Here is a 144,179-nt window from a genome sequence, read left to right on the forward strand (position 1 = left end):
TAGAGACCTAGTACTTACACTAAAATTTTTTTAGAACAAAACTCTGGACCAGTGTCAAGGAAACAGGCTAAATCAGGAAAAAGAAGAGTGGGAGTCAAGACTGGCATTATGTGAGATGCAATGCAGAAACAGAACTATCAGAAAAACACACATATCAAAGAAGAAATGAGTCATGATGACTGGGGTGAGCAATTTTCTGAGAACCAAACAAACTATAAGTAAGAAAAAAACAAATCTAGCTAGAAAACTGACTCAAATAACAATATCAAGATGAGGTACTCAAATAAGGCAGTTGTTCTGGCTGAAGTGCTTTTATCCCTATTACTTAGAACTGCATTGTCCAATATGATAGCTACTACCCTTGTGTGATTACTTAAATTTAAGTAATACTTAAAGGACCAGTTCTTCAGTGTCAGTAGCCACATTTTAAGTGCTTGGTAACCGTATGTGGCTAGTAGCTCCTTTATTGGGTAGCAGGGGTGTAAAACTTTTCCATCATTGCATAAAGTTCTCTTAGATAGCACTGACCTAGAAATATGAATCGATCCCATCACCAAATCTAAATGGTTATAAAGAAAAAACTCTACTAGACTAGTCCTCTTCTTGTAAATAGTCATAAAACTGAACAAAATATATGAAGCAATAGCATTCAGGCACTGTACAAGAGGCAATACAAAAGTGCAATCCATGAGAGCTGAAAAACTGAAGGTGAGATCTATAATCAGAGCAGCTACCTACCTGGACATCATATTCTGACCACAGCACACTGAGCCAGAGTAGAGCACGGAAGTCATGCTGAATTTAGGAGTCAGATATCAAGACCTCCTGGCAACTTAAGTCATTGGAATATGTGGGGAAAGACATTGGAGATTAGGCAGTTGTGCAGAGGGTTTCCCAGTGGGTTCTTGGCAGTGGGGCGAACTGTGCATGGGCAGGGCAAGACCGCATTGGGCTTACTGGATTACAGCTGGTATGGAATTGAGCTCAGCCAGAGTCTAGAAAACTTGTAAATATTCTTCCAACATGGTGGACATTCAGCTGAGACATCAGAAACCCCCATCTTAAAAACAAACAACAACAACAAAAGGGACCTACTCTAGATCTGCCCTAATAAAGGCTAAAACCCTGCTCTGGTCACATATACAGGGGAGGCAGTGTTTAAATATTGAGTCCTATCAAGTTAGAAGGGCTTGGGAAATGTAGTAAGCTTCTTAGAGATCCCCACTAACAAAATGTAAAACAGCATACACAAATTCATGGTGTTCAGCCAGGAACTGAACATTGAATTAGAACAATAATCACTTTCCAGGGGAAGATAACAGACTTCAGAGTTTCTAAAAATGTATCATTTACAATGTCGAGTACAAAAGAAAATATTAATAGACATTTAAGAAATAGAAAACTATGACTTAAGAGTCAATAGAATAAAAAGTAGTCTATAGGAACTGACCCACAGTGACTCAGACGTTGGATTAATCAGGCAAAGACTTTAAAGCAGCTATCATAAACAAATAGGTTCAAAGAATTAAAGACAAAGATGTTTAAAGGATTAAGGGGAAAAAGTAAGTCTTTCCTCAGGGTGCGCTGGCAGCTATCACCTTGGTAAGGGGTGGGGCTGGAGATGGAGGGGCTAGAGCTGATGCCAGATGCCGGGCAGGACTTCCCCTCCGCTCTGTGGCCATCACCACCCTATTGATGGGGAGGCCGGATCCCAAATTGCTGGAGCAGAAGCCCCAAGGGTCAGGCCCGAACTGGTTTTGTTCCCTCTAAGTGTCTGTTTTGCCCTCTCCCTGAACCGGGTGGGAAGTGCTAAAGCACTGGGGCCTGTGCAGGCTACAGCTGCCCACCCAGCCTCTGCCCCAGGACGGGGTTACCTCTGCATCCCACGGTCAAGTCTTTTCCCTGGGCATGGCTACCGAGATCCAGTGCTGCACTGTGGCGTGCAGTGAGCGGAGCCGGAGTGTTTGCTTGGCGCAGCCTGTGGCACTCAGTGAGTCAGTTGCGGGAAACCCTGCAGCCGCTAGCATAGACTTCTCTCTGCCCTGCCTGGGAGCAAACCAGCGAGCACCAGTCCCGGCCTCTTACAGCCCTTCTGTTAGTCCCAGTGGTCCTCCAACCAGCCAAGGAGGCTTGTCTCTCCCACATGGGACCCCAGGACTGCAGCACTCAACCTGCGGCTTGAAATGCTCACTCCTATGTGTCCACCCGTATAATCTCCCTTTTTCTCTGAGTCCCCCTCCCAGGGGCACAGGTCCCAAATGGATTGCTTTTCTCCTCTTCTAACCCAATTACCTGTGGATCTTTCTTAAAGCTCTGGTTTTACAGAAGTCCTTCTGCCAGTTTCCAGTTAGTTTTCAGTGAGTATTGTTCTACACGTTTTTGCTGTTTTTGATATGTTCATGGGCAGAGGTGAGCTCCATGCCCTCTTACTCTGCCACCTTGATCAGAATCCTCCTGTGGTACTTATTTAAACTATATTTTGTGTAATTCAGTGTCCTTTGGGCACGATAAAGAAACACCCATTTATTTCTTGACTCATCATTTAGTCATTACTTGGAATTGCTGTTTTTACAACAATTTTCCTGTAATTTTATCTAAATGCTTGTACTTGCCATTATTTGAAATCTTTGGGGCTGTTTTTATCATACAGATCTCTACATTGAAAGCTGCCACTTGACTCCCACTGGCACTTCAAATTTTATTTATTCAAAATTGTACAAATGTACTCTTCTTTCCACATCATTATCTCTCTGAAATCCCCACATTTCCTAACATCCCATGTCCAGTCAGTCTCTGTAACGTCCCTCAAAACCGGTCTGTCCTTTCTTGTCCCATTTCATTAATTCAGACCCCACTACTTTTTATCTGGACCCTAACTATCATAATGGTATTACTTCCAATCTATTAATTTTCATACTGTTTTATTTCTTTGTTTCAGGATTCACCCCCCTAATGCCCACCTTAATCATTACAGGAGGCAACAATTTCTTTTACTAGGTATCCTTTGAGACTGGGTGTTATAGATACTGTTATTTGGAATCCACGTCACAATGTGTGATATATAGTAGGGAAAGAGAAGCCATTCCCATTTCTCCAAGGTACATGGCATGGCTCCAGCATTCTGAATGCTTCAGGGAATGTTTCGTTATTTGGTCAATTGAAAGATTTTGAAGGCTTAGAAATAACCAGTAGACAATACCCTAGTGAATAAGGAAATTGAGTTCCCCAATATCTGTGATAGTGATTAGGCAACAGTGAGATCTGTCTTAAAGTGGATTTTTAGGTGGTGAACATTTAGGATTATCCCCTTCTCTACCATCAGTCCTCACTTAATGGAACTGTCTTCCAGTGATTACAGGCATAGCTAGTTTTATTGTGCTTCACTTTATTGTGCTTCATAGATGTGACATTTTTTTTTTTAATTGAAGTTTTGTGGCAGGCCTGTGTCAAGCAAGTCTAACAGTGCCATTTTTCCAACAACATTTGCTCACTTTTGTCTCTTTGGTAATACTCACAATATTTCAAACTCTTTCAAAACTATTTTTTAAAAAATATCTTTATTGGAGTGTAATTGCTTTGCAATGTTCTGTTAGTTTCTGCTGTACAACAAAGTGAATCAGCTATATGTATACATATATCCTCATATCCCCTCCCTCTTTAGCCATTATATTTGTTATTGTGATCAATGATCTTTGATGTTACTACTGTAATTGTTTTGGGTTGCCGTGAATTGCAGCCATATGAGATGGTGAACTTTAGTGATAAATGTTGTGTGTACTCTGACTACTCTCTCCACTGGCAATTCCCCCATCTCTCTCCCTCTCCTTGGACCTCCCTATTTTCTGAGACACAACAATATTTAAATTAGGCCAATTAATAACTCTACAATGGCTTCTAAGTATTCGAGTGAAAGGAGGAGTCACATGTCTCTCATTTTAAATCAAACCTACAAGTGATTAAGCTTAGTGACGAAGGCATGTCAAAAAAATAAATAAATAAATAAGGGAGGATGAAAGATAGGCCTAGGGCTTCCCTGGTGGCGCAGTGGTTGAGAGTCTGCCTGCCAAAGCAGGGGACACGGGTTCGAGCCCTGGTCTGGGAAGATCCCACATGCCGTGGAGCAATTAGGCCCGTGAGCCACAACTGCTGAGCCTGCGCGTCTGGAGCCTGTGCTCCGCAGCAGGGGAGGCCGCGATAGTGGGAGGCCTGCGCATCACGATGAAGAGTGGCCCCCGCGTGCCACAGCTAGGGAAGGCCCTCGCACGGAAACGAAGACCCAACACAGCCAAAAATAAAAATAATTAAAAAAAAAAAAAAAGATAGGCCTAAAGCAAGGCCTCTTGTTCCAAACTGTTAGCCAAGTTGTGAAGGAAAAGGAAAAGTTCTTGAAGGAAATGAAAAGTGCTATTCCAGTGAACACACGAATGATAAGAAAGAAAGAAAACACACTTATTTCTAATGTGGAGAAAGATTTAGTGCTCTGGATAGAAGATCAAACCAACTGCAATATTCCCTTAAACCAAAGCCTAATATCCAGAACAAAGCCCTAACTCTTTTCAATTCTATGAAGGGAGAGAGGTGAGGAAGCTGCAGAAGAGAAGTTTGAAGCTAGCAGAGCTTGGTTCATGAGGCTTAAGGAAAGAAGTCACCTTATAATGTAAAAGTGCAACGTGAAGCAGCAAGTGCTGAAGTAGAAACTGCAGCAAGTTATCCAGGAGATCTAGCTAAGATCATTAATGAAGGTAGCCACAGTAAACAATAGATATCCAATGTAGATGAAACAGCCTTCTATTAGAAGAAGATGCCACCTAGGACTTTCAAAGCTAGAGAGAAGTCAGTGCCTGGCCTCAAAGCTTCAAAGGACAGGATGCCTCTCTTGTTAGAGGCTAATGCAGCTGCTGACTTGAAGTTGAAGCCAGTGCTCACTTACCATTCAGAAAATCCTGGGGTCCTTAAGAATTATGCTAAATCTACTCTTCCTGTGTTTTATAAGAACAACAAAGCCTGAATGATAGCATGTCTGTTTGCAACATGGTTTACTGAATATTTTAAGCCCACTGTGGAGACCCAATTCTCAGAAAGAAATATCTGTCTTAAAATATTACTAGTCACTGACAATCCACCTGGTCACCCAAGAGCTCTGATGCAGATATACAAAGAAACTAATGTTGTTTTCATGCCTGCTAACAAAACATCCATTCTGCAGCCCTTGGATCAAGGAGTAAGTTTGACTTTTAAGTCTTATTCTTTAAGAAATACATTCTGTAAGGCTATAGCTGCTAAAGATAGTTATTGCTCTGATGGATATGGAAAAATAAATTGAAAACCTTCTAGAAAGTATTCACCATTTTAGATGTCTTTAAGAATATTCCTAATTCATAGAAAGAGTCTAAATATCAACATTAGCAGGAGTTTGGAAGAAGTTGATTCCAACCCTCATGGATGACTTTGAGGGGTTCAAGACTTCAGTGGAGGAAGTCATTGCAGATGTGGTGGAAATAGCAAGAGAACTAGAATTAGAAGTGGAGCCTGAAGATGTGACTGAATTGCTGCAGTCTCATGAGAAAGCTTGAATAGATGAGAAGTTGCTTCTTATGGATGAGCAAAGATAGTGGTTTCTTGAAATGGAATCTACTCCTGGTGAAGATACTGTGAAGACCTGAAATGACAACAAAGGATTTAGAATACAAATAAATTGGTAAAGCAGTGGCAGAGTCTGAGAGGATTTGACTTTGATTTTGAAAGAAGATCTGCTATGGGTAAAATGCTATCAAACATCATTGCAATGCTACAGAGAAATTGTTCCTGAAAGGAAGAGTCAATGGATGTTGTAAACTTCACTGTTGTCTTATTTTAAGAAATTACCAAAGCCACCCCAACCTTCAGCAACCAACAGCCAACACCCTGATCTGTCAGTAACCATCAATGTTGAGGCAAGATCCTCCACCAGCAAAAAGATTATGACTCACTGAAGGATCAGATGATGGTTAACATTTTTTAGCAGTAAATTATTTTTTGATTAAGTTTGTACATTGTTTTTTAAGACAGAGTGCTATTGAACACTTAACAGACTATAGTATAGTGTAGGCATAACATTTATATGCACTGAAAAACTAAAAACTTTGTGTCACTCACTTTATTGAGATATTCATTAGTGTGGTGGTCTGGAACCAACCCATAATATCTCCAAATTATGCCTGACCAGACTATGCTCTAAAGTCGTAAAATTATCCATCTTGTTATGATGATGTTGATGGTGGTTAAAACAAAACATTGAAGAAAGTACCAGAGTGTTTAGCAATAAACATATAAATTTAAAAAAATTAAGAAAAACCAGCTTTATCTAAGAACAGAGTAAAAATACAAATACATATAGATCTTTTTAACACAAAATTGTTGTTAACAAGGTACAATGGAGAGGGAATTTCTAGTCTCTATAACGAAATAAAATGAAAATTGAAGAAGCTACAAGTACAAGCCAAATATTGTTGTAGGACAGAGGGCACTATATAACCATAGCAAGTGAGGTTTTGGTAAAGAACCTAGTTGTAGTAGACGAGCAACTTAGGAAGAGGGGAATTTTGATCTAAATTTAATGTGCAAATCCAATCAATATGTCTCAGAACCTTTTAGGTACTAGCTACCTGTCATTTCTCAAGTAGACTTTAGTTAGTTAGATATAGGACATGAATCACGAAGTTGCTATATCCACATTGCCTGACTTATGCTATTATTCAGCATTGTTGCATGAAAGAAATAGTCGATTTGAAAATGGGAAATGCTCACTTTCTTGGTGCACTGGATTAGTTAGTCTTCAGTCTCAGTAGTCTAGACCAATGCTGCTCAACATATGGCCTGTGAACTGATAAAGGCCACCAACTCTGTTGCAGATCTGCAAAAAGATAAGTACTATAAGTGAGTGTAAGCATTTATATTTTTTATAGTAATTTGACATTACTGTGACATCCAAAGGCATGATAAATGGATTTGCCTTTTTGAATAAGATTAGACCAGTTCAGTTGTTGAATTCATGGTACGATTTTCATGTAGTGAGAAGTGCCTACTACTATGCCTTATAAGACAATATAGTGAGGTGTGATGTTTTAAGGTGTCTGCCATCACTATTTCAAAAGATTTCAGAATATAAGAAAATATAAGCTTTTATTTTTATAACAACATTTTATACTTAACTTTTGATCATTCAAAATTTTTTTTCTAAATTTAATATTTATAACTCCTAACTAAATTAAGGAAGCCAATTTTGAATTATTTATTTTAAAATATAACTTACATGTGGCTAAACAAGCTTCATCATACTCTTTGTCAAGCAAAGACACCCTTTTTCCTAACATGGCAATAGTAATGAAACAAATGATAAAAATGGAAGTGATTCTGAAAAAATAAAACAAAAAAATATTCATCCAAGTTATATTTAATTTTGTTTTGTAAACATATTGATGATGAAGTGAGAAAACCACAGAGTATTATTTGCAGAGATATACTGGCTAATGAAACAATGAAACCATTAAAACCTAATTGGAATTTTCAAACAAACCATTACAAATAAATTCACACAAAAATAATAATTTGAAAGGAAGAATATTGAATTATTAAGTCAACAGAAGACGTTTATTATGTTATATGTGAATATTGATAATCTAAAAGGCACTCTTTCAGTGAACAAATATAGCTTTTATAATTATTTCCATTTTTTAAAATTGTATGTTCTGATTATACTTTTGAAAGATGATTCTATGTCTATTGAATCTAATAAAGATCAGGATTTTATATTGTATTTATTTCATTTTAATATTAATACATTTTTATTGTATGCTAAGTTATATTGGTCTACAATGGATATGAACCACACACAAACAAGAAATTAAAAATATTCACAAATAGTTTAAGAAGCTCTCCTCTAGGCAGCCTATATTTTAGCTTAGTGTTTCTCAGACTTTAAAGTGCATGCGAATCACCTGGGGATCTTGCTAAAATGAGCATTCTGATTCAGTATATTCATAAGACTGAATATAATGGGAATCTTTCTTTGAGAGACAGGAAAGATAAGATCCTGACAGTAATTGTAAATTTAAAACTTTTTTGTCTGATTAATACCCCAATCTTCCCATGGTTCAAGACATCAGAAAACTGTTCAGGGTGTCAGAAAACTTGAGCTTTACTGGCTTTATGTATCAGAAGACAACGTTTGAGACTGGTAGAACAAAAATTAAGGGGCAGAGAATCTAGGAAGGAGGAGGTCACACAGATGGAAGCCCCAAAATCTGCATGTAAAATGTGAAATCACTGAAATCTTTGGCTAATCAAGAAACTGTGCAATTGCAGAGGAGACACCAGTGTCTACAGTAACTTGAAGGTGGAAGAACTGATCAGAGATTTCAACTGCTGATATAAACAAGAAACCTGAATTTGAAGTTTGACCTACTTGAGTTAATTGTAGGGTAGAATAAGAATTAATCTCGAGACAAAGATAGCTAAATTCAGAATCTCTACAATGTATCCATCATAAACTTTAGTATCCACCTTAAAAAAAAAAAAAACTAAACATTTGAAAGAACAGAAAAAATTGACTCATACGGAAATAAAAAAGTCTGGGCACCCAGTGTTAGACAAGATAAATTAACAACAGTGCACCCTATTCATTCAGCAATTTAAAACTAAAACCCTGAAAGAAGTAAAAAAACTATCACAAGTCTTTGAAAGTGGGAAAAGGAAGTCAAATTGGCTGGAACCTTGAGACTCAATGGATAATGTTTCAGTGAGTTTCCTAGGGTAAGCATACATTTGTCTCCTGGTAACTAAAGCAGCTTGCAACTCAGAAACAACAATCAATGCAGACAAAATTAGCCTCAAGGAAAGCCCACACTCTAGCCAACGGCTGAGAAGAGGACTGACCTACAGAACAGTACCCTTTGGACTACCAGACCTATTATAGACAAGTTCTACAAAAGGAGTTGGACCCCACCCTCACACCAATGGAGTTTTCAGAGACTGTGGGACAGAGCCTTGCCAATCATGAAACTCACCTTTAAATATAATGCTATAGATGGGTTTTCTAAAAAAGCATTATAAAAATATAACCTGTAAGTACTAATCAAAAGAAATCTTCAGTGGTTTTATTAACATCAGATTAGTGGACTTCAGGGCAAGCAAAATCATCAGGGCTAAAAGTGGCAGTTCACCAAGAAGAGAAAACAATCCTGAATGATCGTGCACAAAATAAAGATCTTTGAAATATGTATAGCACATGTATTTATGTAATATACATAAAAACTGAAAGAACGGAGAGAAGGAATTAAAAATACCCTTAAAATTAAAGAAGACTGAAATCATTTCAACTGTCTTTTCCAAACACAAAAGTATGAAACTAGAAATCAATAACAGGAGGAAAACTGGAAAAGTCACAAGTATGTAGAAATTAAACAATACAATCCTGAACAACCAAATTGTCAAAGATGAACTCAAAAGGGAAATCAAAAAATATCTTGAAACAAATAAAAATGGAAACACAAAATATCAAAGCTTATGGGATACAGCAAAAGCAGTGGTAAGAGGGAAGCTGACAGTGATAAATGAGCACATTAAAAAAATCTCGGGCTTCCCTGGTGGCGCAGTGGTTGAGAATCTGCCTGCCAATGCAGGGGACACGGGTTCGAGCCCTGGTCTGGGAAGATCCCACATGCTGTGGAGCAACTGGGCCCGTGAGCCACAATTACTGAGCCTGCGCGTCTGGAGCCTGTGCTCCACAACAAGAGAGGCCTCGATAGTGAGAGGCCCATGCACCGCGATGAAGAGTGGCCCCCTCTTGCCACAACTAGAGAAAGCCCTCGCACAGAAACGAAGACCCAACACAGCCATAAATAAATAAAATAAAATTTAAAAATCTCAAATAAACAACCTAACTTTATGCCTTAAGGAACTAAAAAGAAGAAAAAACTAAGTCCAAAGTTAGAAGAAAGGAGATAACATAGATCAGAGAAGAAATAAGTAAAATAGAGAATAGAAAAAATATTAAAAAGCTCAATAAAATTAAAAGTTGGTTTTTGAAATGAGAAACAAAATTGACAAACTTTTAGCTAGACTTTTCAAAAAAGACAGTGAGGACTCAAAATTAGGAATGAAAGGGGAGACATTACAACTGATATTACAAAAATGCAAAGGGTCATAAGAGATTACTATGAACAATTATATGCCAACAAACTGGATAACCTAGAAGAAATGGATAAATTCCTAGAAAACATATAACTTATCAGTATGAAATAATAAAGAAATAAAAAATCTAAACAGATCAGTAATGGGTAAAGATATTGAATCAGCAATCAAAAACTTCCCAGCAAATAAAAGCCCAGGACCAGATAGTGAATTCTACCAAACATTTAAAAAAAGAATTAATGCCAATCTTACTCAAACTCATCCAAAGTATTGAAGAGGAGGGTGTACTTCCAAACTTATTTTATGAGGCCAGCATTACCCTGATATCAATGCTAGATAGTGATATTAAAAGAAAAGGAAACTATAGGCCAATATTCTTGATGAATATAGATATAATTATTCTCAACAAAATACTGCCAATCTATATTAAACATAGTACTGGAAATCCTAGCCAGAGTAATTAGGCAAGAAAAAAGGCATCCAAATTGAAAAGAAAGAGGTAAAATAGTCTGCTGGTGACATGATCTTGTACATAGAAAAATCCTAAACTCCACCAAAAATTTCTTAGAACTAATCAATGAATTTAGTGAAGTTGTAGGATACCAGATCAATATACAAAAATCAGTTGCATTTCTATAAACTAATGATGAACCATTTGAAAAAGAAATTAAAAAATCTCATTTACAATGACATCAAAAGTAATAAACTATTTAGGAATAAACTTAAGGAAGTGAAAGATTTATACACTGAAAATTATAAGATATTGATGAAAGAAACTGAAGACACAAATAAACAGAAATATAGCCCATGTTCATGGATCAGAAGAGTTAATATTGTTATAATGTTCATACCACTCAAAGCCATATATATATTCAATGCAATCCCTATGAAAATTCCAATGACATTTTTACAGAAATAGAAAAAACAATCAAAAAATTCATGTGGAATCACCAAAGACCACAAATTGACAAAGCAATCTTGAGAAAGAACAAAGCTGGAGGCATCCTATTTCCTGATTTAAAAGTATATTACAAAGCTATAGTCATCAAAACAGTATGGTATTGACATAAAACCAGATACATAGACCAATGTAACAGAACTTAGAGCCCAAAAATAGACCCTCACATATACAACCTACTAATATTTGCCAAGGGAACCAAGAATATACAATGGGGAAAGGATAGTCTCTTCAATAACTGGTGTTGCTAAAACTAGATAATCACATGCAGAAGAATAAATTTGGATGACAATCTTACACCACTAATAAAAATTAAATTGAAATGGATTAAAGATTTAAATATAAGACCTGCAACTGCAAAATTCCTAGAAGGAAACATAGGAGAAAATATCCTTCATATTGGTCTTGGCAAATTTTTTGTTTTTTGGATTTAACCTCAAAAGCACAAGCAACAAAAACAAAAAGAAATAAGTTGGGCTACATCAAACTAAAAAAGCTTCTGCACAGCAAAAACAAACAAACAAATTAAAAAAACCAAACAAAATCAACAAAACAAAAAATCAACCTACAGAATGGGAGAAAATATTTGCAAACTATCTAGCTGATAGGGGTTACTAATATCCAAAATATGTAAGAAATTTATATAACTCAGTAGTTTAAAAAAATCTGATTTAAAAATGGACAGAAGACATTTTCCCAAAGACAACATACTGGCCACACAAATGGTCAACAGGAACATAAAAAGATATTCAACATTGCTAATCCTCAAGGAAATGCAAATCAAAACCACAGTGAGATATCACCTTACACCTGTTAGAAAAACTATTATTAAAGAGACAAGAGATAACAAGTGTTGGTGAGGATGTGGAGAAAAGGAATTCTCATGCAGTGTTGGTGGGAATGTAAATTGGTGAAGCCACTATGGAAAACAGTAAGATGTTCCTCATAAATTACAAACAGAACTACCATAGGATCCAGCAATCCCACTTTTGTGTATATATGCAAAGAAAATGCAATCAGGATCTCAAAGAGATATCTGCATTCTCATGTTCATTGCAGTATTATTTGTAATAGCCAAGATATGGAAACAACCTAGGTGTCTCCTATGGATTAATGGATAAAGAAGATATGGTATATATACACAATGAAATATTCAGCCATAAAAATAATTAAATCCTGCCATTGTGCCTTATGCTAAGTGAAATGCCAGAGGAAGACGAATAATGTATGATCTCACTTATATGTAGAATCTAAAGACATCAAATTCATGAAAAGAGAGAGTAGATTGATGGTTGCCAGGGTCTGGGTTGTGGGTAATGGGGAGGCATTGATCAAAGTGTATAGACTTTCAGCTACAAGAGAAATAAGTTCCAGGGATCTAATGTACAGCATGGTGACTATAGTTAACAATACTATATTCTACAGTTGAAAGTTGCTATACATGTCGATCTTAAATGTTTCACCATTTAATAACAACCCAAAGATGTGAGGTCAAGGCTGTGTTGACTAACCTTACTGTGGTAAACAGTTTGCAATATAGATGTATCAAATCATTACATTGTACACCTCAAATTCATATGATGTTATTTGATGATTATATCTCAATTAAGCTGGGAAAAAAAATCAGTTAATGTACTCTACATCTTATAGTCCAAGGAAGGAAACACTCATGATCATATTATCAGATGCAGAGAAATATTTGAATCCCCATTTATGATAAAAACTCTCAATAAAACAAGAAGAGAGAGGAACTTCTTCAAACTGATAAAAAGCATGAACAAAAATCCTACATCTGTCATCCTACTTAAAGGTGGAAGACTGAACGCTTTCCCGATAAGATCAGACACAAGGCAAGAATGACTACTCTCACCGTTTCTATTCAGCATGGTATTGGAAGTCCTAACCAGTGCAATAAGTCAAGATATGGAAATAAAATTCGTATATAATATAAAAAAAGAAATAAACACTTTTCCAATTTGCACATGTTAAGAAATTTAAAATATCACAGTCTACAAATAATCTGGAATTTATAAATGATTTAGCAAGGTCAAAGGATGCAAGGCCAATACACACAAAAAATCAATCATATTTCTATACATTAGTAATGAAAAAATTGTTAACTAAAATTAAAAACACAATACCATTTGAAATAGTACCATTAAGATATATAATACTTATATGTAAATCTAACAAAACAAGTACAAGATCTATATGTTGAAAACTGAAAGTAGACTAAAATAAATGGTGACAAGTACTGAGTTCATAGGTTGGAATAATCAACAATGTAAATAAACAATTCTCCCTAAATTAACTATAGACTTAATGCAAGCTCAATCAAGGTCCCAGCAGAATTTGTGCTACCTATAAATAAGCTGATTCTAACATTTAAATGGAAGGGCAAAGACATTAGAATAGCTAAAACAATTTTGAAAGAGGACAAAGTATACTGAGATCATGGTCCAGAAATAGGCCCTTACACATATGGATAATTGGGGGTGTTTTTTAAGTTACAAAGGAAATTAAATGTAGAAATGATGGTCTTTTCAACATATGGTGCTGGAATAATTGCACATCCATATGCAAAACAATGAATCTCAATCTAAATATCATGCCTTATGCAAAAATTAACTAAAAATGGATCATAGATCAAAATTTAGAATTACACGTTTTTTAGAAGAAACCATAGGAGAATATCTTTGTGACCAAAGCTACATCAGAGTTTGTAGACATGATACTAAAGCACAATAAAAAATAATAAATTGGACTTTGCAAAATATAAAACCTCTGATCACCAAAATTCATCATTAAGAAAATACACAGGCAAGTCACAGACTGAGAGAATATATTTGTGAAACATATATCCGAAAATATCCTGGTATTCAAGATAAAGAACTCCTACAATGCAATACTAAAAACATAAGAAAAAATTGGCAAAGTTTTGAACAAACACTTCAAAAAAGTATACACATAAAAAAATGCTCAGTGTCATTAATTTACATCAGGAAAGTGAACGCTGAAATCACAATGAGACACGCCTACATATCAATTAGAACGGCTGAAAGAAAAAACCTGCCTAGAAATATTATTTGTATTTTATTGTATAGCCAAAAACTGAAAAGGGTCCAAGTGTTCATCAATAGGATATGGATAAACAAACTGTAATATAGACATTCGGTTGGATACTACTTAACAGTAAAAGGAACAAACTATTGTCTTGTGCAAAAATATCGGTGAATGTCAAAAACATTGAGTAAAGAGACATTACACAAAAGAGTATAGATTGTACGATTTCATTTATATGAAATTCTAGAACAAGCAAAACTAATCACTGTTAAAAATATATATAAGAACAGAACTTGCCTCTAGGAAACGGGATGGACTGAGAAAGGGCAGGATGAAACTTTCTAGGATATTCTATAATATATCTTAAAAGGGATAGCAGTTAGATAAGCCCTGTTTACAAAACTTATAGAATAGTACACTTAAAAGTCTTCATTTCCTTGTACATAAATTTTATCTCAAAAGAAAAAGAAATGTGAACGAAGATGGAACTTAAGTTAGTGTGAGCACATTGAAGTACTATGGGATACCTGCACTGATGTTTCACTTACTTGGAAACATATAAAAAATGAGATGGACTTATGTGTGGGCAGACAGATGAATAGGTGGACTGGTATGTAATAAATAAATTACAGTGTATAATGTCAAATATAGAATCTAAGGGTTATGTATATGGTTTTCATTGTAATATTCTTTAAATTAATTTTTTAATATTTGAACATTTAATATTAATTATTGGTGGAAATACTATTCATCAAGCTTTATTATACAATGAAACTACATTACAAAAGAAGAGCTAAGTTCTGAGGGGATTGTTAGAACACCTGTCAGGGAAGACCTTTCTCTAACATGGGGAAATATTAAAGTGGCAGGCAATATTACTGCATTGTACACCTCAAGGGGAGACTTGTGCAACATGGCAGCCCATACAGAGGAGCTAGAGTAGGGAAGGTAGGAAGGTACCATAAACCATTCACACTCAATTCCATATTTTTGTACCACTAGGTAAGAATTTTTATTTCCATAAGCATAATGCCATGGGTTCAGAACAATACCTTTTTATAAATTTGACCAAAAAATCAATTTCTGTTTGCCCATTTTTAAAAATTCAGAGTATCGGATGAGTTTTACTAGAAGGGCACAAATTCATATATGTAGCTAAAATTATTTATTTATGTATAGACATTTATAATTCTTTTAATTCAATGCATATATATCATACAATGAGAAATAACTGAATAAAATAACACTTTTATTTTTTCCATTATTTTGCAATCATCCTGAATACTTGAATTTAGGATTAAGTAAAAATGGTTTATAACCAATGCATTATTGGATCAGCAGTTTTAAAAAGATATATTTACAACCTTCCAGAAAAAGTGAATCCTCAAATTGATAATGACATATTTCCTTGTGCTTGTTGACAGGATTTCTATTCACTGCTTTCTTTCTTAGATGTAAGTACATGTACCTTCAGACTCAAAAGCATGCACCAAACAACACTTTTTAGGATCCTTTCATGAATAATACATTAACAAGCTTTCAGATGTTTATAGTCATCTCTCCCACTTAAAAGTGAGAAGAGAAGGATCAACTAATTTGTAGAAGGCAAAATTTCTGGGCTCTCTACTCACTCACTTTGTGAATTCATCCTTCCAAGCCTGTCTCTGGTTATACAATGTAATGACATATACTACCTACATTACTATTGAGTACAAAGCTTTAAAACAAAAAACTTGGCTTCAGGAATGCTTTTGTCTTCAGAGAAACCTAAGTCTGTTGCACAAAGTGATAAAGTTTTTCAAAGATTTCTATCAATGTTTATGTGTACTTGCTGTAAGGTAGGGTGTATGTTATAGAAACCTGCTATATTGTACAAATAAAGTGAATGAAACAGCAACATAGCACATTTACAGAGCAATACATGTGTAGGGTTATACAAAAATACAAATCTGTACAGAATAATATATTGACATTAATTTTTTTAATTTATATTTTTCTTGTCTCCCCCCACCCCCCCCAGTTTCATGTTAAGTGGGCTACAGAGAAGCCCAGTTGCAAGGAATAATTTAAAATGAAAGGCCTCACCAAGCCTGGCCTCCCTGGAATTAACTATACCAGAAGGCAACTGATTCATGGGACAGAGTGAAGTACAGTGGAAAGGAAAGGACAACATATGAGGCAAAGTGAACAAAGATTAGGAGTGTTCAAAATGGAGGGCTTCTCTTTAGTGAGGTACATAAACTCAAGTTCCCCAAAACTCCTACAATCCAGGATGAGGTATCTGAATTCTGTGAAATAGGCTACCAAAGATCCAGTGAGGGAATTGCATGAAGAAGTGAGTGTGCTATAAGTTATCCCCCTGGAGGTCACAGATACTTAGGTTCCCTGCACAATGCAGAGGAGTCAGAGACCACTGATCTCAGCCCAAGCTCAGCCCAGAAAATTTTCACAAAGAAGTTATAAGTTCAGTATTACTTTAACTTCTCTAGTCTCCTACCTATTTCCTTTTCTCTCATATCACCATGGATTTAACATTAACATGGGGACAAGAAGATAATGATAATCTTATTCAGAATTTTATTTATTTAAAAACTGTTAAATGCTTCTATTCACTGTGCACTTGATTAAGTGATGGAGACATGACTGTGAGCAAAAAAGAAGCTCGATCCACGCTTTCATGGAGCTTTCTGGGAGAGGGAGAGAGATTAATAATAAAATCTTGCTAATAAATAATTACAAATTTAGATTGTCCAAAGGAAAGGACATTATTCTATGGCAGTGAATTACATGGAACCTGATTGAGACCATGGTAGTATTAAGTGACCAGATAGGTGACTAAAGGTGAGATTTGAGGATGGATAAGGATTAATGAGGTGAGGCCTAGTGGGGAGAAGTATTGAACAAAATATATTAAAGTTCTAGAGCAGGAGAGAACATGGTTCATTGAGAAACTGAGAAAGACCGCAGTTGTTGGAGAAAAGATATAAAGAAAAACTGGCACAGGGTGGAGAGATATCTAATATCTATACCATTAGATCATTTTGACCTTGCTGAAGATTGAAGTCTTTGTCCTGAGATCAATGGACAGCCCTTGAAATGTTTTAAAAGATAATGGATGCATCATGATTTTTGATTTCTGTTTTGAAAAGATCACACCTGCTGTAATTCAGAGAATGATTGTGGTGGGGAGGGCTGTCAGAATAAAAACTGAATTACTAGTTAGTAGGTTCTATAATAGTCCCAGCAAGAGAGGATGATGTCCAGGACTAGGGGCCAGTGGATAGAGCCAAGTGGAATGGATTGGGAGTTAGTTGGGAGATTAAGCTGGACAAGTTTTAGAAATCAGTGGATGATAGCAAATGAGGGAGAGAGCAAGATTACAAATGCCCTCCAGATTTCTGATTTTCACTTGGATGATTTGTGGAGAGTTTCATTAGTACAAAGAATAGTAGAAAAGATCTTATTAGATTTGGGGTGGAGGAGAATCAATTGACTTCCATCCTGAGTACTTTGAATTTGAAGTACCTATGTGACATCCAATAAGAGACATTAGTAGATGTTAGATATATATGGTCCAGAGCCAAAGATATACTTTGGGAGCCATTCGTGTAAGGGGAGCATTTGGAATCATGGGTTGGGAGAAATTGCCTAAGGAGACTCCATAGAGTGAAATGAGAATGCAGCCAAGAACCCATGCTTGAGGAAATACAACATTTGATGCCTGAGTGAAGGAGGACAAGCCTGCAAAAGAAACTACAAAGGGAGCATGTGAAAGGAAGAAGGAAATCTAGGAGAATGTGGAATGATTAAAATCAAAAGAAGTTTCAAGAAGGAGAGAGGAATCAACTGTGTCAAATACTCTTACCAAGTCAGATACAATAAGCAATTCATTAAACTGGCCTTTTGAGGAAGATAGAGGTCATCCGTGACGTTTGAAAGAACTGCTTTGGTGAATTGATAGGGGGTTGGATTGGGGAATAAGTATAAAATAAGAAAGTGAGACAGAAAATATGTACATATCTTTTAGCGAGTCTGTGAAGGGGAGAAGATCAGTGAGGCAATAGGAGGAGGATTTGTGATTGAAGGAAGGTTTAACTGTGAGACCTGAACATGTTTTATGTAACCAGCAGAAGGATCACTACAAAAGAGACGAGGGATAGTGGAGTGAAGTTCCTGAGAAGGGCAGAAAGGGTCATATCTAAAGCACCAGTAGAAGAAGTGGCTTTAGATAGGAAAAGGGACTCATCTGATGAAATAGGAAAAAAAAAAAAAAGTAAGAGATGATGAGGACAGATGTATGTAGGTTTGTTGGTTCGGAGGCAGTGAGCTGGCGAAGTTTCCATCTGATAGCTTCAGTTTTCCAAGTGATGTATGAACTGAGGCTATCTGTCAAGAATGAAGAAAAAGCTGGAGAGATGGTTTACAATTCTGAAAAGAATAGAGAATGGTGTTATTGTTGAGAGCGGGACAATGAGTTGATCAGAACAACATAGTAGGACAGCATGGCATTACCAAGCATTTATTTGGGATGGTTATTGTGATTTTGAAAAGAAGCTAATAGCCCTGTTTTGAGACTTTCTTAGCAGAGGACTGGTCTTATTCTCTGAAAGACCATTGTATACCCTCCACACACTAAGCCAAAACCATTCTCCTTGGCTTTCTCTTCCTTATGTTACAAAAATCATCATCACCATCATCATCCTAAATCGCATATATCCAGTGAATAAGAAAAGAACATACCTCATTCTTCTCCTTTTATGACACGTATCTTATTCACTGGGATCATCCCTCCCCTAGCTCAGAAGCTTTCAGACATTAGCAAAGGCATTCTAAAGTGGTTATGGCATAGACACTCTTACATTTTTTTGGTTTTGCCCTTTTTATTCCCTCTCACACATCTTCTCTCCTCTTCCAGATAATTGCTTTTCATGGTCATTCTCTTATTTCCTCACTCCTAAAAGAAATGATAAGAAAGCCACTGTGTAAATTGTGATTTTTGGAAGGTTACTTTAATTTAAGGAGATAATGTCCTAGCAGGCAAGGTTGGGGGGTGGGTGGCAGGGAGGAAGACCCAAATGTTTTCCCATCTGATTTCAGTCAAGTTCACTCTAAACGTTAGGTCTTCTTATGCTGCTTTATATCCAGTTTCTGCAGCACTACAGCTCTGCAACATTTTAAAAGTAAGTCTTAAAAATCCTACAACACAGGAAAAATGCAAAAAATAAATAAATAAATAAATAAGAGAGAGGGAGAGAGAGAAAACAAAAAAAAATTAAATAAAATGCCTAATTAACTAGCTACAACCCAGCTCTCCAGTCCACAATCCTTAGTCTTTGAAAGAGTTGATTTTTAGAAGACTGTTTAATTTTGCTTCTCTCCTCACAAGTGCCAAAATCAGAGAAAAGCACAGGAAATAGAGTAAAGGAAGAGTCTAATTTCTGAGAGTATATCACTTTTAAAAAACATTTTGAAAACAGTGTTTAAAAGGTTTGAAATGAACTGTTTTATACATATAAAGAATTATATATAACATACATTGTGCAAAGAATTTAAAACCTGAACATTCATGAACATACCACAGCTAAAAAAAACAGATCACTCTGTCCTTTTTCACTGCCATCTCTGAAGACATCTTCAGAGAAAAGGAAAAAGAAAGATTAAAAAAAGTGGAATTACCTCAAACCAACTCCTGCCCACATGAAGGTGACCTCAATTACCCAAGGAAGCTCTCAGCTTAACCTCCAAAATAATATGGCAGTCCTTTTAAATTACAAGCCTGAGACAGAACCCTGGGGAAAGAACCAGCCTCAGAAGATGGGCCCCTTGAAGCTGCAGAAAGCACTGAGACACTCAGCCCCACCATTTTTCAGATCTTAAACAACTTGGTAAATAATAAATTTCAGGTGAGACTCAACAGAAACTGTCCCTTGAGGCTGGTCCTGCCGAAAGAAGCCAGGATGAAGTCCTGTGTTAATGACTTTAACATACTCCCTGAAGAATGCTGTTTTTATTGCTGCCCAACCTATGACATATCTTCTTTCCTATTAAATGAGAATGAAAACATGTCAGAATTTAATAAAAGTTTGTCTTTACCTATAAACAATTCTAAACCAAATAAAACAACAATCCTACTCTGCCAGATGTTACTTAAGCTCTTCAGAGATGTTAAACCCAAAGTCCTCTCAAACCAACTTCCCAAAGAAAAGTTTGTATTTCAGTTGCTCATGTAGGACTGAATCATTGAGCCTCAAATTAAAACATGCCTCAGGCAACAAGAAAATTTTTGTGTTGCTAGTCTCTCTAATGCCTGACTGTAATGTGGTATATGTCAGAAGCTTCTTGAATATCCAGACTGCAAGTTTCAACTAAATAATTAATGCTATCAAAGTGTGGTTTCTTTTCTCTCCAGTAATTCTTCTAAAGTCTGATTTTTTTTGCCAGACTGAAGCAATTTTCACAGGGCCTAGCGTTGAGGAAGCTGGAAGGTGAAATTAATAATGCTCATACTCATGCAATAAAAGACTGTCTTGGAATTCAAAGGAACACATAATGGACATTGAGATTTTATTAAAACTCCTTATAAACAATAAATTAATGTATAAATATTAGACATTAAACTTAACTGTTTATAAAAACTTGAGCATTGAAAAGATTCTACTCTTCCATATTTTTACTCCTTTGAAAAATAAAACCTAAGATCTTTATCTGAACAGAAAGACAACATGATGTGAGAACTGCAACAGAAATTGCTCTGTATCAGGATTTAGAAGATGAGGATCTGTGTGGTCAAAACCAGTTTCTTCATTGAAAGAATAGGGAAAATAATTCCTGCCTGAGTGATTCCAGAGCTATACTGTATGGCTCAAAGAAGATCACATAGTATGTACAAGTGCTTTGACCATTGCAAAAATACTATATACACGTGACCTATTAGACTTCTCTTTTCCATTTTTATGCCTTAACTTTTGTCCTCATCAGTTAAATTAATTCTTATTGTAATAACTTGATTTAAGTGACTTGAAGATATTTCTTCAAATGTAATCTCATTTCTGAATAAATAAGCAGGAAAAGAAATTGATATAAAATATTTATAGGAAGGAAAATGGATATATGTGTATATGTATGTATATCTATGTATACACATACAAACATACTATAGATGTACTGGTAGAGATGGTGTATTAGTCAGGGTTCTCCAGAGAAAGAGAACAATGGGGAATAGATGGAAAGATAGAGAGATAGAAAGATGGATGAATGGATGGATAGATAGATGAGTCTGAGAAATCTCTTGATCTTCTGTCTGCAAGCTGGAGACCCAGGAAACCTGGCAGTGTAATTCCAGTCTGAGTCCAAAGGCCTGAGAACCAGAGGAGCCAGTGGTGTAAATCCTAGTCCAAACGTAGGTGAAGACTGATACCCCAGATCAAATGGGCAGGCAGAAAGGGAACAGATCCTCCCTTGCTCTGCTTTTTGTTCTATTCAGGTCTTTAACAGATTGGATGATACCCACCCACACTGGGGAGGGCAAGTACCCTCACAGACACACCCAGAAATAATGTTTAATCTGGGCACCCCACGGCCCAGTCAAGCTGATACGTAAAATTAACCATCACAGATAGAAACACCTATTAGTTATCAGGTCTTTCTCTTCCCCTAATCTGCTTCTACCTTCATCCTTGTTGACTTAACCAGATCTCCTTACATAAATTTCATTCAGCCTCATTTCTAATCCTTTATTCCTTATTCCATCTGGATTAGGTTTGTGCTTGGCCATCCCTTCAAACTGCTGTACTTCTTACTCACTGGATTTGTAGGCTTACTTCTCACCCACCTCAATATCTTCTGCATTTTTAAACATTCTATCTTGCCATGGCAAACCATATAGTCAGTCCTCTTATGTGCTCCCCTTACTCTTCTTAGATCCTCTCCCTCACAACTTTATTCTTCAGGTTTCCTTCTCCAGGTCTCCAGGACACACATTCTCTTGTGTCCTCACTGCTAAAAACATCACTTTTGCCTCTGCTTCCCATTCAACATACTCTCCCATGCTAAACTCTTAATGTCACAAAAAGTCATCTCTGTTCACTACCTCTCCATTCTTTGTTCTTTACTCCCCAACCTTAGGAAGTTTTAATTTGGCCATTACATTGTCTCTGAATCTGCTCTGCCAAAGGTCACCAATGCCTACAAATCATCAGGACCAACTCCTGCTTTTTGTACTCCATCCAACTTGGCTTCCCTAAAGCCTGGACCACTCCTGCCTCTTCTTGCCTTTTTGGCTCACTATGCATCCTCCCTTGATGCTTCCACTTCTTACGCTATTAAACACTGATATTTCCATGGTCCCCTCCTTAGTAATTGCTATATTTTCCTTTTCTCGACACTTTCATTCATTGCTATAAACCCAAAATTTAAATTTGATGCAGAGGACTCCCAGATCTACATTACTAACCTTGGCTTCTCTTGACCTGAGTTCAGAGTTTCCAACAGTTATCAGGACATCTTCACATCTAACCAAAAACTCAATCTACTAACAACCAATACTAATTCTATTTCTTCAGTGTTGCTGACATCTCTTTCCTCCCTCATCCCTACTGCCATTGTACTCATTTGAGGACCCATTACTTTTTGTTTGGACTATTGTGACAGCCTTTAAACCAATCCTATCTCTCTGTCCCCAATATAGCCACAGGCTTTATCTTCCTAGAGCACTATTGTGATCATGACCCACTCCTGCTCAAGCACTGCTAATGTTTCCTGATTTGCTACAAAAATAAAGCCTGCATTCTTTAGCATGATATTTGTGGTCGCTCACTTCATTTTTATCTCCCATTAAAATCTTCCCTTCCCCCACTCCAACTTCTACCCTCAAACGAGAATACTAGTTGTCATTCCCCAAATTTTGTAGTCTCTGGGCCTTCATTGCTTCTATTGGTCCTTCTGCCAGAATATTCCACCCTAATTTATTGTTTATATCCAGATACAGGTTCAACTACGATGCCGTTAAATCATTCCCTAATTGCCCGAGTTGGGTTTTATGTTCCTCTGTTCTGTGTTTATAGGACACTTTTACCATGAAAGCATAATTGTGACTTGAATTTCACTGTCTATATGTCTACTTTCTTCAGCAGATTCTCATCATTAAATTCCTCCACAGCACACATACTTTGTGCAAAATAGGAATTTGATAACTGTATTTGAGTTTGAAATGTTTCTCATGGAAAGATTTGTATATCCCTGGGCAGTACCACCAAATGACCTTAATCAACAGTAACAGCAGTCTGTTAGTATGCGTGTAGAAATGCTAAATGCTGAATTAAAACTTTTTTTGGTGATGGCACATCAAAATTTCCTTAACTTACAAAGTTCTTTACTTTTTTCAGGAGCATGTTAGCATTGCTGTTAATATTAGTAATTGCTCAACAAATACTTGTGGGATGAATGTCAAATGAATATATTGGTATAGATGTTCATTTTTTTTAGTTTTGAGAAAGTGAAAAATTATATTGCCTAAGAGATGCTTAAAAGGAAACTTTCAGCTCAAGTTCTAGAGGAGGCAGCTCCTTTTACACCTGACTAATAAAGTGCTGCAGGGCTGGCTTCCAAGAACTGTTTTCCTTATCCCACAGGGCAGCTACTCTCCAGAGAATGGCTTCATTTTCTCACAGCTGTCATCTTTTAACCTTATTTTTGAAATCAGATCTATGGAAAAAAAACACCTGCTTTTCGAGCAGGTGCATGGGGACATGCTTTAGTGGGAACCAGCAGGAGTGGCTTCCCAATGCCATCATTTCACTTAGATTAGCCAAGACTACAGAGTGGTGCCCTCACCTTTCAGGTACCATTTAATCCAGAGTGTGCATTTCAGAGCCAGTCCATTGTAGCAATCACTGTGACATCTCACATCTGCTTAATTACCAGGTTGAAAATGCACCATATTTTGAGTTTCTGGTTAAGTCCAAGTCGTTTTTCTTCCAGCCACACACTGCTTGACAGCAAGGAAACATTTCATTGGCAATAAGAATGACTTTCATTTTTTTCTCTCATTTTCAGCTTTTTGAAGAATTCTTTAGATGAAAATGCTAGCAAAACTTGATTTTCATTTCAACTCATTGTCACTTTGATTTATTCTCTAAGCAACGAATGAACGGGAACATAGAGCAAGCAATAAAAATGGCATTTTTCTTCTTCTTCTTTTTAAAAGAACACTCTCATTTTGGCTCAAGGAAGCTTCTTCTCCAATAAGCCAAAGTATTGATCTGTTGAGTAGATCTGAAATTAAAGTTACCCATGAGAAGAGGATTTTACCTGTCTTACTACTAAGAGATTTTTTTTCTATTGAGAGTCGATATGTGTGTGTGTCTGTGTGTGTTTCATATGTGGGTATAAATGTGTGTATATATGTATATATTCACACACTAAAACATATTCACACTATTTCATACTAAGACAGATTTCAAATAAACTAAGTTAAAATAAGACAAAAATATTTATCTGATCCACCCTATTTTTAATTCTTCTCACAGCCCTTATTTATTATTCCCTGAAGATCTTTACAAATCAGAGATGAAGAAGTACAAAATAGGAGTTAAGAACAATCTTGGAAGTTAGACAGATCTAGGTTAAAATTCTGATCACGTTATTTCCTAGCTCTAAGGTCTTGGACAATTTACTGCTATCTCAGAATCAGTTGCTTGATCTATAAGAGAGGACTAATTTTACTTACTGCATGGCATTTTTATGAGAATCATGTGGTAACATATTTAAAGCATTAACATCAAGCCTAGAATACAGGGGTAGCCAGAAGTGATAATGATTGTATTTAATCAAAGCACTGTCATGTGAAATTGGAAAAATTAATGAAACCATGCATCCAGTATAGATGGAATCGCCATCCTAGTCCCAACTGCCCTCTTACTGAGTGGGCTCCTCAATTCCTGATACTGACTGACCAATAGCAGAGTACCTGCTCTACTCTGAGCATTAGGGTCATAGACAGTCAAGTTGTCCAAGAGCTTAAAGATCATTTAGCTCAAACACCTGTCTACTCTCTTCTATTTAAACAAAAAATAAACATTTCTCAATTGAAGGTTTGTCATTCAATCAATAGGGTTAAGTTTTAAAAATAAAAGTAAGAGATCATGAAGAAACCTAAGAATTTGTCTTGATTTCTTCTTTTCCAGTGCCTCTATCTTCCAACCAACAGCTAGTACTATTAGCTATCCCTCCAAAATGCATTGATAACCTTTCTCATCAATTCTACTACTACCACTCTAGACAAGGCTACAACTGTCTCTCATCTGGGTTTCTGCAACAGGTCCCTAACTAATATTTCTGTTTCCAGTTTTGTCTCCCTATAGTCCATCTAACTACACAGCAGTAGAGTGATATTTTAGAAAATAATTCAGAACATGGCAACCTTTTTTTTTTGATGGAAGGTTAGGTGATGTATAATATAATATAAATTACAGGTATACAATATAGTGATTCACAATTTTAAAGGTTATGCTCCATTTAGAGTTATTATAAAATATTTGCTATATTCCCCCTGCTGTATAATATATCCTTGTAGCCTATTTTATACATAACAATTTGTACCTCTTAATCTCCTACCCCTATGTTGCCCTGCCCCACTGCCCTTCCCCACTGGTAACCACTAGACTGCCCTTCCCCACTGGTAACCACTAGTTTGTTCTCTATATCTGTGAGTCTGCTTCTTTTTTGTTATATTCACTAGTTTGTTGCATTTTTTAGATTTCACACATTTGTCTCTCTCTATTCGACTTATTACACTTAGCATAATACCCTCCAAGTCCAAGCATGTTGCTGCAAATGGCAAAATTTCATTATTCTTTATGGCTGAGTAGTATTCCATTGTATATACATATATACCGCATCTTCTTTATCCATTCGTCTGTTGATAGACATTTAGGTTGCTTTCATATACTGGCAATTGTAAGTAATGCTGCTATGAACATTGGGGTCCATGTATCTTTCTGAATTAGTGGGGTTTTTTTCCAGATATATACCCAGGAGCAGAATTGCTGGGTCATGTGGCAGTTCTATTTTTAGTTTTTTGAGAAGCCTCCATTTTGTTTTCCACGGTGGCTGCACCAATTTACATTCCCGCCAACAGTGTACAAGGGTTCCCTTTTCTCCACATCCTCGCCTACATTTATTATTTGTGTTCTTGCTGATGATAGCCATTCTGACAGGTGTGAGTTGATGTCTCACTGTGGTTTTGACTTGCATTTCCCTGATGATTAGCGATGTTGAGCATCTTTTCATGTGCCTATTGGCCATCTGCATTTCTTCTTTGGAAAAATGTCTACTCAGGTCTTCTGCCCATTTCTTAATCTGTTTTTTTTTTTTTTTTTTGATGTTGAGTTGTATGAACTGTTTATATGTGTTGGATGTTAGCCCCTTATTGGTCACATCATTTGCAAATATTTTCTCCCATTCAGTACGCTGTCTTTTTGTTTGTTGATGGTTTCCTTTGATGTGCAAAATCTTTTAAGTTTAATTACATAGCATTTGCTTATTTTTGTTTTTATTTCTTTGCTTTAGGAGGTGGTTCCAAAAAATATTGCTACAGTTTATGTCAAAGAGAGTTCTGCTTATGTTTTCTTCTAGGAGTTTTGTGATATCCAATCTTACATTTAGGTCTTTAATTCATTTTGAGTTTATTTCTGTGTATGGTGTTAGAGAATGTTCTAGAGTCATTCTTTTACACATAGCTGTCCAGTTTTCCCAGCACCACTTATTAAAGAAACTGTCTTTTCTCCACTGTATATTCTTGCCTCCTTTGTTGTAGATTAATTAACCTTAAGTGCATGGGTTTATTTATGGGCTCTCTATTCTGTTCCTTTGATCTATATTTCTGTTTTTGTGCCAGTACCATACTGTTTTGATGACCATAGCTTTGTAGTATAGTCTGACGTCAGGGAGCCTGATTCCTCCAGCTCTGTTCCTCTCCTCAAGATGTTTTGGTTTTTTGGGGTTCTTTGTGTTTCCATACAAATTTTAAAATTATTTGTTCTAATTCTGTGAAAAATGCCATTGGTATATTCATAGGGATTGCATTGAATCTGTAGATTGCCTTTGGTAGTGTAAACATTTTAACAAAATTGATTCTTCCATTCCAAGAATACAGTATATCTTTCCATTTGTTTGTGTCATCTTCAACTTCTTTCATCATTGTCTTATAGTTTTCCAGGTATAGGTCTTTTACCTCCTTAGATAGGTTTATTCCTAGGTATTTTATTCTTTTTGATGTGACAGTACATGGGATTTTTTCCCTTAATTTCTCTTTCTGATAGTTTGTTGCTAGTATATAGAAACACAATAGATTTCTGTATATTAATTTTGTATCCTGCAAGTTTACCAAATTCATTGATGAATTCTAGTAGTTTTCTGGTGGTGTCTTTAGTGTTTTCTATGCACAGTGTCAAGAGTATGGCAAACTCTTAGTTGCAAGCTTCTAATAACTTTCTGTGGTACTTAGAGTAAAATCCGTACCCTGACCATAGCTTACCAAGTCCTATGAGATTAAACACCTGCCCCCCTCATTATTATTTGTCCCATTGTATGCTTCATTCACCTAATCTAAACATTCACCTTTTGGGGACTTCCCTGGTGGTCCAGTAATTAAGACTCTGCCTTCCAGTGCAGGGGATGCGGGTTCAATCCCTGGTCAGGGAACTAAGATCCCACATGCCGCAGGGCAACTAAGCCTGGGCACAGTAACTACTGAGCCCGTGCACTCTGGAGCCCGCTCACCACAACTACAGAGCCCATGCACTCTGGAGCCTGTGTGTCACAACTAGAGAGCCCACATGCTGCAACTACTGAGCCCGCATGCTCTGGAGCCTGTGCACCACAACTGGATGAGAAGCCTGTGCACCACAACTAGAGAGAAGCCCATGCGCTGCAGTGAAAGATCCCACATGCCACAACTAAGACCCTATGTAGCCAAAAATAAATAAATAAATAAATATTAAAAAAAGAAAAAAACAGCTCACCTTTTTAACTTCTCAACTCTGCTCCTTACATAGACCTAGCTTATTTCTGACTGATCGTTCTTGAAAAGTTTTCTTACAATTTCAGTCTCTATCATATTACTCTATTTTATATTCTTTATCTTGTTTATATATTTTTATTTATCTTTCTTTCTTGCAGAATGTAAGCTCTTGCTCCCCAACTGTGACCTCAGCACTTGCAGCAGTACCTGGAACAGACAGTGCTTAAATATTTGTTCAACTAATGAATATGTAAATGCTTTACATTTTAATTAATAATACTTTCCTAAATCCCTCACAGATAAACGTTATATTTCATCCATCTATGGATCTCTAGCTGCTGTGGTCCCTGCTCTCATGAAACATATTCTGTGGAGGAGAGACAATGTAAATGAGTAAACAAATGAGGTAACTTTCAGATGGTGAGAAGTACTAGGGAGAACACAGTTTCCTAGGGCTGCTTTTACAAAGTACCAAAAACTGGGTGGCTAAGAACAGCAGAAATGTATTGCCTCACAGTCCTGGTAGCCAGAAGCCCATACTGAAGGTGGCTTGTGGCAGCATAATTCCAATCTTAACCTGGTATTTTCCCTGTGTTAACATAGGGAAACACAGTTAACTTTCCTTTTATACTTGTACTCTCTTCTCAATTAATCTGTAAACATTTCAAGGCGAAAGACCAGGTTGATAGTCTCACATTCCATGTATGTAATGTTCTGACTTAATATACAGCTAGAAGTAAATGGGCCCATTTTATTAGAGAGCAGTCAGCAATAGTAGGAATGAACTTGTTATTCTTATTAGAGTGAATAGATCTTTTAAAATCCTATGCATTCCTACTGTTAACTGACCCCAGAGGAAGCTGGAAATAAATTGTTTATTAAGGGAAGTAACATTTTATGGCCCAGAACTTTGCTTTAAACATATCTTAGCATATAAATTTAGATATTAGGAATAGTCACAGTGGTATACACAGAAAAGACTTGTCGAATGGAGCTATAATACAGATATCAAAAAATAAAAACTTCTCAAAAGGACATTCTGTACCTTCAACCTTTCTTTCACGTCTCAGTTAACTAACCTGATAATGGGGTTCTGCTATGTCAGTAATTAGAACTATATTGGAGTAATAAGCCTGCCGTATGTTTCCCTACCATTTCACTGCATTTAGTATGCTATTGCTGAAGTTTGGCTTTATAACTCTTTGGAATGATCTTTACCAAAGATGGGAGACTGAGAAGATGGCACAGTGAGGACTTTTAAGTTTAGAAGCTCACCCTAAGTGTCTGAGAGTAGAATTCCAGTTTTACTTTAGGCTCTCCTGTGACAGTCTTCAGAAGACAACACATTAGCTGCAGAGTTATGCTGTGCTATGGAGTGATTTCCTGCACAACCTAATCAAGGTACTTAAACTCTGAACTCAAACAGCATTGTCAGTTGATAGTTCTACCAGTTGTACATAAGTCTGGAAAGTTAGATAATTTTGTTTTTATGTATGCATGCATTTACAGATAGAAAATGTCTTTCATGACATTCTATATATTTGATTATGTTTTCCAGACTTTATGGACCCTCTGTTTTCTCTTGGGATTTTTCTGGACTTTCCAGAAAGTTGTAGAGATATAGGATCTTCTTAAGGATAATTGACATTTTTGGTACAATTTACTTCTAAAAGAGTTTCCATAGTGTTTGTTGAATCCTCAATGTCTACTGTCTTTCTCGAGGAATTTTGGCAATATACATCAAAAGCTTTAGTGTTTTGCATCCTATGAATTAATAATTCTATCTTCAGAAATTTATCATAAAGACATAATCATGAATGTGAATAAAGACTTAACTATTGTAAATGTTCATCAAAGCTGTGCTTGTAAGAGGGGAAGCATAAGGTGTATTTTGCTGCAAGGCACAGAAAATCATATTAATAGTGTGGAAATAGTCTACTCCTAGTTTGTTTCTGCAATCCGATTGAGAAACTAGGCTCTTTCTATCCTTCTTCTCTGCCATCCTCACTGGGCGGCATTTTTTTAGTCCTCTTTCTGTTGGCCATAAAATTATGGCCACAGATCCAAGCAGCAACCTGGAGAAAATGAAGTAAATGATAAATAAAGCTCTCCATTCATCATGGGGAGGGGTGATATTTCCCAGAAGTCTCCCTATCTCAGTAGACTTGCCCCTACCTCTCATTGGCCAGAAGTGGGTCATATGGCAAATTTTAGATGCAAGGAGGCTGGGAAAGTAGGTATCTGGAAAAAGAGATAGAATTTCCATGATTTATATGGAACACTCATCAGTCATTTCCTAGGGGATAAATACACTGCAACCCCAAACAAAATCGGGGTTAAATTGACAGGAAAAGGAGAAAATATGGCCATTGTGTAGGTACTAACATTCTTGCCAATCATGTGTGAAATAATTAGGTATAGATGCAATGAAACTTCCAAAGTTATGTTATAAATTTACTTCATACCATGTAAAGTAATTGTTAAATTATAAATATTACAGTTCTCTGTACTTTGGAAGATTTAAAAAAATTCCTGGATTCAAAATATGGAAGGAAGACAATAAGGCTTTGCACTAAAGTATTCCAAAATTCATCTCTGGGTAGAAGGAATTGTTAGGAATCAGAGTGAGACTAGAGTTTTGGTAGGTAATATTTGACCAGGTAATCAAGTAATACTGGACTTCCATCCCATATTTCAGCCATTCTTCTACACAAATCCTCCAAGGAACAAATTTGTTATCTGGCAGTATATCTGACATCCCAACAAGGTGGTGTCCCATGATAGAGATCTAAATAATCTTTTCTAAATCTAATGCTCACTCAACCCCCATTTCCCTCTACTCCCAAGTCCAGCCTTCATCTTGGGACCTTCTAGATTGTGGTGGCAGAGAAAAGAGAGGGGAACAGACAGGGTCTCATGAAAGGCCTGGATTCAATTACAACTACTGCCTCCTATTTGGAGGTGTGAAGAGGGGAAAAATTTTCATCCAGTGTTTAACTTTTTAAAATATAATGACTCTGACCACTGGAAAATATACCCTAGCAGCATTCCAATCTATAGCCTATAATGTTAAATCTCTGTTTCAGAAAGTGAAAGAGGAGGAAGAGAGGAGAGAAAAAATGTTTCCCTCTCTTGGTCCACAGGATAATTTACATTTCATATGAATCTTCTAAATTTTCTACAATGAACATATTTTAATTCTATAATAATAAAATATTATAATAGTATGACATTTTTGACATGAGTTGCATATTTAATGAGGTGTTATTTCCTGAAAGACTGTTTTCCACTCTTTTAGTTTCATAGGTCATAACTTTTGCTGCAGTAAATAACATGCAGTAGTCAATACTGGGGAAGTGATAGATTTTGCAATTAATATTTACAGCAAAGGGAAATAAATGAAAATTTTATAACTAAAAGGAATAGGATCAGGAAAAGGAATATAAACAAAAAATTAAATGTGATAGAAAAATAATATCTTAGATTTGAAACGAAGCTTAGAAGTCATCTACTTATTCTAATTTTTCACTCTCAAAAAGCAATCACCTCTTGACATATAGTCACTTAAGTTCTGCTTGAATGCTTTCAGTAACACAGCATTCACTATTATTTATATTAGTATAAGTTATATTACCACTGTTTAGTTATTACCAGCCATTTCTTGTGTTGTACCAAAAACTTTTGCTTTAAGATCCCACCTCCTCTCCATCTCATGGTCTAAACTTGCAAACTTCCCGAAATGTGTCTGGTGAGATGGATGCAGATGGATCATGTTCTTTCTAAAAGTTTTACATTATTTATTTTTGCTCAAAAGATCATAATTTCTATCGATGATCCTAATAGTATTTAAACCCCCATATTTTCAATGTTAGGTGTAATTCTAATAGTCCCTACTCATTCATTAATAGATAATTCTCTTGATTTTCTTCTTATCTGAAGAACTTTTCTTTTTATGTGTCTTGCAAGTTCTGTCTCCCTTTTTATGATACCTTTCCTAATTCTCTATCTGACTTTGTGCCACTTTTTTATTCTCCTTCTTGATGACTTTATTCTATTGGTTGCTATATTACTGTGTGGCTATATCACAATACAAGACAAAAAGTATATAAGTTTCTCTTTCTATAGAATTCTGAATTATTCAGATAGGCCGTATGTTACAGAGGTAGTTCTACTATGTTTCATCTGCTCTTAAAGCACAGGTGGAAGTCTCCATGTCTTATACAAATTTGTGTCACCCAGTGCTTAACAGAGAACCTAATTGTAAGGTCTCTACATAGGGTATGCAAGGAAGCATACTATATTCTTCATCTATACTATAAATATTAGCTATATGTGTATATACAATATTGATATAATCAGATATATATGTATATATGATAATGAAAAATTTATAGTGAATCTAGTACACTGGAACTGTTTATCTTTTTGAACCTTTAAGAAGCCTGACTGTAAGCAATACTAAGACCATTGGCTTTCTCATCAGCTGACTCTTGAACTACTTAATAGTTCTTCCAGAAGCGAGCTTCTTGCTTCTGCTGATAATTTCTTAGGAGTACTGAAAAAAGCATTTTTAAAAAGCTAGTATTACAGAAAAGACTGTTAAGTGAAAGAGTGATTACAAAACTATGGAAACAATAAGAAATTTTGAGTTACAGCCATTCACCAGAGTGCAGGATTGATCTTCTTGCCAAACGTATGCTCTGTCCATCTTGTGCAATTACTGTTTTTTCACATAAATAGGATCATTTTTGGAGTATGCCAAGAAGGATGCTAATCTATGCTTTTACCTATAATGGTGTATTTGCTATTAAAAGACAAATACAAAATTACTTATCTTCATTTTTCATGAATCATCACACAAATATAAACAGTCTGTCTGGTTTTAATTAGTGATTCAGATAAGAAAAAAATCGAACTTAAAGAATCTTTTAGATTTTCTGCTACTGAATTTCCATTTACGATGCAGACTCCAGAAGTCACCCATGACTTCTCTTGATGGATTTTATCACAGTTTTAGAAGAATGTAGAATTTATCTGCTGTAATTAAAGATTTTACACTCAGTCTTTTTCCTCCGAGCAAATATTTAAAATTCCAAATATCCACAAAATGTAAATTTTTGTTAGGTCGCCTTTCTTTGAAAGAAATCAGTGAGGAAAAAGGATACCTAAAGGAACATTACCGAGCAAATGAGAAATACATAATTTAGAAAGTGCACTAATGGTATTGCTTTTGTAATTGACATAAAGGCAAAGTGTACAGGAAAGTTTATTGTTTTTGAGGTCACTCACACCTGATTCAAACTCCAGGTTGGTCCATCGCTTTCTAGGTATGTAATCTTATGATATGTATTTAGCATCTGCTTCATTCTCCTTATCTCTAAAATGGGGATGATAATATCTATCTTTTAACATTGTAATGAAAATTAAATAGAAACATGTATATGAAACACTTAGCTTAATGTCTGACATATATATTTTTATTATTATTATTAATGTCAAATATAGTTTCTCTTCAATTCAACATTCTATTGGAAGATCTAGCCAGAGAAATTGGAGAAGTAAAAAAAAAAAAAAAAAAACATAAAAGACATCCAAATTAGAAAAGAAGATGTAAAATGGTTTCTGTTCACAGACGACATAATCTTATATGTAGAAACCCTAAATATTCCACAACAAAGTTAGAGATAATAAACAAATTCAGAAAGTTGTAGGATATAAAATCAGCATGCAAAAATCAGTTGCATTTCTATACATTAACAATGAGCAATCCAAAAAGGATATTAAGAAACAATTTCATAAAAATAACATCAAAAAGAATAAAATACTTAAGAATAAATTTAACCAGGGTGGAAAAGACTTGTACACTGCAAACTACAAAACATTCCTGCAATATATTAAAGAAGACATAAAAATAAACTTAAAAAGTCCCACATTCATGGATTGGAAGACTTAATATTTTTAAGATGGCAATACTACCCAAAGCCAGCAGAAGATTCAAAGCAATTCCTAACAAAATATCAACAATGTTTTTGCATAAATAGAAAAATCTATCCTTAAGTTCATTTGTGATTTCAAGGAACCCCACATAGCCAAAACAATCTTGAAAAAGATAAAGTTGGAGAACTCATACTTCTTGAATTCAGAACTTGCTACAAAGCTACCATAACAAACAGCATGATTCTAGCATGGGAAACAGATACATAGATAAAAGAAATCAAATAGAGAGTCAAGAAATAAACTATTGCATATATGGTCAACTGATTTTTGGCAAGGGTGTCAAGACCATTAACAAAGGAAGGATAGTCTTTTCAACAAAGGGTGATGGGAAAGCTAGATATCCACATGTAAAAGACTGAAATTATACCCTTACCTTATACCATATACAAAAATTAACTCAAAATGGACTAAAATCTCAATGTAAGAACTAAAACTGTGACAACTTTATTAAAAAAAAAAAAACCTAGAGGAAAATATTCATGATATTTGATTTGCCAATGATTTCAACATTGTCATAAAGTACAAGCAACAAAAGAAAAGTAGATAAACTGGACTTCATTAAAATTTAACACTTTTGTCCATTAAATGACATTATCTAGAGAGTGAAAAAGCCGCCCTCAGAATGAGAGGAAATATCTGCAAAGCATTTATTTGATAAGGGATTGATGTCCAGAATAGATAAAGAACTCCTATAAGTCAGCAACTACTAAAAAATAAACAATTTAATTTAAAAAATACATAAGGACTTGAAAAGACATTTCTCCAAGGAGCATATGCAAATGACCAGTGAGCACATGGAAATATCTCAACATTATTAACCATTGGGTAAATTAAAATTAAAATCACAACGAGATACTACTTCACACTCATTAGCATGGCTATTATAAAAAACAGGAAAATAAACATCGGTGAAGATGCTGGAGAAACTGGAAATCTTGTGCATTCTTGAAGGGATATAAAATGGTTCAGCCACTGTGCAAAACAGTTTGGTGGGTCCTCAGAAAGCTAAAATAGAAGAATTACTATATGATACAGCAATTCCACTTCTCATTATATACTTAAAAGCTTTATTCAAACAGATACTTGAATGCCTATGTTCATAGCAGCATTATTCACAATAGCCAAAACGTTGACAACAACCCAAATATCCACAACAGGTAAATGGATAAACAAAATGTGGCATATACATATAATGGAATGAAATGGTTAAAAGGGATAAAATTCTGATACATGCTACAACTTGGATGAGCCTTGAGAACATTTTGCTAAGTGAAAGAAAGCCAGACACAAAAAAACAATCGTATAATACCACATATATAGGGTACCTAGAATAGGCAAATTCTTAGAGACAGAAAGTAAAACAGATGTTATTCGGGGCTGTGGGGTGGGGAGAATGGAGAGTTATTGTTTAATGGGTACAGAGATCCTCTTTGGGATTATGAAAAAGTTATAGAGTTAGATGGTGGTGATAGTTGCACAACATTGTGAATGTACTTAATGCCACTGAACTTTACACTTTAGATTGGTTAAGATGGTAAATCTTATTTTATGTATATTTTAGCACAATAAAATATTTTCAAGGAACAGGATACAAAAAGATATCCCATATATACACTAATCAATAGAAAGCTGGAGTAGATATATTCTGTCAGAAAAGTTTATGTTGAATCAAGTACAATTACCAGGAGTAAAGAAGGAAATTACAGTTATCCCTTGAACAACATGGGCGTTAGGGGCACCAACCCCAGCACAGTCAAAAATCCACATATAACTTTACAGTCGGCCCTCCATAAATTCAACCAAATGTGGATTATGGAGTATGTATTTATTGAAAATATTGCATATAAGTTGACCCACACAGTTCAAATCCCTGTTGTTCAAGGGTCAACTGTACATACAATCAAAAGGTCAAGTCAGCAAAAAAACACAAAAATCCTAAATGTGTTTGCATATAGCACATACCAATAGAATTTCAAACTAGAAGAAACAAAAACTGATAGAACTAAAAGGAGATATAAACAAACCAACAATTATAGTTGGGAGATTCAAAACCCGTTTCTCAGTAACCAATAGAAAGTCAATAGGCTATAGATAAAGAACCAGATAACACCAGTAACCAACACACATGGCATTTTGAAAACACCCCAAACCAACAGAAGAATAAACATTATTCTCAAATCCTATGGATCGTTTGCTGAAATAGAGAAGAAAAAAAGACAAACTATATCTTAAAACAAAATTACTATATCATATATTCATAAATTTATGGATCCTCAAAGTACTCAAGATATATCCCAGAATGATAATGGCTCATTATATTTCTTTTTTTTTTTTTTAATTTATTTATTTATTTATTTATTTTTGGCTGCGTTGGGTCTTCGTTGCTGCGCACGGGCTTTCTCTAGTTGCGGTGAGTGGGGGCTACTCTTCGTTGTGGTGCGCGGGCTTCTCATTGTTGTGGCTTCTCTTGTTGCGGAGCACGGGCTCTAGGCGTGCAGGCTTCAGTAGTTGTGGCACGTGGGCTCAGTAGTTGTGGCTCGCGGGCTCTAGAGCTCAGGCTCAGTAGTTGTGGCGCACGGGCTTAGTTGCTCTGCGGCATGTGGGATCTTCCCAGGCCAGGGCTCGAACCTGTCTCCCCTGCATTGGCAGGCAGACTCTTAACCACTGCGCCACCAGGGAAGCCCCTCATTATATTTCTTAAAGATCAAATCAAATCTTTATAAAACCCAAGAATGAAGAAATGCCACTGTCATATTTTCCCAAATTTATTAATACTATTCACATACTATATTACTTTCCTTGAGTGGCCAAATATCGCCCCATTTAGAACACATGTTCTCAAACTTTAACATGCCTCAGAATCACCTGAAAGGCTTATTACAACCCTATTTGCTGCACCCTACTTCCAGAGTTTCTAATTCAGTAGGTCTGGGGTAAGGCCCAAGAATCTGCAATGCTGACCAAATTCCCAAGTGAGGCTGAGGCTGCTGATCCAAGAACCACACTTGGAGAACCTCTGCTTTGGAAGATTAGAGCCAAGTTGTTCCAAATTTATATAGCCGTTTCACTATAATCTATAAAAGCATTCTTTGACTTTCTTACGATCAGGTGGCAAAAATTATACATTACAAAAACGAATTAAGACCAAAATCGCCATAATGTTTTCAAATGTTATTTTGAAATAAAATATTATATTAGAAATACTATACTGAGAAAATATGTAGTTTTTTTTACTCAGACTAGAATCTGATAAAACTCTTATACAGATCAATTTTGTAATACTTATCAATATTATATTTAAATGATTAACTAATTGCATACCTAATATCTCTTTTCTCCACTTGATTTCTCTCACTTACCCATAAGGGCAAGGACTATCCTCTCCTCTATAGTTTACTGTTGTATCTCTATTGCCTAGCGCAATGTGTAATACATAACAGGTATTTTTAAAATAATTGTTGAATAAATAAATTTTTAAAAACTACTATATCTTAAACCAAACATTAACCAAATTTAACATAATTGAAATCATGCAAATTATGTTCTCTGACCATAATGGAATTCAACAAGAACTTAATTACAGAAAGATAACAAGAAAATCTCCAAATACTTGAAAATTAAACAACATATCTAAATGATACATGGATTAAAAAGGAAGTCACAGGAAAATTAGAAAATATTTGGAACTGAATGAGTATGAAAGTCCAAATAAATGAAAGTTTGTGGGATGTATCTCAGGCAGTGCTTAGAGGTAAATTTATACCCTTAAATGCTTATATTAGAAAAGAAGCAAGATCTCAACTGAATAATCTATTTTTTCACCTTAAAAACTGAAAAATGTAAAATAACCCAGAGTAAGTAGAAGAAAGGAAATAATAAAAACCAAATCTATTCAATAAAATTGAAAAGAGAAACTCAGTGACCCAAGGATGATTCGTTGAAAATATCAATAGAGAAAATCAGTGAAACCCAAAGATGATTCTTTGAAAACATCAATAATAATAATAAATTAATGCTAACTTCTGCCAAGACATACAAGTAAACTATAGACAAGTATTTCTCTTAAATACAGACACAAAAAATCTTCAATAATATACTAGCAAATCTAATCTAATTACATATAGAAAAAAGAGTACAACATAACTGAATGATGTTTATTCCAGGAACGGAAAGTTTGTTCAATGTTTGAAAGTCAGTCAATGTAACCCACCATATTAACGCAATAAAGAAAAAAAATCACATAATGATATCAATTGATGCAGAAAAAGAATTTGACAAAATTCAACATCTATTCCCTCATCACAAAAACTCATCAAACTGCGAATATAAGGCACTTCCTCAACTTGATAAACAACATCTACAAAAACCTACCACAAATATCACTTAATAGTAAGAAACTGAATGTGTTCACTCTAACATTTTGAATAAAGCCAACTGTCTACCCTCACCGCTACTAGTCAACATTATAAGTCATAGTCAGTACAATAAGGTAGAGAAAATAAGGTAGAGAAAATTTAAGAAATTAAAAGCATATATATCAGAAATAAAGAAATATAACTGTCCCTATTCACAGATTACATGATTGTCTAGGTGAAAATGTTCATGGAATCTATCAAAAAGTTTCTAGAACTAATAAATGTTTTGGAAAGCAGCAGGGCATAAGGTCAACACACAAATATCAATCTTATTTCTATGTACTAGCAATGAATAACTGGAAAATGAAATTTTGAAAAATAGTATAACTTACATTAGCACCAAAACTTGAAATTTTTAGGTATAAATCTACCAAAACATGTGCAGGCTCTCTATGCATAATGCTACGAATCACTAATGAAACAATTCAAGGATGATGTAAGTATATCAGAAGGTATACTATGTCTTGGATTGAAATACTTAAAATAGTTAAGATGATCTTACAATTTTCTTTGTCAATAACACCTCAGCAAAGCTGAAAAAAAATAGTTAAGATGTCAATTTTCCCCAAACTAATCTACTTATTGAAGAAAAATCCCAACAGGAATTTTTGTAGATAGATACTAGACAAGTTGATTCAAAAATTTATAGGGAAAGGTAAAAAAATAGAAGAACCAAAGTAATTTTGAAAAAGAAAAATAAAGTCAAATGACTCACATTACCCAATTTAAACACATATAAAAATCTAAATAATCAATACAGCATGGTCCTGGTGAATGAGCAGATACAGATATCAACAGAGCAGACAGATGTTTCATTGAACATAGAATCCATAAATAGTTCCTCATAAATATGACCAACTGATATTTTATTGTGGGAAAATACACATGAAGTTAATCACATTTATGCTTTTAAATGTACAATTCAGAAGAATTCAGTTCCTTTGGCCAATTGATTTTTGACAAAGTTGCAAAGGCAATTTCATACAGAATAGATTGTCTTTTTGACAAATGGTGTTGGGATAATTTGGCATGCAAAAAAACAATCTTGACTCAAACCTCATCCCTTATACAAAAAATAATTCAAAATGAACTACAGAACTAAATTCAAAACATAAAACTATAATAAAACTTTAAAATAGGAGAAAATCTTTATTACTGGGATTTAGGTTAAAAGTTCCCAGACACGATTTTAAAAGAACAGTCCATCAAAGAGAAAAAAAGATTGCCAAATTAAACTTCATCGTAATTAACATTTTTTTCAGTGGATACACTGCTGTGAATAAGCAATGAAATACTGTTAAGAGAATAAAAAGACAAACTGCAGACTGGGAAAAATATTTGCAAATCTGATCTCCAACAAAACATGTGTATCCAGAATACATAAAGAATCTGTAAAGAACTCTCATATCTCAACAGAAAGGAAAAAAACAACCCAACTAACAAATGGGCAAAAGGCTTGAAAAAACACTTTATCCAAGAGAATATACAAATGGAAAATAAGAACATTAAAAGTATCACATGCTAACCAGAAACATAGATGAAAAAGGAATTCTGGGAACTTTAGTTCAGCATGACCAAGTTGGCACATAACAAAAACATCACAATTGTTAAGTAGTATTCTATGGTGTGGATATACCACAATTTGTTCTTCCATTTGACAATTGACAGATATTAGGGATCTTTTCACTTTTAGACTTTGATGAATAAAATGGCCTCAGAATTTTTTGTTCAAGTGTTTTGATTGAGCTGTGTTTTAATTGCTCTTGGGCAAATATCTAGGCATGGGATTCCTGGATTCTATAAATGTATATTTAACTTCACAAGAAACTGCCAAACTGTTTGTAAAGTAGCTGTACCATTTTGCATTTCTAGCAACATTTATTCAACATTCTTGCCAACCCTTCACATTGTCAGTCTTTTTGATTACAGTCATTCTAGTGAGTGTCTAGTGGTATTTCATTGCAGCTTTAATTCATACTTCCTTAATAGTTAATAGTGTTGGTAATCTTTGTATGTACTTATCTGCCATCTGAACTTCTTTTCTGAGGGTCTTTTCAAGTATTTTGGCCATTTGTTTTGGATTGCTATCTCGTATTATTCAGTTGTAAGACTTCTTTATATTTTAAGGGCATCTTTTAAAAATAAACTTCCTACTTTATAATAGGTTTAGATTTACAGAAAACTTGCAAAGAGAGTACAGAGTTCCCATATATCCCCCACCTAGACTCTGCCATTATTAACATCTTACTTTTAGTATGGTACATTTGTCACAATTAATGAACTGACATATTAACTAAAATCTATACTTTATTCATATTTCCTTAGTTTTTCTTAATGTCCTTTTTCTGTTCCATGTCCAGTTAAGGATTCCACATTACACTTAGTCATCATGTGTCTCTTTTGTTCCACTGAGTGTTTACAGTTTCTCAGACTTTCCTTGTTTTTGATAACCTTGATAGTTTTGAGGAGTACTGGTTAGGTATTTTGCAGAATGTCCCTCAATTGAGATTTGTCTGATTTTTATATCATGATCACACACGGGTTATGGATTCATCTGAAAATGCCTTTATTCCCCCTTTCTGAAGGATATTTCCCTGGACATAAAATGTGCCATTGGCAGTTCTTTCTTTTTCATAGCTTTAAAAATGTTGTGTCACTTCCTCCTGGTCTCCATTTAAATCGGTGTTCTCCTATAGATACTGTGGGCTTTTTTCAGGCTGGTTGTTATCTTTGTCTTTAGCTCTCTAAAATTTAATGATGATGTATCTTGGTTTATCCTATTTGAAATTAGTTTGGTTTCTTGAATCTGTAGGTTTATGTCTTTTGCCAAATATGGGAAGTTTTCAGCTGTTATTTCTTTGAATAATTTTTCAGTTCAACTCTCTCTCTTCTCCTTCTGGCACTCTAATGATATAAACATTAACTTTTTTGTTATTGTTCCAAAGGTCCCTGAGACTCTGTTCATTTTTAGAAAATTTATTTTCTCTCTGTTGTTCAAACTGGGTAAATTCTATTATTGCATGCTCAAGTTCATTGATTCCATTCTCTGTCATCCCCATTCCATTATTTATCAAGTTTTAAAATTTTGGTATTTATATTTTTTAGCTCTACAGTTTATATTATTTTTTATAGTTTCTATTACTTTGCTAAGATTTTCCAATTTTTAATGTATTTCAAAACAATATGTAATTGTTTATTAAAGCATTTTAATGATGGCAGCTTTGAAATCTTATCAGATAATTCCAACAATTAAATCATCTCCTGGTTCTTGGTATGTGATTTTTATCTACTGTCTCCTGGATATTTTGGATGTTATGTTGAGAGACTATGGATTCTATTTTTTTATCATCTTTTATTAGTAGGCAGTCTTCATGTTGAAGTATAGCACTAGGGCCAATTGGGTATGTATAGTCAACTCCTTGCCCTTTGATATCAGAAGAGGGGAGGGGGAAACAGAATGCCAGCTAGCCCTGCTTCCCACACCTCCTTCTACTTCGTTGATGAATAATTGGATAGTATCTTAGTCACCCCCTTGGCCCTAAATGGGTGCGGGAGTAAAGCCTGATGGTGCCGAGTCCCACCTCACACTGTTTTGCTAAGCCGGTTGCTGCTGGGTGGAAATAGAAGTTCAGTTGCTGCTGAACCCCACTGACAAATCCTTGCTGGGGAAATTGGAGCACAGCTTTCTGTAGGCCAGCAAGGATGTAACAGCAGCTTCCTGCTTGGCTCATCACAGCATAGGGCAGGGGAATCAGAGTGCTGCCTGCTTCTGTTGGACTGGGGAGTGGGTGAAAGATTAATTTCCACTTGGCCTTTCTGAAACGATAGTGGGTGGGGGTGAACTTTTTCCATTGGTATTTGATTGGAGTAGGGTGGGAATTGCCAATAAGTTTATTCTTGTTGGGTCACCCTATTGTGGGCCCTTAAACTAGAGGTAAGGGTTTACTTGAAGCCTTTTTAACTGTGTCTATTGGCATTCAGAGATGGAGGCTTCTGCAGCACTCTGTCCAGAGATATATAGAAGGCAATGAGGAAACAGAAGAACTCACCACTGTTGTTCCTCAAGTCCCCAGAAGCCTAGGCTGTCCACCTTCTTTTTTTCCACCTTTCAAAATTTCTTTGCTTGTTGTGTTATCCTGTCTGGGATTTCTCAGTTGTTCCAGTTGATTTTTGATACAGCGATCCAAACAATTCAATGGAACAATTCAATAAAAATTCAACCATTTGCAACTAATGGTTTTGAATATGATTTTGTATTACTGAATATACGTATGAAAAAAGTAAACCTCAACTCCAATGTCTCACTATATATAAAAAAAGAAGTTTGAGAAAGATTATTGACCTAAAACTAAAAGCTAACATTATATAACTTCTAGAAAAAAGACATGAGAATGAGAATATCTTTGTGACCTGGGGTTAGGTAAACATCTCTTAGGCAGACACAGAAAGCAACCATAAAAGAAAAAAATGTTATGGTATACTTAAACAAAATTTAAACTTCTACTCATAAAAATAGAGCTTTAAGAAAATGAACCAGCAAATATTTATATAACATATATATGACAATTTATATGCAGAATATACTAAGAATTCTTATAAGTCAAGAATAGACAAAATCCAGTTTATATATGTTTATATATGTTTATATAAAGGACTTGATAAAGATGGTACATGAATGCCCAATAAGCACAGGCAAGCTTGTATTAGTTTTCAGGACATTAGCTATTAAAACCATAATAGCATGTCACTTCAAGTCCCTAGAATGGCTAAAATTAAAAAGGCTGTCAGTACCAAACTTTGGGGAGATTGGATAACAACGGAAACTCTTATATGTTATTTATGTTATTAGTGGGAGAGTAAAATGATAAAAAACAGAGAATTGGAAAACAGTTTGGAAGTTTCTTTTAAGGTTAAATATACTACTACTCTATGATCCAACAATTTCAGTCCTAGGCATTTACCCAAGAGAAATAAAAACCTGTCCACATAGATACTTGTACAAGAATGTTCCAGCAGCTTTATTCACAGTAGTAATAAAACTGGAAACCATGTAAATATTTATCAGCAGTAAAATAATCAAATTCTTGTTTAATCATGCAATGGACTACTTCTTAACAACAATAAAAAAATTACACACAACAATGTGCAAGAATCTCATAAACATTATACCAAAGGAAATAAGCCAGATCTAAAGACTGCATGCTGTGTGTGATTCCATTTATATGAAACCCTAGAACAGGCAAAACAAATCAGAAAAATAGTTGCTTTTAATGGGGAGAAATTACACAGGAAGAGCATGAGAGAATAGTCTGAAGTAAGGAAAATGTTTTATATTTTAACATGAGTATGAGTTACCCAGGTGTATGCCTTCTTCAAAACTACTAGATTTCTACTCTTAAGACAGAGGCATGTCACTGTATGTAAATTTCACTTCCAAAGAAAAAAGAACTGTAATTAAATTTTGAAATAGAGAATTTTTCCCAGCTTACCCTTCCCACTCCCCGTGGGAGGGAGACTCAAGAGGGAGGAGATATGGGGATATATGTATATGTATAGCTGATTCACTTTGTTATAAAGCAGAAACTAACACACCATTGTAAAGCAATTATAATCCAATAAAGATGTTAAATATAAAATGGAGAATTTTTAAATGTTAGGACAATGGGTTGGAAGTTTCTGTTTAAAGTCGTTGAGGTAAGTTTAGGGCGAAAGAAGAACATGCTACAAATTTTTCAATGAGAAAAATGTCTATTAATCTCATTCCATCAAAAAGTAATCTAGAAAGAAAAATGTGAATATATTAAAAAGGATATATGCTGACAGACAAGCATTTACCTCTCAGATTTGTGTGAAGATAGTCCTTCTAGTCTGAACTGGCTCACCTCATCTGACAATTCTGTTGCCAATAATGATGAAAGTGCTGTCAAAGTTTGGAAGAGGAAAACAGATTGTACATGGAAGGTGGGTTGGTCCAACAAAAGACTGAAGAGCCCTGGCCTCAGGAGCTATTTCCTCCAGAGCCCTTTTCAAATATGCTTCATGTGTTAATTTTCATTTGGAGATGGAAGAGCAATGTACTGCTAACAATCTGTGTATGTCAAAATCTTCTCTTTGTTATGCTGAGTAACAGTGAAAAAGGACTTTTACTTAGACCTACAGGTTGTTGATTAGATGAAAACATTTCCTAGATCTAAAAGCTGTTGAATATTTTGTGGGAAAAATAAACAATTTATTAGAATCTCCAGTTTCTCAAATAGTGTACTTACTTAGCTGCAATGCTATCTCATGCTTTGGGACTGGGTAGACCATCTCAGGAAGGACATTTTAACTCTGGGATTCTTAACCATTTTTTAAAATGTTTCCAGTCCTCATAAATATTTGTTGTGATAATCAGAATTTCATCTTCTCCCCTAGATACAATTCAGCAGATTAGTTTTATACTTTGAAGCATCAATGCAAAAATTCACTGTCAGAGTGTCACTTAAGACTAAACAGCACACTACAAAGGCCATGGAGTAATATTTTAACAACTGGTCTATTTCTTGACATTACTTCTAGCTGTGCTGCTAATATACATTGCCCTCAAGTCCAAATCAAAAACTGAATCATGAGTAAATATTTGAAATAACCACCAAAATGTGGTACATGGGTCACAATTTTACCCTCTAAATGTGCCACTAGTAAGTTGAAGACAAGTGTGGGTTGTCCCTGGAAGTTCTCTTTGCTATGTTTTGCATTTTTTTGTTCTGACATAGAACTAGTTCTTATTAACGGTAAAAATAGTGCATTAGATGATATTGAAATTTAACTTTCCGTCATATTCCCATTAAAGTGACATTTCTAGTCAATTCTTTGTTCTTATGAAACATTCAGTTTTTATAAGGATGAGCTTAACTTGAACCATTGTAACACTGCTAACATTATAACGCTGCTAATAATTGTAATGGAAAATGCTATAACCTTTTATAATTGTTACATTATAGTTAACATGCTGAACCACAGATAATAAGTAATAAAAATTAGATGGTAGATGTAGCCATTATTTATTATTATTTTGCATTGGGGAGAATCCATTTTGTAATATACAAAGTTTATCTGAACAGGAACTTGCAGTGGCAGTGTACTATGCTATGAGTTTAAAATGCTATCATCTCAAGGACCTTCAGAAATATTGTAAATTCTAGAGGATTCTAAAATGTATTTTATTTTTTAATATATGAAAGTAAACTTCTTATGATAAAGCATTGTTTATTAGAAGGATATAAAGTAGCGCAGGAGATTTCATGTCAATATATTAGTCTGGCCCACAGCCTGAAACTTGGCTTCAGAAAGTGCTGGAGGCTGTGAGAGGAAGACGTGAAAACCAGGCTCCACGAAGTCCTAAAACTGACATTCCCTTCACCTGCCAGGAGCTTCAGTTTCTCCCTCGGCTGACTTTGGTTTTCAGCATGAATAAAGGCAGAGTTTTTCTTGTCGGTAATAGAAGAAGATTTTCTCCACTTCTTATTTATATACTTTGTTTTGGATGCCAGAAAATGAGTTAAGTAGTATATCCTAGGTTTCAGATGTGAAAGCAGCTTCTGAAGGAAATTACCATAATGAGGCTTCTTTCCTGTGTAGCAAATCCATATTCTTTTCAGTCTGTATTTAAACACGTGATATAATAGTCACCTTATGGTAATTCTTTAAATGATTGCAATCAGCTGGAGTTTTTCAAGTTCTAATGTGCTTAAATATACAATAACTCTGGCAGTGATCAAGCTAAATACGGTAGAAATAAAATAACATAAGAAACTATATTTACAATCATTTCAAAGCTCTAACTAGAATTAGAATGATGGAAGAGAAACTCTAAACTTACTCTTGCAGCTTTCTCTAACTTTGTAGAACAAAACTCTGAACTCTCACCTAAAGGGTAAACCCACCTGATGTGAGATGCTTTTAATTACATTGAGCCAGACCCCAGAGTGGGTCAGGAAGGAAAAAAGAGGAAAAATCTTCCTCAGAGCTTTTCTTCTACCACTGTTCTCCTGAATAGGCCTAGAAAATAGTCCAAACTTTCTCCCTGGGACAAAAACATAAAGACATATCTTGTTTTTGAAAATAGTGCATGGTCTTTACATGATTTTCAACTCAATTCAACCCTCTTTGAGTACTATTCCATGCTAGGTACATATGTTAGGCCCCAAACCTGGGCCCTAAATATGAAAAAGACACAATTCCTGGGCCTAAAGAATTTAGTCCGTTATGGGAGACGAACCCTTTAGTACTAACTATAAAGCAAAGTGCTGGCGATGTTTGAAAAAAGCAAAAATGCATGTCTATGGTATCCCAAATGACTTCATCAGCCATCATTCATTTAAAGGCTTTTGCCTTTGTCACACTGTTTTTATGTTAATGGAAGGATTTATGAGGCTGTGCTAGAGAAAAAAAAAATGTTAAAGGCATACTTATACAGAGCTAACAATATCTCCTTTGTCAATAACAAATCTAGGTAATTTTAGTTCCTGCTCAATTATGCAAAAGGAAATTGATAGAAAACAGTATAAAACATAGATGTGAAAAATACAGAGTAACTCAAGGAGATGGAAATGGAGCGAATTATTCAGACGTCAAACAGGACTGCTAACAAAGATGGCTTTGGTTTCTTGCCACTTCCTTTAGAGCTAGAGAGAACAAGATGATTTTACGTATTGGAAGTATAAATTGCTTGTACATAGATTTCCCCTTTTCATCCTCAGATTGGATGAAAGGAAAACTTCCTTAACTGATGGAGAGGCAGTAATAGGTTCAGTCTGATGGATATTATTTGAATTTCCCCTGTTTTCTTCATAGCCCCTTGCCTAGTTTCTAGGGAGAGAGAAAGACACACTTAGAAATTTAAAAAGCTATTTTACTAAATCAGTAATGTTTTAGAAACCCTTTATCTCAAGGTAACACAGAAGGGTTAGAGAGGCTTACCTCCCTCCTGTGTCACAGAACCCCCCTGAAACTTTGGCACCTCGTGTTCTTCAGTTTTTCGTTGACAGTACCAGGCAAAGAGCGATATCCACAGGGGCCATGAAAAGGTCTACTGGGGCAGACATTTGTGCGTACCCGAGAAACCCTCCCTGGAGATAACCAGAAATAAAGGATTTTGATTGTGAGGAGGAGGAAATCTTTTCAAAGGGCCTGAATATCACGCATCAGAAAGTGTGAGCAAGTCCCAATTAAATCTGAGTTATTACTACATGTGTGACTCTTTACCTGCCCAGATGTTAATGAGGCTTGGGGCATTTTGGTTATAAAAATAATTGGAAACCATATTAATTTTGTAGGGCTGCCATAACAAATTACTACAAATTGGGTGGCTCAAAACAACAGAAATTTATTCTCTCACAGTTTTGGAGGCTTGAAGTCTAAAATTAAGATGTCGGTAGGATTGGTTTCTTCTGGAGGCTCTGAGGGAGAGTTTGTTCCAGGCCTCTCTCCCAGGCCTTCTCTGCCAGCAATCATTGGCATTCTTTGGCTTGTGAAGGCATCACTCCAATCTCTGCCTCTGTCTTCACATGGTGTCCTTCCTCTGTGGAAATCTCTGTGTGTCCTCTCTTGTTGGACACAAGTCATTGGATTTAGGGCCCACACTAATCCAGAATGAGTTCACTCTATCTAATGATTTCTGCAAAAATCCCTATTTCCAGATAAGGTTGAATTTAGAGTGTCATCTGTGTTATATGGACACTGATTTCTATCTTTTGTGAGAATATTTATATATTTAAGGTCCTAACTTAAGCAGTAACACTGAGTCCTCAGGGGGAGTAAATGTCTGCAGCAAGTCACGGTTGAAACAGAAACCAGCAAAAAGCATCTTCATACTTGATCTACAAGGTAGATTTATTATAGGAAATTCTACTTTTAGTTAATTATTTCAAATGACATTCTTCTTGGTGCACATTCAGAAATCCAGAATGTCTTTCATGTAGAATTCCATTGTTATTATGCTTAATTTAGAATGACTCCTGATAAGTCAATTCATTAAAAAATGGAAAATAAAGGTCATATCATACTTCAGAAGAAGGGTCCAGAAAAACTGCCTGATCAAGGGTTTGTAAGAACAATAGCTAGTGAAAGTCAAACATGACAAAATCAAATAAAAGATAACAGGGAGTCTGAGAATCTAAAGCCTGCTTTCAGTTGGCATAGTTTTTCTTTCATCCAATCTGAGGATGAAAAGGGGAAATCTATGTACAAGCAATTTATACTTCCAATACGTAAAATCATCTTGTTCTCTCTAGCTCTAAAGGAAGTGGCAAGAAACCAAAGCCATCTTTGTTAGCAGTCCTGTTTGACGTCTGAATAATTCGCTCCATTTCCATCTCCTTGAGTTACTCTGTATTTTTCACATCTATGTTTTATACTGTTTTCTATCAATTTCCTTTTGCATAATTGAGCAGGAACTAAAATTACCTAGATTTGTTATTGACAAAGGAGATATTGTTAGCTCTGTATAAGTATGCCTTTAACATTTTTTTTTCTCTAGCACAGCCTCATAAATCCTTCCATTAACATAAAAACAGTGTGACAAAGGCAAAAGCCTTTAAATGAATGATGGCTGATGAAGTCATTTGGGATACCATAGACATGCATTTTTGCTTTTTTCAAACATCGCCAGCACTTTGCTTTATAGTTAGTACTAAAGGGTTCGTCTCCCATAACGGACTAAATTCTTTAGGCCCAGGAATTGTGTCTTTTTCATATTTAGGGCCCAGGTTTGGGGCCTAACATATGTACCTAGCATGGAATAGTACTCAAAGAGGGTTGAATTGAGTTGAAAATCATGTAAAGACCATGCACTATTTTCAAAAACAAGATATGTCTTTATGTTTTTGTCCCAGGGAGAAAGTTTGGACTATTTTCTAGGCCTATTCAGGAGAACAGTGGTAGAAGAAAAGCTCTGAGGAAGATTTTTCCTCTTTTTTCCTTCCTGACCCACTCTGGGGTCTGGCTCAATGTAATTAAAAGCATCTCACATCAGGTGGGTTTACCCTTTAGGTGAGAGTTCAGAGTTTTGTTCTACAAAGTTAGAGAAAGCTGCAAGAGTAAGTTTAGAGTTTCTCTTCCATCATTCTAATTCTAGTTAGAGCTTTGAAATGATTGTAAATATAGTTTCTTATGTTATTTTATTTCTACCGTATTTAGCTTGATCACTGCCAGAGTTATTGTATATTTAAGCACATTAGAACTTGAAAAACTCCAGCTGATTGCAATCATTTAAAGAATTACCATAAGGTGACTATTATATCACGTGTTTAAATACAGCAAATAGATCTTGGTTAGTCCGCCTGCTAATTCAAGTGTTTCCAAATTTTAACTATGGATGAATGACATGAAATCCTCCCTGAATGTCTGGGTGATTCTAGAGTAAATCTAACTTTTCCTTTCCTCAAAAGAAAATGTTTTCGAACTCTCTATTATTTTCCATGTTTTCTCCTCTCATGACATTCTGTAGAGGTTCTGATATAATATTGTGACAGGTTTTTTTTTCAACCTGCCCCTTTTCTCAGGGCCAGTGGGAGGTGGAAGCTGAGTGAAGAGAAAAAAAGTAGGTCAGCTCTTTCAAAAAAAGTAGCAGCCATTAAAAGTAAATATCACCCCAGCTACAAGCTCAGGTGCTGACATTCACTCACATCAGCTGCCCCTCTGCTCCTCCACAGCAAACTTGAGAGCTATTGTTACTGACCAGGGAATATTTCCTGTGTAACAGTCAGTCTTGCTGATTTGTTCTCATATCAGGTACTGCTAGACATGATGGAAAATATGCTAAAGAGATCACAGTTCTGTACTGAATTTTATAATTTTAACAAATCCCTCTCAGTGTATAGCAGTTGGGAAGAATGGCCTATATGTGGTCGTGGTCGTGGTGGGTAACACTGGGATAGGCCTGAACGTGTAAAGGTGCCCTGGAGGAAGCTCCAAGGCTTTGATCCTTCTTTTCAGTTTCTACAGTATTTGATTCTGACCCTGTCTCTTCTTAATTCCAATCTCTAGGCTCTGTGTAGTAATGACCACCATTTGTTTTGTATTTTTGTCTGTTTGTTTTAATTGAAATTTTTATCGAGATATTTGAAGATTCATGTGCAGTTATTTTTTCTTTATAGGTTTCTTTTATAATTTATTCTTTAAAAGTTATTTTTTTCATCTTTATTGGATTATAATTGCTTTTCAATGTTGCGTTAGTTTCTACTGTAAAACAAAGTGAATCAGCTATATGTATACATATATCCCCTCCCTCTTTTTGGAGGTCGGACGTTTTCTGCCAGCGTTCAGTGGGTGTTCTGTAGGAGCAGTTCCACGTGTAGATGTATTTCTACTGTATCTGTGGGAAGGAAGGTGTTCTCCGCGTCTTACTCTTCCGCCATCTTCTCTCCTCCCCCCTCCCCTCCCTCTTGAGCCGCCCTCCCACCCTCCCCGTTCTACCCCTCTGTATCATGCAGTCCTCTCTAGGGTTTGAGTCTCATTTCTCTCTAATAGTTCTTCCAAAAGGTCATGGCACATGGGTCTCTCTGTCCACACTTGAAAACAAAGGTTGCCTGAGGGGTTTGGGCACCTATCTTTCATTTCTACCTTTATCCCCATTCTTCATCTTGTTTGTTCCTTGTTTCTGTGTGCCTGAATTCTCACTTTCTCTCTAGCCCCTTGGACTCATTTAAAAGAGCTGTCTCACAGGTTTTCTTTCTTCCCCAGGACCTTCTGTCTTGTACATCTCCTCTAGGCTCTACAAACTGCAGCTAGGAGACAATGGAACACACAAACTTTAGGCTTTCCTATCGTTCCTCAGGCCCAGATTCCCCTTAATTGGGAGATGGAGAAAAATCAGGATAAAGGGCACCTTGGAAATAAACAGAAGAGAAATTTTTCTATAATTCATTGTTTCCTAAAGATTTAGATTTCTCATCTAATAAGTGTTGTTAATTGGCTAGACAAATCATAAATGAAGAGGATGAAAGTCGCTGCATATTTAATAGTGCTTTACTTCCTGGTCAAGCACTGGATTTTCACATGGTCGTGGATCCGATGGCTCAACACAGGGATATAATTACTTTCACTGAAGCAAAGTAAGTGATGACAATTAGATAATCAATCTAATCCTCATGACTATTGTTATGATTGTATTTACTTACTAAGAGCTGCCTAAAGAGAGTAGTTTATTGAAATAATAGCATAAATGATGAAAGGTAGTGAAGATCAAAGCAAAGGTTAATTTTCTGTTGAAATGTGCCTGGTGCATAAACCAACATACAAGATTCTTCTTCTTCCTTGTTGAGCAAGTTGATTTTACCATACCACTGTAGAAGTCATCACATTTCAAGTGGATTAGATTTTTTTTTTTGTGGTTTGTCTTCCAAGTTCTGCTTCTCTGTGGACAATGCTAGACATCAGCTTACTGTTGGACATTAGCCTTGGCAAATGTAATGGGAGAAGACTTAAGTTAGGAGACCCAGATTCTATCCTACATCTCCCTACATTGGCTCTGTACTGGGTCAGCTTAGCTAAGCTAAACCATGTTTTTTAGAGCTCCTCTGCATGATTCTGGGTTTGCATGGTCCATAGGAGATATTGTGCACAAGATTTGGTAGATGGAAATGAGGCAGCTCTGAAGGTTAGTGCAGGGCACCAGGCAATTCGGCTTATGCACAAGTGCATGTGCAACTATGTAGTGAAGATGCCAGCTTGTCCTATATACCCATGGCATTGAGGTTGGATATGGTAAGACACAGACATGAGTTCCAGTTTGTTTTCACAAGTTCCAGTTGCCATTCTTTGTCTCCTTCTATTTTTGCAAGTTCCAGTTTGTCCTTGCTCTCATTCACATCCAGTTTTCCAACTGCCCCTCCGGCTAACCTCTAGTGACTTGAGGCTCAACATTAGACACAGAAATAATAGTCTGCTCCAACAACTCCCATAATTGTATGATGTCCAACCCCTAAAATAAATTATTCATTCTATATCACTTGTAGCAGTTCTGTTTCTATGATATAACCCTGACTGGTATATTCTCTAATTAGGTAAATTTAGGTATGCTTTAATTTCTAAAATTAGGATACATATTTGGTTTATATTTATCCTAATTGCTTTGTGAGAATCAACAGAGAAATCTCATATGAAAAAAATTGAAGAGTATTTGGCATACAAATGAAAGGTATATATGTGTGTGTGAACAGACACAGGTATACATTTTTACATACTAATTGGTGTATTGTCAGTGAGTTTTGCTTTATCTAGGAATAAAATAATTATTAATTTAATTAAAGCTTTTAAAGGATCAAATTAATTTTAAGACTTCCAAACAAGTGCCCCAGGCAATTTATTTGACACATGCAAATAATATTGAAGATAATTACGGAAGATAATGAAATGCTATAGAGATGTCTGGAAATGCAAAATATTATTCAATTAAAAGATTTTTTTTCTTTTTATATCAAATTTGACGCTGCAAACTAATTGCATTCAGGTTTTGATTTCTGACATTAAAAGACAGCCAGTGTTCCTGAATTTTCCTTCCAAGACTTTCTGGAAGACAATCAAAATCCATTTTGTCTCATCTCTCATCTGTCCTGAATGGAAGAGATGAGATCTTTGTAATTGTTTAAAGTCAGAATGAGCACATATGGAAGGTTCTCTCTGCATGGAACGTGATTTATACTACATAATGTTTGTTGAATAAATAAATGGATGAATGAACCAATCAATCAATGAGAACATGGTCTGCACATATTGATGCCTTCTTACATTGCAGAATAAGGAAAAGCACCTAACTTCTGATGGATTCCTGCCTCATTTTCTAGGTAGAAGCTTTGCCTGTTTCCACAGACTTGCTTTAGTTAACCTGGTCAGAGGGTAAAAACTAGAGACAACTATGCCAAGTGGTACTCCAGTTAACAATATAGGCCATAAGGCTAAGAGAAGTTGATAGTAGCAATGTATTTTCTTTTTGGTTTATCCTTTATGTAATTAATTACACCTACTAAGATTCATTGGTGGCTTCTGTTTGATAATATAAAATACTGAGATGAGAGGCCAGGCTCTACAACCTCGTACATATGACGAGCTGATGAATTTCATGAGTATGAGTTAAGAGTATTTTAGAGTCAGGTAACTTTTGAATGAAAAAGATAAAGATCTTCCAAAATGCCAATTCCTCTGACTCTAACTACCTGGATTTTTTAAATTTTATATTATGAGAATTTTATATTATGAGAAAGTCAGAAAGAAATTTTATATTATGAGAAAATTTTATATTATGAGAAAGAAAATTTTATATTATGGAAGAATTTAGTCACCCCTTAATTAAACATGTAGGTAGATCCAGTTCTGGCCAATCACATGAGATTGTCAGCTGGAAATGAAAGTGTGTGCTCTTGTTAAACGAGTAAAATTAAAGGCCAGGTAGATTGAGATAGATTAAGTACCTCCACTTTAAATCCATACTCTATGCTCCTGTTGTAATACCATGATGGCTGTGATGGATGATGAGTAGTGAAATTAACTTGCAATGTACACGTAACCCAGGAGTTTTACATAATGACATAATATTTAAAGACTGTTCCTAAGGAATGAGCAATACTTCAACTATTTAAGGGTTTTATTTTCATGTAAGACTGAAACTCCAATCAGCTTTTCAAATAAAAATGACTAGAGGAAAAAACCCCAAATTTTGTCTTAAGGACCTAGTGTTGTTAAAAACATTTTTATTTGCATCTTGATGTTTTCTATTCCCTTAGACAGAAATAAGATCAAGATTATGGAAATTGAATAGTCATCAGGATCACATTATAGCCTGTTAATATTAAGCAGCCAAAATGTCCTCTTTCACCTGTTATAATGACTGCATTACTCCAATGAGATGCTTGTGCTAAGTGATAGATATAATGAAATCTTCAATTTCAGGTCCTTTATGGGGGCAAAGAAGTTAACTGTATAATGCAAAAACTCTTCAGAGCAGAAGGTCATGTTTTTCACTCAAAGGTCATACCATTTAGCGTAATTGATTTAAAATATCTCTTGTTTTAATTGGCAACGGTCAGAAAAGGGGAACAACTGAGCAGAACAGAGAGAAGCCTTCATCTATAGGGAAGCTAGATTATTAGAATTCGAGTCATTGTTTTAGAAGGGCAGAAAGGACAAAAACAAGATGGTTAAGACACCCTAGTGCCATGTTATTTGGTGCTTAAAAGTCCATGATTTAGCTATTCAAATTAATTCTATGGTACTTTCATCCCAAGATGAGAATTGTATTCCTGAAAAATTTGCGTAGGAGACTTAGACTTTGTGGTTAAGAAACAAGACCTTGTTTAACAAGCATGATTAAAATAAGCCAAATTCATCGTAGCAGTTTTAAAATATAGCCCCCAATTCATTGAGAAGTGGGGTGTATATTTCCCCCTCCCCTTGAATTTGGGAGAATTTGTGACTACAAGAGAAATGATGGTAAGTGACTTTTTGAGCTAGGTCACAAAAGGAAATAAGACTACTGTCTTGCTCACTGGAGTACTTGTACAAGAACCCTGAGGTTGCCATGCTGTAGAAGTCCATAGAGCCCACGCAAAATCACAGGGACAAGCCTGAGACTGAGTGAGAGAGCCCTAGCAGGTGCCAGCTGCTCCAGCCCCCTTCTCTTCCAGCTCCAGCTACCATCCAAGTGCAACCTCATGAAAGACACCAAGGCAGAACATACTGCCATGCTCTTTAGGAATTCTTGACCTGCAGAAATTGTGAGACATAACAAAAACGATTACTATGTTAAGCCATTAAGCTTTGAGTTAATTTTTCATGCAGTAACAGAGAAAAAAAACATAGTTTAGTATATGGAATTGGACTGTATCTATAACACAAACCTAAAACAGCTGACATTGGCTTTGGACTCCAGTGGTGAGCAGGAGTTGAGTGGACTTGAGGAGTCCATAAACAGAAGCTAGATAGACCTCAAGGAGATTGTTAGTGAGGACTTAAAGGAAATTAAGCAAAATGTTATTTGAAGCTGGAGGAAAGGAGATTCATTTCATGTAGTGCAGAATGTTTTGCAAAACTCTTAATTATGGAAATATTAAAAATAGAAAATGTACCTCATGAACTGATAGATCTAGCTAAGATTTTTGTGCAGAATATTGGAAGTATAAGCTCTTTTAGCCATGTATGATAAGTTATAGTTATAAACAGATGAACCACAAAAAGGAATTACTCATTTTTCAAGTATAATTTAGAAGAAATATAAGGGATCCAGGGCTTTCTGGGTGTTAAGATAAAATCATTTCTCAGTGCCAGTCTCTCCAGATGGCAAAAATAAAATAATATAACGTTTAAATTAAGAAATAGCTTCAGGGCAAAGACCAAATCCTGGGTGGGCCTATAAGATTCCTTGTTAAGACCTCAGAAAAATTTCACTGTGTCACATAAATCCTTTCAAACAGAAAAAAAAGCCTTCTAAAGATTTTAAGGGCATCCCTGGCAGACTACACCCCCTCACTGGTAAACAACAGGTCCCTAAGAATCTTAGGAGTGTTTTCCCATAGAAGCCTCGCAGGGAACTCAAGGTAGAAAAGTGTTTATCTTGAAAAGATTTGTGGGTTTGATCTCTGTCTATAAGAATCAGTTATAAATTGCTACACAGAAAGCCCATATCATTTTTAATGTAATTGTGTTAGTGTGGACAGAATGGGACAAAGGCAACACAAAATGCAAAAGAGCATTTGGATCTTTGAGTCTCTACAGACAGGAGACAGTCTGAGAAAATAACTCAGTTGCATACACAACCTCCTTTTTATGGGAAAGGAAGGATAACTCAAGTGGCAGAACAACGACCCAATAAGATGGAACCAAGAACTCTGAAGAATCAGTCCCAGGTTGCAGAACTGGCTCCTAATCAAGGAACTGCAAACATGTGTCTGACTGGGTTTCAAAATTGCTGTGTATCAGTGAACTTTGGGCCTCCCATTTCCACCTCCCCTTTCCTTTTGAATAGTTTTTCCTATAGCACTTATCCTATGCCTACCCCACCAGTGTATATTGGATGTGTAGGAGGAAAATAACTTTTCATTTTAATTCACACATCTTAAAATTGAGAGAAACCACACCTGAGGAGATGCATCCAAGGAAACTAATCCAGGGGCCCTCGTGCCCTTCTGTAATGAGGTCTTGGGCCTCAGCCCTGAGCCTGAGGCTGCAATGAGATCAAACTTGTGGAGGCTCTCAGGAGAGAGTGACTGTATTTTGAATGTGGGAATAATGCAAATAATTTTGGACCAAAGTGCAAATTGTGGAGGTTTAAGAATATGACCCCATATTATTTGGCACTCCATTATTGCAAAATAATGGCTATATTCCCTGTGTTGTACAGTATATCCTAGTAGCTTATCTATTTTATACATAGTAGTTTATACCTCTTAATCCCCTAATCCTAACTTGCCCCTTCCCCCTTCCCTCTCCCCACTGGTAACCACTAGTTTGTTCTGTATATCTGTGAGTCTGTTTCTTTTTGGTTATACTCACTACTTTGTTTCATTTTTTGGATTTCACATATAAGTGATATCATACAGTATTTGTCTTTCCCTGTCTGACTTATTTTACTTAGCAAAATACCCCCCAAGTCCATCCATGTTCTGGCAAATGGCAAAATTTCATCCTTTTCATGGCTGAGTAGTATTTTATCATGTGTGTGTGTTGGGGGGACATATTCTTTATCCAATCATCTGTTGATGGGCACTTAGGTTGCTTCCATATCTTGTCAATTGTAAATAATACTACTATGAACATTGGGGTGCATGTATCTATTTGAATTAGTGTTTTTGAGGTTTATTGGGTATATACCCAGGAGAGGAATTGCTGAGTCATATGGTAGTTCTACTTTTAGTTTTTTGAGAAACCACCATACTGTTTTTCATAGTGGCTGCACTTCCCACCAACAGTGTACTAGGGTTTCCTCTTTTCCATATACTCACCAACATTTGTTATTTGTATTCTTGTTGATCATAGCCATTCTGACAGGTGTGAGTTGAGATCTCATTGTGGTATTAATTTGCATTTCTCTGATCATTAACAGTGTTGAGCATCTTTTCATGTGCCTGTTGTCCATCTGTATGTCTTACTTGGGAAAATGTCTCTTTAGGTCTCTGTGCATTTCTTTAATTTTTTAAGATTTTTTTTGATGTGGACCATTTTTAAAGTTTTTATTGAATTTGTTACAGTATTGCTTCTGTGTTATGTTTTGGTATTTTGGCCACGAGGCATGTGGAATCTTAGCTCCCCAAATAGGGATCGAATCTGCACCCCCTGCATTGGAAGGTGAAGTCTTAAACATTGGACTGCAAGGAAGTCCCCCCGTTCTTAATCAGGTTTTTTTTGTGTGTGTATTGAGTCATATTAGCTGTTTAGATAGTTTGGCTATTAACCTCTTATCGGTAATATCATTTGCAAATATTTTCTCCCATTCAGTAGGTTGTCTTTTCATTTTGTTGATGGTGTCCTTTGATGTGCAAAAGCTTTTAAGTTTAATCAGATCCCATTTGTTTATTTTTGCTTTTATTTCCTTTGCTTTAGGAGACAGGTCCAAAAACTATTGCTATAATTTTTGTCAGAGTGTTCTGCCTATGTTTCCTTTTGGGAGTTTTATGATTTCTGCTTTTATATTTAGATCTTCAATCCATTTTGAGTTAGTTTTGTATATGGTGTTAGAGAATGATCTAATCTCATTCTTTTACATGTATCTGTCCAGTTTTCCCAGCACTGCTTATTGAAGAGACTGTCTTTTCTCCATTGTATATTCTTGCCTCTTTTGACACAGTTTAATTGACCATAACTGCATGGGTTTACTTCTGGGTTGTCTCTTCTTTTCCAGTGATCTATGTGTCTGTTTTTGTGTTAGTACCATACTGTTTTGATTACTGTAGCTTTGTAGTACAGTCTGAAGTCAAGGAGCATGATTCCTCTAGCTCTGTTCTTCTTTCTCAATATTGTTTTGGCTATTTGAGGTCTTTTGTGTTTCCATACAAATTTTTAAATTAGTTTTCCTAGTTCTGTGAAAAATGCCCTTGGTATTTTGATAGGGATAATAAGAGCTCATTTAATGAAGAGACTACCAATTATATTGTACATATCTTAAATTAGAAATGCTAATTATTATCCAATTATTTTTATTTATCATACATTGCTCACTAAAACTGTTTCAACGTGATTCTGTAAATCCTTTTTGTATCTTTGTAGAAATATACAAATCATAGGTATATTTTAAAAATTTGTTATTAATATTTTTTATTGGAGTATAGTTGATTTACAAGGTTGTGTTAGTTTCTGCTATACAGCAAAGTGAGTCAGTTATACATACACATATATCCACTCTTTTTAAGATTCTATTTCCATATAGGTCATTACATAGATATATTTTAATGTATGTAGTTCTCCATGCAAATACTTAGCACATTTCTTTCTGACTTCCTCATTTGGATACATTAATGACTGACTCAGGTTACAGGTCTCAGAGATAGTAATTTAGAGGTTGTTAATGGAAAAGCCATTAAAATATTTACAAGTTGTATCCCAATAGAAATGTTCTGAATTTCAAGTATACTAGAACTGAAATCCTGGGAAATGAGAGATAGTCATACAGAAGTTTGTTTGTTGCATGAGCTAGACTTTTGCCAAAGAGAAATCCAAAGTTACAAAGGGATTGATGAATCATGTCTAATAAAGTTTCAAAAGTTTATCTCTATAAATTGTGAAAACTAGGATCCCTAAACCTCAATAGCGTTGAACAGCCCATATCTATCCACCTTTTCCCCCCGAGCAAAAGAGGGGATAGATATGAGATGGCTGTCTCAGAGGCATGCAGGGATGAAAGGAGATGCAGTTCTGGAGGGGTTGGGGAGTGGCTAAACTCTTCCTGGAGAAGTGGGATATATATGCTTTCAGGCTAATATGGTACAGTAAATGTGTTTCTTAAAATGTATCTGCCCCATTTTGAAATGGTGTGATAGCAGGTGATGTTGGTCTGTCTCCCTGAGGGACAAATGGGAAGAGGCAAGAGAAAAACACTCCTGATGGTGCTACTTCATCAGGGACTCTAAAGAGTCAGTGTGCGGAATGTAACAGAAAAGTGTCAGCATAGCAGTGAGAAGAGTAATGTGGTTGGTGGGTGCAGTCCAGAGAACTAGGGTAAGTGTGATGTTTGTGAGGTTAGCATGAAGCTGTGGGAAAAAGGAGGATTTCTGAAATCCTTCCCACCTCAGCAGAAAGAGTATCTGGAGTGGGATGAGAGGAGGAGGAGGAAAAAAACAAGTTGCTAAAGAATAGGGAATACTTATATCCCCCTGACTTTCTTGTTGGTTTAGGAAACTCTATGACACTAACACCTAGAGAAAATAAGTGTTTTTCCTTCTTCCTGTCTTAACTGAACTAGAGCAATGGATAGAAAATCCACGGGAAAAACAAAGGGAAAAGCTTGGGAAACCATCCACCAAGATCACGAGTCCTTTAACATCAAAATTCACAGTTATCCCTTACCGATGTAACTGAAAGTTAGTGAGGAGACTTGCTTTCCTGTTTGATGAGTAGTTATTTTAAGTTCCCCTTATTCTTTTTTTCTATTATTCTACTGTGCCTTAGATGTATATAGCAATTTATGTCCACAGAGCTCAAAATATTATACGAGTTATCTCATTTATCTTCAATCCCTGGAATTTTATACCCATGTGAAATTTTCCTAGTCAGATTCTATAAATTCAAAGGTATAAATTTGGGTACATTTTACCCAAGGGGCTTTTAGATGTTGAGATCTGTCAGGGGCTATTTTTAGACTAGAGGGAATGCAGCATTTCTAAAAATAAGGATTCCATCGACTAGAGCCCTGTGCATTGCTGAAAGCAGCCTTTTGAGCAGAATCATCAGCAGGAATTCGATAATCCGCTGACCCTCTCTCTTGGGAGTTGGTAAGTGAGGCAGGTGGCTCCAAAGTTAAAGGCATATTATGCCCTATATTTTTGTACTGATGGTACAAAGAAATGGGTATATCAATTTTAAGATGGCCTCTAAAGATAGCTGTATACTACAATTGGATTCCAATTAGCAAGAAGGAAGCTAAATATGTTAGAAAGAGTTTGGACCTTCATGAGAATCCATGCTTTAACTCTTACCAGCCCTCTTTAAAAAGAGACAGAAGTAGGAAATCACGCATCTTAGAGTTATGCCAAGGGACCTGAATTGCTAGAGCACAGGGCAAATGTGGTGAGGATGAGTGGTAATTGAAGACGGAGAGGTAGGCTGTGGCCAGACAATATATGGCGTGATGAAAATTCTGGATTTTATTCTGAAACAAGGGAAGTTAGCAGAGAGTTTTAAGCCAGGAAGTTCTGGTCTACCCGTTGGAAGCAGAGACTAGAGTAATCCTGAGAAAGAGCTAAGAGACATTTCTGCCCAGCCCCACGTACATCCTTACATTTCTCCATGCAAAACACACATAAACATCCTGCCTCTATCCATTAAGTCTCTTGGCTAAATAGGTTCTGTTCATAAATTTTTTCATTAATGTGCTTTTGAATTCCCTCATTTCCCAGCTTTCCCTTCTTTGAATAAAAGTTAATCTTTGAGCCTCAGCATGCATGTTGGCTCCCTCTGCTGTGGGCCAGCTTAGCACCAGACTCTCCTCAGGGCCTCTCACCGCATGGTAGAACCTGATGCCCCACCACCACCTGTGTCCCTGCCACCTACGGTCCAGCTGTATGATTAGACCACAGCCTTTAATGAGTATTCCTTTCTTGGCCACATTTATGGAGTTTCTGACAGCCAGTGGAGATTCTTCCAGGCACAGCATGGCCTCTCTGGAGACAAGTGAAATATAGAAATTCATCACTATTTCACCAAGAAACCCCCATAAGAGCATTTAACCTGGACAGAGTGTTGAATTGAAATCTGCAGAGTATTTGCAATGAGTTCTGACCTAGATGGGATAAAACTCAGTGTGCTTCCTATCCACTGCCGCAGTATTACTGGATTGAAAGATTGCAGCTTCTTGTTAGGAAGTTCACTTCATTTCCTATTACTTCCAGCTTCACACTCAAAGCACTGAGAATTTCAAGTGGAGTATATTAAAATAGAACAGTTTCTTTATGTCATTTCTATATTCAATTAAAAAAATGTTTTTCATAACCTTATTGGATGTTTTTAACTAAATTAACATAGCTTGAATAAACCTTCCAGATCCTTTGGAAGTCTCATACGAGAACATGAGATTTCCTATTACATTCAGTCTAACCAATGCAACCTTAAACATTTTATGGAGAAACTTAAGAAGTAGGGAGTTATCACAGCAGGATAGCACTGCCCTTGTGAAGGAAGAAGGCATCCATGTTCACAAGTGGCCTTTTGATGATGGTGCCCTACCATCCAGCCAGATTGTTGATGACTGGTTAAGTCTTGTAAAAAATTAAGTTTTGTGAAAAACACGGTTGTTGTGTTGCTACCGAGTTGCAGGTCTTAGCAGAGCTCCAGTGTTTGTCGTCCTGGTATTAACAGAAGGTGGAATGAAATATGAAGATGCAGTGCAGTTCATAAGACAAAAGTAGTGTGCAGCTTTTAACAGCAAGGAACTTTTGTATATGAAGAAATATTATGCTAAAACATGGATGTGCTTCAAAACTCCAATGACCTTAGAAACAACTATTACAGTCAACAAAACCAGGATGCCTGATGCTGTTGACTTAGAAGTGGAACTTGAGACAGGTCCTAATTTGCCGTTCATACTAGCCAACATGGTGGCTTAGTGAGCAAGTCTAATGAAGCTTCCATAGCAGGCTGAAAAGTAGTTTTACCAGATCACAAGCTTGGCATAATTATAGTCTCTATGTTTCAATTACAGTCAACCTATTTGGATGCTTAACGAAAGATTCTCATTGTTCAGCATTTAAAATGTACTTATTTTTTGTACCAAATGGAATGTTCCTTTCCTGAAATCATGCAGAATTATGTTGTCTTTAAATTGATTCTCATGCCAGAAGCTTATCAAAGTATAAAACAATTAGGGGTATCAGGTGCCAAAATATCCAACACAATACTTGTATATTTTTAGTATCACGCAAAACTGAAATCCCAGGAACTATGAACATTCTGGTACTTATGTGGTTCATTTCTTCAGTCATTTCAAACACTGAAAGTAGGGCCTATACGGTTATTTGCCTGCTCAATTTATGTTTACATCTCTCGTATTTGTACCAGTCCACATTAGGTTTGTACAATCATTGGTATTTACTGAATTTTTACCAAATCTTATGTTGATTATTTAACACCTTCATATGCATCTCCTTTTATGTTCTTTTTTTATATATATAAATTTCTTTCTTTCTTTCTTGATTTATTTTTGGCTGCATTGGGTCTTTCGTGCTGTGCGCAGGCTTTCTCTAGTTGTAGTGAGCGGGGGCTACTCTTCGTTGTGGTGTGCGGGCTTCTCATTGCGGTGGCTTCTCTTTGTTGCAGAGCACGGGCTCTAGGTGTGTGGGCTTCAGTAGTTGTGGCAGGCAGCCTCAGTAGTTGTGGCTCACGGGCTCTAGAGTGCAGGCTCAGTAGTTGTGGCGCACAGGCTTAGTTGCTCCGTGGCATGTGGGATCTTCCTGGACCAGGGATTGAACCCGTGTCCCCTGCCTTGGCAGGCAGATTCTTAACCACTGCACCACCAGGGAAGTCCTCCTTTTATGTTCTTATGGAAAATCTCCATTTTGAAAATCTACGTCGTACAGAAGCACATGTTTTTAATGACTCCAGACAAAAAAACCTTACAGCCTATCTTTGTACTTTATGGCACAACTTAACAGGGAGGGTCTGAAAAAATCAGTGGGAGGGGATATTAAATATTTTTCATAAAATGTTGCCTTTGTGTTGTATAGAACATGCAGGATATATCCTTTAATTTAGTGAATATTTTTAAAAGGTAGGATGCTTTATCATGCTTAAAATAATTTTCAATTATCAAATTTCTGAAATTCTTATAATTTTCTTATGAACACTGGAAGTTGCTCACCAACTATTATTCTTCTTTGAAGTGTTACCTTTTCCCCTTCTCTTCCCAACCTCTCTTGCAAAAAAAAGTGGGTTTCTGCTAATGAATTGAGTCGACATCTAATAATTTATATGTCTTTTGCATTGTGCAACCAAATATTTGGATACTTGGTCATTGGTTTTTTTTTTTTGTTAACTGATAAAATTATGATGCATATTAATGTTATTTCAACCATATATTTATACTGTCTGGGAAAGTGTTGTTAGAGTTCTGTGGAAGATATCATTTGTCAGTGTTCACCAGCTTGTAAAAACCCTAGTGTAAGAGCTGAAACATCTAAATAAATAATAACATGCAAAATATAAAATAAAATAAAATGTAAAGAGAGCTACTCTTTGCACCTTATTACAGTGAAGCACCCAAGTTTATTCAAGTATTTTATTTTAACCTCCCATCCAGGGCTTGACCGCCATGGACATGTCCTCTCTAAGGCAAATGTTTTTTATCTCCTTTTTCCTATTACAAATTCCTATCATGTCTCTTATACTCTAAATGCTCAGCTCTCTGATGCTGATGGAATAATCCTTTCTAAGGTTTCAAATTCTTGTTTTCTTTCTGTGTTTCCTTTTAGATAGTTTCTCTTGTTATGTCTTCAAGTTCACTAATCTTTTTTTCTGTAATGTCTAATCTGTTTTTAATCCACCCCGTGTACTTTTCATTATGTGCTTGTAGTTTTCATCTATACAAATTTGATTTGCAACTTCTTCCATGCCTCATTATCTAGAATGCAGTTAAAATAACTGTTTTAATATCTTTATCTGCTAATTTTAGTAATTATATTGGTTCTGGATCTGTTTTGCCATTTTTCTCCTCATTATTGGTATTTATATGTTTTTTCCCATGCCTGGTATTTTTGATTGGCTATCATTTATTGTGAATTTTGCCTTAGTGGGTATTGCATATTTTTGTGTTCCTATAAGTTTTCTTGAGCTTTGTTTTGGAATGCAGTTAATTTATTGGTAACACTTTGTTTTAGGTTCTCTTTTTAAGATTTATTAGGTTGCAACCACAGTATTGTTTAGTCTAGGACTAACTAGTCCCCAGTACTGAAGCAAGATACTTCTGACTCCTTTACATAATACTCTGTGAAGTGAGGTATTTTCCAACCTGGAAAATGGGAACAGGCATTATGCATGGTCCTATATGAGTGACACATTCTGTTCCCTCTAATTCTTTCAGTTAGCTCTTTTCCCAGCCTCAGGTAATTCCCTCCCATGCATATTTTAATTAAGACTCTAGGTTGAAAAACTGAAGACTGACCTTATGCAGATTTTTGGAGTTCTTTCTCTGTGCTTCTCTCCCTTTTTGTTCATTTTTGTGAACTGTAGTTTCTTTAGTTTCCTGGATTCTCAGTTCCATTTCAATTCGAGTTCTCTAGGTAAAGTGACCAACTGTCCTAGTTATCCCAGAATTTGGGTGGAAGGGGATCATGGGATGCAGATCTTTCACGTTTGAAATTGGATAAATCTTAGGCAAATTGGAACAAGTTGGTCACCCTCTGCCCTGTTTTCCCCCCTGTGGTGTTACAGCCTGGAAACTCTCTCAAAATAATAAAATGGAGAACCTATAGGATAACCTCTTTGTTCGAGTGTCTTGGGGGTCACCATCCTGCATTGCCTGAAATCCAGGGTCTTAAAAACCATTGTCCCATATTTTGTCTGTTTATTTTTTTCTCCTTTGATTGTTTCAAATGGGATGGTAAATCTTCCATTTTGGCTGGAACTGAAACTCATTCTCTCTTGATTTCAGTCTATCAGGTTTTTTTCACCATCTCTCCCCTGAAAGTGCCCTAATTAGAAGTCACCAATGGGCTGGATGCTGCAAAAGTCCAATGATCAGTTTTCAGGTTCATTTTACTCAACCAATCAGCTGTAGTTAACACTCGATTACTAATTTTCTTTGAAACAACTTTTTCAGTTCGCTACCAGGATAAAATTATCTTGGTTTTCCTTTAACAAGTTACTCCTTCTTAGTCTCCTTTGCTGAATCATCCTTATGTCCCCAACCTCTAAATGTTATAGTGCCCTGGGCCTTAGTCCTAGGACATCTCCCTGTTTCCCTCTACATTCATTCCCCAGGTGATCTCATCAAGTCTCAAAGTTTTATATATCTTTAAACACAAACTCCTAATTTATATCTCTAGCTTTCCAAAATTGTGTACTTAAGTGCCTACTCAAAAGTTACACACAGGGCTTCCCTGATGGCGCAGTGGTTGAGAGTCTGCCTGCCAATGCAGGGGACATGGGTTCGAGCCCTGGTCTGGGAAGATCCCACATGCCGCGGAGCAGCTGGGCCCGTGAGCCACAATTACGGAGCCTGCGCGTCTGAAGCCTGTGCTCCGCAACAAGAGAGGCCGCGATAGTGAGAGGCCCGCGCACCGTGATGAAGAGTGGCCCCCGCTTGCCGCAACTAGAGAAAGCCCTCGCACAGAAATGAGGACCCAACACAGCCATAAATAAATTAATTAATTAATTTAAAAAAAAAAAAGTTACACATAGAGGGACGTCCCTGGTGGTGCAGTGGTTAAGAATCAGCCTGCCAATGCAGGGGACGTGGGTTCAAGCCCTGGTCTGGGAAGGTCCCACATGCCGCAGAGCAGCTAAGCCCGTGCGCCAAACCTATTAAACCTGCACTCTGGAGCTCACGTGCCACAACTACTGAAGGCTGCGTGCCTAGAGCCCGTGCTCCACAACAAGAGAAGTCACCGCAATGTGAAACCTGTGCACAGCAGTGAAGAGTAGCCCTTGCTCGCCACAACTAGAGAAAACCTGCACTCAGAAATGAAGACCCAACACAGCCAAAAATAAATAAATAAATAAATTAATTAATTAAAAAAAGAAGGAAATGATGACAGAGGACATAAGTGCCTTTGAAAAATAATTTACACATGGAGAAGGTATCTCAAACTTAATATTTCCAAAACTGAACTCTTAATTCCCCCCAGTCCCTGAACCTGTTACTTTCAGATCCATCTTATTCTTAGTAAATGGCAACTCTGTTCTTCTGATTGCTTAGGCCAAAGTCTTGCCATCATCTTTGACTACTTTTTCACACTTCTAATCCATGAGCAAATCTAGGCAGTTTTGTTTTCTCACTATCTTTACCTGCTTACATCCTATCCAAGTCATCATCATCTCTCACTTGCATTATTGCAAGAGCCCCTAGCTAGTCTCTCTGCTCACACACCTGTGTGTATTTTTCTGGTGGCTTCCAAATTATTAATTTCAAATTGTGAACTGAATTGTGTTACTCCTCTGCTTAAAATTCTGCAGTGTCTTCCATATCACTCATATTAAGACATAGTCTTTACTTTGACCTTCATGGGACTTTATGCCCTAACCAAATATTATAAGGACAACCACCCTTCCTTTTTCTCTACTCCATCTACAATGACCTCCATATTTTCTTCAAATATGTAAAGCATATTCCTGCCTTCAGATCTTTGACCACTGTAACTCACTCTTCCTGGAGTGCCTCCCCTGAGATGGGTGACTCACTCCATTATTTCCTCCAGATCTTGCCTCAAATGTCACCTTATCAGAGGATCTTCCCTGACCATCTAATATGAAAGCACATTCTCCAACACAGTCCCCACCATCTCCCTTAATTATTTTCTTATGTTTTTCTTCATAGTACATATTACTGTCTGACATGCTTCTTGCACTGGGTTATTCCAAGAGAACAGGGATGTTGTTTGCAGAGACATGCCTAGTACCGGCACACAATGGATACTCAATAGGTATATGTTAGGTGAATAAATGAGTGAGTGAAACTCTGTAGTTATGGACGTTTCTTATTTAGGACATTAAACAACGTAGCTGATTTAAAGTGAGCACTGATTACCAGGTAACTTTTCAGATTGAATGTAGCAGCATTCTTCTGAGGCTCTCTCAAGTATGCTTGTAAGATATCAGTTAGTTAAGCCTTATATGTATATGTCTTTTATTTTTTATTGGAACATCATAGGATATAAATCAATTCAAAGAATCATCATACATAAGGACTTTCTTCTCATAATTTTAAGGAAAGGAAAAATCTTCCTTCAGCTGAATAAAGTTTGAACTTTAAGTTTCCAGGGGGTGAAAAAGATATTATTGACAGCTATCTTCTAATGTTTTGATTAGAGCAAAATGGTCCAATTCCTTCCAAAAGCATTATTCACCTGGACACATGATGACAGTATTTCAACGACACAAAAATCATACATTTTCCTCATTCAGTTTCAAGCAGAAAACGAAGTTTCACTTTTTCAGAAAAAACAGCCCCATAAACTGGATTCCATTCCTTTTATTTCCAAAAATATTCTTTCAATTTAGGTCTTACAGTTTATGAAACATTAAGTTTAAATGTTTTTTATTATTTTTTGGTTAATGAAAATCTTCCTCCTCAATTTTAGCAATAGAATTTTTTACCAAGACAATATTTTACAATATTTTAACAGCTGTTCTCTGGACCAGGAATTATATGCTTTCTTCTGTTGTAATGGGTGATTTTTGCTGCATCTCACTTAGAGGTGGTCTCAGTAACTGACTATAAGGGATGACAGGTTCAACTACCTACTTACATACACTTTCACATCTACAGGAGAATTTTCAGAGTAAAAAATATTTTTGCCTTTTATATAAGTATTTATAGATATGCCTACTCTTTTGTAGAAAAATATATATGGTATATTTCAAAGTCATAGAAGGAGATAATAATATTACAGCATATATATATATATATATATAGTTGACTGAGAAGCTGATTAAAATTAAAATTTAGTTCATTGTAAGGAATCATCATAATCTCATAATTATAAGTAAAAGTCACTTTAATATGGAATTATTTTACTTTTAGAAACCCTATTCTTATCTAACATTTAATTTTCTCTCCATCTAAATCTTGTGAGGAAGCTAGCATAAGATATCATTATTCCTATCTTACTGATAAAAAAACATGTTCAGCTAGGAAAAGTGATTCTCCCAAGGCTTCATAATTAGTCCCTACTCTTTACAAATGATTAGGGAACATGTTTTTCTGGTATGTAATATGCAGAAGGAGTAAGCAAAGGGAAGACGAGAACATAACAGTAGATGTCAGGATCTTTTTTTTTTTTAATTTTTATTTTATTTGGAGAACAGTTGATTAACAATGTTGTGTTAGTTTCAGGTGTACAGCAGAGTGATTCAGTTATATATGTACGTGTATCTATTCTTTTTCAAATTCTTCTCCCATTTAAGTTGTTACATAATATTGAACAGAGTTCCTCATGCTGTACAGTAGGTCCTTGTTGGTTATCCATTTTATTTTATTTTATTTTACTTTATTTTATTTAATTTTTTAACATCTTTATTGGAGTATAATTGCTTTACAATGGTGTGTTAGTTTCTCCTTTATAACAAAGTGAATGAGCTATACATATACATATATCCCCATACCGCCTCCCTCTTGCGTCTCCCTCCCACCCTCCCTATCCCACCCCTCTAGGTGGACACAAAGCACCGAGTTGATCTCCTTGTGCTATGTGGCTGCTTTCCACTAGCTATCTATTTTACATTTGGTAGTGTATATATGTCCATGCCACTCTCTCACTTCGTCCCAGGTTATGCTTCCCCCTCCTCGTGTCCCAAAGTCCATTCTCTATATCTGCATCTTTATTCCTGTCCTGCCCCGAGATTCTTCAGAATGATTTTTTTTTTGATTCCATATATATGTGTAAGCATACGGTATTTGTTTCTCTCTTTCTGACTTACTTCACTCTTTATGACTTACTTCACTCTTTATGACAGTCTTTAGTTCCACCCACCTCACTACAAATAACTCAATTTCATTTCTTTTTATGGCTGAGTAATATGCCATTGTATATATGTGCCACATCTTCTTTATCCATGCATCTGTCAACGGACACTTAGGTTGCTTCCATATCCTGGCTATTGTAAATAGAGCTGCAAAGAACATTGTGATATATGATGCTTTTAAATTATGGTTTTCTCAGGTTATATGCCCAATAGTGGGATTGCTGGGTAATATGGTAGTTCTATTTTTAGTTTTTTTAAGGAACCTCCATACTGTTCTCCATAGTGGCTGTATCAATTTACATTCCCACCAGCAGTGCAAGAGGGTTCCCTTTTCTCCACACCCACTCCAGCATTTGTTGTTTGTAGATTTTTTGATGATGGTCATTCTGACCAGTGTGAGGTGATACCTCAATGTAGTTTTGATCTGCGTTTCTCTAATGATTAGTGATGTGGAGCACCCTTTTATGTGTTTGTTGGCAATCTCTATATCTTCTTTGGAGAAATGTCTCTTTAGTCTTCTGTCCATTTTTGAATTTGGTTGTTTGTTTTTTTGATATTGAGCTGCATGAGTTGATTATATATTTTGGAGATTAATCCTTTGTCAGTTGCTTCATTTGCAAATATTTTCTCCCACTCTGAGCGTTGATATTCACCTTCTTTATGGTTTCCTTTGCTGTGCAAAAGCTTTTAAGTTTCATTAGGTCTCATTTGTTTATTTTTATTTTTATTTCTATTTCTCTGGGAGGTGGGTCAGAAAGGATATTGCTGTGATTTTTGTCACAGAGTGTTCTGCCTATGTTTTCCTCTAAGAGTTTTATAGTGTCTGACCTTACATTTAGGTCTTTAATCCATTTTGAGCTTATTTTTGTGTATAGTGTTAGGCAGTGTTCTAATTTCATTCTTTTACATGCAGCTGTCCAGTTTTCCCAGCACCAATTATTGAAGAGGCTGTCTTTGATCCATTGTATATTCTTGCCTCCTTTATCAAAGACACAGTGACCATATGTGCGTGGGTTTATCTCTGGGTTTCTATCTTGTTCCATTGATCTATATTTCTGTTTTTGTGCCAGTACCATATTGTCTTGATTACTGTGGCTTTGTAGTATAGTCTGATGTCCAAGAGCCAGATTCCTCCAGCTCCATTTTTCTTTCTCAAGATTGCTTTGGCTATTCGGGATCTTTTGTGTTTCCATACAAATTGTGAAATTTTTTATTCTTGTTCTGTGAAAAATGCAATTGGTAGTTTGATAGGGATTGCATTGAATCTGTAGATTGCTTTGGGTGGTATAGTTATTTTCACAATGTTGATTCTTCCAATCCAAAAGCATGGTATATCGCTCCATCGGTTTGTATCATCTTTAATTTCTTTCATCAGTGTCTTATAGTTTTCTGAGTACAGGTCTTTTGTCTCCTTAGGTAGGTTTATTCCTAGGTATTTTATTCTTGTTGTTGCAGTGGTAAATGGAAGTGTTTCCTTAATTTCTCTTTCAGATTTTTCATCATTAGTGTATAAGAATGCAAGAGATTTCTGTGCATTACCTGCTACTCTACCAAATTCATTGATTGGCTCTAGTAGTTTTCTGGTGGCATCTTTATGATTCTCTATGTATAGTATCTGCAAACAGTGACAGTTTTACTTCTTCTTTTCTGATTTGGATTCCTTTTATTTCTTTTTCTTCTCTGATTGCTGTGCCTAAAACTTCCAAAACTATGTTGAATAATAATGGTGAGAGTGGGCAACCTTGTCTTGTTACTGATTTTAGTTGAAATGGTTTCAGTTTTTCACCATTGAAAATGATGTTGGCTGTGGATTTCTCACATATGGCTTTTATTATGTTGAGGTAAGTTCCCTCTATGGCTACATTCTGGAGGGCTTTTATCATAAATAGGTGTTGAATTATGTCAAAAGCTTTTTGGGCATCTATTGAGATGATCATATGCTTTTTCTCCTTCAATATGTTAATGTGGTTTATCACAATGATTGATTTCCGTATATTGAAGAATCTTTGCATTCCTGGGATAAACCCCACTTGATCATGGTGTATGATCCTTTTAATGTTCTGATGGATTCTGCTTGCTAGTATTTTGGTGAGGATTTTTGCAACTATGTTCATCAGTGATATTGGCCTGTAGTTTTCTTTCTTTGTGACATCTTTGTCTGGTTTTGGTATCAGGGTGATGGTGGCCTTGTAGAATGGGTTTAGGAGTGTTACACCCTCTGCTATATTTTGGAAGAGTTTGAGAAGGATAGGTGTTAGCTCTTCTCTAAATGTTTCATAGAATTCACCTGTGAACCCATCTGGTCCTGGACTTTTGTTTGTTGGAAGATTTTAAATCACAGTTTCAATTTCAGAGCTTGTGATTTGTCTGTTTATATTTTCTATTTCTTCCCGGTTCCTTCTCAGAAGGTTGTGCTTTTCTAAGAATTTGTCCATTTCTTCCAGATTGTCCATTATATTGGCATATAGTTGCTTGCAGTAATCTCTCATGATCCTTTTTATTTCTGCAGTGTCAGTCCTTACTTCTTCTTTTTCATTTCTAATTCTATTGATTAGAGTCTTCTCCCTTTTTTTCTTGATGAATCTGGCTAGTGGTTTATCAATTTTGTTTATCTTCTCAAAGAACCAGCTTTTAGTTTTATTGATCTTAGCTACTGTGTCCTTCATTTCTTATTCATTTATTTCTGATCTGATCTTTATGATTTCTTTCCTTCTGCTAACTTTGGGGTTTGTTTTGTCTTTCTCTAATTGCTTTAGGTGTAATGTTAGGTTGTTTATTTGAGATGTTTCTTTTTTCTTGAGGTAGGATTGTATTGCTATAAACTTCCCTCTTAGAACTGCTTTTGCTGCATCCCATAGATTATGGATCATCGTATTTCATTGTCATTTGCTTCTAGGTGTTTTTTTAATTTTCTCTTTGATTTCTTCAGTGATCTCTTGGTTATTTAGTAACATATTGTTTAGCCTCCATGTGTTTGTATTTTTTACAGATTTTTTCCTGTAATTGATATCTAGTCTAAAGCATTGTCATCAGAAAAGATACTTGATACGATTTCCATTTTCTTACCTTTACCAAGGCTTGATTTGCTACCCCAGATATGATCTTTCCTGGAGAATGTTCCATGAACACTTGAGAAGAAAAGGTATTCTGTTGTTTTTAGATGGAATGTCCTATAAATATCAATTAGGTCCATCTTGTTTAATGTCTAATTTAAAGCTTGTGTTTCCTTATTTATTTTCTCTCTGGATGATCTGTCCATTGGTGAAAGTGGGGTGTTAAAATCCCCTACTATTGTTGTGTTACTCTCGATTTCCCCTTTTATGGCTGTTAGCATTTGCCTTAGGTATTGAGATGCTCCTATGTTGGGTGAATAAGTATTTACAATTGTTATATCTTCTTCTTGGCTTGATCCCGTGATCATTATGTAGTGTCCTTCTTTGTCTCTTGTAATAGTCTTTATTTTAAAGTCTACTTTGTCTGATATGAGAATTGCTACTCCAGCTTTCTTTTGATTTCCATTTGCATGGAATATCTTTTTCCATCCCCTCACTCTCAGTCTGTATGTGTCCCTAGGTCTGAAGTGGGTCTCTTGTAGGCAGTATATATATGGGTCTTGTTTTTGTATCCATTCAGCAAGTCTATATCTTTTGGCTGGAGCATTTAATCCATTTACATTTATGGTAATTGTCGATATGTATAGTCTTATTACCATTTTCTTAATTGTTTTGGGTTTTTTTTTTAGGTCTTTTCCTTCCCTTGTGTCTCCTGCTTAGAGAAGTTCCTTTAGCATTGGTTGTAAAGCTGGTTTGGTGGTGCTGAATTCTCTTAACTTTTGCTTGTCTGTAACAGTTTTAATTTATTCATCGAATTTTAATGAGATCCTTGTTGGGTAGAGTAATCTTGGTTGTAGGTTTTTGCCTTTCATCACTTTAAATATGTCCTGCCATTCCCTTTGGGCTTGCAGAGTTTCTACTGAAAGGTCAGCTGTTAACCTTATAGGGATTCCCTTTTATGTTATTGGTTGCTTTTCCCTTGCTGCTTTTAATATTTTTTCTTTGTATTTAATTTTTGATAGTTTGATTATATGTGTCTTTGCATGTTTCTCCTTAGATTTATTCTGTAAGGGACTCTCTGTGCTTCCTGGACTTGAATGACTATTTCCTTTCTCATATTCAGGAAGTTTTCAACTACAATCTCTTAAAATATTTTCCCAGTTCCTTTTTTATTCTCTTCTTCTTCTGGGACCCCTATAATGCGAATGTTGTTGCATTTAATATTGTCCCAGACGTCTCTGAGAATGTCCTCAGTTCTTTTCTTTCCTTTTTTTTTTTATTCTTCTCTGTGGTCATTATTTCCACGATTTTATCTTCCAGATCACTTCTCTGTTCTTCTGCCTCAGTTATTCTGCTATTAATTCCTTCTAGAGTATTTTTAATTTCATTTATTGTGTTGTTCATCATTGTTCATTTGCTCTTTAGTTCTTCTAGGTCCTTGTTAAACGTTTTTTGTATTTTCTCCATTCTATTTCGAAGATTTTGGATCATCTTTACTATCATTACTCTGAATTCTTTTTCAGGTAGACTGCCTATTTCCTATTCATTTGTTTGTTCTGGTGGGTTTTTACCTTGCTCCTTCATCTGCTTTGTATTTCTCTGTCTTCTCATTTTGCTTAACTTACTGTCTTTGGGGTCTCCTTTTCACAGGCTGCTTGTTCGTAGTTCTTGTTGTTTTTGGTGTTTGCCCCCAGTGGGTATGGTTGGTTCCATTGCTTTTGTAGGCTTCCTGGTGGAGGGGACTGGTGCCTGTGTTCTCGTGGATGAGGCTGGATCTTGTCTTTCTGGTGGGCAGGACTGCGTCTGGTGGTGAGTTTTGGGGTGTCTGTGAACTTCTTAAGTTATTAGGCAGCATGTCTGCTCATGGGTGAGAGTGTGTTCCTGTCTTGCTAGTTGTTTGGTAGGATGTCCAGCACTGTAGCTTGCTGGTCGTTGAGTGGAGCTGGGTCTTAGCATTGAGATTGATATTTCTGGGAGAGTTTTCGCCATTTGATATAACGTGGTGCCAGGAGGTCTCTGGTGGATAAATGTCCTGAACTCAGCTCTCCCACCTCAGAGGCTCAGGTCTGACATCCGGCCTGAGCACCAAGACCCTATCAGCCACACAGCTCAGAAGAAAATGGAGTAAAGAAAACAAAGAAGGAAAGAAAAATAAAATAAATAAAGTTATTAAAATACAAAATAAATATTATTAAAAGTAAAAGGGTACTAAAAAAAGAAAGAAAAGGGCAGCAAAACCAAAAAGCAAATCCGCCAATGATAACAAGCATTAAAAACTATACTAAAACAAACAAACAAACAAAAAAACGGACAGACAGAACCCTTGGACAAGTGGTAAAAGCTATACAGAAAAAAATCACAAAAAGAAACATACACATACACATTCATAAAAAGAGAAAAAGAAAAAATATATGGGGAGGAACCAAGATGGCGGAGCAGAAGGACGTGCTCTCACTCCCTCTTGCGAAAACACCAGAATCACAACTAGCTGCTGGACAATCATTCAGCAGGAAGACACTGGAACTCACCCAAAAAGATATCCCACATCCAAAGACAAAGGAGAAGCCACAATGAGATGGTGGGAGGGGCACGATCACATTAAAATCAAAGCCCATAACTGGTGGGTGGGTGACTCACAGACTGGAGAACACCACAGAAATCCACCCACTGGAGTGAAGGTTCTGAGTCCCATGTCAGGCTTCCCAACCCGCAGGTCCGGCAACAGGAGAAGGAATTCCTAGAGAATCAGACTTTGAAGCCTAGTGGGAATTGATTGCAGGAATTCAACAGGACTGGAGGAAACAGAGACTCCACTCTTGGAGGGCACAAACAAAGTAGTGTGCGCACTGGGACCCAAGGGAAGGAGCAGTGATCCCAGGGGAGACTGAAGCATACCTACCTGCTACTGTTGGAGGGTCTCCTGCAGGGTGGGGGGCGTTGTGGCTCACCGTGGGGACAAGGACACTGGCAGCAGAAGTTCTGGGAAGTGCTCCTTGGTGTGAGCCCTCCCAGAGTCTGTCATTAGCCCCACCAAAGAGCCCAGGTAGGCTCCAGTGTTGGGTCGCCTCAGGCCAAACAACCAACAGGGAGGGAACCCAGCCCCACCCATCAACAGTCAAGTGGATTAAAGTTTTACTGAGCTCTGCCCACCAGAGCAAAAGTCAGCTCTACCCACCACCAGTCCCTCCCATCAAGCCTGTCAGATACCCTCATCCACCACAGGGCAGACAGCAGAAGCAAGAAGAACTACAGTCCTGCAGCCTGTGGAACAAAAACCACATTTACAGAAAGATAGACAAGATGAAAAGGCAGAGAGCTATGTACCAGATGAAGGAACAAGATAAAACCCCAGAAAAACAACTAAATGAAGTGGAGATAGGTAACCTTCGAGAAAAAGAATTCAGAATAATGATAGTGAAGATGATCCAGGACCTCGGAAAAAGAATGGAGGCAAAGATCAAGAAGATGCAAGAAATGTTTAAGAAAGACCTAGAAGAATTAAAGAACAAACAAACAGAGATGAACAATACAATAACTGAAATGAAAACTACACTAGAAGGAATCAATAGCAGAATAACTGAGGCAGAAGAACAGATAAGTGACCTGGAAGACAGAATGGTGGAATTCACTGCTGTGGAACAGAATAAGGAAAAAAGAATGAAAAGAAATGAAGACAGTTTAAGAGACCTCTGGAACAACATTAAATGCAACATCATTCACATTATAGGGGTCCCAGAAGGAGAAGAGAGAGAGAAAGGACCCAAGAAAATATTTGAAGAGATTATAGTCAAAAACTTCCTTAACATGGGAAAGGAAATAACCACCCAAGTCCAGTAAGCACAACGAGTCCCATACAGGATAAACCCAAGGAGTAACATGCCGAGACACATAGTAATCAAATTGGCAAAAATTAAAGACAAAGAAAAATCATTGAAAGCAGCAAGGGAAAAATGGCAAATAACATACAAGGGAACTCCCATAAGGATAACAACTGATTTCTCAGCAGAAACTCTACAAGCCAGAAGGGAGTGGCATGATATACTTAAAGTGATGAAAGGGAAGAACCTACAACCAAGACCACTCTACCCAGCAAGGATCTCATTCAGATTCGATGGAGAAATCAAAAGCTTTACAGACAAGCAAAAGCTAAGATAATTCAGAACCACCAAACCAGCTCTACAACAAATGCTAAAGGAACTTCTCTAAGTGGGAAACACAAGAGAAGAAAAGGACAAACCAAAAACAATTAAGAAAATAGTAATAAGAATATACATATCAATAATTACCTTAAATGTGAATGAATTAAATGCTCCAACCGAAAGACACAGGCTTGCTGAATGGATACAAAAACAAGACCCATATATATGCTATGTACAAGAGACCCACTTCAGACCTAGGGACACATACAGACTGAAAGTGAGGGGATGGAAAAAGATATTCCATGCAAATGGAAATCAAAAGAAAGCTGGAGTAGCTATACTCATATCAGATAAAATAGACTTTAAAATAAAAAATGTTAAAGAGACAAGGAAGGACACTACATAATGATCAAGGGATCAATCCAGGAAGAAGATATAACAATTATAAATATATATGCACCCAACATAGGAGTACCTCAATACATAAGGCAACAGCTAACAGCTATAAAAGAGGAAATCAACAGTAACACAATAATAGTGGGGGACTTTAACACCTCACTTACACCAATGGGCAGATCATCCAAAATGAAAAAAAAAATAAGGAAACAGAAGCTTTAAATGACACAATAGACCAGATAGATTTAATTGATATTTATAGGACATTCCATCCAAAAACAGCAGATTACACTTTATTCTCAAGTGTGCACGGAACATTCTCCAGGATAGATCGCATCTTGGGTCACAAATCAAGCCTCAGTAAATTTAAGAAAATTGAAATCATATCAAGCATCTTTTCTGACCGCAATGCTATGAGATTAGAAATGAATTACAGGGAAAAAAACGTAAAAAACACAAACACATGGAGGCTAAACAATACGTTACTAAATAATCAAGAGATCACTGAAGAAATCAAAGAGGAAATCAAAAGATACCTAGAGACAAACGACAATGAAAACACAACAATCCAAAACCTATGGGATGCAGCAAAAGCAGTTCTAAGAGGGAAGTTTATAGCTATACAAGCCTACCTCAAGAAACAAGAAAAATCTCAAGTAAACAATCTTACATTACACCTAAAGGAACTAGAGAAAGAAGCACAAACAAAACCCAAAATTAGCAGAAGGAAAGAAATCATAAAGACCAGAGCAGAAATAAATGAAAGAGAAACAAAAAACAATAGAAAAGATCAATAAAACTAAACGCTGGTTCTTTGAGAAGATAAACAAATTGATAAACCATTAGCCAGACTCATCAAGAAAAAGAGGGAGAGGACTCAAATCAATAAAATTAGAAATGAAAAAGGAGAAGTTACAACAGACACCGCAGTAATACAAAGCATCCTAAGAGACTACTACAAGCAACTCTATGACAATAAAATGGACAACGTGGAAGAAATGGACAAATTCTTAGAAAAGCACAACCTTCTGAGAAGGAACCGGGAAGAAATAGAAAATATAAACAGACAAATCACAAGCTCTGAAATTGAAACTGTAATTAAAAATCTTCCAACAAACAAAAGTCCAGTACCAGATGGATTTACAGGTGTATTCTATCAAACATTTAGAGAAGAGCTAACACCCATCCTTCTCAAGCTCTTCCAAAAAATTGTGGAGGAAGGAACACTCCCAAACTCATTCTATAAGGCCACCATCAACCTGATACCAAAAGCAGACAAAGATACAACAAAAAAAAGAAAATTACAGACCCATATCACTGATGAATATAGATGCAAAAATCCTCAACCTAATACTAGCAAACAGAATCCAACAACACATTAAAAGGATCATACACCATGATCAAGTGGGATTTATCCCAGGGATGCAAGGATTCTTCAATATATGCAAATCAATCAATGTGATACACCATATTAAAAAATTGAAGAATAAAAACCATATGATCATCTCAATAGATGCAGAAAAAGCTTTTGACAAAATTCAACACCCATTTATGATAAAAACTCTCCAGAAAGTGGGCATAGAGGGAACCTACCTCAACATAATAAAGGCCATATATGACAAACCCACAGCAAACATCATTCTCAATGGTGAAAAACTGAAAGCATTTCCTCTAATATCAGGAACGAGACAAGGATGTCCACTCTCACCACTATTATTCAACATAGTTCTGGAAGTCCTGGCCACGGCAATCAGAGAAGAAAAAGAAATAAAAGGAATACAAATTGGAAAAGAAGAAGTAAAACTGTCACTGTTTGCAGATGACATGATACTATACATAGAAAATCCTAAAAATGCCACCAGAAAACTACTAGAGCTAATCAATGAATTTGGTAAAGTTGCCGGATGCAAAATTAATGCACAGAAATCTCTTGCATTCCTATATACTAATAATGAAAAATCTGAAAGAGAAATTATGGAAACACTCCCATTTACCATTGCAACAAAAAGAATAAAATATCTAGGAATAAACCTACCTAGGGAGACAAAAGACCTGTATGCAGAAAACAATGAGACACTGGTGAAAGAAATTAAAGATGATACCAACAGATGGCGAGATATACCATGTTCTTGGATAGGAAGAATCAATATTGTGAAAATGACTATATTACCCAAAGCAATCTACAGATTCAATCCAATCCCTATCAAATTACCAATGGCATTTTTTACGGAACTAGAACAACTCATCTTAAAATTTGTATGGAGACACAAAAGACCGTGAATAGCTAAAGTAGTCTTGAAGGAAAAAAATGGAGCTGGAGGAATCAGACTTCCTGACTTCAGACTATACTACAAAGCTACAGTAATCAAGACAATATGGTACTGGCATAAAAACAGAAATATAGATCAATGGAACAAGATAGAAATCCCAGAGATAAATCCATGTACCTATGGTCAACTAATCTATGACCAAGGAGGCAAAGATATACAATGGAGAAAAGACAGTCTCTTCAATAAGTGGTGCTGGGAAAACTGGACAGCTACATGTAAAAGAATGAAATTAGAACACTCCCTAACACCATACACAAAAATAAACTCTAAATGGATTCGAAACCTAAATGTAAGACCGGACACTATAAAACTCTTAGAGGAAAACATAGGAAGAACCCTCTTTGACATAAATCACAGCAAGATCTTTTTTGATCCACCTCCTAGAGTAATGGAAATAAAAACAAAAATAAACAAGTGGGACCTAATGAAACTTCAAAGCTTTTGCACAGAAAAGGAAACCATAAACAAGACGAAAAGACAACCCTTAGAATGGGAGAAAATATTTGCAAATGAATCAACGGACAAAGGATTAATCTCCAAAATATATAAACAGCTCATTCAGCTCAATATTAAAGAAACAAACACCCCAATCCAAAAATGGGCAGAAGACCTAAATAGACATTTCTCCAAAGAAGACATACAGACGGCCACGAAGCACATGAAAAGATGCTCAACATCACTAATTATTAGAGAAATGCAAATCAAAACTACAATGAGGTATCACCTCACTCCTGTTAGAATGGGCATCATCAGAAAATCTACAAACAACAAATGCTGGAGAGGGTGTGGAGAAAAGGGAACCCTCTTGCACTGTTGGTGGGAATGTAAATTGATACAGCCACTATGGAGAACAATATGGAGGTTCCTTAAAAAACTAAAAATAGAATTACCATATGACCCAGCAATCCCACTACTGGGCATATAGCCAGAGAAAACCGTAATTCAAAAAGACACATGCACCCCAATGTTCATTGCAGAACTATTTACAATAGCCAGGTCATGGAAGCAACCTAAATGCCCATCGACAGACGAATGGATAAAGAAGTTGTGGTACATATATACAATGGAATATTACTCAGCCATAAAAAGGAACGAAATTGAGTCATTTGTTGAGACGTGGATGGATCTAGAGACTGTCATACAGAGTGAAGTAAGTCAGAAAGACAAAAACAAATATCGTATATTAACACATGTATGTGGAACCTAGAAAAATGGTACAGATGAACCAGGTTGCAGGGCAGAAATTGAGACACAGATGTAGAGAACAAACGTATGGACACCAAGGGGGGAAAACTGCGGTGGAGTGGGGATGGTGGTGTGCTGAACTGGGCGATTGGTATTGACATGTATACAGTGATGTGTATAAAATTGATGACTAATAAGAACCTGCAGTATAAAAAACCAAACAAACAAACAAAAAAAACCCAACTAATCCTAAACTTTCTTTTGGTTATTTGTATGGGAATATGTTAATATAAATGTTTCAGACATTATATGAAATTTCTAAAAATCTTATATGTTCTGGTATAATGTTATAAGTCCTAATTCTAGTTATTACTTTAAAATGTATATCTCAGAAATAACTAAATTTCCTTGTCAATTGCATTATTATGCACTTTCATCAAATCTTTAACAGTGGTCATTTTTAAGTCTTTTGTCATTTACAGACAGTTCTGGGTGTACTCTGATGCTTTTGCAAATATGTTCCTATAAAAGAGTTTCATCTTCAAGGAATTCATGGAAAAGACTCTGACAAGTACAGGTTTCTGGTAACTGACTATGCTGCTGAACCGAATGAATAAGCATTTTCAGAACTCTAATGGAAAACTGATGAATTCATAAAAGTGCTAACAAATGATCAAGATGAAAAAAAAGTTAATTACATGGGACTGAGTAAACTGATGAGGATGATTATAATTTTTGTGACTTTCTGTTTGAATAATAAAAAAAAAATCCCACAAGGACTCAGAGGCAAAAAATATACAAATTAATTTTCACTGCAAAGTAAAGGAGCTGTTACAGTGGAGGATTACTGGACTGAATGTCAATATTATGACATAGTATGAGTGTGTTTCGTGTTTGGGAATTGCAATCATTGTTGCTTTTGTTGTGGTCATCCATTTACAAAAAATATATATATATATATTTTTAAAAAAGAGGAAGGGAGCAACCAAATCAATAAACAAATCTACCAATGATAGTAAGCTCTAAATACTAAACTAAGATAAACATAAAAACAGAAACAAATTAGATGCAGAAAGCAAACCCCAAGTCTACAGTTGTTCCCTAAGTCTACCGCCTTAATTTTGGGATGATTTGTTGTCTATTCACGTATTCCAGAGATGCAGGGTACATCAAGTTGATTGTGGACGTTTAATCCATTGCTCCTGAGGCTGCTGGGAGAGATTTCCCTTTCTCTTCTTTGTTTGCACAGCTCCTGGGGTTCAGCTTTGGATTTGGCCCTGCCTCTGTGTGTAGGTCACCTGAGGGCATCTGTTCTTCACCCAGACAGGACGGGGTTAAAGTAGCAGCTGACTGGGGGGCTCTGGCTCACTCAGGCCGGGGGGAGGGAGAGGTACGGAATGCAGGGTGAGCCTGCGGCGGCAGAGGCCAGCATGATATTGCAACAGCCTGAGGCGTGCCATGCGTTCTCCTGGGGAAGTTGTCCCTGGATCACGGGACCCTGGCAGTGGCGGCTGCACAGGCTCCCGGGGTCGGGGGGAGGTGTGGAGAGTGACCTGTGTTTGCACACAGGCTTCCTGGTGGCTGCAGCAGCAGCCTTATTTCATGCCCACCTCTGGTGTCCGCGCTGATAGCCGCGGCTCGCGCCCATCTCTGGAGATCATTTAGGTGGTGCTCTGAATCCCCTTCCTCCCGCACCACGAAGCAATGGTCTCTTGCCTCTTAGGCAGTTCCAGGCTTTTTTCCAAACTCCCTCCTGGCTGGCTGTGGCGCACTAGCCCCCTCCAGGCTGTGTTCACGCAGCCAACCCCAGTCCTCTCCCTGGGATCTGACCTCTGAAGCCTGAGCCTCAGCTCCCAGCCCCCACCTGCCCTGGCAGGTGAGCAGAGAAGCCTCTCGGGCTGGTGAGTGCTGGTCGGCACCGCTCCGCTGTGCGGGAGTCTCTCCGCTTTGCCCTCCGCACCCCTGTGGCTGCGCTCTCCTCCGTGGCTCCGAAGATTCCCCCCTCTGCCACCCACAGTCTCCGCCCGCGAAGGGGCTTCCTAGTGTGTGGAAACCTTTCCTCCTTCACTGCTCCCTCCCACTGGTGCAGGTACCATCCCTATTCTTCTGTCTCTGTTTTTCCTTTTTTCTTTTGCCCTACCCAGGTACGTGGGGAGTTTCTTGCCTTTCGGGAGGTCTGAGGTCTTCTGCCAGCATTCAGTAGGTGTTCTGTAGGAGCAGTTCCACATGTAGATGTATTTTTGATGTATTTGTGGGGAGGAAGGTGATCTCCACGTCTTTCTCCTCCACCATCTTGAAGCTCTCCCTGGTTATCCATTTTAAATATATCAGTATGTACATGTCAATCCCAAACTCCCTAAGTATCCCTGGCCCCCACCCTTCCCCCAGTAACCTTAAGTTCGCTCTGTAAGTCTGTGAATCTGTTTCTGTTTTATAAGTAAGTAGATTTGTATCATTTTTTTTAGATTCCACATATAAGCGTATCATATGATATCCGTCTTTCTCTGTCTGACTTACTTCACTTGGTATGACAATCTCTAGGTCCATCCATGTCGCTGCAAATGGCATCATTTCATTCTTTTTCTCTTTAATAGATTGTAGGACCAGCTGTTCTCAGGCTTCTTTTGTTCATCCTCATCATGATCCTTTGCTTTGATGAAAACAGGGAAAACATTTACAAAACACTTTTGACTTTGCCTCAGCAAGACTTAATGATTTGCATCAGGTAAAAAACCAAAGGAGAAATGTTGAGATTTGTAACATGAACGTTTGCCTCTCTCTAGTTCCCAGTTATTTCTCTGGTAAGGAAACAATCCCAATAATGAGACCACTTTTCTCTGCTCCAGACTGTAAATATAGAATCACAAGCTGGTAGCTCATGAGCCTGTGCTAGTCCCCAAATGTGTGTGCTTGATGTGTCAAAGTCCCTAACATTCCGTGTTATATTACACACACTGTTCTCCAAACTTGCATTGCTTATGTGGCCCCTGAAGCTATCTGAGTCTGGCCCAGCAGACTCATAAACCTTCATCACTGCTGCTCTCTGTTTTTCGTCACTGGGCTGTATATCATCTCTCCCTTACCTTTATTTTACCCGTGACTAGAGTTAATGGCAGACTGTTGACTGCACATCTATTAGGAGACTCTATTGCCACACTCTATAAATGTCAGCTAGAATGCCTCCCTCTAGCATTACAGAAAGCTCTTTGTGAACAAAACTTATTTTTAGAAGTGCAACATAGTGATTTTTTTCTAAAAGTAAAGTTTGAATTTCCATTTTATTTAGAAGCCTTAAGGACATTATGGCTGAGGAAATGCATTTTCAGCCAAGAGGCTTGATCATATTGTCCTTACAAGATGACAGTGGGTATTTTGCTAGAGTAAGGAAAAGAAAATTAGACTTGTCATTCTTGCTTAGGTATCTGAGAAGTAAGTGTACAGCATGAATGCTGCTGGCTCAGGCTTTTAGACCTGAGCAAAAGAAGCAACAAGACTCCATTTTCAGTACTATCTGGACTTAGCACCTATTCTGGGCAAAACCACTGCTCAAGATCACAGTCTCAGTCTTTCCGCAAACATGTTACAGTATGTAGAGATTTTAGCATCTCTTTTGGGTCTATTCATAGTTATCATTTTTCTAATCCATCCAAGTCTCCCCAAATACAAAGTGAATCCTGGATGAGTCCCCATTGTACCTAGCTTACGTGTCATTAACAACCACTCAAAATAAGCCTTGAACCTGCACTTCACTCTAAACATTGCCTTGATATCAGAGCTGGTCCACTGGAAGAAAACACAGGAGTTTGTTTTCAGAAAGACTGGTTATCAGGCAGGAAAAAATATTCAGGCAAGATTAAGAGAGAGACCCAAGCAGGATTGGCGCCTCAGTGGGCACCCTTATTTATATGCTTAAAAAAAAGAAGAATGTTCCAAAAAGTTTAACAATACACATTTCTTCTCATTGCCATGGTTTGAGTTACTTTCAAAATAAAGATTTTTCTATACAAATGTATGATTCTTACAGTGCAAATTTTAACATTTTTTTAATACTCTCCCATCCCATACTCAGGACTTTACTCAAGTAATACAGAAATATGAAAGAGAGGTTGGCACATGAAGGCTAATATCCAGTATACATACCGCTCCCCATCCCCCATTTTATAGCACACATAGCTTGTTTTAGTTCTTACCTGGTAAATGATGGTGTTCTTAAAGGGATTGTGGCTTTTATTACACTTCAGGGTTCCCATAGGATCATGAGTTTGCAAATGATAATTCTTAGTGCCTGAATATTAGCTCACTAATCATTGCACTGTCCCTGTGAATGTGTCTGAGTTTTATCATTTTGCAAGTGGACATGCTTATTTTGTCTCTCAATTCTGAGAAATAGGATTTTCAATAATAACTTTATTTGGGTCTGTATAGTTAAGACTCTACTTAAAAGACTGTGTTTTAAGTTAGGACTTTATAAAGAGAACACGTTAATTAAGAAAAACTAAATTCATGATAGAATCAACCATGAGCACAGAAATAGAAAATGCCAGCAAATTTCTGGATATGCATATGAGTGTATACTCACACACTAATACGTTACAATAAACATGCAGTCTGGGAATTCAGAGATAACCACAAATCTCTCTTCACTGTTGCATCAATGAGTCCCTGCATTGACTCCGTAAGGGAAATTACTTTTTTCCTCATTATCCTTGTTCTGGTGTCCATTTATCTTCCACTGTATCCACGGAAGCCCAAATAAGATTCATAACTTCCTTGCGTTAGAAAATATATGTCAATTCTAAGATTGGTTAGTTTCTGTTACAAGTGCTTACAGTTTTGACTTTTTAAGGACAAATTCTTTTAAAAGGTCTATTTCTGTTTCTGTTTGAGAATGTGAAGATTTGAACAAGTACAACTTCAGGTTACAAGGCTCTCTTTTACTTGCTGCAAAATGTCTTTTTTCATGTTATGCATTGGGAGGAATACATACTCCTCCCTGGTTCTCGACAGGACAGGAAAAACACTGGTTTCAGAGTTCTCAAGAGGAAAGTTACCCCCTTATAAGCATTTTTTAAAGTTATTTGTTTTATAATCATTCCCATCTATTTCTTAATTATTTCTTATATCACCTCCTCCTGACCAAACAGTAGTAGCAGTTGGGATAGAAAACTGTCAGATTTGTACCTCCAGATTGTTTTGCTATTTAACAATTTTGTTACAGGTATCAGAACTTACCTTCTAAGCAGTTTTAGCTTCTAAAAATTTTTAAGGCCAGAGCATAATTTAAGAGAGATGCCAGTCTTGCCTGGGAAATTCCTGGCACTGTCAGAGTAGGGTAATGGCCTGAAAAAACATTTACAAAGATGTTTAGGCACAATATAAATTTTCCTCTTCCTGTCTCTTCCTAATTCTTCCTTCCTTCCTTCCTACTCCCATCATCTTGGAAACTCAGATAACAAGAGACAAGAACAGTTTCTGGTACTTCTCTTACCTAAGAGCTTTTACATCCTTTAAGAATTATAACTTTGCCAAGTAAACTACAGCTAGATTACTGAGTCTCCCAGGCCATGAATTTAAAATCCCAACTCACCCATATTTTGTATATTAGAGAGAAGAAACCTGCATTCTTCACTTTTGTCTATACATTTGCACGTCTGTAGCTGATTCCGAGAGCGAATAACTTCAGACCCACAGAGAGGCATTCATTCTGAAACGATTAGCTGGAAACTAAAGGAACAGTATGTCCCTGTGTTATAAGTATAAGGCTATTAGGCTTTAAGGAGAGAATGAAATGTCAGGTCCTTAAGGGAAAATGGAAAAGAGGCATGTGTGATCAGACCACCCATGATGGCAGTTCTCTTGCTCTCTGTATGTTCCCTGCTCAACCAGAGCAGTCCCTGCTTCACCTACACTCTACTCACATGACTGACCTTCCCTCTTAATCATAGGGCTTAATGTAAATGCTATGTACTTGTCCCTAGCCCCAGCTACTGACTGTTCTAATCATTAGACCAGAACTATCTCTACTATAACAGTTTATCAAAGAGACAGTGCGGGACGTGCTCCTCTGCTTGATTTCCCTGGTAACTGATGAGCCATCCTGATATCCATTCCCTCTATAACCTCCCTCTGCCCACAGCGAAGACAGCTGCTGTGTCCAGCCCGACGTGTGCTGCACATGGTGCGTTGTCGCTCCAGGATCTTGCTTCAGACGCATAAGATTCCCCATCTATTAAACCATTGATGTCTCTTTCACTGTCTCTGGGCTCTTTCTTCGGTCTTGAGGCTGGGCAAATACAGGGCTTGCAGGCCCGTGGAGTGCAGCCCAACAGGGCAGATTCAAATGTTTCCTTTTCTCATTCCATTTTACTGTTAATCTTCCCATTTGATTTGAATATGCTTTTGTTTCTCTACAGTTACTCATTGTACTTTATGACTCTCATACTCTCAAACATGGTCCACATAAAACCTTACTCAAAAGGAGCAATCCCTTCCAGATGGAGCTTATCAAGTAGGGGAGAGTTGCGAGAACCTGTAAGCATTTGTCTGAAAGTAAAATCTGCTTACCTTGCAGGCTGGTCTTTTAAAAGCTTTCTTACTCTGAATTCAGTAGAATTGACATGATCCACCTGTACGCCAAGACTAAGGCTGTAGGAGTGCTTTGGTGTCTGTTTCAATTATTTTCCAAAAACTTAACATGTCAGACAAACCCATAATGACACTCACTGTGCATCTCTCCTCCACATCTCAATCATTTGCCACTGAAAAGATTTAAACACGCAATGCTCCATGCACATTTATAATTTACATTCCTTGCAGTGAGTCACCTGTTTTCTGTCCTAAAGGCATTTTCTTTGAGCATCACCCTGGCTGTCCATTGAAGTTCCTGTGTTGGGAATAATTCAAGTATTGAGGCAAAATTCACTTCGCTGAAGTGCAAGGTATGCTAAGTATTGACAGAAAAGTTCTGCGTAATAAATGTGAACCTTCAATCACATGCCCACTTAATACATGTTTAACAGAGGAATTGTCAGTGTTCTGGACTTAGCTGAGTGCCTAGTTCTGGACAAGGAGATGTCCCACAACATGAAATGCTAATAACCAGGATAGACTACCTCCCCATAACACAGCTATCTTGATTTATTTTCTTGATTTCATAAAATATGGAGGGTGCCAATGACCAAAAATTTCTTGTTGAAATAGAACCTATATCCCACCTCTATGAAAATTAATGCTGTCAAAACAAGGCCAGCCTCCTTAACAATCAGTTTCATAAAGGAGGTGGAGGCATTTGATAAGCCTAGAACTAAATAAAATATTCTCAGTCAGATTCAGAATACATTCTGAGGGATTTACCTCTAAAAGAGTTATCCAGGGTACTGACACCTCTATTTCTGGGATTCTGAATTAGTGCACTGGAACCTCTGTGTCTAAATCTGATTTACTGCTTCTTCTTCAGCCTTGCCCTATAATTTTCAACTCTTCTCATTTTAGCTTTTTCTTTGACCTTGTAGTGTAAGCCCTGACAGTTGGGTTTTCTTTCTTTTTTTTTTTTTTTGTAATGGAAGTGCCTGATTTAAGCTTTGATTGTCCAGGCATGTAGTTCAAAGATGGCTATCTTGAATAAACACATGGCCAGCCACAGGACTAGATGAAGAGCCAGGCCACCCCTCCCCCACTCCCACAGCTCCTTTGTTTTAAGTATCTTGGCTGATTTCAATAACAACCATTTGGGCCACTTGTTTTACTCTTCCTGTGCTTTAAATTCCCACTCATATGTTTTAAACTTACCAATAAAGAGTGAGCACGTGAAATCCTAGGCCTCAACCCTTGACCCCAATAAAACCAATAAAATTGGAACCCAAAGCCCGACCTCTCTCTCACTCTCTGCCGGCAATCTTGCTGTGTGGTCCCCGGAGTGCTGTGTAATTTCCAGGACTTGTAAGTGATAAACGTTTTTTCTTTTTTTAAAGTTTCCTAATGGTTATAGTGGAGGGCATCTTGCAGTCATAATAAGAACCATGAGAGCCAGTCTAGCCATAGCACTGTTTACTGATAGGCTAGAGACTGAACCCAACACAAAATAGACCTCATCCTTTCATATTTCAGATACTTCAGATAACTTGTAAATCATCCCTCTGCCTTAATGTCTAGCCATCTAGACATCTAGCGTAGCTTACTTATACCTAGTACCAGCAGATACTAAGAGGTTTATTAACTGAGAATACCATCTCTTTTACCTCCCTATACCAACACCCTGCTCCAAAGCCACTATCTTAAGCAACATCTCTGACTCTCCTAGAGGTTAAAGGGGATTAAAAAGGAATCTGAATACCTAAAATACAGGCATATGGTTCATTTATGGTCAGCAATATATCCTTCAACTATCTAAGGAAAATAAGCCACCTGAACTACCCCGTAAGTTTTCTAATTCTGTACTTCAAGGAGTAAATCCTTGGTCAGGCTGACAAAAATTTAATTGGACACAAGGATTTATTTAGACTTTAGAGTGGGTTTGTCAGTTTACAAAAATACTCCTAAATAATCCTAAATTCTCGGATTAAAAACACAAACTTCACAATAAGAGTCTTGCACTTTCTCACTTGAATAAAGAGACGTAGATAATGAAATTGTGGCTCTGAGGATTTCTGAGGTACCTTATTGTGTGGAGCTCTCTTGAGTTAGAGAAGAATCATGGAGCTGACCAACGGAGGCCTAGAAGCAATGAGATAATCCTCTAGCTGCGACCTAAAGGCAAATATCCATGCATCTAATGGAACACAGAGATCAGCCAGGACAAACTTTCACAAGCAAAAATGGGAGAATAGGACAGGAATCTCAGTATCTGTGTGAGCAAATACATTTCTGAAGTTGAGAGCATCAACTGAGTACTAGTTTGCATAGAAAAATATCTTGGTATTTGACACTGGTGAGCATTCAACTCTTTTCAAACTTATTTTGAAGAGTCGTCCTTGTACTTACTTGTACCTTCTGAGAGTAATTTTCAATGTCTAAACAAATGTCTTTTGTGTTTATAATTTAAATCATATTCAGAGTTAAAGCAGGAATAAAGTAGATAGGTACCAACAAAACTTATTGGTGTTGTGAAACCATTGCAGCTGAACGTAGTATGAAAGTTAATAATAGTACTAGTGTTACTAAAACAATTTGAAAATTGAGTGCTTCGTAAAATGCAGTTGGTTAAACTGTCTTCAAAGTTGTTTGTACCCCTTTAAGTCAAACAGTACAATCAGCATAGCTCTAGAAATGTTTCAACTTGAATAAGTCAGGTGAAATATGAAGACTGTTAACTTACAGTAAGTCCCTACATAGATTTAGTTGAAAATTTAATTGACTTCCCTAAGTGCTTAGGTCCATGTATACTGCAAAGATCTTACGTTAGATTGATACTGACTTTAAAAAAAGATGGATGGAAAACACCTTTCTCCACACCCGTATATCATTTCAACCTCATTAAGAGTTTCTTCTTTTATCTATCCAGGGATAAAGGCTTAGCAATATTATAAGGGATTGTTTTGAAAAAACTTTTCATTTTAGCCAGATACCTTACTGTGGAACAGGCATTAGAGTCAAGTAACACATTGCTTATTGCTTTCTGGACTATCAGCTTTCTTGCAAAACAATGTGTTGCATGCACTGTTGGTTTCTCTTATTAGAGTATGTGTCATTTAAGGGAGGAGAGACAGGGTGACACTCTTCCAGAAATAGTCCTGATTAGGGGTTGCTGTTCAGTTCAACGACGTTTCCAAATTAAGTGTGATAATGACTGATACAGTGCAGTATAACATGTAGCTTTTAAATACTAAGGGAACTCAGAAGTTAGTTTCAATTGATTAACGTAACAATATTCACTTTTCTAATCCTTTGCAGACTGTAACGTGGAGGGTGTTACATTTAACAACCCTCCTTATGATCTGAAAGAGAAAAATGTCTAACTTAAGTACTTCAAATGATTTGTGTTTCTGTTTTGCTCTATAACAGCTTTAGAGTATCATTTTCACAGTTTTCTCATGAGATTAGAGACTACACGGCACAGATGTTTTCTCTTTCAAATACTCATCAAGTAAACACACGTACCTGGCACCACACTGTTTTTCCTCCCATTCCACTTCACCAGTTGAAGGTCCATTTGATACGAATTGTGAAACTAAATTATCAGGTGGGACAAATTACAGAACACGGCAAGCAATTGCAAGAGAATTCTAGGAACAAGTGGTCAAATGCTTCATTCCATCCTAAGAATTTTTGGTGTGCTTTGGAGCGAGTGGCTAACTTGAAGGATAGATGACCTTTCTTGGATTGATACGCACATGTACTCACTGAAAAAAAAATCTTTATGTTGTTCAGAATAGGGCAACCTGTAATCACACACTTTAATGAGATTAAAGGATTGCTTTTCTAATATTTCCACTGTCTTTATTATTTTCTTCTCTTGTTTTGACAATCTCTTAAATATTAATGTTTACTAGACCATCGTCTCTCATGAAACATTAGCTAGTTGATCTACTTTACCCTCAGAATTTCAAATTACTGAATCTCTAAAATCTTTTACTTCAAATTCAACTTACACCTTTAATTTCAAACTATCTGTTGAACACGTGGGTATTCCCTAGCCATTGTAACCATGAGAATAAAGCAATCTAAAACTTAGAGTGGAAAACTTCAATTTAGAGTCATTCCAGTGGTCTAGAGAGAGATGATCAGCACCAGAACCAGGGTAATAGAAGAATGCAAAAGAGGATATGGGTGAAGAAAAAATTCATAAGATTGAAATCTTATGACTTCAAAGACCCTTAGATATGGAAGAAATGGAGAGGAAGAGGAATGGGCCTGTGATGATCACAGATTTCTGACTTGGCAGCCTGAATGGGTATAGGGAATATGGGGAGAAAAGATACAAGAGGACAGGACAGATAATAAGACCATTTCTGGAACTGGGGACTGAGATAACTTCAAGATATACAGGTGAAGATATCTGTTAAGGAACAGAATCTAGGGGCCTGAAATCCAGGAGAGAATTCTGGGCTTGAGCTGAAATCATGGGCATGGAATATAATACCCTGAAAGAACATGTAGAAAGAGAGGAAAAGATGATGAATAAAAATCCAACACAGAATTTCTTGTCTTACTATACCTTCGTAGTAATCACCTAATTGATTTTAAAATGCTGTAATTGTCTATATTTTTTTCAAAAAATCACAAATTATAAACATATGATTAAGAAAATGAATAAAAATTTTGCCTTTTCAAGTATTGTAATATTTACAATAGGTAATAAAATTATATATATAGTATATATAGAGTGTATATATGTATATCAGAATTAGATACGGCATCTCTTTTACCAATCTTTTATAGTCATATTCAACAATTTTGAAAGAGAAATGAAGTGATACATTTACATACAGTAGTTTAAAATGCTAAAAAGTGTTTGGTAGGCAGTAATTAGATCAGAATTATCTGGTTTGGAATTTTACAGGCCACTAAAGTTAACATTCCTCTTATATCTAGGGATGCAGATGAATCATCAATATCAGCAGAGGCAAAAGCAGCAAACTAATTTAGGCATCTTTGCGGTAGGCAGTATTACTATCAGCATACTCACTCATGCCATCTGCAATAAGGAAAGGACATTAGTTAAGTTAAATGCAAAGGGAATGTCCAGAAGGTTTGAATACTTTTTTGTTCAGGTATGTAATAGATGGTCTTTTAATGCTAAGCTTCTGAAATGGTAAAAAGATGTTAGTGTCCCCATAGCATTGGCTTCATTCTCTCTATAAAATTGTTAAGAAGAGCTCTGTCATCTCTGGTAGCACATCAATGCCTTTGGATAAATTGGCCCACTCAGGGCAATGGAAATTGTTAGCATTTTCCTCATAGCCATAGATGTACATGTTGCCCACTTTGCTTTGAGAATTATCTTCTATGGTTGAAAAGAAAATTAAAAACCACAATAATTTTGTTTAGGGTAGATATAAGAATACATCTGGGATTATTAATACCAAATTTGATGTACTTTGCACAATAAAGATTTGACATTACTTTTGAAGTCATAGAATTTGCAGATATTCTAGGCAGCTTACTTCAATGTTTTGTCTCTTCCAATCTGTAGATTTAGAACCCCACTTGCTTTATCTACTACCACATGAGTAAATTTGATCCCTTCTTCTTATTTACTACTCTTTATATATATCTATATATATCTGATACTGTAAGTAGCATACATATTAGAAGCAATGTTTCCTTGGCAGTTTACACCCTCTAGACCATAAACAGATTGGACAAGGGACTATGTCTTTCTCTTCTTACTTCCCCAGAATATAGAACATAGCATACAGTAGGTGGTAAATATGTGTTTGTTGAAATGAAAAATGAAATGCATACTCTTATTTTGGAAGTATAAAACTGAAAGTATTCTGGAATGAAATGTATATTATGGGAAGCTTAAGCAAGATAACATTTGAGAAAAATGAAGCAGATAGAAAATAATACATTTTCAAAGCACAGAAAAATATAAGCTAATTCTGAAATATATTACTGTTTATATCAGTTTCATTTGAATAAGTTGTTTCAGAGAGGTGAAAAGGAATTTTAAAATATATTAGTGTTATATTTTCTACTCTTTTTGGTCTTGAATTTTTCAGAAATGTACCTGAAATGTAGCTGGGGTATCAGTTTCTTATTATGATATAGGTAGAAATATCTGTAATTAATTGAATTTTAGACATAGTTGAGCTAATTCTGCGTGAAAAAAAAAAAGTAAAAAATCCTACCTGCACAAAAGAGCTCTCAACTGGTATGCTTTGGATATAGATGTGCTTACAGATGTGCTAAGGAGTTGATTTTCTGGGACCATGATGTAGCCACATCAAGTTACCTCAGTGTAATCTATAAATATTATTTTCTACATGGGCCAAAATATGAAAATGGTTGAGAATCACTTCTTTGTGGCATAAGAGTAAATCATGACGTTGACCTAAGCCATTTATTATGAATAGCAAAACGTTATAAACAACAAAATTATATTGATATTATCCATTTGTACGTGAAGAGAAACTTTAAAAATCTTTGTGTTATTTGTTTATATTGACAACATAATATGTGGTTTATATTGGCAAGAAACCAGCATGATCTCAGTAGGCATCAAGTTTAGGCACAATATTAGGAGTAGTTGTCTTTCAGGTATTATATATTCTTTACTTAAATTAATTATCCACTTTAATGAAGTCAGTTACACACTAGGGGTTCATGGTACCAGAGACCAAACTCTGGTATCAGGATCAGTGACAAATAGCAGGTGTGGAACTGTTATTCCAAACTAAGGATTGAAAAAGGCAAGTAATAAGGAGAAGCTGAAGTTTAACAATCTGAGTCATGGGAGGTCTTATTCAACCAGAGTTCAAGCAGCTGGGAAACTCGGACAGAACACAGCCATATGCCTGTCTCTACAAATGACCCAATTTCATTCCTTTTTATGGCTGAGAAATATTCCACTGTATATATGTACCACATCTTCTTTATCCATTCCTCTGTTGATGGATATTTAGAATGCTTCCATGTCCTGGAATAGTGCTGCAGTGAACAGTGGGGTACATGTGTCTTTGAAATATGGTTTCCTCTGAGTATATGCCCAGGAGTGGGATTGCTGCGTCAAGTGGTAGTTTTATTTTTAGTTTTTTAAGGAACCTCCATACTGTTCTCCATAATGGCTGTATCAATTTACATTCCCACAAACAGTTCATGAGGGTTCCCTTTTCTCCATACCCTCTCCAGCACTTATTGTTTGTAGATTTTTTGATGATGGCCATTCTGATCAGTGTGCGATGATACCTCATTGTAGTTTTGATTTGCATTTAGTGATGTTGAGTATCTTTTCATGTGTTTGTTGACCATCTGTATGTCTTCTTTGGAGAAATGTCTATTTAGGTCTTCTGCCCATTTTTTGATTGGGTTGCTCATTTTTTGATATTGAGTTGCATAAGCTGTTTCTATATTTTGGAGATTAATCCTTTGTCAGGTGCTTCATTTGCAAATATTTTCTCCCATTCTGAGGGTTGTCTTTTCATCTTGTTTATGGTTTCCTTTGCTGTGCAGAAGCTTTGAAGTTGAATTAGGTCCCATTTGTTTATTTTTGGTTTTGTTTTTATTACTCTAGGAGGTGGGTCAAAAAAGATCTTGCTGTGGTTTATGTCAAAGAGTGTTCTTCCTATGTTTTCCTCTAAGAGTTTTATAGTGTCTGGCCTTACATTTAGGTCTTTAATCCATTTTGAGTTTATTTTTGTGTATGGTGTTAGGGAGTGTTCTAATTTCATTTTTTTACATGTAGCTGTCCAGTTTTCCCAGCACCACTTATTGAAGACAATGTCTTTTCTCCATTGTATATCCTTGCCTCAACTGTCATAGATTAGGTGACCATAGGTGCGTGGGTTTACCTCTGGGCTTTCTATCCTGTTCCATTGATCTATGTTTCTGTTTTTGTGGCAGTCCCATACTGTCTCAATTACTGTGGGTTTGTAGTATAATCAGAAGTCAGGGAGGCTGATTCCTCCAGCTCCGTTTTTCTTTCTCAAGATTGCTTTGACTATTTATGGTCTTTTGTGTTTCCATACAGATTGTAAAATTTTTTGTTCTAGTTCTGTGAAAAATGCCATTTGTAGTTTGATAGGGATTGCATTGAATCTGTAGATTGCTTTGGGTAATATTGATGTGGATTGACCTAGAGAGTGTCATACAGAGTGAAGTAAGTCAGAAAGAGAAAAACAAATACTGTATATTAACACATACATGTGGAATCTAGAAAAATGATATGGATGATCTTATTTGCAAAGCAGAAATAGAGACACAGACATAGAGAACAGATATATGGATACCAAGGGGGAAATGGGGGGTGGGATGAATTGGGGGATTGAGATTGACATATATACACTATTGATACTATATATAAAATAGATTACTAATGAGAACATACTGTATAGCACAGGGAACTCTATTTAATGCACTGTGGTTACCTAAATGGGAAGGAAATCCAAAAAGGAGAGGATATATATACATGTATAGCTGATTCATTTTGCTGTACAGTAGAAACTAACACAACATTGTAAAGCAACTATACTCCAATAAAAATTAATTTAAAAAAAACACACCATGAGTATCACCTCACACCTGTTAAGATGACTATTATTAAAAGACAAGAAATAACGTGTCGGTGAGGATATGGAGGAAAGAAAACCCTTGTGCACTATTGGTGGGAATGTAAAGTGGTTCAACAACTATGGAAAATAGTATGGATATTCCTAAAAAAATTAAAAGTGGAATTACCACAAGATCCAACAATTCCACTTCTGGATATATATCAGAAGAAAATGAAAACACTAATTAGAAAAGATATATGCACCCCCATGTTCACTGCAGTAGTATTTACAATAGCCAAGACATGAAAACAACCTAAGTGTACACCAATGGATGAATGGATAAAGAAACTGTGATATATATATAATATATGGAATGGAATATTATTCAGCCATTAGAAAGAATGGAAACTTGCCGTTTGCAACAACTTGAATGGGCCTTGAAGGCATTATGGAAAGTGAAATAAGTCAGACAGAGAAAGGCAAATACCATATGATCTCACTTATATATGGAAGCTTAAAAAAAAAAAAAAAGAGTTCATTGCTACAGAGAACAGATTGGTGGTTGCCAGGAACAGGAGTTGGAGGTGAAAGGGGTGGCAAAGTAGATAAAGAGCATCTAAAGTTACAAACTTCCAGTTAAAAAATAAATAATCATGGGGATGTAATGTACAACATGGTGACTATAGTTATTAATGCTATATTAATAATACCATAATCGCATATTTGAAAGTTGCTAAAAGAGTAGATCTTTAAAAAAAATTTTGTAACTATGTATGGTGACAGATGTTAACTAGACTTACTGTGGTGATCATTTCCCAATGTATACAAATATTGAATCATTATGTTGTATACCTGAAACTAAAATAATGTTGTATGTCAATTATACCTCAAAAAACCAAAAAAAGTGGAAAAGAGTACAACCATATGCAAAGTCCAGAAATCAGGATCCAATTAAGAATAGTAAGGTCAAGGACTTAATTTAGAGGTCAGGGAGGCTGTCTATAGTAACTAGCTGTCAGGGGCCAGAGGTCTGGGAGCCAATCAGTTGCCTGGAGCATAAGAAGAGGTCAGAGGAAACATGAGGTCCAAAATTCAGACCCAGAAAGCCTGAATTAGTGAGACCAATACCCAAAGAATTGACGTGATCTAAAGTCAGCAGTATTTTAACTTAAGCATTCTTGATGCTTTCTTCCTACTTTCTGTCAGGACAGGGGTAAGTCTCAAAAGGCAGAGATAGACTAAGATCCATTCCTATAGTCTGTTTATTTGATCTGATTCATCATATCATTGGCCTCCTTCTCTAATATTCATTCCCCTAATATCTCTGTGGTAGCCTCACTGGGCTACTAGCTGATCTTTGAAAATGTCAAGCACTCCCAAGGGATTCAGATTTGCTGTTGCCTTCAAAAGCTCTCTCCCAGGCATTTGAAGCATTTGCTTTCCCATTTTGTTCAGAGGTCTGTTCCAATAACACCGTCTCAGCAAGGTCTTTCTTAACAACCCTATGTAAAATATCAATAGTACCATATATCACCTTCCATCCTTTAACTATTCTCATTTTCATTCATAGACCTTAACCCTATGATACTGCATTGCATCTTATTTTTTATTTGTAAACAGGGTATAAGTACCATAATGGTAGAAAACTTGTTGTGTTTCCCATCTTATCACCAGAATCTAGAATAAAGCCTAACACATAATAGTTATTGAAAGAATAAATAAGTGAATGAACATTTTGAGTAGAAGCTACAGGTAGTTGGAAACTTAAATGAGAAGATGGAGTTACAGATAATTTTGTAAGCTCACTGATGAAGAGGATTCTGTCCTTGGGTATAACTAGGGTGACCATGTGTTAGAGTCTGAGCAGGACAGTCTTGTTATATAATTATTGTCCCAACAAATTACTGATAGGACTGTGTTTCTGTTTATGCTCATAATATTTTGATTTGGATGATAATTTAAGATCACCCTAAGGGGACATTTGTATGGGAAGGGAGCAAATAATGGGTGAATTTAGACAGTGCTAGTCTCACCTGTTTTAAATTACAAGCACCTGAGGGGAAGTTATATGATCATTTGTTTTGATTGGTTCTTTAGCCATTGAAATTGCATGTGCCTCTGTTGGACGCCAATCTCTAAGGCAATAGCTTTAATCTCAAATGCTTCAGGAGATAGCCAGGTAACAGGAGTGTGTGGAGTGGGCAGAGTGAAAGACAGTGGGGAGCCGTGAAGACTACGTGAAGCTAGATTTCCATGTCCCATAGAAAGAGGGAAGCTCCTCTGCAACCACAGCCAACTGTAATGCCATGTCAAAATACAGGTCCAATAGTGCAGTCCTTACACATTTAAAGAAAAAATATAAATCCAGGAGAGGAGATCATGATGGTGGGGTAGCAGGATGTGGAACTCACCTTCCCCATCAAACATATCAAAAGTACATTTACATGTAGAACAATTCTCATTGAAAACTAACTGGAAACTAGCAGAAAGATTCCTGTCCAACCAAGGTTGTAAGAAAGATCCACAGGGAATTGGGTAGAAAGGGAAGCAGGAGATCAGGTTGGGGCCTGTGTCCCAGGGAGGGGACTCAGGAAAAGGGAGATTACATGGGTAGAAATTCTCCATGGGGTGTGAGTAGTTCGAGCCCCAGATTGGGCCCCCCTGCCCTGAGGTCCAATAGCAGGAAGATGAGTTGTCTTGGCTGGTTGGAAGGGTGGTGGGACCAAGAGGAGGGCTATGGGAAGCCTGGATTCTGTTCCAGAGGAGCATGTACACCCTTGCTTACTCCTGAAACACAGCAGAGATAGCAGATTGAAACTGCATGGATAGCAGACTAGTTTCCCATGACCACCCTAGCACACGCCCCACACTGAGCTGAGTGACTGCTCTGGCCTTGCTTGCTTTGTGACACAGCTCCACACTGAGGCGAGGGCTCCTGCAGCCAAGAAGAAAGCTCAGCTGTGAGACACAAAAGCAGCTTAGACCCAAAGTGATGTATGAGCAGGGCGGGGGGCAGCCATTACTTGCACTTACCCAGGCAGTGCATCAGGAGCTGCCCCAAACTCTGTCTATGGCTGGACCACCATCGTCTGCATCCTGTCCTATGCCAAGAGCCCACACCAGTGCTGCCTGCCCTGCGGTGTGGCCCCATATTAGGGTGAGAGTGGCAGAGGCCAAAGGGAGAACCCAGCAGGCAGGGACAAAGGCAGATCAGACCCAAAGCTACATTTGAGCAGGGCCAGTACGGGTGCATACACAGGCAGTGAATCAGAAGCAGTCCCAATCTCTGTCTGTTGATGGACCATCACAGCACGTGCCCAGACCCACACTGACTGCACACACCAGACCCTCTTGCCAGAGCACTTCTTCCCTCTGGGGTGAGGGTCCTGGTGCTGGGAGGTAGGAGAGCTTTAACCTGACCCGCAGGGCTTCTGCTCCAGCAACTTGGGACCTGCCCTCACCCCAGATAGGGTGATGACAGACACTGAGAAGAGGAGAAGGCCCAACTCACATCTGGCTCTGGCCCTAGACCCTCCATCTTCAGCCTCATCTCCTACCAGCGTGACAGCTGCCAGCGCACCCTGAGGAAAGACATGACTTGTGTTCATGTAGGATTCAGCTCTCCCATCAAAGTCACCGTTCTCACGTAGACTCTATAGGGATGCTCTCACACAAGGACACCACTTCAAGACTGCAATAGGCAACTATTTCAGCTAATTTCACAGAGACAGTGAAAGTTAAGCAAAATGAGAAGACAGGGGAATTTGTTTCAATTGAAAGAGCAAGAGAAAACTGCTTAAAAACAACTAATGAAACAAATAAACAATTTACCAAATCAAGAGTTCAAAGCACTATTAATAAGAATACTAACTAAATTAGAGAAAACAGTATATAAACACATGTGTCCTAGCCACAGCAATAAAATAAAGAAAAAGAAAAGGCATCCATATTGGAAGAGAATAAGTAAAACTGGCACTATTTGCACATGGTATGATACTATACATAGAAAACCCTAAAATCTTTACCAAAAAACTATTAGAACTAATAAATGAATTCATTAAAGTTGCAGGATGTATTAATATACATATTACCCATCTATAAAAAAGACTGCCATTTGCAACAATGTGGATGGACCTAGGGAATATTATGCTTAGTGAAGTAAGACAGAGAATGGCAAATAAACACTGTATGTTATCATATACGTGGAATCTAAAAATTAAAACAAATTAATATAACAACTTATTCTGGCAAACTTGGTGACAGCTACATGCAATCTACAGAAATAGCAATAATAGGCAGACTGATTCTAGCATGTGATTGGGGGCATTATTATTGGCTTGATAGCCGATTAGCCTGATCTGGCCCATGCAGAGATTCTGAGAGCTATTTAATATCAATAAGTTCCCCTTCAGCTTAAGATAGTCAATTTCTATAGTTTTCAGCTAAAAAGCCTGATTAATACCACCCTTCCAAAATAGTGCCCTTCCGTTTATTCTTTATTTTTTCCATTTACTTTTTTTTTCATGGAAAAGAATTTTTATTTTAAATATAGCAGTGTGTACATGTCAATCCCAAACTCACAATCTATCCCTTCCCCCTACCCTTCCCCCCTTGGTAACCGTAAGCCTATTCTCTAAGTCTGTCTCTTTCTGTTTTGTAAATAAGTTCATTTGTATCATTTTTTTTTTTTTTAGATTCCTCATACAAGTGATATCATATGGTATGTGCCTTTCTCTGTTTGACTGACTTCACTTAGTATGATAATCTCCAGGTCCATCCATGTTGCTGCAAATGGCATTATTTCACTCTTTTTGATGGCTGAGAAATATTCCATTGTATATATATACCACATCTTCTTTACTCATTCATCTTTTGATGGACATTTAGGTTGCTTCCATGTCTTGGCTACTGTAAATAATGCTGCAATGAACATTGGGGTGCATATATACTTTTGACATGTTTTTCTCCAGATATTAAGTATATATCTGGAGAAAATCCATTTACTCTTTTAAATAACTAATATTTTTGAAAACTTGCTACATATTTGCCATGGTGCTAAACATTTAGATTCCATTATTTCAATTAATTCCTTTGATTTAGGTGCAAAATTACTCTTAACTTCTCACTATATGGCCTCTCCAAGACCTATGCATGATTGACATGTATGTGCTCATGGTGTCTATGATGGTGGTTTGCACTGAGTAGACACTCAATAGATATTAATGATGTACTAAAAATTTGCATAGAGATTTTGTCTTAGTCTTCTCAGGATGCCATAATGATACCATAACTGAATTTTATTTTCTCACATTTCTGGAGGCTGGAAGTCTGAGATCAGGGTGCCACTATGGTTGGGTTCTGATGTGAGCTCTTCTCCTTCCTTGCAGGTGGCTGCCTTCTTGTTTTATTCTCACAATGCAGAGAGAGAAAGCAAGCACTCTTTGATGTCTCTTCTTATAAGGGCACCAATCCCATAAGACCAGGGCCCCACCCTCATCACTGTTACCTCCCAAAGACCCCATCTCCAGATACCATCCCATCGGAGGGTAGGACTTCAATGTATTAATTTTGAGGGGACACAAACATTTAGTCCATAGAACTTTGAATAAATGGAAATTTTATGGTTTTTACCTTTGGGTAGAGGCAGTAGAAAGTTAACCTATGAGCTGAGACAGAAAATGGAATCCAGTGGAAGGAACCTTCTCTTTGGAGAGGTGGTTTGCGAAAATGTGAAGACAATAATACAGTTACTTTGATGAAATAGCTGTAAAAGCTTGCAGATTAGTGGACCTACAAAAGAAAAACAAATGATCTCAGTCTTATTTCTATTGCTCAAATTAATGAAGTAAACTTTGTATGAAAAGATTACCTGCAGAAATAATGCTATTATTTTTCATACCTCTCATTGTAAGTCTCCATTTATTTTGGGTTTGCTCACCAGATGCTCCTGTAGAAGGATCTGCAGATATATTAAGGGAAGCTTTTGAAACTTCCTTAGGGAGTATAAAAGGAAATGGAGGGAGAGTTAAACATCCATCCCTGTGCAATTTTGGCTGTTCATCCTACTTGCTTTTCCTGTGGCTTTTGGCTCTCTCTTCTACTTGAAGACTTGGATTAGATAATATCCTCTGACCTATTATTTAAATTCATTATTTAGTCTTATTCCCACCCCTGGCTTCAATCTAGGGAGCTAGAGAAGGACAATGAATAGAAATTGGGATTTGTTAACACCCGTGGTTCTGCATTAATGAGGCAAGATTCTGGAGCTTTGAACCATCACTGGCTCAAGAGGGGAGAACAGCAGTATCTCCTCACTGAGTGTGTTCTGGCAGCAGCTCAGCCAAGTCACAGTGTAGTTCTTTGAGCTACCCCATGACATGGATCACAGTGCAAGCTGGCAGAGGAACAGGCATTTCATAGACTTAAGCTGGAAAAAGTTTGAGCATTCCCTATTGTGGTGACGAGAATGTGGCTTACAGCAAACTTCATTTCAAATCCCAGCTAAGCCCCTAACAAATTGTGTACAATTCATTCACGGCCCTATGGCCCAGGTTTTCTTTAATAAATGGGGGAATAATTCTTTCCTTCCTTATAGGGATGTTGTGAAGATTAGATGTGATAATGCACTATGGAACATACTGTGAAATAGGTGCTCAAAACATATGATTTGAGTGGATTAATGAATGGACATGTGTAGTGTGTTTAGTATTCTACCTTGTACTTTTGCTCAACAAATGGGAGCGTTTGCAGGCCAGAGCTGGAGAAGGATCCCATCTCCTAGCTTTATCTTTGTGGTTAACATTCTCAAATGGAGGAAAAATTCATTCATCTGCTTCCTCAGATTCTAGCATGCCCAATGAAGCCCCTAAGTGTTATAAGAGACAGCACGTGAGCAAGCTCCCTTCTCTTTCCTGTATTCCATGTCACCAGAGTAGTAGGTGGCGGGCTACTCTCTCCATGTCTCTATTCTGTGTGTCAGGAAGAACAAAGGTATGTTGGCTCTGAAGCAGATCTAGGGTGCTTCTTTTTAGTTTGTTCCTTCTGTGCAACAGGAATAAGATAGGATATGGATTTCAGCCAGTGGGTGAGAAGGAGGCCTCTGGGACCCTATTCTAGGCCACATGTTCCTCTCCAGCTTTCCTTAGATTCTTAGGTACTAGATATATCTGGAATACTGTGAACCCTCTTTCTCTTGCCATCAAGTTGAATTGCAACCACTATACTTAACTAAAAATATTAGCTTGGATCATATAAAACTGCTGATAATCAAACATTTTTGATTAACAGAAGCAGTGATTTCATAAAGTTTCATAAGAATAAATAAAATGAGTTACCTCAAACAAACTCCTAAAGCATGATGCATATTTACTGAACAGATGTTTTTCAGAAGACAGAGGGAGGTAATTTTCAGAGCGACATTCCCTGATAAACCCTTTTAGCCTCCTCCAATCCCATTCTCTAAGGCTGTTCTCACATCTCTCACCCCTTCATCTCTTTCTTTCTCTGCCTCTCTCTACCATCACTTTTCCAGGCCCCCCAACCTCCATCTTTTAACCCTTATCTCCCTCCCATCCTGGGATTAGGCAATTTTTTTTCAGGTAGAACAATTTGGCCTTTTTAGCTTCCTAATTTCTCCTCCTCATCTCTCACCCCACTCAACACAATAAAATCAAATAATTACAAAAACAAAGAAATCTCTCTCTCCACCAAAGAGGAGGGTGATAGGATTATAAACACTTATAATCTAATATATTTCCCTGACACATAAGAAGATTTCAGATGGAATTATAAGCATCTTCCTATTTGTAAGAAACATATTTAGCTAGAGGGGAAGCAACAAACCTTTTTATTTTCGAAGTGTGAAAATGGTTGCCTCTCTGTTGCACTTTGTGTCATGAAACTTTATTAGCACAGTGAGAGAAGATGGCTGTGGAGCTCCTGAAAAATGACAAACTGTCATTTTTTATGTGTAACGATTGTGGGTAATTAAAAATCTAACAGTTTTAGAAAGAAAAATATATTTGCACATGGAAATGTGTACAACACACCCACCCATATGTACACATATATTCACGTAACCTCATTGTTACAGGCTGAATTGTGCACCTCCCCGTCCCTCCGCCCCCTTCCAATTCATATGTTGAAGCCCTGACTCTCAATATGACTCTATTTGGAGATAAGGAGGTAATAAAGTTTAAGTGAGGTCGCAACAGTGGGGCCTTAATCTGACAGGACTGGTGTCCTTATAAGAAGAGGAAGAAACACTGGGATGATAGCACACAGAAAAAGGCCATCTGCAAGCCAAGAAGGGATCTCTTGCCAGAAACCAACCCTGATGGCATCTTGATCTTGGACTTCTAGCCTCTAGCACTGTGAGAAAATGAATTTCTGTTGCTTAAGCTACCCAGTCTCTAGAATTTTGTTATGGCAGCCCTAGCAGACTAATGCACTCGCAAGTCCCAAAACATCAATGGTGGCCACACATTGCAGATTTGCATGTATGGCAGCAGGGAAGACCGGGGGTCTATCAATTAAAGCCTCCAGCAACATGGGAAAGTCATTGTACCTGTTTGATTTTAGGAGCATGTGGTCAAAAACATAGTCTCTTAAGTCAGGTTTTACAGATACATGATGCTGGTGCTTGTACTCTTGAAATACTGTCGTGTGGGAGCGGGAGAGGTGAGAGGTGGCTGTAACATTTCAGCTAGTACTTTTTTTATTATTATTATTATTATTATTATATATATATATATTTCTTTTTGCTGTGTTGGGTCTTCGTTTCTATGCGAGGGCTTTCTCCAGTTGCGGCAAGCGGGGGCCACTCTTCATCGCGGTGCGCGGGCCTTTCACTATCGCGGCCTCTCTTGTTGTGGAGCACAGGCTCCAGACGCGCAGGCTCAGTAGTTGTGGCTTAAGGGCCTAGTCGCTCCGCGGCATTTGGGATCTTCCCAGACCAGGGCTTGAACCCATGTCCCCTGCATTGGCAGACAGATTCTCAACCACTGCGCCACCAGGGAAGTCCTCAGCTAGTACTTTTAAGGCGAACTGTGTTGCAGCCTGGAAGGTGGTTCTGGACTTTAAAACTATCCTTATACCTGTCCTGCCCTACCCACTGGATTTATTTGGAGTACCCATGATTCCTCCTCCAGCCACTATTTGGTAGAATCCTCGCCACTAAATGACTTTGACTCTGGGTCTCTTCTCAGCTCTTGAAGCTTTCCCTCCTTCTACCTGGCCATCTATGTTCGGCTTTGTCCCCTTTCTACTGGCCTGGCCTCTCGGCCAGGTCCACATGTTTGCATGCTGTTCTACAGGCAACCCCCTGGATTCCACTCTGCTTTGCCTCTCTGCAGCTGGTGTGATGTGTGATCTGGAGGCAAAGCTTTGGGTCCAGTGAATTCTTGGGACATCAGAAGTCCCAAAGGAGTAAAAGGATTCCAGGATCAGACATTCTGTATAAGGTCATCACCCACTTTCTCTGTGGTCTGGGGGAAGGGAGAGGAATCTGTTAATTAACACTGAGCAGGGGGGCTTAAAGAAAAAAGTAGGAGTTCCCAGGATGTCAGTTTCAAGTACAGAAATTTGCCTACCATCTTTCTCTTGAGGCACTGCCCTATTGGTCTTCCAAGGGATATTGTCATTTCAAGCACAAGATCCAACTAACCTCTTCTACCCTCTTCCCTTTCTGCCCACTTCTTGATCTGGATGGGATTTAACATCAGGAGAACTGAGGACTCAGAAAGGCATCACTTCTTGATGACTTTTTGGGTTGGTCTTATGGTCTAACCAACGATTTACTCATTCAACAAATATTTGTTGAGCATCTACAATGCACCAGACATTGTTTTATTTAGGCACTTAATTTATATCACACTGAGGTGTAAAATGTTTATCAGGGAAAAGAAGTTCCCTGGGTAACCTGGGGAAGGAGGTGATTTGCAATTTAAAATTGAGTGGTCAAGGAATTCCCTGGCAGTCCAGTGGTTAGGATGCAGTGCTGTCACTGCTGTGGCTCGGGTTTAATCCCTGGTCAGGGAACTAAGATCCTGCAAGCCACAAAGAGCAGCCAAAAAAAAAAAAAAAAAAAAAAATTGAGTGGTCAAGGTGGGTCTCTTTTGAAGGTGGCATTTGGGCAAAAGTTTGAAGTAGAGAAGGGAGTTCGTTGACCACATGTGTATCTTGAGGAAGAGCAATTCTGGGCAGAGGAAACATTAGTGCAAATGTTGAGGCAGGAGTGTGTCTGGTGTGTGAAAGACCACCAATAAGACTACTGTAGCTGGAGTGAAGTGAACAAAGTGGGGAGTAGGAGGAGAAGAGAACAGAGAAGTGAGAGGGTAGCAGGGAGGGCACTGAGCCAGATCATGAAAGGCTGTGCATGTACACCGTCATCACATATTGGACAGATTGACCTTTGTTTTCATGCAGCCTCCTCCAAATTCTTAATGTGTGGTTCCTGAACCAGTGCATTGGAATCACCTGAGAGCTATTTAGAAATGCAGAATCTCAAGCCCCATCCTGGCCCTACAAATCAGATAATGAATTTTAACTAGATTCTCTGGTGGTTGATACTTACATTAACATTTGAGAAACTTCAGTAGAAGTCTCTTCTATCATTGTAGTGACAACAATCATATCTACACTTTAAAATTTTGTAAAGGTGCCACTTTTGGAGGATATGCTCCAGGGACCCATCCATATACTCCTGCCCTGGCTACCCCACAGTTTATAGGGTATAGTTTGCACATCGGTGGTGGAGATTTGTATTCCTTCTTCCTTGATGTGCGTTTGTGGCAGGGAGGCATGCCCCCAGCCAGGGAAAGCATCTTCTGGTCTTCTTTGCACCTAGATGTGACCTATTCACTTGTTCTCAACAATGAAATGCGAGTGGAAATGATGTGTGCTACTCTCGAGCCAAGGATTTTAAAATGATAATAGGGGATTCTCTACTCTTTTTCTCCATCCATCAGAACTATACAGAGAACTCTGAAGCCATAGTTGGATGGAAGAGATTCAGGATGGAAGGTGTCTGGCTGCCTCAGTCGTCATGTGGGAAGAAGCTGGTCACTGCTACACTGAGCTGTTACGTGAGTGAAAAATAAATGTTTATTATGTTAGGTCACTGAAAATTAGAAGTTTGTTTGTTAGAGTGGCTAGAATTATCCTAACTCAAAGATTCTCCAACTTCAGGGTGCATCAGAATCATCTGGAGGGCTGACTAAAGCACTCATTGTTTGACTCCAGAGTTTCAGATTCTGTAGGTCTGGGGTGGGACCCCCCAAATTTTCACTTCTAACAAACTTCCTAGTGATGCTGTTGTTGCTGGTGTGAAACACTTTGAAAACCCCTGCTCTGGCTAATAAAATAGCCATGGGAGAGCGGGGAAGCTCATGACCTCAAAGGATATATCACCAAATAAAAAATGTGAAATTAAAAGTAAAACAACTTAGGCCTACCGGGGACCATTTAGTGCTGCTGTATCGGTTGATTTTACCTAGTGTCGCACTGTACCATATTCAGGTCAAAAATGGATATAGAAGGGAGAACTGAAATTCATTAAGCTTAATTTTGAAGGGATGATTTAACTGATACTGGCATCCCTGATTTTCTAATTTTCCCACTTTTCATTCTGCTCTTCCAGTCGCTGAAGAGAAGCAAGCAGTTGATTTATGACCCTCATAGAGCTCTTAGCCCAGGTAGTCTTGTTTGCATTTGTGGGAATACTACTGAGCTTTGGGTGACAGGTCCTTGGGTCCTCTGCCTCTCACAGAAGGTGAGGGACATGGAACTCTTTTCCTGGCTCCACTTTTAAAAGAACCGTCCCAAAATTTCACTGTCACTTAGTGTTATAATGTAAGTTTAAAGGAATTTGCCTGTCTCTGTTGGAGTATTCTGGGCTAGGCTGAAATGAATTAACTTCTTCACGTAGGAAAACTTGCTTCACTTTTGGAAGGAGTTACTGTAGGGCTTTCCAAATTGGACTGAGACCTTTTAAGGTGCCTCATATAAATTAAGCCTTGGAATTCTTCAGAGAAACTTATGATTTGATAGCTTCTCTCATCCAAAGTACTATTATTAAATTACCACCCTGGATTGCTTCACTGACAGCTCTAATTCTTAAAATAGAGATCAGCTATATCCCTAGACACTAACCTCAAAAAGCTGAATCTCAAATTCTAGTTTCCAAATGGTCGCTGGTTTCTAACTACTACTTTTCTATTATACTTTCTAAGTTCACTTGATTTAGAAGACATGGCACGTTTCTTCTCCAAATGTCTTTTGTGCTCAGTACCTACACATAATGAGTACCATTTTCATTTGCCTCTCTGTTGTTAATTGGTGCCTGGGCCCCCTTTTCTTTCCTAGGTGTTTTGCATCTCTAAATCTCACTTCCAACCATATTGATGTCAGGGCAGGTTTGTAATGGGCTTGCTTTGACAATGCAAATGCCTTCAGGTATAACCTGGCTGGGTCCCACCTTCGGAAATGCAAATAGGCTAGATATTTTCCTTCCCCTCCCGCTTTCCTTGTTCCCTCCCTCCCGTGTTCAATCATTTATTTACCACCTACTCTATGCCAGGCTCTGCTAATTCTTGAGTGAACAAGGTGGACAAAATTATGAACCTTATACTCTAGGGGAATATAGGAGACAATAAAAAATTGAGCAGAGAAAAATGTTCAAATAGCATTAAATGTTCTGAAGAAGATAAAGCAGGGTACAGTGACAGCCATGTACTGGTCTAGAGTGTTCTGGTTGATAGAGAATGGTTAAGGAAGTCTTACTTGAAGAGGTGGTATGTAAGCTGACCACTGGATGATAAATGAGTCACAGGAAGAGCTGAGTAAAATGTGTTCCAGGCAGAAAGAAAGGTAAGTGTGAAGGGTATGTGTTGGGAACCATTTTAATGTACCTGGGGGAACAACAAGGCGATCATTGTGGTTGGAATCTAGTCAACAAGCAGTGGGAGGGGCATTGTCTGATGAGATTGGATCTGGCAGAGGTCAGATCACATGGACCTTAATTAGTGAATTCCTTTAAATCATAATTTCAGTCAAAATCTTGGTAGTTGAAAGGACTGAATTTTTTCATTATTTTTATTTGTGCAACCTGCTTAATTAGCTGCTTCATTTCCTAAATGGTGCTCTGTCTTAATTAGTGAGTGTTTTGAGAGAAAAAGCCTGCTTTAAATTCTGGTACCAGCATTCTTAAGTACTCCTGTTTCCCTCTCCTTTCTGTTTTGGGGACCAGGGGGAGGACACACCATTCAACCCAGCAGGTTGAATGGTGCTGCACTGGACAGCCACTCAAAGTTATCTTGGTTGGAGTGATGAAGATTGGTTGAAGGAAGCTGACAGGGCCATTCTGGGAATAGCAAATGAGTAAAGATTTCCTGATGAGAAATTTCTAGTTGTCAAATGCAAAATATTTTTAATTTTTTTGTGATTCTAGCAAATGTTTCCATTGAAAATGAAATATTTCTTTTCCAAATTGACTCAAGTTAATTTGAAAATAAAATGTGAACTTCCTAATGAAATAGGGGAGATTGAAAAGAGCGTAAGATTCAGAATCAGAAGACTTTGCTGTGTCACTTCTTAGCAAGTCCTTTAGCTCTGTAATGATGGGTAGCTTTGTTTCTGTGTGCCGTTAAGCTTGGGGGTTAAGGCAGACTGGGCTAAACTCTTGGTTCTTTCATTTACTAACTGTGTCATCTGAGTAAAGAAACAAAACCTCTCAGTGACCCTGGTTTCTTACCTATAAAATGGTGAGATGTTATTGAAAGGATTAAATTATGTAATTCAAGAAATGCATAGGGCACAATATCTAGCTCACGGTAAATGTTATTATTGCCATTATTGATACTTTTTGTACTATACTAAGCACTTAATTTTAATTATTCTCTAACTAACAATTGATCAGAGTAATTAATTTACATAGTTTAAAAAGTCAAAATACAATAGGACATTTGACATCAACAAAAATCTCTTGCTCGCAACCCATGGCACTCCATTCCACTCCTTAGAAGCAACTCCTTTCAACTTTTTAAGTTGTTTCTTCTGATTTTTATTATCATATATCTAAATGTTGTAATTTTTTTATTTGTACACTTAATTATTATCTGTAGACTTTTACACTGGTGAGTCTACTTTCCCTCCTCTCCTCTCTTCCCCCAGCACTTCCTCTCCATCCAATATGGGTATATCCCAACATAGCTATATCAATATCATTACTATACAGAGACCATTTCCTGCTCAAATAGTGTATTCTGATTATGCCTTTTTTTTTTCAAACAACTTTATTTTTTTCCCTTGAAGCTGTTAAAGGTCTTTTTCTCTTTGGTTCATCTCTCTCTCTACATTGGTGTGCTTAGTTTTCTATTTCCATAACTATCAGTAATTTTTCACAAATTCCTTATTAGAATTGTAAAACCCCATGGAATTATGTTTCCTATAAGATCAAACAAACCACCTAATCTATCAGGTTTTGTTTTCTCTTTGGAGTATACTTCTGGAATTTTCTGTACTCTTTAACACTAGACTAGTTGTTAGCTTGACCTGGTACACATGCAATCTCTCAGGACCTCCCTTTTTTGGTTTCCTGGGTTCAGTGTCTTCCTCTTTGGTTTGATTAAGCATTTCCTGCTGTAACTTCCTGAGAAAGTGTACATGGGATGCAGTTAGAGATGTTGACCATCCAAAAATGTCTTTGTTCGATCCTCACACATTGTTGATCTCCTGGTCAAGTAGAGAATTCTCAGTTGGAAATAATTATTCTCAGAATATTTTAATATATTTATTACATGTTTCATAGTACACACACAAACATACATTCTTAAGCTCACACACCCATGCACATACTTTTACCTCAATGTATCAATGTGATGAAACCACATGTGCTTTTCGCTGTATGAGCTTTGCTGTGTGTGCTTTTTGCTGTGTGAGTTTGATCTCTTCGTTTTTGCTTGGATAGCTTGCTCATTCACCTACCAATTTTGAAGTTGTTTGTTTGTTTGTTTTTGTTTTCCCATTGTCTTCTAACTCTGATGTTGCTCTTGTGGAGCCCTACTGACACATTTAAAACATTCTACTTCCTTTGTATATAGTCTGTGATTTATATTCTGAATCTTTTAGAATCTTCTTTTGATCCCTGGTGTTCTGAAATTCATTGACAGTGTGGCTTGGTATGGTTTTTTTGTGTGTCAGTTCATATGGCAAGCACTTGGCAAGCCCCTTTAATCTGGAAATGCATGTTCTCTAATTCTAGGAATATTTCCTGTAACTGTTCTTTGATAATTTCCTCCCATCTATTTTCTAAATTTTTCCAGATTTTTTCTTCCTGAAGCTCCTATAAACTAGTAGTGGGACATCTTAGGTTTTGTTGTTATTTATTTATTTATTTTTAACTCTCCCTAACTTTCTATTTTTTTTCTCCCCACCCCCTTTTGGGAGAAATCCCTAAATTTATCATTCGATCTTTCCATTGAATTTTAGTATTTTCTTATTCTCTATTCAATAAAAGCATTCCTTTTTATATGGAATTAATGGCTTTTCACTTCTCTGAGGATACTAAAATATTTTAAAAATATTTTTATCTGTTTTCTTTATTGTCCATACTTTTTACAATCTCTGTTTTAATTTTTTTTCTTTGTCTTTGTCTTTCATATTGGAGGTTTCACTCAAATAGCTGTTAATCTTGGTTCTACTTTTTCATTTAAGAGTAAGGTACTGTAAAGTTTAAAAGATTGTGATTACCCAATATTGGTAAGGATATGGGGGAACAGGAAGTTTCTTGGACTATTTTGGGGAAGGTAAATTGGTACAAAATAACTAGGAAAAAATAGCTTCCATATAAAGTTGAAAATATGGATACCTATGACCCAGTGCTTTCACCTTTAGGTAAAAACCCAAAAGAGATGCTTGTACATGTGCATAAAGAGATACATGCAAGAATGTCCAAAAGCATCAGTATTCATAATACATAGAAAATAGAAACAAATGAAATGTATATCAATAGTAGAACTGATAAAAATGTGTTCTTATAATGGAATGTTATACAGCATTGAAAAAATTGTACTATAGTTATCTACAATGACATGAAAAATGGACTATAGTTAACTAACAAGATAGATAATGGACTGTAGTTGTCTGCAACAAAAAGGATAAATCTCACAAATGTTGAAAACAATATATGATGGCAGTAGAGTAGATATATTAAATTGTGGTGTTGTCATCCAAGAATATTATACAGCAGTATAAAACAAACTCTAGATGCTTCCAAACTCATAAGTTAATCTCCTAAGCATAATGTTGGGGAGAAGAGGCCAGACAAAAAAGAATATATGTGTTAAATATATCCATTTAGGTAAGGTCCCAAAACAGGCAAAACTAAACTGTGGTGTTAGAATACAGAATAGTAGTTATCTTTGGGAGGCAGCAGGAATTGTCCTTGGCCATGGAGGGTTGAGGGTGGTGGTTTCTGAGTTGCTGGAAGTGTTTTATTTCTTGACTTGTCTAGTGGCTACATAGGTGTTCACTATGTGATATTTTATTGAGTATATTAACTTATGTTTTAGGCACGGTTCTGTATGTGTGTTGTATTTTACAATAAAAATCATTTTTAAAAGAATGAAGAACTAAAAAAGACAGAAATTCTATGGCCATGGTCAAAGCTGGACAACTTGTAGCCTTCAGTAAAGATCTAATGGGCATGGATATATAAGTTTCCTAAGGGGACCCTACATTTTAATATTTATTAACCTTTTTTTTCCCTTCTTGGATCTATTCAACTATTCCAGAGAACAGTGTAAAAATTACAGGCCTGAGGCAGTATTTGCCTGGCTGCCAGCATTCCTAAAGCAGAATATAGAAAAGTGGTGGGGGTTGTGTCATTTGGTACGCCAATTTTAACTCAATCTGACTATTTTCAGTAAGGTGTCTCCCCTCCCCCAATCCTCCCTGTGTTTAGAATGTTAATGGTTCATTTTCTCCAACAAATAAGTCCTGTTTGTGCACCAGAGAATGCCTGGGAATATAACTACTTCTAATATATATTTTCAAATAAATATCTTGTTTCAACACTTTGCTTCTTGTCCCTCTTTGGGAGAATGAGTTACCACCATTTCCAGAGCTTTCCTGGTATTCAGTGTTTGAACTGCCTCATTTCTTGTTTGTATCCATTTCCCCACCCCAGACCCCATGTGCACTTGACATTCAGATTTCTTAGATCTTCTATTCTTCTGTCCATAGTTTCATCTTCTAAAGCTCTGACGTTTGTTTCCATTTTTTTTCTTTGTGAGTTGAATTTATGAGTTGAATAGTGTCTTCTTAAAATTCATATGTTGAAGTCGCAACCCAGTACCTCAGAATGTGACCTTATTTGGAGATAAGGTCTTTACAGAGGTAATCAATTTAAAATGAGGTCATTAGGGTGGGCCCTAATCCAATATGATTAGTGTCCTCATAAAAAGGAGAAATGTGGACACAGACACACACATAGAAGGAATGCAATGTGAAGAGACATAGGGAGAGGACAGCCATCTACAAGCCAAGGAGAGAAGGCTAGAACAGATCTTTCACTCACAGTCCTCAAGAGAAACTATCCTGATGACATCTTAATTTTGGGCTTCTAGCCTCCAGAACTGTGAGACAATAAATTTCTGCTGTTTAAGCCCCCAGTACTTTGTCTGGCACCCATAGCAAAGCTAATACAATGATGAATTATTTGTCATCATTATAGTAGCATTTTATATTTCTTAATGTTTTTTAACATATTTATTGGAGTATAATTGCTTTACAATGGTGTGTTAGTTTCTGCTGTATAATAAAGTGAATCAGCTATACATAAACTTATATCCCCATATCTCCTCCCTCTTGCATCTCCCACCCACCCTCCGTATCCCACCCCTTTAGGTGGTCACAAAGCACGGAGCTGATCTCCCTGTGCTATGCAGCTGCTTCCCACTAGCTAGCTATTTTATATTTGGTAGTGTATATATGTCCATGCCACTCTCTCACTTTGTCCCAGCTTAACCTTCTCCCTCTCCATGTCATCAAGTCCATTCTCTACATCTGCGTCTTTATTCCTGTGCTGCCCCTAGATTCATCAGAACCATTTTAATTTTTTTCTTAGATTCCATATGTATGTGTTAGCATATGGTATTTGTTTTTCTCTTTCTGACTTACTTCACTCTACATGACAGTCTCTAGGTCCATCCACCTCACTACAAATAACTCAATTTCATTTCTTTTTATGGCTGAGTAATATTCCATTGTATATATGTGTCACATATTCTTTATCCATTCATCGGTTGATGGACACGTAGGTTGTTTCCATGTCCTGGCTATTGTAAATAGAGCTGCAATGAACATTGTGGTACATGACTCTTTTGGAATTATGGTTTTCTCAGGGTATACGCCCAGTAGTGGGATTGCTGGGTAATATGGTAGTTCTATTTTTAGTTTTCTAAGGAACCTCCATAATGTTCTTCATAGTGGCTGTATCAATTTACATTCCCACCAACAGTGCAAGAGGGTTCCCTTTTCTCCACATCCTCTCCAGCATTTATTGTTTGTAGGTTTTTTGATAATGACCATTCTGACGGGTGTGAAGTGATACTTCATTGTAGTTTTGATTTGCATTTCTGTAATGATTACTGATGTTGAGCATCCTTTCATGTGTTTGTTGGCCATCTGTGTATCTTCTTTGGAGAAATGTCTATTTAGGTCTTCTGCCCATTTTTGGATTGGGTTGTTGGTTTTTTTGTTATTGAGCTGCATGTGCTGCTTGTAAATCTTGGAGATTAATCCTTTGTCAGTTGCTTCATTTGCAAATATTTTCTCCCATTCTGAGGGTTGTCTTTTCGTCTTGTTTGTGGTTTCCTTTGCTGTGCAAAAGCTTTTAAGTTTCATTAGGTCCCATTTGTTTATTTTTGCTTTTATTTCCATTGCTCTAGGAGGTGGGTAAAATAGGATCTTGCTGTGATGTATGTCATAGAGTGTTCTGCCTATGATTTCCTCTTAGAGTTTTATGGTGTCTGGCCTTACATTTAGGTCTTTAATCCATTTTGAGTTTACTTTTGTGTATGGTGTTAAGGAGTGTTCTAATTTCATTCTTTTACATGTAGCTGTCCAGTTTTCCCAGCACCACTTATTGAAGACGCTGTCTTTTCTCCATTGTGTATTCTTGCCTTCTTTATCAAAGATAAGGTAACCATATGTGCATGGGTTTATCTCTGGGCTATCTATCCTGCTCCATTGATCTATATTTCTGTTTTAGTGCCAGTACCATACTGTCTTGATTACTGTGGGTTTGTAGTATAGTCTGAAGTCAGGGATCCTGATTCCTCCAGCTCCGTTTTTTCTTTCTCAAGATTGCTTTGGCTATTTGGCATCATTTGTGTTTCCATACAAATTGTGAAATTTTTTGTTCTAGTTCTGTGAAAAATACCATTGGTAGGTTGATAGCGATTGCATTGAATCTGTAGATTGTTTTGAGTAGTAGAGTCATTTTCACAATGTTGATTCTTCCAATCCAGGAACATGGTGTATCGCTCCATCTGTTTATATCATCTTTAATTTCTTTCATCAGTGTGTTATAGTTTTCTGCATACAGGTCTTTTGTCTCCTTAGGTAAGTTTATTCCTAGGTATTTTATTCTTTTTTGTTGCAGTGGTAAATGGGAGTGTTTCCTTGATTTCTCTTTCAGATTTTTCATCATTAGTGTATAGGAATGCAAGAGATTTCTGTGCATTAATTTTATAACCTGCTACTCTACTAAATTAATTGATTAGCTCTAGTAGTTTTCTGGAAGCATCTCTGGGATTTTCTATGTGTAGTATCATGTCATCTGCAAACAGTGACAGTTTTACTTCTTTTCCAATTTGGATTCTTTTATTTCTTTTCCTTCTCTGATTACTGTGGCTAAAACTTCCAAAACTATGTTGAATAATAGTGGTGAGAGTGGGCAACCTTGTCTTGTTCCTGATCTTAGTGGAAATGGTTTCAGTTTTTCACCATTGAGAACGATGTTGGTTGTGGGTTTCTCACATACGGCCTTTATTATGTTGAGGTAAGTTCCCTCTATGGCTAATTTCTGGAGGGCTTTTATCATAAATGGATGTTGAATTTTGTCAAAAGCTTTTTCTGCATCTACTGAGATGATCATATGCTTTTTCTCCTTCAATTTGTTAATATGGTTTACCACATTGATTGATTTCCATATGTTGAAGAATCTTTGCATTCCTGGCATAAACCCCACTTGATCATGGTGTATGATCCTTTTAATGTGCTGTTGGATTCTGGTTGCTAGTATTTTCTTGAGGATTTTTGCGTGTATGTTCATCAGTGATAATGGTCTGTAGTTTTCTTATGACATGTTTGTCTGGTTTTGCTATCAGGGAGAGGGTGACCTCGTAGAATGCGTTTGGGAGTTTTCCTAACTCTGCTATATTTTGGAAGAGTTTGAGAAGGATAGGTGTTAGCTTTTCTCTAAATATTTGATAGAATTCGCCTGTGAAGCCATCTGGTCCTGAGCTTTTGTTTGTTGCAAGATTTTTAATCACAGTTTCAATTTCATTACTTGTGATTGGTCTGTTCATATTTTCTATTTCTTCCTGGTTCAGTCTCGGAATGTTGTGCTTTTCTAAGACTGTGTCCATTTCTTCCAGGTTGTCCATTTTATTGGCATAGAGTTGCTTGTAGTAATCTCTCATGATCCTTTGTATTTCTGCAGTGTCAGTTGTTACTTCTCCTTTTTCATTTCTATCTATTGATTAGAGTCTTCTCCCTTTTTTTCTTGATGAGTCTGGCTAGTGGTTTATTAATTTTATCTTCTCAAAGAACCAGCTTTTAGTTTTATTGATCTTAGCTACTGTGTCCTTCATTTCTTTTTCATTTATTTCTGATCTGATCTGTATGATTTCTTTCCTTCTGCTAACTTTGGGGATCTTTTGTTCTTCTGTCTCTAATTGCTTTAAGTGTAAAGTTCGGTTGTTTATTTGAGATGTTTCTTGTTTCTTGAGGTAGGATTGTATTGCTCTAAACTTCCCTCTAAGAACTGCTTTTGATGCATCCCATAGATTTTGGGTCATTGTATTTTCATTGTCATTTGTTTCTAGGTATTTTTTGATTTTCTCTTTGATTTCTTCAATGATCTCTTGGTTATTTAGTAACGTATTGTTTAGCCTCCACGTCTTTGTATTTTTTACAGATTTTTTCCAGTAATTGATATCTAGTCTAATAGCGTTGTGGTCAGAAAAGATACTTGATATGATTTCAATTTTCTTAACTTTACCAAGGCTTGATTTGTGACCCCAGATATGATCTATCCTGGAAAATGTTCCCTGAGCACTTGAGAAGAAAGTGTATTCTGTTGTTTTTGGATGGAATGTCCTGTAAATATCAGTTAAGTCTATCTTGTTTGATGTGTCATTTAAAGCTTGTGTTTCCTTATTTATTTTCATTTTGGATGATCTGTCCTTTGGTGAAAGGTGGGGTGTTAAAGTCCCCTACTGTTATTGTGTTACTGTCGCTTTCCCCTTTTATGGCTGTTAGCATTTGCCTTATGTATTGAGGTGCTCCTATGTTGGGTGCATAAATATTTACAATTGTTATATCTTCTTCTTGGCTTGATCCCTTGATCATTATGTAGTGTCCTTCTTTGTCTCTTGTAATAGTCTTTATTTTAAAGTCTATTTTTTTCTAATACGAGAATTGCTACTCCAGCTTTCTTTTGATATCCATTTGTATGTAATATCTTTTTACATCCTCTCACTTTCAGTCTGTATGTGTCCCTAGGTCTGAAGTGTGTCTCTTGTAGGCAGTATATATACAGGTCTTGTTTTTGTATCCATTCAGCCAGTCTATGTCTTTTGGTTGGAACATTTAATCCATTTACATTTAAGGTAGTTATGGTATGTGTGTTCCTATTACCATTTTCTTAATTGTTTTGGGTTGTTATTGTAGGTCTTTTCCTTCCCTTGTGTCTCCTGCCTAGAGAAGTTCCTTTAGCATTTGCTGTAAAGCTGGTTTTGTGGTGCTGAATTTTCTTAGCTTTTGCTTGTCTGTAAAAGCTTTAATTTCTCTGTTGAATCTGAATGAGACCCTTGCTGGGTAGGGTAATCTTGGCTGTAGGTTTTTCTCTTTCATCACTTGAAATATGTCCTGCCACTGCCTTCTGGCTTGCAGAATTTCTGCTGAAAAAGCAGCTGTTAAGCTTATTGGGATTCCCTTGTATGTTATGTGTCATTTATCCCTTGCTGCTTTTAATATTTTTTCTTTGTATTTAATTTTTGATAGTTTGATTAATATGTGTCTTGGCATGGTTCTCTTTAGATTTATCTTGCATGGGACTCTCTGTGCTTCCTGGACTTGATTGACTATTTCCTTTCCCATATTCGGGAAGTTTTCAACTATAATCTCTTAAAATATTTTCCCAGTCCCTTTCTTTTTCTCTTCTTCTTCTGGGACCCCTATAATTCAATTGTTGGTGCGTTTAATGTTGTCCCAGAAGTCTCTGTGACTGTCCTCAATTCTTTTCATCTTTTTCCTTTATTCTGGCCTGCAGTAGTTATTTCCACTATTTTATCTTCCAGGTCACTTATCCGTTCTTCTGCCTCAGTTATTCTGCTCTTGATCCCATCTAGAGTATTTTTAATTTCATATATTGTGTTGTTCATCGTTGCTTGTTTCCTCTTTAGTTCTTCTAGGTCCTTGTTAAATGTTTCTTGCATTTTCTTTATTCTATTTCCAAGATTTTGGATCATCTTTACTATCATTATTCTGAATTCTTTTTCAGGTAGACTGCCTATTTCCTCTTCATTTGTTTGTTCTGGTGGGTTTTTACCTTGCTCCTTCATCTGCTGTGTATTTCTCTGTCTTCTCATTTTCCTTAACTTACTATGTTTGGGGTCTCCTTTCTGCAGACTGCAGGCTCATAGTTCCCATTGTTTTTGGTGTCTGCCCCTAGTGAGTAAGGTTGGTTCAGTGTCTTGCGTAGGCTTCCTGATGGAGAGGACTGGTGCCTGTGTTCTGGTGGATGAGGCTGGATCTTGTATTTCTGTTGGGCAGGACTGCATCTGGTGGTGTGTTTTGGGGTGTCTCTGAACTTACTATGATTTTAGGCAGCCTCTCTCCTAATGGGTGGGTTGTGTTCCTGTCTTGCTAGTTGTTTGGCATAGGGTGTCCTGCACTGTATCTTGCTGGTCGTTGAGTGGAGCTGGGTCTTAGTGTTGAGATGGAGATCTCTGGGAGAGCTTTCACTGTTTGATATTATGTGGTACCGGCAGGTCTCTGGTTGACCAATGTCCTCAACTCGGCTCTCCCACATCAGAGGCTCAGCCTGGACATCTGGCTGCAGCACCAAGACTCTGTCAGCCACCCGGCTTTTGGGAAGTCTGAGGTCTTCTGCCAGCGTTCAGTAGGTGTTCTGTAGGAGCTGTTCCACATGTTGATGTTTTTTTTGATGTATTTGTGGGGAGGAAGGTGATCTCCATGTCTTACTCCTCCACCATCTTGAAGGTGGTCCTTGTATAGTAGCCTTTTAGAAAGGAGCAGAGCAAATCTATAGTTAACAGGAAGTCCTAACAGGCATTTTACATGTATTATTTCACTTAATATAGGTGCTGCTCTATAAAAAATGTTTCTATTAAGGATAAGATAGATGGAGAATATAAATTGAGGTGTGCTGAATTCAAGCCTTAGGCTCTTGGTTAGTCCACTAAATCTCTCTGAGCTTCAGTTTCCTCATCTTTTAGACAGTGTTAACATAGATCTTGTTTATGAATTTGACAGTAAAAAACTAAATGTCAGTGAAATTGCTTTGTCCATTGTCAGCTATATCAATGATAATTATACTTGTTATTCTTTAATGTAGGACAGAAGAAAGGACTTATATTGGTTGAGTTCTTACTATATGCTTTATTTACATAATTTGTTTTTGATCCTCAACATAGCACTATTGAGGATTGTATAATTATTACCATTTTAGAGAACTCAAAGTCAGAAAATTTGTCTTAGATTGTAAAGTCAGAAAATGGGGGAGATGGAGTTCAAAGGAACACTTGGATGCCACCTTCATCACACACTTTCAGTTATATGCCCTGCAAGAAGAGATGCAAGTCCTGTGGACAGAAAGTGAACCAGATCCAAAGGTACTCCAGAGACCAGGCTGTCCCATTATCTTAAAGTACCTGGAGGTACTACATCCATTGGTTTGTGATGATTTCACTGATCTGGTACTTTGGTACTCAATGTGTGGTCCATGGATTAGTAGCATCAGCACCACCTGGAAGCAAAATTTCTGACGTATCCCCAGACTTCCTGAATCAGAATCTGCATTTTAACAATATTCTTCTTCTTCAGGAGATTAATATGCACAATTAAGCTTGAGAAACACTTAGGATAACATTGGGTGGCCTGAGGGCTGAATTAATATTGACTGAACCCTGTTCTTCAGGAGACTTATCTTTTTTCTCTTTGCTCATTGTCAGTTCTCCATGGTTCCCTGTTTTCAGTAGATCTGTCACTGTCATTTCTTACTCTTTTATCCAAATCCCTCAATGACTTACTAGTATATCTGCTCAGCTGCTCTTGAAAAAGTCCTTTATCTGAGTACCCTCTGGACTACAGGCCTTTCTAGTCCCTCAGGCTCACTCTCACTATCTTGCTGTGTATTCTATTTCTCTGAGTGTTGTTAACTGCATTGAATAATTTGGGGTCTCTCTTAGTTTACTACTTACCATGTCTATGAAATTTTCCATTCCCTCAAACTCTACAGTCATCTCTTCCTCATTAGTGAAACTCCTCCTAAGGGAGAAATAACCCAAGGTTCTCCATGATGAGGAACTTTTAAAACAATTATTTACAAACTGGAATAGAGCTTGATATTCCTGTTTAAGTTCTCACTTATTTTCTTCTATTTCATCAAGGTGTGGAATACCTGCACACCTTGTACCTGCACCATCAGTGTTTCTTGTTTTCCTGTTTCATGACTCTAAGCAATGACCTTCTGTCTTCATGTGCATCCATCCTTTCTGCATCCTGAAATGTCCTATATGCCAGAACTATATGCCGTATGCCACTAAGTGTCCTATCTGCCATACAGATTTGCTTCCTATTGGTTTAGGATGGGTAGTTTTTGTTTAGTGGTGGGGGTAAACTGAATGAGCCCAGTCATCTTTATATCAGAGGTAGTTCAATTCTGACAAGAGAAGCTGTAATTATTGTGGGTTCTTATTTGGATCTGTTGCTGGGAAAGGTTACGCGTACTCAAAATAGACCTTTGAATTTTCTGATGTTTAAAAGTCTTCACGTGATTTCCTCTGTCTAAAGAATAAAAGAGACAATACTGGCTGTGTTAGAAAATGAATGAATATTCAAAGTGTCTTCAGGGATAGTGAAAGACCTATCTTATTTAATAAAGAAGTCATTTTTAGTACTTTATTTTATGCTCTCCAGTCTACCTCCAATAACAGTATCTAATTAAAGGAATTAAAACCAAATATTTAAATTTCCCCATTGTACAACCCTTCCAAGTCCAGTTTCTGTGCCTTATACATGATGTAGATTGAAAATTCTGTAGGCAAAGAGCTGGAACCCACAGAACAAAACTGAAGATTTATGAGGCTTTGCAATCCTTTGGAAAAAGGATCAAATATTTGTGAAACATCTTAAAGTTTTACTTTCATGCTCTTCTCCAAAGCTTGTTTTAGAAATTACATCTTGAAAATTCAGTCCAAATACAAAAGAAAAATCCTTTCTCTTTGAAATTGTGTAATCAAATCTGGCACAGTTTTCATCAAAGGAAAATACCAGAGGCAGGCACAGAGAGAAGAGGTTGGATTTAGCAGAAATAGAGTCCAGGAAAAGAAGTCCTGGTCTTAAGGTCTTGTTTTGGAGATTTGATATGCTGAACCTGGTTTTTAAACAGTACACTAAGTTCCTAAATTCTATAAGGTTACAGCACACCTATCATTATATCCTTTCCTTTTCGATATTTCTCTGATCTCTTCTGCCCAGTACTTCCATTACCCATCCCTTCTTCATCTTCTGTTTCCAGACCTTATCTCCTCCTCCTCCTTCATCATTACTTACCCCACATGAGATGCTTTGGCCTCATCCAGAATCAAAATCAGTGGATCAGTTTTAGGTTTTTGCAAAACACACCCAGATTTCTCTCTGAGCTAAAATTTCACGTTTCCAACTGAGAATATAGCTCCTATGAGGAAAACTCTGACACTTTGCCTCTGGTGGAATTATGAAATTTTGTGAATTTGCCACAGGCAAAGCTTACTGTTTCTGCAGAGCCTAAACATCTTTATCTTTTCTTTTTTTTTTTTTTTTTTTTTTTTTTGCCGTCAGAAACCAAAGTTCATGATACTTTTCTAGTAAAAAAAAAAAAAAAAAAAATCCCTGCAACATGTTTTTCATTAAGGTGTTGCAAATTTTTCTAAAACAGCAAAATTTTTGGAAGACTCTTTTCAAATGTCTTTATTTTTCTTTCTGACCTGTAGGACAACAGGCAGAATGGACTCCCTTATATATTAACTGAGCACCTACTCTGTGCAAGGCAATGGTTTCAGTAGATATTATTTCTTCAACTACGTTATGCCATTTATCTATTCTATTTGGGAGAATGATTCATGTATTTTCCTGAATTCTCTTCCTAGCTAGCTAATAGTCTTTTAAAATTAAAAAAAAAAAAAATCTTTTAAAGAATTGTGGAAAATGCATTACACTGACCTGACAACTTCCGAGCCAGCTAAAGTGTGGTCAGACTTTAGGATGTTTGCTTTTTAACCCTGGTCTTTTTTTTTTTTTTTTTTTTTAAAGTATAGTTGATTTATAATATTAGTTTCAAGTGTACAACATAGTGATTCAATATTTTTATAGATTATATTCCATTTAAAGTTATTACAAAATAATGGCTATGTTTCCCCATGCTATACAAGATATTAATTTTATACATAGTAGTTTGTGTCATTAGTTTTATACATAATAGTTTGTGTCTCTTAATCCATACCCCTACCTCCCCTCTCCCCACTTCCCTCTTCCCACTGGTAACCACTAGTTTCTTCTCTATATTTGTGAGCCTGTTTCTGTTACATTATATTCATTTGTTTGTTTTTATTTTTTAAATTCCACATATATGTATATGATAACATGTGGTATTTGCCTTTCTCTGCCTGATGTATTTCACTAAGCATGCTACTCCCTAGGTCCACCCATGTTATTGCAAATGGCAGAACATCATTGTTTTTTATGGCTGAGTAATATTATATATACACACACATCTTCTTTTATCCATCCATCTGTTGATGGACACTTAGGTTGCTTCCATATCTTGGCTATTGTAAATAATGCTCCTATGGACATTGGGGTGAATATGTCTTCATGAATTAGTGTTTTTGTTTTCTTTGGATATATACCCAGGAGTGGAATTGCTGGGTCATATGGTGATTCTATTTTTAGTCTTCTGAGGAACCTCCATACTGTTTTCCATAGTAGCTGCACCAATTTATAATTCCACCAGCAGTGTATGAAGGTTCCCTTTTCTCCATATCCTCAACAATATTTGTTATTTGTGTTCTTTTTGATGATAGCCATACCAACAGGTATGAGGTGGTATCTCACTGTGGTTTTAATTTGCATTTCTCTGATTAGCAATATTGAGCATCTTTTCATGTGCCTGTTGGCCATCTGTATTATCTTCTTTGGAAAAATGTCTATTCGGGTCTTCTACCCATTTTTTTATTGGATTCTTTATTTTTTAGATATTGAGTTGTATGGGTTGTTTATAAATTTTGGATATTAACCCCTCATTGTTCATATCATTTGCAAATATTTCCTCTGATTCCGTAGGTTGTTTTTTCATTTCATCAGTGGTTTCCTTTTTTTGTTCAAAAGCTTTTAAATTTAATTAGATGCTGGAAAAATGGACAGCTACATGTAAAAAATAAGATTAGATCATTTCCTCATACCATATACAAAAATAAACTCAAATTGGAATAAAAACCTGCATGTAAGACCTGAAACCATAAAGCTCCTAGAAAAGAACATAAGCAGAACACTCTTTGACATAAATCATAGTGATATGTTTTTGGATCTGTCTCCTAAGGCAAAAGAAATAAAAGCAAAAATAAACAAATGGGACCTAATTAACCCTGGTCTTTGTGGGAGTCTTAGGGCGCCCTAGAACACCCAGCTAGAGAGTAAGTCATGGGTTACTGCTGGGTCCTAAAAGGACTCCCCATGCCTTTTGAAAATATCCTTTCCTGGTTATTGATACATTCATCACAAATTCCAAAACATTAGTTTAGCATAGGTTTTACTTGACATTTATTTTAGCTTTATATTTGAGTAGCATAGCCAATTTTCTCACCCCCGCCAAATATTTCTCTGCCTAATCTTTCCTTCATTCCAATTTGAAATAAGATTTACAATGCAAATACTATGGGAGGAAGTACCATAATATGAATAGCTATCATTTATTGGGATCCTTCTGTACAAGGCTACTTCCTAGTTACTCCTTTAAACCTCATAACTACTCTCTTCAGTGGGTATGATTATTCATTATCCCCATGTCAGATAAGTAAACTGAGGCCTAGAGTGATTAACTAACTCACTCCAAATCACACATGGAGGCACATCAGAGCTAGGATTCAAATATAGGCCCTCTGGTGCTGGCACTGCAATACCAGTGCTTCTAAATGGTGACTACAGTTTCTCTTTGGTTATAAATGACTTATACTATAGATATTTTGGGATCCAGTTTTGAAGGGATCCTGGATAGGGAAGAAGGCAAAAGAATGAGGCAACTACATTACCAAAGTGGGGAGGAGAGGCAGAATTAAGGAAAAGGTCAAGGAAAGAAACATATTCTGGTTAACATTGTTCAGTAGAACTCATCCTGGGCATAAGACAAAGTATTGTTTCTTACTTGTTAAGAACAACTACCAATTACAGTAGTCCCCCCTTATCCATGGAGGATACATTCCAAGACCCACAATGGATGTCTAAAACCACGGAGAGTACTGAATCCTATATATACTATGTTTTTTTCCTATACATACGTACCTATGATAAAGTTTAATTTATAAATTAGGCACAGTAAGAGATTAACAAAAACTAATAATAAAATAGAGCAATTATAGCAATATACTGTAGTAAAAGTTAAGCAAATGTGGTCTCTCTCTCTCTCTTATGGTATGAACTTAATGACTTTTCCATCATAGCTAAGCACTATTGCACACTGTGACCTTAACTTTTGCGAGAACAAAACTAGCATGAATTTCTCTCTTTCTTTACAGATAGATTTGTTCTCATCATAGATCTTGGCAATCTCAGCATACCTTTTTTTTTCTTACATTGAGAACTTTCACCTTTTCACTTAAAGGAAGTGCTTTTCGGCTTCTCTTTAGCATATCCAAATTGCCAGCATCACTACTCTTGCACTTTGGGGCCATTATTAAGTAAAATAAGGGTTCCTTGGACACAGCACTGTGATACTGATACTGTAGCAGCCCATCTGCTAACCTAGAGGGCTACTCAGTGACTAACAGACAGGATATTTCACAAAGGATAATTCACATCTTAGCCATATTGTGCAAGACTTCATCATACTACTCAGAAGAGTGTGCAATTTAAGACGTATGGATTGTTTATTTCTGCGACTTTCCATTTAATATTTTTGGACCCAGTTGACTGCAGGAAACTGAAATCATGGAAAGTGAAACCACAGAGAAGGGGGGATAACTACATCCATGTGAATGGGCAAATGGCATAGTAAATTCAATAGAAATGATTAGGGACCTTCATTAGATTCCTTTTTCTATCATCCTTCACTTATATATCCTGTCTTCTAGAAGAATCAGAGGTGATAAGAATGAATTTCTTTTAAGTTGTCTGTCACGACAGTACAATGCCTGAATGGCATGACAAAGGAAAAAAATGGGAAACAGCAAAGCTGCAGCTGATTTGCAAACTCATTTATCATACCAATTTATAGAAGCTCTCATGACTCTAATGTTACAATTCAACTGTACATTAAAAATATTTTTAATTCATTGGTGGGAAAAATTTCTGAGAATATCTACATGTTCTGTATTTATGCATAGCATGAGATCTAAAGGTTTTTTTACTTGTTTTCCATCCCTGGGGTGAAATAGGTCCATCTCAACCTTTGTCTTGATTCTTCAGCATTTATTTCTGTGTGATTCTTTGTGCATTTTCTACCTCACACCCAGCGTCTGCAAGTTTCCTATCTCTGAGCAGCAGTGCTCTTATTAAACCTACTATTTGACATCGCCATTCTCTGCTGACATTCTTGGAAGCTGTTTGAGCAATGTTTGTACAGCTATACTCTGTTTTCCAATCAAGAGAGGATAGGGAATATGCTAATGAGCTTTCTGCACAAATCTAGAGAACATGCCCAGGTAAGGATCACGTGGCTTGAATTTCTATTTTCATTTCTTTCTGACATAAATTCTTTAACCAGGCAAATGTGTCAATTTGGGCACCATCAATGTCAGCAATATGCTTCCTGTACTTTTTGGATTTTATTTTCAAATATTTTGCCAGAGGCAATTAAGGCACAGTTTTGTTTTGGAAACACTGGAGAGTTCTGGCCAAAATTCTGCAGGATGAGAGTGCCAGGCACAGAGTTCCCAACTAAATTTATTTCTAATGAAATATAACAACTAGGCATACAAAATGCTCCTGAGAGGAGTGCCTGCCACATAACCACCAGGCAGAGCATTACAGAACTCATCCACCAGCCTGGAGGGGTTTCAGATCTCCCTGTACCTGTGTGCTCACTGAGACAGGAAAGAACAGAGAAATTGTGTGACTGAGGATGAACACTAGAGTAAAGGGATGAGCTAGCATGACAGAGAGAAACTGGGGCAGGAAATAGGAAGTCACCAACTGTTGAGGTTTTAGAGGACCAACTTCAGAACCAACTGTGAGAGGCATCAGCAGAAAACTAAAATATCGGCACTGCTACTGGTAAAGCTGGATTGAAGAAGTTGGCTTTGATGTGAGGCTGTAATGCGCTTCCTAACACTGTACCTCAGAATTAGATTCACTGTACTAGTCATGGGCAGTGCTGGATAACTTCTGGTCTCCTTCACAAAGGCAGGGCTTGCCTCTATAAGATCACCGCGTGCAGGAGCAGGTTGGCTGAAAAAACAGAGAGAGAGAAAGAATGAGGAACGTTATCCTATCGGAGACTCCTTTGCAGGATGACATGAGGTGATGCTCATGACACCAACTACGAGGTTTATCATAATATAAGGGCATCTTTTAAACTTCACCTTAAAGCCAGAACTGCTTAGTAGGGCACAGCCCACAAGGCTCTTTAAAACCTTTCACATACCTACCTGTTTCTAGTCTTTTCACGTTCCTCCAGTCTCACCTTGTCCACTGCCCCCCGACGTGAACCCTGTGTTCCAGTCATACGGAACTGCTTTCAGTGCTAGGAATGCCTCTGTGTCCTTTGCTTGGAATGCTCTTCCTATCTCCCCTTTCCTCTAGTGCGTCCTCTCAGTGTGTACACCCCAGTTGTTCTTGGGAGCATTTCAATACTAAACTTAATTGCCCTTTCCTCCAGAAAGACTTCCCTGATCTATGTTGGCTAATCCTTTTGGGGTTTCCATAGTTCCTGTGATAGATACTACTAGTTGTCTACCAAGTTGTACTTCTCCACTTCTTCCTCATTTATCAGAAAACATCATGGTACAGCTAAAGAACTTATCTTCCCCATACTACCTCACTGATAGGTGACGAAACCGTTTCTGGCCACTAAAATGTGGAAGGTTCTAGATACAGCTTCTGGGAAAATTTTTTTAAAGTGACAGATCGACAGTGTGCTTCTCTTTGGCTTTTGTCGCTTCCTTCTTTTTCCTGACATATGAATATAAGGTGTGGTGCTAGTTATACCATTTCGTGACCATGAGATTGAAACTCATATTCAAAGGGCGATGGAGTGAAAAGATAAAAAGACCCTGGGTCCCTTATGCCATAATTAAGCCACAGAATCAGCCCTGAGCTGACTATCCCCAGATTTCTTGTTAAATGGGCAAATAAATGCCTTCCTCTTAAAGCCACTGTTAATTGGGTTTTAGGTTACTTGTTGCCAAATACCTTTCTGACCAGTAAGTACCCTTCATTGTGTTTTTAATCACTACTCATTCTTTGGTTCCATAACTAGTGTGTGAGCATTTTGAGATAAGGAACTATGCTTTATTCATTTGTTTGCTCAGCACTGAGCAAGCTTTCTAGTACAGAGCAGGAGCTCAAAACATCTTTTTTGCACCTGAGATTTGTAGTATTACTAAAAAAGCCAATATTCTCCTTGCTGATGATCATAACTACATTTATTATTAATATTACACTTACATCCATAAAACCCATAGCTTTCAAGTAGCTGAGAATAATTCATTGTAATAAGACAGGAATTTAAAATCATGAGATTGATTTTTATGTGTAGATTTTGTTATCAGCCTCAGTTTTATTTAAAACCTGTCACTGTTGAATCTGATGGTGAACATTGGCAGAAATCCCAGTAAATGAAAGAAAGACAAGATTAGGCATTTATCTTAGAAAATTACCTTCTTTTTTTGAAGTCAATGAATTCAGACTTGGGGGAGAACTTTGAATAAACTTAATTTTTAACTTTATGTAGGGTATTGATCACAGACCCCTTCCTCGCCAAAAGAAATCCTAAATAAATGAATGCCTTTCCTGTTTGCTTACTGGTGATAACACACATACATGATATAAAATCTTGATCCACATTTTGGGTTTGCTTTCTTTCATCCGAACAAGCGACCTGAGGTATATTTTCCCTAAGACCAAGTCTTCTCTGTTTAAAAAGTAGCAAAAATAGCCTCGAATCTTTATCACTGGACATGATTCACACTCACAACATGGTCATGAAGCGTGTGCTTGTGGGGTTAGTGAGAGGATCCATCTTCAGTGAGGCTTCTAAGCAGGTTGTTTCTTCCTTTCAAGTTCACTCTCGGGCAGGACACGTGGAGCAGTGACAGCAGCCAGAATCGCAAGATGCTGATCTCCACGGCAAGCACACAGCAGAGGGAGTTCAGATAAAATGCACAGGCCCAGCACTACACAGGCGTTTTCAGTATTAACTACTCAATAATCAAGGACTGTACAGAGTCACTGCATAAGCAAAGACTTGGATGTAGTTAATAGGGGCCCTGGCATAAGAAACTGACATCTCAACAAAGATCAGAGCTCACTTAGGACAGGAATAATGAGAAACACACAGGTTGGATCAATGTAGAGACAGTTACCCTGGCCACAGTCTCTGAGTGATGATGGACTGCAATCTGATATTTGAATCTATTCTAAAGCATTTTAATTATAAAGTGCATATAATTGGCCTTACATTTCTCATTACAGAATGAGAGATTGCCATTCTCAAAAAAGTTTTTAGTCATATTTTTAAAAAATCCCTGTTAAAAATCACTCTGAGTTCTTTGTGTAAACAAGGTAGCTGCAACATGATAATTACCACCAAGACATAGGTGCCTAGAGTGGGTCAAATCAGATGAAGAGGCCATCTTGCATACATATGTCTTAATGAAGCCCATTTTTCTTTATATGCTACAAATTAATTAAAAAAACATTATTGAGATTTTTGTTTATTTTTCTTCTAATCATTACTCTTGGTGAGCTGACCCCAATACATGGTGCAATGCATAATAGCTCTGAAAATCTGTAGTTATCTTAAATAAAATTGTTGGAAGATTTCCTATTTGCAGAAGCACCTGAAGCATGATTCATTGCTTTATTCGGGAAAAGTAGATTTTTTTTTCTCCCAATGGAGTGAAAAAAGTAAGGGGCAGTGATGGATGGCAATCTTTTCTAGGGTGTTTTATTTGTTTTCACTTCCCTACATGATGGATCACATTTTAAGGGTTCTGATATTAATGAGTCAGGGCAAGAAAAAACTGAGTTGCATGTGTTTGTATGTAGATATGGATAATCACCCTTTCTTTACACAGTATTACTCAATATCTTTTATTGTAGATCTGATTACAGATTGATTGATTTTATCTTTCTGCTGGGAAATAACCACCATCCTTGAAGGATGGAAGAGATGATTACAATCTTAGAGCTGAAAAACCACATGCTTGTTAGAATGTGAATTAGACAATTATTTATTTTTACACCAAGTGTCATGCGAATAGTTAAATGGGTTTTCCTGGTTAATCCCTCTGACTTTTAGGGGGAAAATAGAGCTATCTGTGTCATTTGGATCCATCTGTGTCAATGTGCTACTGACACAATGTGCTATTCTTTCAGGAGACACGGCAGACCTGGCAGGACAATCACACATGCATTATAATACCTGTCTGGGCTTCTTTTTCCAGCTCCCACCTTTCTGGCAGTCATTCCAAGGGCTGGAGTTCTGTTGCCTTGAAGATCTCATAGGACTTGGGCCCTTTGCTCTCAAGTATCTCTCTCTTTTGCTTTATTTCTCTTTAGACAACCCTTTGGAAACCCTCACTTTTGCAAATTTCCTCTTTATTTTTATTCTTGCTTCTCCAGGGCGGCTTATGATGTCTTAATTAATGTTTTTATCTAGTCACTATTGTGACTGCTTTCCAGGGCAATGGTAGGAGGGGAACTTTATAAATAAAGCGATTATTCCCTCAAGATCAAACCAGGCAGGATTTAGCCTCCCTTGTGTGGATGGGCTGCTTCCTCAGGGACGTCCTCCAGCTGAAATCTGCATCCACGAACATTTCCTTGCATGTGTGTGTAGGAGGGGTCGAATCGCACAACCTGTTTACTTGAGTTGGTTGACACTGTTGGGATGCTGGTGGGTGGCCTCACAGCTGCTGTTTGGAAGCTGCCACAGCAGGGAAGAAACTACACTAAACAGTAAGGAACAAACTGTACCAAAGTGGGAAAAAATGGTACAATTGACAAAACTATTCAGCAGCAGAAATAGCCACACAACCTGGACCATAGCACCAACAATCCTCCTCATTTGGAGAGTGTCTGGGGATAGTATGGCCTCATGGTTTTCTTTAACTTCTGCCACAGCAAGTTTTCAAATGGTATCAGGTAAAGGGGACACAGACAGAGCACAGATTCACGGCTTCTCTGGTCCCCATCAAAGGCACTTAGAGCCCTGCATCTCCCATGCACAGTGATAAAGGCCCCAAGCCTGACAGGCCTCTGGGGCTGCAAACATTGAATGTGGAAACTGCATTTTGAGAGAACACCATATTTCCTTTGGCTTTATTTTGGAGCTGTAAAAATAATCTCAGCATCAGCAATCATCACTTAAAAGGAGGGAGGAGAAGACTTATGTCATTGAGTGTTTGCTACATAGTTGAGTTTGGCTTTTAATTACAAAGAAAGGTCATGTGGTAAGAAAGTAACTGTCACTGCAGTGCCCCCTTCACCATTGAGTTCTGCCAGTTTTGGCAAACACTACGTCCAGTACAAAATCTCTGGCTGAGTTATTAATCATGTTTGTTGGGTAAGCTGCAGTAGTCTGCTGCCGGGAAACAAAGCCAAGTACAGAGTCGCTGGAAGGATATGATGATAAAATACTTGATACCTCTCATTTTCAGTCTCTGCTCCTGCTAAAGATTATTTTTTTTAATCTGCATTTAATTACAGGGGGTAAAAATGTAGGGAAGGGATTTCAATGATGTCTCAGGCTCTCAGCTGTCATGTTCTCGTTTACAAAGAAATAGATGACATGAAGTTTGGCAGAACTGTTTGGATGTAGGGCACACGGGCTGTGGGCTACAGAAGGAAGGACCCAGGGCTCCTACAGACAGGGAGATGAAGAATAGAACTTTCACATCCAGCCAAAAGCCCCTTTGTAATTTCTATCTCTTTTCAAGGGGGCTTCTGATGTTTTATCAAACTCTGCTAACTGAGTTGGGGGAGAAGAGTCACCAGATACTCACTGGTCATTAGAGATGGCCCTCAAGGTAGAATAAAAGTTCTTAACTGCCCTTATCTTTAGGAAAGCTCTGTAATCTGATTTAGAGCAAGCAGCTATAATGTCCATGGTATCCAAGATTGAATAATGATCATCAATTAAGTTATTCAAGGACCGAGTACTTGAGAGGTCCTCTCCCTAGCCAGAAAAGCCTTAACTCTCATAAAATGACCTCAAATAGTTCATAGAATTAAAGGGACTACTTCTTTCATCAGAAGCAGCAGTTCTCAAAGTGCACACCTTGGAAAACTGATGCTGTGGATGTCGAGGGCTCAATGGTAAAGAAGCTTAAAAAAAAGTGAAATGAAATAAGTTTTAGAATCTTTAATATGCTAACCAGCATTTCGGAGTCTCCAAAATGGAGACACATGGTTAGTATTTCATGGGATAAGGTATATTTTATAGGGCACACTTTGGATAAAATTGTTCTACAGAATGAACGTACTAAAGCCTTAAAACATCTTTCCTCTTGTTCTCTATGGCCCAAGAATTTTCACTCTGGAATTTAAACTTGTAATCTTATATCTTACCTTCATCTATAGTTTAAATGGTTAATAATGCAATCTTTGAACTCATATCATCCGGATAATGTGATGGTGGTCACTTGCCATTCTTTTGGATGTCTAGCATCTGAATCCCCTATTGACTGTGGGGAATCCCCCGTTGTGTGGCAATGAGTAAGAGGCCAGGAAACCTCTCCCTGTTCCATGGCAGGCAGGATGGGCTACGAATGAAGCTTAGCCAGTTAGATATTTCTGCCTTAGAAGGGTGAATCTTAAGTGTGTAGCACAAGGAAAAAGGGTGGATGAGACTGGAATTGGGGCAGCACCTAGCAGTGGTGATACCGTGAACATCTCTATTGTGAATAGTCTCAGGTTCCTGTTTGTTTCTAAGCTGGGTCATTCTGAATCTTATATCCACATATTTCAATCAATACCCTTTTTTAAAATTAAGACAGCAGAGTGTTTTCCTTTACATGCCAGAACCAACTGACTGGCCCAGAACTCTAACTCTATGTATCTGAAGTCTCTGCTCAAGACAAATGCAGTAGAAAAAGATACCCTTTGCTTTAATGCCTGCCCTGTCTTCTTTAGGAGAATGAGCCTGACTGAGCTCTCTTATAAGGAGTGTATATGAGCAGTATGTCATTGGGTGTTTACTGCTTATTCATTTTTTCCCCCTACGTCTTTAACCTCAACTAGAAAAGGCCAATAATTCTAACATGGAATCCTCTAATACTCAACAAAGAATCTACAAATTACAAAAAAGATTAGATTAGGTACCATGCATAGATTAATGTGTGTGCCTGTATTTGGTTTATGTTCTGGGCAGAGGCAACAGCAGAGTGGCCTAAGCCAGGATACCTGGATTCCATGCCTGTCTCTCTCGTTATATTAGTCAGGTTACTTCTCTGGGTAAGGAAGAAGAATTTGACAATGAGCTCGTTATTTCAGAAAGCTGGAATTTTTACAACCATGTAATATCACTGATATAGTTGATTTTTTGGCAAACTAAAGCTCAATTTCTTGAAAATGAAATTAAATGTGTAAATTAAATTTAAAAACATAGGTGGTGCAGAGCTTTGTTCCTAAAAGGAGAAGTAAACCAGGTGATTGTTTAGCAAATTGAATTCTGCCAAGCCCTAGAACTCTGGGGTAACGTCTCAGGGGCAGCCTGGGGATGGCAGTGGGAGGTTGGATTTTTTGGACAAGGTTTCAGGTCCATCCCACAACTTTTCTTATTGTATTGGATTTGAATATTGGGCTCTTATTAAAGATGTATTTGAACAAAGGTTAGAAAAACAGCAAATGGGGTGATCCCTAAGGGCCATTCTATAAATCTGAATTAGCAAAGCATCCTCTATGGTGCTCCTTAAATTATTAATTCCTTCCATTTGTTCCATCACACCCTCTGTTCTCTTTGCTCACACGTGGAAAGACAATACCCTCTGAAGCTCCAAGACACCTTTCCCCCATTTTCACAACTCTCCTGAAGAGCATGGGGTTTTAGGTTCTACCCTTTTAAATGCACTCCCTACATAGAAAAGGTATATTCAAGAGCCCCATTAATTATTAAGCAATGCTTATTAAACACCCTCAAGTGCTTGGGGATAAATTGATGCTTTCCAAACCTGGAACAGGAGGAGTCACATCTGTAAGAAACCGACATTCAATTGCAGGCTCTCTGCTAACCTGCTGTGATCAAATCCCTCTCTCCTGCATCCTTCTCCACCTTCCCAAGGCCCCACTCCCTCAACCCCACCACCATGTAGGAACAGTTGTAGAGTGAAGGAAAACAAGGAGAAAAGCCAAAATAATACTAAGATGCCTAGAATTTTCTTTTTAAGTTTTAGATTTTTTTTCAACCCCAACACACATATTTTCTTATACTCTATGGTTTGTTGGCTCTGTTTATTACAAATTCTCACTCTCTTGGTATAACTACACAAGTCAATTTTCAGAGATCACTTGTCCCATAAAAATTCTGTTGAAAGTCAGTGGACTTTTGACCACACATACTCCAGGTTTAGCTTCATTGTCACCTCTTCCCAAGCATCTGCTTTTATTTCCCAGGATACGTAGTTCACCTCTGTGTCCCATAGCATTGATGCGAACTCCTCTGCTGGTATTTATCCTGCTTGCTGGTGTGTCTGGGTCTTCCTGTGTAGACTGAGTTCTCTAAGGGTAGGGATATGCCTGTCAGGTTCACGGCACTTCCATAGCAATTAGTACAGGGGAGCTTAATGCCAGTACTACAGAATGTGCACCATGGTGGTATATACCATCACCTCACAGTCAACAGGATTCTCTGCCTCATCCCTCTAAAATCCATAGACGCACACAGCTCTGGGGGCCATTACCTCTTATCCAGTCCTCCCATGTCACAGAGGAGACACCAGTTTTGGAGAACTTAAATGACTCGCCCAAGGTCACACAGATAGGACATTCAATTCAATCAGATTGAATCAGGGACTGCAATCCAGATTTAGTGATTCCAGTGTACTTTTCTTCCTACCTCCCTACTCCTCCCCTACCCTTGAAGCCTACAGATAATTTGTGGCCAAAATTTCTTCAAAGTACTTCACAAGTAATGTTAAGTGGCTGCTCCCTGGGGGAAGGCTGGGTGGCTGCGTGTCTTTAGTGAAGTTTTGCTGCATAAGACTCTTTTTTTCAGTGTCTTAACATAAAGAACACCATTATGCTAGTTCCACTTTACCTTTGGACATTAATTTTTTACAAATTTCACTATGTGGGTGGCAAAAAAGGAGAACCCCTTCCTTCTCCTCCATTGGGATATGATCATGAACAACAAGCACAGTTTAAGTTGAAAGAAACTATGTAAATGTGTCCCAGAAGAAATTTTACAGTACCTGGCCCATTACCTACACCTGGCTCTTTTAACCCTGGGTCAGGACTAATAGACATTAATACCTTAATTTTTAAAAATCTGAAACATTGCTATATTTTTACTACTTTTTTATTTTTAATGCTCTGCTATTCCTATAAATCCAGCCTATATATATGTGGCCAGCCACACGCAAATCCTTGCACAGCAAGGAGAGAACACTTTTATAGAGGGGAAAAGGAAGTTGGAAGGGCTATAAACAAAGAGTCTATGGCTTTTCATTGGCTGAGTCCTTGCCAGGAAAGAAGAGGAGTCTTTCTTCTTTCTGTTGCTCTGCTATGGTCACAGGGCACAAGAGCCCCCCTTTCTGGTCTTCCAACTCTATTTAAGTGAAATTTCTGTTGATTATTTATTACACTCTGTTGAGAAACAATATAGAACAGGAAATATAAAGAATAGTATTAGATTTCAGTATTTTTACTCTTCAAATGTGTCACAATTTCTTAGTTAATCCTTTTTGGCTTGATTTCCAAGAAAAAAACTACAAGATTCCAAGCTTACCAGTTTCTCATCATAACCTTAGCGTTTGTTCTGAGTCCTGAATCAACAGGGGCAGTTACCTTGTGATATGTGGCCTTTTACATGAGCTGTACCTGGAGTAAAGAAAAGCTATCACTAGATTTTATTAAAATAATGGCTTTTTTTTTTTCCAGTTACCATCTAACCTACAAATGGTGTGCTTTTCATTGATTCAGAGTAAGGGGTTATTTTATGCAGCAGTACTCAGTGGTCTACACAGCTTGAGGGTAGGAGTGATGGAGAGTGGGGAGCAGAATTTCTAGGAATCCATACACAAAACCTATACCTCAAATTTCCTCCAGGGCAAGCATTACCCTTGGCCCAGAGAGCTCCCTGCTCACATCACCCTCTCCTCCATCACAAACACTGATTTCAGGGCAACTTTGCATAGTTTCTCTCACTTATCAAAAAGTACCTCCTTATTCTTGTGACCCTTGATATTCTTTAAACAACCATAAACTCATTTTATAATTAAAGATAGAGTTTTAAGTGCAGATAGCCTGGGAACGGTAAGACATTGATAAATTTAAGGCATAAACGGAGATAGGTTTTCAAACAAGTAGTATTGCATGGGGGTGGGGTGGGCAGAGCATAGAAGTCTCAAAACCAGTTGAATGTGGTTCTGAATTCTGACCCCACTTTTTACAGCATGGCCTACACCGCATACATCAACAGCTTGGCTCAGGAGGTTCAGAACTGTCTTTACCACCTCTGTGCGTGCACACACACACACACACACACACACACACACATCCCACCTTGTACTTTCCACCCTCTGATGGAACTGCGTTATTAGAGCATGAAATGCCCAAGTGGGAACGAGGGGAAACAAGTCAGACCTATGCTCACAAATCTGTGATTGCTCTTTCTTGTCTACACAGGATACAGTAGTTCATGTGCAGCAGTTTGGTTGTCAGAGCTGGAATATTCCCTAGGGCTTGGTGAACCTGGACCATTATTCAGGCATCAGTATGGTGAGGGCTGGGCAGTGATTAGAGGTGGAGGGAGGGGAAGGAGAGGAGCAAACATTCATGCAGCACCTTCTTTCTGCCAGTGCTCATTACATCCACTGTTTCATTAATCCTTATAACTGCTGTGTCTTTATGTCAACTTACAATGGAGGCACTGAGGCTCGGTGAATGTAAACAATGTGTTAACACAGCTACTAAGAACAGGGATTCCAGTGTGATCAATTTGATTCCACTGCAGCAAGGAGCAGAAGGACAGCTGGGGAGGTAAGAAAAGGGCTGCTGGCTGAAGTTAAAAGATGTTTAAACCAGATTTTGGAAATGAGTGCAAGCTCTGTACCTCCCTGCCCCAATTCGAGTGCTCTTGTAGAATTCCTTCCCAACTTCTTACCTGTTCATATTCATTTTTGCTTGCTTTCATCTGTGTGGTATACTTGGATCAGGATGAAAGCAGGATTGGCATGTATGGAGTTTTGCTTGACACTATGACCCTTGGGAAAAGTATTGCACCAGACTTTCTCCCATCTCATCCCAATACACCCATTTACTTTTAGTCCCTACCCCGTCCTTACAGGACTTTTCTACTTTTGCTTGCTGGTCTCTTCACTGTCCCCAGCACTTGCCTTGGCTGTGCTTCATGGGACCACACTACTTACTCCACCAGGGCAGGGATTATATCTGTTCTGCCCACCCTTGTGGGCCTGTGACCTAGAGAAGGGGGTGGCAAGGAGTACAGTATACACTTGATTAAAATTAGATCCATGGACATCCCCATCTGAGAAGTGTTTTCCTTTCTCCTCTACCTGGACAAAGTCTAGCCAACTTTAAGGCCTTTGAGTTTTTAATCTATCTTCTGTGAAGCCGTTCCATATTCCATATAGACATTTGCCGCTAATGCATTCATCTTTTTTCTGAACTCAACTGTGGAAATTCCTCAAGTGATGTTTTAGACAATCTTATAATTTTGGTTAATTTACTATTCAATTCTTGTATTATATTAAACTTTTCAGGCTATATGACTTATTTCGTTACAAGATAGCACTTTCTTTGTGGACAGATACTACTTTATCCCCCAGGACACAATTCTTTGGCAAATGGAAACTCAATAAATATTTGGCAGTGATGTTTTCACCCATCTGTAAAATTACTGCCCAAATAGTCATATAACAACTACTTAAAATAAGCTCGGCCTTAGTTTTTTCTTTATTTGTTCAGTTTTGTGTTTTGAAAATTTTTCATAAAAATCACCAAATGATAGTGTTTCATATTTGAGTTAAATATTTTGAGTTAACATTTTGTGGTTTTGGAATGGTCTTTACTACCAACTTTTTTACCTAATGAAGATTCAGCTTAGAGCGGAACCACAGTTTGTGCACAAGGCTGCAATGAGGTAATTCTCAAATTAGCAATGACAGTAAGAAAACAACAAAGTGAATCATCCTTGCCAAGTATGAAGAGATTACATGTTCCCATTTATACAATTTCCTTTATACAAAGGAAATACTAAATATAGATGCACCCGCATTGAGCTGCTTCATCAGAAAGAAGAGAGAAAATGCACACGAGAGACGGAAACAGAGATGCGTACAAGATCTGACAAATCAGAAATTTCTATAGAGCATCTTGTCTTCCATGACCACAAACTTCGTGACTGAATTCTGCCTTCTTTCTCAAACGTTTCCCAAGCAGCATACTGTGGACTATTTTGGGGAAATATTTGCACAAAATATCTAAACCTTATGTTTGCTGACAGGCTATGAAGTCTATGTTTTTAGTAAGAAAATTTCATTTTACACTAGAAATTTCTGATCCAACTGACACCCCTGCTTCCCACGAATCTTGAAGAAACAGATGGAAGTGGGAACCTGATTTTAACTGAGATTTAATCCTGCCTTAGGAATAATTTTTTAAATCTCTTATCAATATTTCACTAGCTTCTGAGGTTTTGGTTTGAGTAGACCGGCTCCTCTCAGGAAAATCTGAAAGAGAAAATCACAAAGATGAGAGACTGCTTTTAATGAATAGCAATATATATTAAGTAAAAAATCAGTTTCACCAAGTGAGTTCAATCACTTATTAAAAATGATAATGAACATGAGAGTATGTCTGTAAAATATGACACAGATGATAGTAATACTGTTGCTACCGTTAGTACATTTCCTGAGAACATGAAGCAAATTGCATCTTGACCATCTTGTTCTATAAATAGGCTGTCTTTGCCCTATTTAAGCCTGGGCCTAGTGGCTTCCTCTTTCCTGACCAAGAAATCTTTTACTACCTGAAGAAGAGAGGTTGGGGTATTTGGTGGGCATGGACAACATCAGTGGAAATTCAGACCCTGCAGTGTTTTGGCTAGTTGGATCTCAGCAGGAAAATCTAAGTTTCTCCATTGTATGAAAGTGCAGTTTAGATAGAAGAGATGAAACGCACTTTCTACACTCAGGGCACCAAGGCCTGGGTTATGATTCCTTACTATCAATTGATATTGAGAAGTTAGAGGAAAAAAACCCAAAAAACATGGACACATTTTTTCCCCTAAATGTTGAAACTCAAGTGAGGCTTTTCCCTGGGTCCCCTGATGTATGTTCCTTTTGTCTTTTACAAAAACGCCAATCATCTGACAATTTTATTTAAATCTCAGTCTATCTGCTTAGGGCAGTTGACTAGTAAATCTTAGGAAGCTAATACCTATATGTTATTCTTTCAAAAATACACATACTATTTTGGAGACTTGAACAGGCTTTATGGTAAAACTATAGATTTTTCAGAGCTGGAAGAAACCTGAGAGGATATTCAGTACAATCATTCAGTTTTATAGATCATTAACAGCTTATGTTTATATAGCCAATTTTGGCTCATGTTTTCATTTACAGAATTTAATTTGAGGTAAACTGGGAAGATATAATTCTCATTTTATACTGGGAAAGTGTACTTAGATTTCAAATGACCTTTAAAATACTGAGACTGCAGGTTAGTTTCAAAATCACCTTTAGAACCTTGGTTTCCTGCCTTCTAGGCCAATTTTCTTCCTACAGTTGTATTACCTATGCTGGGCCCAGAACAGCACATTTCTGGCCCTTCATCTCAAGGACCAGATTTCAACCAGTCCGCCTAGTTGTCCTCAGGCTTTGCGTCAGAACTCTCCAACTTTTGCAACTTTAATATCCCAAGCTCAAAGAAAAATGTCATAAATTGCAAGTTGAAGAATAGGCTTTTCAGTAAGCGTGTCCCCAGAAAAGGACCAGCATTTCTCTGTCATATGTTTTATTTAGTCCAGAAGAAAATCCATCTCTGAAGCACCTATGAAGCCTTCCTTTTAGTAGTTTGTATGGATTTCTTTATTTATTCCTCAAATCTTTGTTAATAGACTAATATATTGTCCGTCCTGTGTTGTTACTTTTTATTTCAGACCGTTCTGTTTAGAATGCTTGCTAACATATTACTCCAATAGATATGCTTAGGTGTTTAGTAAATGTTGCTAAATTCCCCAAAGGATATTAAACAAACGCATATAGAATTGTGTTGATTACTTCAGAGGTATCTTATGTTTTTTTGTTTTTAATTTAATTTAATTTTTTTTATTTTTGGCTGCGTTGGGTCTTTGTTGCTGTGTGCGGGCTTTCTCTAGTCGCGGCGAGCGTGGGCTACTTACTCTTCGTTGCAGTGCGCGGGCTTCTCATTGCGGTGGCTTCTCTTGTTGCGGAGCACGGGCTCTAGGCACGCGGGCTTCAGTAGTTGTGGCTCGCGGGCTCTAGAGCGCAGGCTCAGTAGTTGTGGTGCACGGGCTTAGTTACTCCACGGCGTGTGGGATCTTCCCGGACCAGGGCTCGAACCCTTGTCCCCTGCGTTGGCAGGCGGATTCTTAACCACTGTGCCACCAGGGAAGCCCGTATCTTATATTTTTGATGGAAGTTTTGGATGGAAGGAACTGTGATTGGTCTTGCCACGAGTTTTCTCACATCTGTACTCCACTCTTCCGTCCATCACAGTAGCAGTCATAAAATCATAATTAAAACATAGTGGTAATTCAAGATTGTATAAGTATATACAACTTTGGTGGCTGTGTCGACGTCAGGATTTCCCGTGAAATAAACTACCAATGCAAAACAAACATTGAAAATACCTTTGAAATAGCGCATTGGGTTAAATATAAGCCTGTAGGGTTTTAGTAAGAGATTTGCCTAAGCCATAGTTTCTCAACCTGGGAACTATTTTAGGCTAGATAATACATTGTTGTTGGGGGCTGCCTTGTGTTTGTTTCAATGTTTGGATGAAAGAGCGGAGTACAGATGTGAGAAAACCTCATGAGAAGACCAATCGTTTAAGTATCATTGCTAAAAATTTACTGTTTACCTGCTATGAAAATTTGAATGAAACAAGTCAATCATACTGGGTAGTTGACTATTATTTCATATTGTCATTTTTAGATCACCCATATTATTTGGATTGAGAATATATATGCCTAAATAAATTAAAGAGCTAACACTGAGATTTAAATAGCTAATAGTAATGTTTATGTAACATTAATATAACTGGTGTCCAGTTTTGCATCCTGAAGTATGTTTATAGAAGTTACATACAGAATATAGAAATACTTTATACAGCATGGACCTATTTGAATGAGGGAATTCGAAGGTTGAGAGAATGAGATACACAGGATTTGTGAGTGGATAGAGTGACTGTGTAATTTACCACCCACACCAGGGTTCCTTTGAGAATGGAACTAACTAACTAATCCAAAATAACAGGCATAAACAGCTGTTTGGGGCAAGCCAGGATGCATGGTCACTCTATTCATGAATAATGCCTCAGATTTGGAGAAAATAACAGAGGATGATACTGAATTTAATACAGTACCATCAGAGATTTAATACCTAGAAAAATATTTTTTAAATTCTTGGACATAGAAAGACTCCCCCAACACAGGCAAATGCCACAGCTTTGGAGATAGAGGCTTTGGTGCTAATGAGGGTGCCTTGTCTGCAACAGGAAGTCGCTTTGACATGGCCTTAATAGTACCATGGGCAGGAATTGTGGCTTTTCAGCAATGGACTTTACCAAAGGAAGATGAGACAGGAGAGGGGAAAGAGCATGTCCCATATGCTATTTGTGGGGACGGTTTGAGAGCAGTGGGAAGAGCTCCCTAGAGAGTTGGGAAGAGCCCCTGGCTGAGGAATAAGGAAAGGTGAATGAGGTTTGGAATGAGGGTCAAAGTTCGTTTATACTTCTGCAAGCAGAACTAGAGCAAATGTATTTACTACAGATACTCTTAATTCAATTTTTATCCTTCTGGTGATTTGTGAGGAAACCCTGGATATACTGGGCAGACGATATGACCTGGAAAATGAAAACTGTATGTTCCCCACGTGAGATGATCAACCTCGAGCTTTAGGAAAACTTCTGTGCAGAGAGCCAGAGGACATTTAGGAGAGCAGCAGTCTAAGGCAGGTGGCCACAGGGCTGTGGGCCCAGAAGAGATGGAGGCCATTTCAGGAGAATTCTGAGTAGATCTAACAGAGCAGGGACTTAGGATTAGAAGCCTGGGAGAGAGGCAGTTTCAGCGTGAAACATGAACGTGAACTCATCTGAAATGGAGACTGTATGTCTGTAATGTCTGTTCCTGGACCCAATTTCAACATGTTGGAGAGGTAGGTCCCCACACATGCAACAAGCAATTCTCATACAACACCTGGGTGTCCTACAATTAAACTCAATACTGACACTATCTACCCAGAGACAGCATCAGATTCCACAAGTAAAGGGTTCAGTCCTACAAGACTGCCCTCCCCCCCCCCCCCATTTCAGATGCTAGTCACAAGTTTGGGTTGTCAACTGTGCTTCTGACCAGCAACCTCCTCCAACTCAAGATGCCAATTGTAAATCCAGGTTGTTACCTGGACTTCTAACCAACTGGCTATAAACCAGAGGTTCCCAGGTTTCCTCCTTGGGTTCAATTAATTTGCTTGAGTGGGGCTCGTGGAACTCAGAGAAAGATTTTACTTACTAGATCATTGGTGCATTATAGAAGGATATAATCAGAAACAACCAGATGGAAGAGATGCACAGGACAAGGTATGGGGAAAGGGCTCTTCGGTGCCCTTGTGTTCACTAACCCATGTGTTCACTAACCTGGAAGGTCTCAGCACACCCATGTGTTCACTAACCTGGAAGGTCTCCAAACCCAGTCCTTTTGGGGGTTTTATGAGGTCTTCATTACATAAGCATGATTGATTCAATCATTGGCCATTGGAGATTGATTCAGCTTCCAGCCCCTTTTCCTTCCCTGGAGGTTGGGAGTGGGAACTAAAAGTTCCAAGCCCCCAATCACTTTGTTGACTCCCTTGGCAACCAGCCCCTATCCTTACGTACTCTCCAAAAGTCACATTGTTAACATAACAAAAGACACCTTTATGGCTTTCATCATATAGGCAATTCCAGAGGTTTTGAGAGTTCTGTGCCAGAAATGGGAGGGAGACCAAATATAAATTTTTTATTACAAATCACAATACTACAATGCCTAATCAAGGCTTTAATTGTACATAAGGGCTATCAAATGTTCCAACATCAAGTGTTAATGTAATAATCTCATTATGGAACAATTTATATGAGCTCTACTGTGTACTGATTGAGAAGTTCCTTGAAAGCATCCAACGGTTTTGTGACCCTTGCCTTTATTCATTCTGCCTCCAGATCCTCCTCCCATCTCCCTGTTTCTCTGGGAATTGGTGGCTTATTTTTCAATAGTAGCCCAAGGTATACCTTTTCACTGGAAACTTGCTTGATATCCAGGAAGTACATCTTTGAGTTCCTCTTTTACCTTATATAGAGGTTCTAAATGTTGGAATGTTTGACTTTTGAGAAACACATTTTCACACATCAGTTATGACATATACCGCTAACAGTTCAGTTTATGAAATGGTGCTGGTTTAGCCTAGAGAGGTTTGAGCAGGGTTTGACTATTTTGTTTCATCTGCTCTTATCACTTTATGAAAAATGAGAAGAAATGGAGAGACAAAAATGACAGTTTTATAAACTTTATTTAGTTGAAACCAGGTTGAGATTTATTAGTGTATTGGCTGATAATGGCAAAACTCAAGCCTCCACTGGATGTTCATAGGATTCAAACCTGATTATTTGTGGACAAGAACACAATTTTTAAAAGCACATGGAATTCTGGATGCATTTTGTTTAAGAGTACGCCATTGGTACGTTTTACTTAAAAACACTTAAATGAACCTTGCTTTGGATGTTAGTGGGTTTTAAAGGTCATTGTGGTGAATGCCAACTAAAGACTGTTGCTTGCCATCAGGCTCTACAATGATCGGGTCATTAGTCACTGCAGTCAGTGACCTCTAACACACCCTGTGAGGTATTCAAAGTGAAGATCAGGAATGAGGCACTCTGTTCTGAGGAAAATTGCTAGAAGAGGCCTTCTGATAGTTAGATATTTTCAGGAAAAAATTTTATGAAACCCATTTCTTACAACTTCTCATACCTAGAAAAGCACTAAAATCATCAGCGGAGACATCTGATCCTCATAATTAGCAGCAGCCTTCTACTGAGATGTGTGCTTG

General features: G+C 37.3%; 1 pseudogene; it reads left to right on the top strand.

Moving 5' to 3' along the window:
• The first annotated feature begins 1,646 nt into the window (after positions 1–1,646).
• Positions 1,647–62,336, top strand: LOC137752858 (protein tyrosine phosphatase type IVA 1 pseudogene; annotated as a pseudogene).
• The last annotated feature ends 81,843 nt before the right edge of the window (positions 62,337–144,179 follow it).

This window comes from Eschrichtius robustus, chromosome 1 (genome assembly GCF_028021215.1).
Source record: "Eschrichtius robustus isolate mEscRob2 chromosome 1, mEscRob2.pri, whole genome shotgun sequence".
NCBI lineage: Eukaryota > Metazoa > Chordata > Mammalia > Artiodactyla > Eschrichtiidae > Eschrichtius > Eschrichtius robustus.